The sequence below is a fragment of the Aethalodelphis obliquidens genome, unplaced genomic scaffold (genome assembly GCF_003676395.1).
Source record: "Aethalodelphis obliquidens isolate GAN/ISIS:26980383/991018 unplaced genomic scaffold, ASM367639v1 scaffold8, whole genome shotgun sequence".
NCBI lineage: Eukaryota > Metazoa > Chordata > Mammalia > Artiodactyla > Delphinidae > Aethalodelphis > Aethalodelphis obliquidens.
Window position 1 is genome coordinate 2,589,118 of NW_020837952.1, and position 144,179 is coordinate 2,733,296.

The 144,179-nt window shown below is 38.8% G+C and overlaps 2 protein-coding genes across 9 annotated transcripts in view; both read left to right on the forward strand.

Moving 5' to 3' along the window:
* The first annotated feature begins 15,500 nt into the window (after positions 1-15,500).
* LARP4 (La ribonucleoprotein 4) lies at positions 15,501-80,309 on the forward strand. 5 transcript variants are annotated; one of them, XM_027106257.1, is made up of 17 exons: positions 15,501-15,716; positions 24,431-24,479; positions 32,617-32,764; positions 33,388-33,540; positions 36,292-36,367; positions 39,778-39,914; positions 41,391-41,494; positions 42,374-42,484; positions 43,260-43,313; positions 64,253-64,465; positions 64,975-65,102; positions 68,978-69,187; positions 69,835-69,883; positions 72,434-72,595; positions 76,316-76,440; positions 76,556-76,724; positions 77,871-80,309. In XM_027106257.1, exons 4-17 carry the CDS (start codon positions 33,411-33,413, stop codon positions 78,207-78,209), a joined length of 2,007 nt encoding a protein of 668 aa, XP_026962058.1. In that variant the 5' UTR covers positions 15,501-15,716; positions 24,431-24,479; positions 32,617-32,764; positions 33,388-33,410; the 3' UTR covers positions 78,210-80,309. The 5 variants fall into 5 exon arrangements, with proteins under 5 accessions (XP_026962058.1, XP_026962055.1, XP_026962059.1 ...); XM_027106254.1 differs by lacking the exon at positions 24,431-24,479; XM_027106255.1 differs by lacking the exon at positions 24,431-24,479 and having other exon boundaries at positions 15,575-15,716; positions 32,620-32,764.
* Positions 80,310-91,629: 11,320 nt separating this feature from the next.
* The window catches only part of DIP2B (DIP2 acetate--CoA ligase B (putative)), a 236,316-nt gene continuing 183,766 nt past the window's right edge, over positions 91,630-144,179 (forward strand). For 3 of the 4 annotated variants that reach the window (XM_027106260.1, XM_027106264.1, XM_027106262.1), the window contains exon 1: positions 91,630-91,827. In XM_027106260.1, the coding sequence (XP_026962061.1) occupies positions 91,728-91,827 (100 nt within the window). In that variant the 5' untranslated portion in view covers positions 91,630-91,727. The remainder of the gene's footprint in view (positions 91,828-144,179) is intronic. The other variant, XM_027106261.1, reaches the window with a different exon arrangement.

The window sequence follows — 144,179 nt, forward strand, 5'->3', positions numbered from 1 at the left end:
AGGACTTGTTTTCATGTCCATTCAGTGAGCCTGTGTCTTTTGGTTGGAGCATTTAATCCATTCACATTTAAGGTAATTATTGATATGTATGTTCCTATGACCATTTTCTTAATGGTTTTGGGTTTGTTTTTGTAGATCCTTTTCTTCTCTTGTGTTTTCCACTTAGAGAACTTCCTTTAGCATTTGTTGTAGAGCTGGTTTGGTGGTGCTGACTTCTCTTAGTTTTTGCTTGTCTGTAAAGCTTTTGATTTCTCCATCGAGTCTGAATGAGATCCTTGCCAGGTAGAGTAATCTTGGTTGTAGGTTCTTCCCTTTCATCACTTTAAGTATATCATGCCACTCCCTTCTGGCTTGTAGAGTTTCTGCTGAGAAATCAGCTGTTAACCTTATGGGAGTTCCCTTGTATGTTATTTGTCGTTTTTCCCTTGCTGCCTTCAATAATTTTTCTTTGTCTTTAATTTTTGCCAATTTGATTACTATGTATCTCAGTGTGTTTCTCCTTGCGTTTATCCTGTATGGGACTCACTGCGCTTCCTGGACTTGGGTGGCTATTTCCTTTCCCATGTTAGGGAAGTGTTCGACTATAATCTCCTCAAATATTTTCTCTGGTCCTTTCTCTCTCTCTCCTCCTTCTGGGACCCCTATAATGCAAATGTTGTTGCATTTAATGTTGTCCCAGAGGTCTCTTAAGCTGTCTTCATTTCTTTTCATTCTTTTTTCTTTTTTCTGTTCCACAGCAGTGAATTCCACCATTCTGTCTTCCAGGTCACTTATCCATTCTTCTGCCTCAGTTATTCTGCTATTGATTCTTTCTAGTATAATTTTCATTTCAGTTATTGTATTGTTCATCCCTCTTTGTTCTTTAATTCTTCTAGGTCTTTGTTAAACATTTCTTGCATCTTCTCAATCTTTGCCTCCATTCTTTTTCCGAGGTCCTGGATCATCTTCACTACCATTATTCTGAATTCTTTTTCTGGAAGGTTGCCCATCTCAACTTCATTTAGTTGTTTTTCTGGGCTTTTATCTTGTTCCTTCATCTGGTACATAGCCCTCTGCCTTTTCATCTTGTCTGTCTTTCTGTGAATGTGATTTTCGTTCCACAGGCTGCAGGATTGTAATTCTTCTTGCTTCTGCACTCTGCCCTCTTGTGGATGAGGCTATCTAAGAGGCTTAATGGGAGAGACTGTTGGTGGGTAGCGCTGACTGTTGCTCTGGTGGGCAGAGCTCAGTAAAACTTTAATCCACTTGACTGTTGATGGGTGGGGCTGGGTTCCCTCCCTGTTGGTTGTTTGGCCTGAGGCAACCCAACACGGGAGCCTACCTGGGCTCTTTGGTGGGGCTAATGACAGACTCGGAGGGATCACGCCAAGGAGTACTATCCAGAACTTCTGCTGTAAGTGTCCTTGGCCCCACAGTGAGCCACAGCACCCCCCGCCACGCCACGCCTCTGCAGGAGACCCTCCAACACTAGCAGGTAGGTCTGGTTCAGTCTCCCCTGGGGTCACTACTCCTTCCCCTGGATCCCGTGTGCACACTACTTTGTCTGTGCCCTCCAAGAGTGGAGTCTATGTTTCCCCCAGTCCTCTCCCAGTCCTGCAATCAATTAATTCCCACTAGGCTTCAAAGTCTGATTCTCTACAAATTCCTCCTCCCGTTGCCAGACCCCCAGGTTGGGAAGCCTGACCTGGGGCTCAGAACCTTCACTCCAGTGGGTGGACCTCTGTGTTATAAGTGTTCTCCAGTCTGTGAGTCACCCACCCAGCAGTTATGGGATTTGATTTTACTGTGATCGTGCCCCTCCTACTGTCTCATTGTGGCTTCTCCTTTGTATTTGGATATGGGGTATCTTTTTTGGTGAGTTCCAGTGTCTTCCTGTCGATGATTGTCCAGCAGCTAGTTGTGATTCTGGTGTTCTCTCAAGAGGGAATGAGAGCACGTCCTTCTACTCTGCCATCTTGGTTCCCCTCTCGCTTGTCTTTAAGTTTGTTTCCTGGGCAAATGTCCAAGCAGTGACTGGGAGAATGACTCACTCTGGTCTCTGTGAAACTCTAACTTCTCTCTGTTTCTTCCTCTGTAACAGCCCCACCTCCATTTTTCTTTCCCCTCTCCCTCCCACATCCTACCTGGTCACGTGGGGATTCCTCCTGTCCCCTTAGGTGTCTGAGGTCCCCACCAGCACTTAGTAGGTGCCCTAGTTGTGAGGAGATGCGAACTCCATGTCCTTCTACTCTGCCATCTTGACTCCGTCCCCCAAAATAGACTTTAAATTTTTTAAAAGATTGCAAGAGACTGTAATAAAAAGATTCAATAGAGGAAGAAGATATAACAATTATAAAAATGTACACACCTAATAACATATCCTCCAAATATAAGAAGCAAAAATTAACAGACTTGAAGGGAGAAATAGATAGTTCTACAGCAATAAGGGGAGATTTCACTTTCAGTAATGGACAGAACAACTAGACAGAGATAAATTAGGAAATGGAGGACTTGAACAACCAATAAACCATCTAGATATAACAGATGTATACAGAATACTCCATCAAATAACAGAGTACAAGAAAAGGGACTTCCCTGGTGGTCTAGTGGTTAAGACTCCACACTCCCAATGCTGGGGACATGGGTTTGATCCCTGGTCAGGGAACTAAGAGCTCACATGCCTTACCATGTGGCCAAAAACAAACAAAAAAACCCAGAATACACAATTTTTTCAACTGCATGTGGGGCATTCTCCAGGATAGACCATTCTCCAGGATAGGCCACAAAATAAATCTCAATGTATTTAAAAATATATTATACAAAGTATCTTTTCCAACCACAGTGAGATGAAATTATAAATCAACCACAGAAGGAAAATTGGAAAATTCACAAATATGTGGAAATTAACACATTCTTAAACAAGTGAGTCAAAGATGAGATTACAAAGGAAATTAAAAAATTCTAAGAGATGAAAATGAAATCACAACATACAAAAACTTATGGGGGGAGGGCTTCCCTGGTGGTGCAGTGTTTAAGAATCCTTCTGCCAATGCAGGGGACACAGGGGACGCAGGTTCTTCCCCTGGTCTGGGAAGATCCCACGTGCTGCAGAGCAACTAAGCCTGTGCACCACAACTACTGAGCCTGAGATCTAGAGCCCGTGAACCACAACTACTGAAGCCTGCGTTCCTATAGCCCAAGCTCTGCAACAAGAGAAGGCACCACAGTGAGAAGCCCATGCACCAAAATGAAGGGTAGCTCCTGCTTGTCGCAACTAGAGAAAACCCTTGTACAGCAACAAAGACCCAACGCAACCAAAAATAAATAAATAAATAAATAAATTAAAAAAAAAACTTATGGGGGGACTTCCATGGTGGTGCAGTGGTTAAGAATCCGCCTGCCAATGAAGGGGACACAGGTTCAATCCCTGGTCCAGGAAGATCCCACATGCTGCGGAGCCACTAAGCCTGTGCACCACAACTACTGAACCTGTGTGCTGCAACTACTGAAGCCCGTGTGCTCTAAGGCCCATATGCTGCAACTACTGAGCCCATGTGCTGCAACTACTGAAGCCCACATGCTCTAAGGCCCATATGCTGCAACTACTGAGCCCATGCGCTGCAACTACTGAAGCCCATGCGCCTAGATCCCGTGCTCTGCAACAAGAGAAGCCACTGCAATGAGAAGCCTGTGAACTGCTCGCCACAACTAGAGAAAGCCCTCGTGCAGCAACGAAGACCCAACACAGCCAAAACAAAAAACAAAAAACTTATGGAATGTAGCAAAAGCAGTGCTAAGAGGGAAATTTATAGGAATAAACATGAAAAAAAGAAGGTCTCAAGTCAACAACCTAACTTTATACCTTGAATGAACTAGAGAAAGAAAAATTAACCCAAAGCTAGCAGAAAGAAGGATTAGAAAAATTAGAGCAGACTTAAAAAAAAAAAAAGAGTATAGGGACTTCCCTGGTGGTCCAGTGGTTAAGACTCCAAGCTTCCACTGAAGGGGGCACGGGATCAATCCCTGGTTAGGGAACGAAGATCCCATATGCCCCATGGCACAGTCCCAAATAAATAAATAAATAAATGAGTTTAGAGAATCAATACAGAAAATCAATGAAACAAAAAGTTGACTTTTCCCCCTAAGTCAACAAAATTGACAAGCCTTTAATTACACTGACAAAAAAAGAGATTACTCAAATTACTTAAACCAGAAATCAATGTGGGGACATTACTACTGATTCTACAGAAATAAACAGGATTAACAAAAACACAAATTCGAAAAGATGCATGCACCCCAATGTTCATAGCAGCATTATTTACAATAGCCAAGAGATGGACACAATCTAAGCATCCATCAACAGATGAATGGATAAAGATGAATGGATAAAGAAGATGTACATAGGGACTTCCCTGGTAGTCCAGTGGTTAAGACTCTGTGCTTCCACTGCAGGGGGTGTGGGTTTGATCCCTGGTCAGGGAACTAAGATCCCACATGCCACGTGGTGTGGCCAAAAAAAATAAAAAAGAAAAGAAAATGTACACATACACACATACACACACAATGGAATACTACTCAGCCATAAAAAAGAATGAAATTTTGCCATTTGCAACAACATGGATGGACCTAGAGGGTACTATGCTTAGTGAAATAAGTCAGACAGAGAAAAACAAATACTGTATGATATGACTTATATCTGGAATCTAAAAAATACGACAAACTAGTGAATATAACAAAAAAGAAGCAGATTCACAGATATAGAGAGCAAACTAGTGGTTACCTGTGGAGAGAGGGAAGGGGGGAGGGGCAGTATAGCAGTAGGGGAACAAGAGATACAAGCTATTAGGTATAAAAGAAGCTACAAGGATATATTGTATAACACAGGGAATATAGTCAATATTTTATAATAACTATAAATGGAGTATAACCTTTAAAAATTGTGAATCACGGAATGGGTGGGTGAATGGATGGGTGGATCGGTGGTGGATGGGTAGATGAATGAGTGGGTGGGTGGATGGATGGGTGGATAGCTGGTTGGGTGGGTGGAAGAAAAATTATGAATCACTATATTGTACACCCATAACATAAAATATTGTACATCAATTATACTTCAATTTTAAAAATTTTTAAAGAAAAAAGTAGGATTACAAGAGGGTACTATGAACGATTGTATGCCACCAAATTGTTAACCTAGATGAAATGGAAAAATTCCTGAAAACACAAAACATATGAAAACTGAATAACAAAGAAATATAAAATCTGAATAGATACATAACTAGAACAGAGAACAAACCAGTAATAAAAAACCTCCCAACAAAGAAAAGTCCTAGACCAGGTGGCTTCACTGGTGAATTCTACCAAACTGGAGAGTTGGTATGTCCTGAGGTAGACCAGTAAAAGTGTATTGCTCGCCTTGCCCACTGAAAGAAAATTGCGTCTGGTGGTCCATATTGACAGGTATGGAGAAAGCCATTTGCCAGATCAGTAGCTGCATACCAGGTACCAGTGTGTGTGATAATTTGCTGAAGCAATGAAACCACATCTGGTACATCAGCTGCAATTGGAGTCACCACCTGATTAATTTTACAATAATCCACTGTCATTCTCAAAGGTCCATCTCTCTTCTGCACAGGCCAGATAGGCAAGTTGAATGAGGATGTGGTGGGAATTACCACTCCTGCATCTTTCCCTGATGGTGGCATTTACTTCTGCAATTCCTCTAGAAATGCAGTATTGTTTTTGGTTCACTACTTTCCTAGGTAAAGGCAGTTCTAGTGGCTTCCACTTGGCATTTCCCACCACAATAGCCCTCACTCCACAGGTCAGGGAACTAGTGTGGGGATTCTACCAGCTGCTGAGTATGTCTTTTCCTTTTACATATTCCAGAATTGGCAAAATAACCACAGGATGGGTTCAGGGACCCAGTGGGCCCACTGTGATATGGACCTGAGCTAAAACTGTTAATCACATGACTTCTATAAGTCCCTACTCTGACTGGTAGACCATAGATTACACTTTGGATCTCCTAGAATTAGTGTCAGTTCAGAGCCAGTAGTCCCCAAAAGGTCTGGTTATTTCCTTTTCTCCAATACACAGTTATCCTGGTAAAAGGCCAGTTCTCTTCAGAGAAGGCTTGGAGAAGGATTAATAGTATAAAATTTTGACAGTGTCCTTCTGCAAGGAAACCCAACCTCCCCTTCACTCAAGGGGTTCTGGGTCTGTAAACTGGCTTAAGTCTGGGAATTGATTGAGGGGCCATGACTCTCTGTTGTTACGATTCAGGTTAGACTTTTGTTCACTTGACCTAGAAGTTTTCCACTTATACAGATCAGGTAAGAATTTAGTAGGTTCCTAACTATTTTACTTTTAGTAGGAATACCGTGATCGACTAGCCAATGCCATAGTTCTTCATAAGTCAGACTATTCTCATTGATGCTTTGACTCTGCTGTCCATTATGGTAACCATGCCCACTTGGCCTTTGATGGTTGACTGCCACCAGTTGGTCCTTGGCATCTCAGGATCCAATCACTCCCATTGTTTTTAGATTTCCCACTGTAAGGTCTGGTCTACAGAGAAGAGTGATAACAGAGTTCTCCAAGAATGCCAAGGCTCCTCTCGTACATCTGTTTCTCACAGTCATGATGAAAGGTATGTCTTCTGGACTCTCCCAGGTTGGATGAGCAGATCTTCAATGACAAATCCACTTTAACATTCCAATCTCTCTAAGCCTTTTAATTCTTTCCCCTACATTAGACAAGTCTGGCATGTCTAACTTATTCACTGTGAGTAACCTTTCGGTCCATGTTTCAGTCAACCAACCAAACTGTTAGAACCTTTTCTGATTCCCCAAGCTGAAATGTTAAATACTGAATCTCAGCTTAGTGAGTCTACATCAGGTGGCCTGATCCAACTTTATGTTCCTTCCACCATTATCCCACATCTTTAACATCCATTCCCACACATATTCCCTGGATTTCTGCCTGTAAAAATTAGAAAACTCAAGTAGTTCTTCTGGAGTCTAGTGTACCTCCTCATGAGTCACTCTTTGTAACTCACCTTTAGTGGCCTACTGGCATTTGAATCTAGTTATAGATCTAGAAACAAAGAAATACTGTGGGAGTGGTTCCTGAGGAAACTCAGCCTTGTCTTGCATGACAACTGCCTCAGGAGAGGTCAGTACAGTTTCCTCAGGCAATGCAGGGTTAATACTCTCAGACAGGGGTGGAGTGGCCATTCCCACTGGTGTTGGGTGAAGAGGCCGCTCCCCTGGCAAAGAACACTCATCAGAATTTAGAGCTTTCAACATCCCAAGCTTTAACGAAGTCTTTCCACACATCCCCATTCCAACTTTCAGGATCCCATTCCTTTTCAGTCAATGCCCTTACTTTATAAATTTATTTATTTATATTTAGCTGCATTGGGTCTTCGTTGCTGTGTGCGGGCTTCTCATTGCAGTGGCTTCTCTTGTTGCAGAGCACGGGCTCTAGGCACGTGGGCTTCAGTAGTTGTGGCACGCGGGCTCAGCAGTTGTGGCACACAGGCTTTGTTGCTCCATGGCATGTGGGATCTTCCTGGACCAGGGCTCAAACCGTGTCCCCTGCATTGGCAGGAGGATTCTTAACCACTGTGTCACCAGGGTAGTCCCAATGCCCTCACTTTAACATTAGCCACCCAGTGAGGCTGGGAGATCAACTTGTAATTCAGTTAGTCAGAGAATGAGATTCTTCGTTTAATTTTCATCAGTCTTAGCCTGGAGCTACAGGAGATTAAGGGTCTCCTTTAAGGCACACACAGAAGCTTTCAGGTCATTTATGTGGCACTTGAGCTGGGAATCTGATTCCCTGAGCTCATCCTTTTCTTTCCCCACTTTGTTCAGTGACATTAGGAGCAACCAACCAATCTCATTATATTTGTTAATTTGCCAAAAATGTTTGAAAGTGTCATATACACAGTCACCCAGGTTCTTGCTTCTTATAAGCAGTGCATTAGGAATATCCAATGGTGACATTTTGCATATCTTAATTGCCAGATCATGCCAAGGATGGAGATAAACAGGATACTGGCTCTAAGTAGTTAAGGTGCATGTCAAAGGAATGATTTCAATGAGCCCAGATTCTTGCATCTTCCCAGTTAATGAATTTAGAGAAGTGCGAAATTCATTAACTTGAAATATCTGGTTTTCTTTAATTAACAATAATCTTTTTTGATGTTCCAGCTACCTGTTGTTGTTGGTTTTTTTTTTTTAATGCAAAACATCCTATATATCCTTGGTCCTCCCTTACCTCTTTGGAACAGTCCCTCACAGCTATCTGAGAGGCTGTCTCCTGGGCTTAAGTTTTCAGCAAGTGCACCAAATAAAACATAATTCTCAACTTTTAGGTTGTGCATTTTTTTCAGTTGATATATATATCTTTTTTTTCTCTTATAATGAATCAGCTCACATGATTGTGGAGGCTAAGAAGTCTCATGATCTCTACTTGGCAAGCTAGAGACCCGGGAGAGCCCAAGGTATAGTTCCAGTCTAAAAGCCAGCAGGTCCAAGACCCAAGAAGAGCTGATGTTTCAGTTCAAGCCTAAAGACTGAAAAGTCCCAGCCCAAGGCAGTCAGACAGGTGGAGTTCCCTTCTACTCAGACTTTTTTTGTTCTATTCAGGTCTTTAATTGGATAAGACCCACCCACGTTAGGGAGGGCATTCTGCTTTACTCAGTCTACTGATTCAAGTGTCAATCTCATCCAGAAACATCTTCACAGACATACCCAGAATATCTGACTAAATGTCTGGGCTCCCTGTGGCCCAGTCAAGTTGACACATAAAATTGATTGGCACAACTATCAACAGAGTAAAAAGGCAATACACAGAATGGGAGAAAATATTTGCAAATCACATGTCTGATAAGTAATTAACATCCAGAATATATAAAGAATTCCTACAACTCAACAAGAACAAACCTAGTTCCAAAATGGGCAAAAGACTTGAATAGACATTTCTCCAAAGAATATATACACATGACAAGCAAGCACATGAAAAGATGCTCAACATCACTAATCATTTGGGAAATGCAAATCAAAATCACAGTGAGATACTTCAGACCCATTAGGATAGCTATTATGAGAAAAAAAGCCAAAACCTAGAAAATAACAAGTGTTGGTGAGAGTGTGAGGAAATTGGAACCCTTGTGCACTGCTGATAAGGATGTAAAATGGTGCAGCCATACGGAAAACAGTATGGCAGTTCCTTAAGAAATGAAAAATAAAATTATCATATGATCCAGCAATTCTACTCCTGGATATACAAAGAATTGACAGCAGGGACTTAAACAGATATTTGTACTCCTATGTTCATAGCAGCATTATTCACAACGGCAGAGAGGTGGAAGCAACTTGCGTGTCCAATGGTGAATGAGTGGATAAACAAAACGTGATATATACATACAATGGAATAATAGTTAGCCTTTAAAAGAAAGGAAATTCTAACAGATACTGCAATAGTGATGAACGCTGAGGACATGCTAAATGAAATAAACCAGGCACAAAAGGACAAATACTTTATGATTTCACTTAGATAAGGTATCTAGAGTAGGCAAATTCATAGAGACAGAAAGATGAATGGTTGTTGCCAGGGTTTGGGGGAAAAGGGGAATGGATAGTTACTGTTTAACGGGTCAGTGTTTCTGTTTGCGGTGATGAAAAAGTTAGTTATGAAAAAGTTTAGTTAACAAAAATGTAGCTAATCGAATACAACGTAGTAAAAAGAATGTTACATCATGAGTAAATGGGATTTACTCTAAAAGTGTAAGGTTGGTTTAACATTCATAACATTAATGTAATTCACTATATTGCCAGATTCAAATAGGGGGAAAAAATCATGATTATCCCCTTAGATGCGGTAAAATCTTTTGATAAAACCCAATGCCTATTCCTGATTAAAAACTCACCAGGGGCTTCCCTGGTGGCGCAGTGGTTGAGAGTTCGCCTGCCGATGCAGGGGACACGCGTTTGTGCCCCGGTCCGGGAAGATCCCACATGCCACGGAGCGGCTGGGCCCGTGAGCCATGGTCGGTGAGCTTGCGCGTCCGGAGCCTGTGCTCCGCAAGGGGAGAGCCAAAAAAAGGGGGGGCCCCCCGAAAACAAAAAAAAAAAAAAAAAAAAAACTCACCAAACTAGGAAAAGAAGGAATTTCCCAACTTGATAAAGAGCCATAAAATATATACAGCTGTTTCATACTTAATGGTAGAAGACTGAATGCTTTCCGCTAAAGCCTAACATCAAGAAAAAAGCAAGGTTGTCTCATCACTTTTATTCAACTTGATATTGGAGGTCCTAGCCTAACCAATGAGTCAAGAACCAAGTTTAAGTGCACAGAGATATGAAAGGAGGAAATAAAACTGTCTCTATTCGTATATGATAGGATTGTCTATGTAGAAAATCCAAAGACTGTACAAAGAATATCTATGAGAACTAATAAATTAGGTTTCAGTATACAAGATCAATATACAAAAATTTATTGTATTTCTTTGTTAGTTGTGAACACTCGAGAATAGAAATTAAGGAACAATACTATTTACAATAATATAAAAAATATGAACTACTTGGGGATAAATCTGACAAAAGATATGCAAAGCACTTCTGAGAAAAATTAGACCTAAATAAATGGAGATATATGCTATATTCAAGGGTCAGAGACTCAATATTGTTAAGATTTCAATTCTCCCCAAATTGATCTACAAATTAAATACATTCCCAGTCAAAATACCAGTAGGCTTTTTTTTTTTCCCCAATAGTATTTGACAGATTGATTCTAAATATCCTATGGAAAAGCAAAGGGAGAAAGCAGTGTGGATAAAGACAGTTTTTATTTTTTTTAATAAATTTATTTATTATTTATTTTTGGCTGCTTTGGGTCTTGCTGTGCGTGGGCTTTCCCTAGTTACAGCGAGCGGGGGCTACTCTTCATTGAAGTGCCCGGGCTTCTCACTGTGGTGGCTTCTTGTGTTGCGGAGCACAGGCTCTAGGTGTGCGGGCTTCAGTAGTTGTGGCATGTGAGCTCAGTAGTTGTGGCTCGCGGGCTGTAGAGCACAGGCTCGGTAGTTGTGGCACATGGGCTTAGTAGCTCCGTGGCATGTGGGATCTTACCGGACCGAGGCTCAAACCCATGTCCCCTGCATTGGCAGGTGGATTCTTAACCACTGTGCCATCAGGGAAGTCTCAAAGACAGGTTTCAGATTATGAGTGTTTGAGTCTTGAGAGAAAAGCCCAAGAAGAGGAAAAGGAAGTAAAAGGAAGATGAGAGAAGTTGGGCACAATTGAAAGAGAACAAAGTTTAGGAATTAAAACTACATGATTTCAAGAATTATTATGAAACCTCAGTAATCAAGATACTGTGGTATTGCGGGACTTCTCTGGCGGTACAGTGGTTAAGAATCTGTGGTGTACCCTGATACTAGCCGTGGTGTTTCAGTCCGGGTGATGTCATAATAGACCCATTGTGATGTTATCATTGACTCAAACATTTAAAGAGTGCTTACTATATGCAGAGAATTAGGCATTCTATATGCTGTGATGGTAGTGGGTGAAGGGGGGAGGGAGGGAAGGAAAGAATAAACAGGAACGCTAAAAGAAATAAAAAGAAACGCTAAAAGAAATTAAAGCCCTGCTTTAAATGAGCTTAAAATCTAGGTGTTAGAATTCAAGATCCAGTGTATCAAATGTAATTTCTGGTTCTTCTCTCCTCCTGAGGTTTCGCTTAAGAATGTTTAAGCTTGTAATGGAATAATTGTGTTACAACTTCCTCAGCTGCCCTTCAACTTTTCCTAGACTTGTAGTAACTTGGAAGATAGTATTTGCATGAAGATCACACTCTTTGCACTGCCTAGTGGCTCATTTTTTCAAGAAGCCTGACTGAAGAAGGCTTTGACGTTCTGTAGTTGGCTGGGAAATTGAAGGGAACGCTTAGAGGCTGCTTTCTAACTGAAAGAAGAGTACTTTGGGCAGCTCCTCTGATTGTAGAGGTGGTGAAAGGATTTAGGACACTAGAGCAATTAAAAGGACAGATGGTTTTGTTGGTTGTGTAGATTATTTTTTAATTTAAAAAAATGTGAAAAGTACAGAAAGAAATAGAACAAATAGCCATGTGCCTACCACCCAGAATGAACAGATATTAACATTTTGTCATATTTGCTTCAGATATTTTTAAATAAAAGAAAGCATTAGAGATAAAGTTGAAGTCCCCTTTGGTGTTCTCCCCAGACTCCTTCCTTCCTGTTTTTCCCTCTTCAGAGGGCCATAACAAGCATGAATTTGATGTATTTGTGTCTAGTCTCTGTTTATATACTTTTATTGCAGGTGTATGTGTTCATAACTATGTAATATCATTTTGTATGTTTTAGATTTTATATAAATTGTGGATGTATAACAATTTCTCTATGAGAACTTCCTATGTTGAGTCCTTATTGTAACTTAGTCCTATGTTGAGTGCTTGTTGTAAACTTGTAAATTTAAACAATTTGTTTCAGTCCTTCAGAGAAAGGGATACAGGGGATCATAATGTAATTGTCTTTTAAAAATATTAATCAATATGTAAGAGCAAGTTAAATATTTTCCCTTCTAAGATCCTGTTGTCTAAATTACTCCCTCCCCTGTGTTCCCAAATCATTTTGTAAACTTTGTATTATAGCACTTATCTCATTGAGTGTAACTATTTATTATTTGTTTCTATCCACCAGTTGGTGAACCTCTCAAAACCAGATGCGGTACTTTAGGTTTCTTTATCTAACATTTGGCATATTCTTCCTCAGTACCTCCATGGAAACTGTCTAAAATTTGGATATTCATTATAGTTGAAAACTCCTCTCCTCATGGAAACTTTTCTAAGTCCCAGAATACTTTCATACTTTCTTTTATTGTTAGACTGCACCCTCCCCCCCAGTCATAAAATATCACTCCCTCCTTTCCTATAAATCACAATTAAGTCTATTTATTCAAGGAAGTTCATAATATTTTCTGAAAGGGCCACATTTTTTTTAAACATCTTTATTGGAGTATAATTGCTTTACAATGGTGTGTTAGTTTCTGCTTTACAACAAAATGAATCAGTTATATATATACATATATCCCCATATCTCTTCCCTCTTGCGTCTCCCTCCCTCCCACTCTCCCACTCCCACCCCTCCAGGCAGTCACAAAGCACCGAGCTGATCTCCCTGAGCTATGCCGCTGCTTCCCACTAGCTATCTACCTTACGTTTGTTAGTGTATATATGTCCATGCCTCTCTCTCGCTTTGTCACAGCTCACCCTTCGCCCTCCCCATATCCTCAAGTCCATTCTCTAGTAGGCCTGGGTCTTTATTCCTGTCTTACCCCTAGGCTCTTCATGACATTTTTTTTCTTAAATTCCATATATATGTGTTAGCATACGGTATTTGTCTCTCTCTTTCTGACTTACTTCACTCTGTATGACAGACTCTAGGTCTATCCACCTCATTACAAATAGTTCAATTTCGTCTCTTTTTATGGCTGAGTAATATTCCATTGTATATATGTGCCACATCTTCTTTATCCATTCATCCGATGATGGACACTTAGGTTGTTTCCATCTCCGGGCTATTGTAAATAGAGCTGCAATGAACATTTTGGTACATGGCTTGTTTTGAATTATGGGATTGCTGAGTCATATGGTAGTTCTATTTGTAGTTTTTTAAGGAATCTCCATACTGTTCTCCACAGTGGCTGTATCAATTTACATTCCCACCAACAGTTACATGTACCTGTCCAGTATTCCCAGCACCACTTATTGAAGAGGCTGTCCTTTCTCCACTGTACATTCCTGTGAAAGGGCCACATTTAAGGAGAATTATTTATTTATATAAATGTGAGGTTTCATTAAAATATCTATCATTACCCAGCATTTCTCAACATAATCAATTAATCTATTAAATTACTTTGTTGATAATAATACTATATTGTGAGATCCTTAAATAACTGTTAATTTCTCTTGATTTCTTTATATTGCTTACCCTAGTGGACATTCACAAAGCAGCCTACATACTTGTCAACAAAACTAATTTAGTATTATTGTGCTCTCTCTCTCCTTCATATTTTTTTATGCAGCATGGAATTCATCAGCAACTGGAAATGAAGGCTTTTTAAAGCAAATTTTAAAATCTCTTCAATCTGACAAGCATTTGTTGAGATACTACTATGTGGCTACCATTATACTAGACTGTGAAAAATATATGATAGGGACCTGTGAAGAAACTAAAAAACAACCAAAAAAAATTTAAGATAGAATATAATATTCAAGTGCTAACAAGGGACATGAAGAAGAGACCTGTGAGGAGCAGAGTCTTTGGGAGAATCTTATGGAGCGAGAAGATTGACTGACAAATGAAGGCATTTCAGATAGGCTTTTCAATAAGCCATGGCTTTGGAGGTGAGTGCAGAGTTTGTTATTTCAGGGAAAAAGTAAGGAGACTGGTTTAATTGAGATGAGGTAATGTTGAGTTTACTGCAGATCAGAGTAGGAGAGTATGGGACAGAAATATCAGCAATTCGAAGGGGAAATTAATTTGGTATCTAAATGAAAAATGAAGGGATTCATTTGAGGTTAAGGGAGATTACATAGGATCAGAATGGTAAGGTCTTGAAAGCAAATAATAACAGTTCGGTAAAAATGAAACTTTCAATTTAGGAAGATTTTTTGAAATAATAGAATAGAAAAAATCCATTGGAGAAGATCAAGACATGACTGTTTCAAACGATGAGTGTCAGAGCTAGGATATAGAAGTGGGACTGATAAGGGAGGAATAAATCCTAGTAAGTGTTGCTAAAGATAATAAGGATTTTGGATCATCTAACAGAAAATTATAAAGATAATTTAAAATTTTTTTTTTTGTATTTCATTTGAATTAATGGCAGAACATCAATGAAGAGGCTATCCAGGCTAAGTACTACCAAATAGAATTATATTGAGCAGAGATGTGGGTACCTAATTCAAGGGAACTTGGGGCAAAGTGTGTTCTAGAGAGCTCCTTCAACTGTAAAATAGGGATAATAGTATTATTGCGTTGGATTGTTTAGATTAATTCACGTAAAATACTTAGAATAGTGCCAGGCATGTAGTAGGCCTTTAATGTACAGCAGTTGCTGTTAATGTATTTACTATTACTGCTGCTTTTTTCCCTTCTCTACTTTTTCCCTGAGAGCCGCCGCCTTTTCGGCAGGGGTGGTTGTTTTTCAGTACATTTTGCACAAGCTCGGCTTTTTATCAGATCTAGGTCTTGGGCCACGAGAACTGCGGAGTTATTATGGCCATGGTAGCTATCCGTTTCGCCAGGGATAAAATGCGCCTGTAAAATTTTTACATACTCCCGTGGCACAGAATGGTGCCTTCCTCTGATCGCTTCCCCCGCCCCCACTCCCCCCGGCCACATGATAGTACAGTCCATACTGCGGCTGGAAAAGGTAGCGCAAAAAGTTGAGCGCGCCGAGGATTTTCTCTTCTCCCGGAAGCAATTGTTCTCTAGAGCCGGAAACAGTTGCTGTTTCAAGGGAGGTGGGACTGGGCGGGTCAGGCCGCAGCGGCTGACGGCGGGGGAGGAGCCGGGTCCGCTGCCGGGTGGAGGGGCCAGGCGACTGTCCTTATCCTAGCTATTGGGGCTCCGGCCTGTAAGCCAGTTGGAGTCGCGTCGGCGAGAACGATTGGGCCGAGCGGAGAAAGTCATGTTGCTCTTCGTGGAGGTGAGTGGACTTGGGATTCTCGTCCTGCTCTGAGGAGAGCAGGAGTGTGAAGGCGCCGGCCGGTTCCAGCGCCATGTGACTTTCCAGGCCGTACACGGCGCGGAACCGGCAGATAGGCTGACACAGCACCTGGGCCGTGCAGGCCCGCGGCTCCGATTTGCGCGCTCGCAGCACTTTAGGAGGCTGTGAGAGGCGAGCGCCGTGGCGGGGGAGAACCGAAGGTGGAGTATCGAGGCTTCTCTGGTGCGGCGTGAGGATCGGAGGAAGGGGAAAGCGTCCCATATGGACCTTCTAGAGGAGGCGAGCGAGCGGGGGGAGGGGGGCGGGGAGGGCGGAGTCTGCGGAGAAAAGGGTAATCAGGTGGGCGCGTTCCGGGGTGAACCGAGGCCTCGCGCGGCCCTCTGGGAGCAGGCGAGCAACATGTGGGGCTGCGGAGGCAGGAAGGTGAAATTAGGTAGAAGTGTTTGGGAAAGAAAGTTGAAAGCTTCTGTTTAGCAACCCCCACCAAATTTTGTTTGGTCCCCGTCCCTAGATCTCTGGAACGTTCTGTGGGTGGCAAGCGAGTTACTGTGAACGGAGGAGAAGCCAATAGGGTTTGGCTATATAAAGTTAACTCAGGCAGCCGCTCTGTGGTGAGGAGCTGATTTTATGAACGGATAAGAGCCCTTTACAAGGAAAATTTCAAGAACGAGCGAAACCTAGTTCGGGGAAAGCCGGTTGTTTGGGTTTTTTTTAATTGTTATTTTAACAATAGAAATACTTTTATTACTTTAACTGTAACATCTGCTGTTGGCCTATTTTAGCTTTAAAACGTAGTGGTTTTACGAGGTTCAGTTTCTCTTATTTCTGTCTTTCTCTTGTGTGCAGTGAGCATCAGCTGACTGCCTGGCTAATGCTTTGAGTAGATTCCAGATCATATTGTTCTTGCATTGTGAAAACGTCAAACCAGCAAAGCTGCAACTTCGCAGCTTGGCACTTGTTAACTATGCCCACAAAAAGAATCTTTTCAATGAGGGAAGGAATTTACAGGTTGTATAATGGATCGGGAGCCAGTCTATGGCGGGTTTTTTTCAGACGGACTTGGGGAGGGGGGAATCTTAATCTATAGTATTCCGGCATAAAGTAGACACATGCTTCTGCCTTTTTTTTAATCTAACCGACAATATGTAGTTGATAAATTTGATATCTTTATATTGGGTTTTAAAGAGACAGCTACCTTATAGAGTATTCCAACCTTGGTAGTAAAGATTCCAAGTAAATCATGAAGAGATTTAAAATTATTGAATCCATTCTGTTGATCGTTTTTTATCCTCGTTGTTTTCCTTAGGCAGAATAAGAAATCATATCTGATTTCAAGCAGTGCCAGTTCGTGTTAGGAGTGTTATGCCAAGCAAATGCTGCAGGTTTTAAGTGTGTATGTGTTTTGCCGGGCAAAGGACTGTGAAGTTGTAGTTGTATAAACATGAATTCCAGAATAAACTTTTGAGGTCCAAATTGATTGCTTTGGCTTTGTTAAAATGTGAACTTTAATAATAACTCCATTTATTGACCGTTTAAGCTAGATCCTCTCGTTTCTAAAACAACCTTTCAGTGTTCTATAGATGAGAAAACTGAGGTGGAGAGTTTAACTTAGTAAGACTAAAGTAGTGGAACTGGGATTTAGATACAGGTCATTCTGAAGCCAAATCATAGCTCTCACTAAAATGTTACATATAGTTAATATTTTCATTTTCTTTGTAAATCAGTATGTGGTTTTTAATTTTTCACATATAATGAGTTTTACTGAAAATTAACAATGGCATTAAATATTTGGGTCTAATTATATGGTATTAAAATCAATAAAATATAACATACTGGTCTTTCGGCATTTTGTTAACTAATATTCAATCCTTGTAACCTCATGATGTAGGAATTATTCTAAATGAGGGAACCAAAGTTCAGAAGTTTGATGTCTAAGGTCATTCAGGTGTAAATAATGTGGGGACTAAAGTCTGAAGTCTGGCTTCTAGAACATAAGTCACAGACTCCAAAACTTGTTTTTGCACTTACTTTCCAATAAGCCAGGGGTTCTTAATCTGGGTCCCTAGATGGAATTGAGGAAGTCCGTGAACTTGGTTGAGGAAAAAAAAATTTGCCTGTTTATTTTCACTAGCTTCTAATTGAAATCTAGAATTGAAGAGAATTAAAAATTCTTGACATTTCAATGGATGCAACAAGAGAAGTGTTTTCATATCATATTACAGTTTTTGCAGATATCTTGAAATGTTTACATGCATTGCTCCTTATTATATGTAAAAAAAAGTCTTGTTTAATGCACTTGTAAAGAAACATTTATTACTAAATTAGAAATTTTAAAATACTTTCATAACTATACTATAATTGATTTTTTGTAGTCCTGTGTATTTCATATACTTAAAAACATTCTGAGAAGAGATTCATAGGTTAATTGGACTACTGAAGAGGTCCATGGCATGAGGGAGGTTAATAACCACTTTACTACCAACTAAGTTGCTTTGGTAAGACTTCTCTAATCTGGGATTGATGAGTCCTCTGCAGCTGTGTTCAAAATCTTTTATTTGTGTGCATTTTTCTGGAGAGACCCCAGCTTAACTAGTTTATAACTGGAATCAGTGGGATAGATAATAGTAATGATAATAATATAATAATAGTTGTGTTCTCATGAATTGTGCTCACTATTGATATGTCAGGCCTGTTAAGTCTTTTTGCATGTATACATTTATATACATCAACTCAAACCTATCTATGAGGTAAGTAGCATTATTATCGCCATTTTAGAGATAAAGAAACTAAGGCACAGAAAATTTAAGAAACTTGCCCAAGATCGTACAGCTAGTGAATATTGAAGGTGGAATTAGAACTCTAAATTGCAGTGTACTGCAATAGAAATCTATAGGCAGACTAGGAATCCTATTTTAGGTAATACTTAGATGTAACTTTTTAAAAACTTGGTCTTGCAGACAAAGGGCTATACTGACTTCAGTAGTTTTATTGTCTTTATCTCACCTCTGTTCTGAAGGAGACACATACCGTGTCTGTCTCTCTGGGAAGAGGTAAAAACGTTTGGATAATATACCAAATTGTCAAACATGTTCCAGCATAAATTCGGTTACAAAAAATTCTGAAAGTTTGAAACAGCAATTTGCTGTGTTCTTCTGGCTGCTAGAGAGTTATTTAAGTTTTTGAGCGCCAAGGAGGCAGTTTGCAATCTTTTCGTGTTTTTATGGTTTGCCAGTATTTTATTCATTTTTCAGATCATTTTCTCCCTCCAGTATTTCCAGCCAATCATGTCTGCTCTAGTTGTTCGGCAATGTTTTAATTGGATTTCTGTCTCTATTTGAGTTTTTCCCTAAAAATGAATACTTATAACTACTTATTTAGGTAGCAGTGACTTTTATGCACCCTAGGATGCATACTCTAACATAATTTTTAAAAATTATGGTAAAATACACATAACAAAATGTATCATCTTAACCATTTTTAATGTACAGTTCAGTGGTATTAAGTACATTTACATTGTTGTGCAACCATTGCCACCATCCATCTCCAGAAGCTTCATCTTGCAAAACTGAAGCTCTGTACACATTAAACAGTAAATCCCTCTTCCCCCAGATCTTATACAATTTTAAAAGTAATTTATCTGACTTCTAAAGTTTTCTGCTTTTTTTTTTTTTTTTGCCCGCACCGTGTGGCATGTGGGATGTGGGATCTTAGTTCCCTGACCAGGGATCAAACCCGTGTCCCCTGCATTGGGAGCGCGGAGTCTTATCCGCTGGACCACCAGGGAAGTCCCTAAAGTTTTCTGCTTTTTTAGGTGATAACGTTTTAAATTTTAGGTTAGCTTTAGAATCTGAAGTAAGTGAGATATTTGCCTAGATAATTTTTCATTGATTTTATATTTCAGTAATCATGGGAAGTATTGTGCCTTTTACCTCAAGTATAGTACTCAGTTTTTTCCCATTAGCTTAAATAATCACATATTTATAAAAAGTTATTAGATATGACTTAGTTGAAATGACTTTTCAAAAATGACTGAAAAGAAGAAAGTGCCTTAACGAATTGTGAAATTATTGCCAAGAAGAATTATAAATAAGTGAATAGCTGAGTGATTTTTGAACAATTTGATTTTGGAATATTTATTGGAGCTGGATACAGAGTTTTAAAATGGATAAACATTTTCAAAGAAATATTTTCAAATATAATGGGCTGAAAATGAAGTAGAAATTATTTTCAAAGTGTGAAAAGTGGAATAAAATGCTCAGAAGTGAATATAAAGATGTAAAAGTACCTCATGGTGCTTCAAATTACAGTATGTGAAAAACCAGTAACTAGAAATATTGATATTCAACTATTTTCTATCAATTCAGGCTGTCTGTCAGCTCCATATTACTTGTCAGCTAATGGAAGTGATCTTTAGTACTAGACATGAACATTTGAAATCTGTAATTTTGGTCTCTCCCTAAGAGCTTAAAAAAAGATTTAGGCCCTGTAGGTAGAGATGGGGTCCATGTCTGTATTGCAGAGGAGTGGAAAGTAGAGGAAGTTAGGAAACGAATGCAGCTATCATTGTGAAGTCTTAAAAAAATTTTTTTAAACTTCCACTTCGAATATCCTTAAGTGAAAATGGAAAGTGACTCTTTAGCTCTGATAGTGCTTGTAGGATTTTAATTTATTGTTCCTATAGTCTGTGTTTTGCTTAAGTTGTGTTTTCTTTAAAGTTCAATTCTTGAGGGAGGTTTCCAGTCTTGAAAACATTGTAAACTTTTGTGTTTTGCGCTATGTTTTCTGTAAGGGTTTTGGAATCCTGGGTTCAAATGTTAGCTATGACCCGAGGCAAGTGACAACTTTTTTTGATCCTCAACTTCTTATCTGTAATTTGAGAATGATTCTTCTGACAGTTTAGGTTGTGTTCATGGTGGGTTTTTTTGTTTTCTTTTTTGTTTTGTTTGGCTGTGTTGGGTCTTTGTTGCTGCACGCGGGCTTTCTCTAGTGGCGGCCAGCCAGGGCTACTCTTCGTTGCAGTGCGCAGGCTTCTCATTGCGGTGGCTTCTCTAGTTGTGGAGCACAGGCTCTAGGTGCGTGGGCTTCAGTAGTTGTGGCTCATGGGCTCTGGAGCACAGGCTCGGTAGTTGCGGCGCACGGGCTTAGTTGCTCCGCGGCATGTGGGATCTTCCCGGGCTAGGGATTGAACCTGTGTCCCCTGCATTGGCAGGCAGATTCTCAACCACTGCACCACCAGGGAAGGAAGCCCTGTGTTCATGGTGCTTATGTATTAAGCCTTGTTTGTAATACAGTCTAGGTAAAGGCTTGACAGACACTATCATGTGATCATCACAGCAAGTATTTCTGGGAAATTTATTAAAACTACATGATAGTAGCACTATTAATTGCAAAAGCTACTGTGAGATAGCACTGATTTAAGAGACGTATAACTTTGAGTTTGAATCCCAGCATTGTTATTGATTTGCTGTAAGCCAAACAGGTTAATTACCTTACTTTAAATTTTTTATAGTTTGAGCATATTATCAATTGGGCAAATAAAACTTTTTAAATGAGAATGAAGCTTGCGGACTGTTAAAATTTAGACTCATTTATATGCAAGATTTAAAGAAATACAAATGATAGAGTGCAAATCGGCACTCTATATTTGCTCTTGTGGAAAAAAATATTTTTTCTAATGTATAAGTGTAAGTAAATGTAAGGAAAAGAAACTTGAATATCACATACTCATGTTTCCTCTCGTCTGTTGCCTTGTCTGGACATTTGAACCAATCTTTAGTTCAGAAAATATCTCTGTATTTATAAACGACTGGCTCTAAATTAAAGACAGAGGAGTACTTTAGATGAATATTACTAGGAGTATGGTATGAACATAGGCATAGAGCCAAGGATGAGGAATTAAGTTTTGTTTGATTTATATATTATTGAGGGAAGAGAAAAGCATTTTCTCTGTCAGGGCAGAAAAGTCAGGAGTAATCCAGGGTTTGTATAGTACATAGTTGGCCAGTATTTCATACCACTAGGTAGTGCAAACTACAAAATGGGTAGAGTGACCATACCTCCCATTTTGTCCTGGACAGTCATAGTGTACACCTGTTTTCTGGAACAGATGTCGCACCCCATTTTATTCTCAAAAATGTCCTGGTTTGTATGATAATTTTTCAGAGGAGATCAGAGATTTACTGTGTGCTTTTTGGCTGGTTGTTGTTTTTCCATATCATTAACAAGGGAAGATAGTGTACTAAATTGGTACTAAAGTATTTGTTGTTGAATTGGCTATGGGAAATGTAAATTTATAGGATTTACAAAAATTTGCAGTTGAGCAAGCCAAGGCAAATAGGGTTATTCTATCGTTTTGAGTTGGAGGAAGGAAAAAAAGAGGAGGGCAGTGATTGAGTAATAATAAGATACATTTATATGAAAGGTTGCATAAAAGAATGGTTAAGAACATGGACTCTGGGGCCAGGCTGCCTGCTCAGGTTAGGCAATTTTCTAGTTGTATGACCTTGGGCAAGTTGTTTAACTTGTGTTTCTCAGTTTCCTTATCTGTAAATTGAGGATAATACTAATATATGAGATATTATAATTATTATCTATCTCAAAGGGTTGTTAAGAGGATTGACAGTCAATGTAAAGCACCTAGTGTCTGGTACATAATAAACATAAGTGAGTTGCTGCTTTCACGTATACTTATGAAATATCTCATTTCAGTTTTCGTAACAAACGGTTTGCTGACTTGGCTATACACACTAGGAATTAAAAGGTGCCCTTTTTTGAAAAGGATTATTTTGATATTTAGTACTGATATTTGAGGTTTGAGGTTTTTTGAGTTCATTTGTATAGTTAGCTATTGGCTTTATCAGATGACCAATTTGAAGTAAAATGACTTGGTATTTTGAGGACTATTTAAATGCTAAATATCTATTAATTGGGTTCTTAGTCTTTAACAGTAAGGTGATTATGAATCTCATATGAAGAACTTTTTAGGAAGAAGTCTAATTTTGATTATATCTTCAGATCAATCCATGATTCCCCCAAAGGTGGTTGGTTGTTTTTTTTTTTTTTGACCGCGTTGGGTCTTCGTTGCGTTCGGGCTTTCTCTAGTTGCAGCGAGTGGGGGCTTCTCTTCATTGCGGTGCGCAGGCTTCTCATTGCGGTGGCTTCTCCTTGCGGAGCATGGGCTCTAGGCGCACAGGCTTCAGTAGTTGTGGTGCACGGGCTTAGTTGCTCCACAGCATGTGGTATCTTCCGGGACCAGGACTCGAACCCGTGTCCCCTGTATTGGTAGGTGGATTCTTAACTACTGTGCCACCAGGGAAGCCCTCCCCCAGAGTTTTAAGCACTCATCATCTGTCATCTGACTGAGGAAGTGGGAATTTGGGGAACTTGTCTTTCCCTCTGATATTAGAGGATCAGCAGTAGTAGTTTTATTGATGAATAAACTGAAGATTTCCTTCCAGGTGTGGAGTAAGGGAATCCTGATTTTTGACAATTTGGCAAATGACTTAGATTGGTCCATTTACCTTGCTATTCAAAGTGTGAGCCTCAGTAACTTCTTTACCCAGGGCTTGTTAGAATACAAACTCTCTAGCCCTATCCCTGAACTGCTGAATCAGAATCTGCATTTTATCAAGATCCCTAGATGATTCTTATGCACAGTAAAGTTTAAGAAACTCTCATATAGCATATAAATTTTATTATTGGTCTCCTGTGTGCTAGTTACTGTTCAAGGTGCTAGAGAAGAGTAAACCATAGACAAGGTCACTGCCACTGTGGAGCTTGCAGACAAAATAATTCAAGTTAGGGTAAGTGCTTTGTAATAGGGGGTAAATTTTATTGCATAAATTACCATGGATCTTACCTTTTTTTAAAAATTTTTTTTTAATAGCTGAAAATTAGCTGTACCATGGTCCTAAGATAGAAATCATTGCAGAGCTGAATTGACTTCTGCCCTGGGTACTCTAGTTCTTATCTGGTGTCTATTTTCTATATCCATTTCTTCTGTATTGTTAGACACTGTAGGTGGAACTGGGGCCAGGGACTGTTTTACAGACTTGGTGAGGAGATTTGTAATATTCCTTAAATAGTATGTAACTTGTTGTCTTAAAGTTTTCTCTGAGGCAACTGTAGTATAGTGGCAGACTCTGCAGAGTGCCTAGGTTCAAATTCTGGCTCTGTCTTTATTAGCTGTGCAGCCTTGGGCAGATTACCTTTAGGTAATGTAAGGTTTTCCTTATCTACAAAATGTAGATGATAGAATTTAAATGTAGTTGTTATGAAGATGAATTAAGTGTTCCATAAATGTTAGTTATCCTTCTTTGTCAGAATGGGTGAAAAATTCCCATTTTTCATTTTTACTTTCTGTAAAATGCCCCTAAGCATATTCTGGTAGGACTCTGAAGTTTCATGCTGGATGAAATGACAGGTGTTTATTTTTTTGGGGGGGTGGGGGGCGGCTGTGCCTTGCAGCTTGTGGGATCTTAGTTCCCTGATCAGGGATTGAACCTGTGCCCCTTGCAGTGGAATTGCGGAGTCATAACCGCTGGACCGCCAGGGAATTCCACCCCACTTTTTTTTTAAAGTACTTGTGGTGTTGTCCTCTCAGTATTGGAGATGTAAAAATTAAACCTGGATGATTGATCTGCCATGAGGCAAATAAGTTTAATCAATTTCTATACTTTATTTCTGTTTTTCAGCATTTGTAGGGTTAAGTGGCATGGGATTTCTGTTTCTGATAGTAAATAGGTAAGTAAAACAAACAGTTATATATGACCAAAGAGATGGTTTTGCCATATTTATGGTGACTTTTTCCTAACTCTTGGTTCTGTTACCTTAAAACTGCTCTTTTATGACCAGAAGATATCATTTTGCCAAGAAATTTATGTTTCTGTTTTTTCCTTTCATTTGTATCTTTCCCCAGATAGGAACTGGCATAAAATGGGTCAATCATAAGGACTGCTTTTGGCTTATTCGATAATGGCATATATTGCTTAGAGATAGAGGTATTGATCTGTTAGTTTTATGGACTGACAATTTGAATTTTTTTGTGGTGATTTGAGAGTATCTTTGTGCTTACATACTGCATATGTGTATGTTGGCAGATAGTTTCAGCATGCACTTGGATAATTTACATCCTTTAATAGATGTTTTATATAACTGTAGCCTCAAGGGCTTACTTCTAGTTCTGTGGGAGAGATAAGGATTTTTTTTTAATGAGATAAGGATTTTTATGGGCTTCTTTATTAAACTTAGTCAAAAGATGAGTCAAACATGGTTATCTAGAATTTAAATGAAAAATTAAGTCTTTGTTCTCGTTAAACTGACTTGTCAGATTCATTATTGTGTCATTTTAAAGATTATTTGTTATATGAAAACATCAACGTTTTAATTTTTTTTTCAATTAAAAAATTTATCTATTTTGGCTGCGCCGGGTCTTTGTTGCGGCACTCAGGATCTTTAGTTGTGGTATGTGTGCGGGACCTAGTTCCCTGACCAGGGATCAAACCCAGGCCCGCTGCATTGGGAGCTCGGAGTCTTACCCACTGGACTACCAGGAAGTCCCCACATAAAAGTTTTTTTGATGGACATTTTCAGTTTCCAAATTTTCTTTATATTGAGTAATTCTATAAAAGACATTCTTATGTATAAAGCTGTTAGGCTAATATTCTCTGTGGTAGCTCAAATAGTGAATGTTTTAAAAGTTTTTCACATCAGTATTGACATATTGCTTTACAAAGGTGTTATGATCTTATTTATTTGTTTGTTTGTTTATTTGTTTATTTATTTGCTGTGCCATGCGGCAAGCAGATCTTAGTTCCCAGACCAGGGATCAAACCTATGCCCCCTCAGTGGAAGCATGGAGTCCTAACTGCTGGACCACCAGGGAATTCCCTCTCCACTTTTTTCTGTGCTTGTGCATTATTTCACACACTTGAATCATTTCCATAAGATAGCAACTTGCTTTACTGTTTTTCCAAGTGTCTTCAAAATGTGAACATTTTCCATGTCTTCTATATTTTTTTCTCCATTTTTAAAAACTTTATTTTGAAATAATTATAGATTCACAAGAAGTTGTCTCCAGAATGTACAGGGTGGTACCGTGTACTTTTTGCCCAGGTCCCTCCAGTAGTAACACCTTGCTTAACCATAGTATGATGTAAAGACAAGCAAATTTACGTTGATACAGTCCACAGAACTTATTCAGGTCTCATCAGTTTTATATACAATCCGGTTTTAAGGCTCTAGGATATTCTGTATGTGGCTGGACTACAGTTACTGAACAAATCCTCACTCTCTTGTTGGTGTCTTGTTCTATTCGGGCTGCTATAACAATATCACAGATTAGGTAGCTTATGAACAACAGAAATTTATTTCTGGGAAGTCCAGGATCATGGTGCCAACAGATTTGGTATTTCGTGAGGGTTTTCTGGTTCATAGATAGTGCCTTTTCACTGTATCCTCAGTGGTGGAAGGGACTAGGGAGGTCTGTGGACTCTCTTTTAGAAGAGCACTAATCTCATTCATTTTCATGACTTAAGCAACTCCCAGAGGCCCCACCTCCCAGTACTATGACATTGGGCATTAGGATTTCAATATATGAAGTTGGGAGTTACACAGATGTTCAGACCATAGCAGTTGAAAGTTTCTAACTTTTCACTATTATAAAATTGTGATGAACATCTTTGTATTTATATTTTTGTATATCTTTCTTTTGAGCAAATCTGACAAGTAGAATTTCTGGACCAAAGAATATATAATTTTAAGGCTTTTGATAAACATTGCCAACTCTTAGCAAAGTTATATGAATTACAGCAGTGAGTTGTTTCTTTTTATACTTGTCAAAATGGCACTAAGTAGTTCAATAGGTAAAATAGACATTTAAAAAAATTTTTTTAATTTATTTTTATTTTTGGCTGCATTGGGTCTTAGTTGCAACGCACAGGCTTCTCTCCAATTGTGGCACGCGGGCTCAGTAGTTGCGGTGTGTGGGCTCTCTAGTTGTGGTACGTGGGCTTAGTTGTCCTGCAGCACGTGGGATCTTAGTTCCCCGACCAGGGATCAAACCAGTGTCCCCTGCATTGGAAGGCGGATTCATAACCACTGGACCATGAGGGAAGTCCCGGTAAAATTGACTTTTTTTGGCTGGGGGGTGGGGGGCCATGCTGCACAGCATGCGGGATCTTAGTTCCATGACCAGGATTGAACCCGTGCCTCCTGCAGTAGAAGTGTGGAGTCCTAACCACTGGACACCAGGAAATTCCCTAAAATTGACATTTTGCAATTAATTATTCCTGCTTGTTTTTGTACCTTTTCCCTGTTTGGTAGATCTCTTACTAGTTTGCAGTTCTATTGTTTTATTTTCTTTTTTTTGCCTGCATTGTGTCTTTGTTGCTGTGGGCGGGCTTGCTCCAGTCGGAGAAATGGCTACTCTTCATTGTGGTGTGCGGGCCTCTCACTGCGGTGGCTTCTCCTTGTGGAGCACGGGCTCTAGATGCATGGGCTTCAGTAGTTGCAGCACACGGGCTCAGTAGTTGTGGCACACAGGCCCTAGAGTGTGTGGGCTTCAGTAGTTGTGGGGGGGTGTGGGCTCATTACTTGCGGCACACAGGCGCTACGGTGCGTGGACTTCAGTAGTCGTGGCTCACGGGCTCTAGAGCGCCGGCTCAGTAGCTGTGGCACATGGGCTTAGTTGCTCCGCGGCATGTGGGATCTTCCTGGACCAGGGCTCAAACCCGTGTCCCCTGCATTGACAGGCGGATTCTTAACCACTGCACCACCAGGGAAGTCCCCAGTTCTATTGTTAATAGTAACCTTCCAAACCTTCTCTGTTTTTACATACCAATATGTTTATCTGTACAATGATTTTATGTTTGTTAATATGAGTAAAAACCAAAATGCTTATTGTTTTGCAACTTGAATTTTTTCACTGAATAATATACCTTGGAGCACTTTCCACATTAGTGTATGTAGGCCTTTTTTTTTTAAACTTTTATAGTATTCTATGTTGTGAAATATACTACATTTTTTTAACCATTTGTCTATAGATGGATATTTAGGTTATTTTCAGTCTTTCACTAATGGGGTCAGGGCTGCAATATACATTCTTGTATATGTCTTCTTCTGTACATTAATGGCTTTTAGAGTGCATACTCTTAACTAGTCTGGAGAAAAATATAAACATGCCCAGGAGTACTGCTTGTCTATATGCCATAGACCTCACACTTTGATTATTCTTGGCACCATTAGCAAGGGAGACATCAGATTTATGGGTAGTATGCTGCTGAAAGGCATATAGTTAATTATTTTGAGTCATTATTTAATGCTTAGTGAAATAGTACATCCCGTCAGTAAGTAAAAGTTAAGTTTTTTTAATCATAATTCCCCAATATTGGGTATTTATTTATAAATTAAGTATACGTGGCATAATATATCTTGTATGTTAAATATTAGCCTTAATCTCTTTATCATATTTGGGACCTCCCAATTCTTCAGTAGCTTTCTACATTTGCAGAAATGCCCATATTATGAGTTAGGCCTCTCCAGTGAACGTACTAGTCAAAACGCAAATTCCCAGATTCCCTTGTATCTGGATGGATGCAGGCATGTTACTAAGAGCCACTAGTCAGACCACACCTACAGATGTCTTCTTTTTGAAAATATACAATGTAGGGAAATGAGGGTTCTATTCATAACTTCCATTTCATAGACAGAAGTGGCAGTAGAGGCGGTCAGCTTAAAGTGGAGTTAATACAAGGTTGAGTTAGTTCCTAATGGAGAAGTGACATTGGTGCTGGTAATAATAAAAGTTGTAATGGATTTGAATTTTGGCATTTACTGCTTGGTGGTGGCAGGGTTAGTGATTTCCTCATCAGGGCACTTCCGGAACATTTTTTTTTTTTTTTAAAAAGATGTTGGGGGTAGGAGTTTATTAATTAATTTATTTATTTTTGCTGTGCTGGGTGTTCGTTTCTGTGCGAGGTCTTTCTCTAGTTGTGGCAAGCGGGGGCCACTCTTCATTGCGGTGTGTGGGCCTCTCACTATCGCGGCCTCTCTTGTTGCAGAGCACAGGCTCCAGACGTGCAGGCTCAGTAGTTGTGGTTCACAGGCCTAGTTGCTCCGCGGCATGTGGGATCCTCCCAGACCAGGGCTCGAACCCGTGTCCTCTGCATTAGCAGGCAGATTCTCAACCACTGTGCCACCAGGGAAGCCTGACACTATCTTTGAATAAGTTACGTTTCTGTTTAATTTAGCCAGAGTGGATTCTGAATTCTAACTGATAAGCATGCCCTGTTTACATGTCTACATAGGGGCAAATGCAAAGTTTACTTGCATTCTAAAATTGCTACATAGGGACTTCCCTGGTGGTCCAGTGGCTAAGGCTCCGCTCTCCAGTGCAGGGGGCCCAGGTTTGATCCCTGGTCAGGGAACTAGATCCCACATGCATGCTGCAACTAAGAGTTTGCATGCCGCAACTAAAGTTCGTGCATGCTGCAACTAAAGTTCCTGCATGCTGCAAAGAAGATCCCATGTGCCACAACTAATACCCGGTGCAGCCAAATAAATAAATAAATAAATATTTAAAAAGAAAAAACCGGTACCTAGAGGTGTTTTTGATTGTTTGTTTCTTTTGCCACGTCATGAGGCTTTCAGGATCCCAGTTTCCCGACCAGGGATTGAACCCCTACCCCCTGCAGTGGAAGCGTGGAGACCCAATCACTGGAGCGCCAAGGAATTACATACCTAGAGGTTTTTAAATAATACCTGGGTACCTGTCCTGGTGGGGCTACCTGGTGGTACTATAAGAAAATTGGTTGTTTATTCCCTGAGCTAATTAATGATATGAAGTAGTTGTGAATTAACATCTCTAAGCGAAGATGTTGCTTTGGTTATTCATCTTTGGTGCTACTTTAAAGATGCTTTTGCTCCCTTGCTACGTTTGACATTTTGTTATTGGTTTTGATGTTTATTGTAAAAGCTTTTAGCAGCCCTGAAATCAAAAAGCCAAGAACCACTCCAATGTAAGACTTCCATTTTAAACAGGCACATGAAAACAAGGAAGATTGTATCAACTCTGATTTTCTAGCACATCAGAAGGGTAAATACAGTAGTTAAACATTAGTTGGGTTCTTTTGTTTGTTTTGTTTTGCACCTATGCCTCTACTGTTCCATTCAAATAGACAGTTGAAAGTGTACTCTTGGCCTGTTTTATATTAATAGCTGAAATAGAAGAGGAAGACCCAGTTTCTACCTTTTCTTCATTGAGCCCACTGCCTGGTTGCAAAGAACACTTACTTAAATAAACTATTACAGTGGTAACAAAATAGAAGTATGTACAAATAACAAGAGGGAAAGAGGAAGTAGTGACCAACACACATGAAGTTAGGTGTCCAAGGTGTGTAGAAACTATAAGGAGTTTTGGTAGAATAGGCATTATACATATATATACACACACACACACACACATATATATTTTTAAAACTTGCTTGTTTACTTTTTTTACCTAATGAAGGTTTTATTTATTTATTATTATTTTGTTTGGCTGTATTGGGTCTTTGTTGCTGCACGCAGGCTTTCTCTAGTTGTGGTGAACAGGGGCTACTCTTCACTGTGGCGCGTGGGCTTCTCATTGCTGGGGCTTCTCTTGTCGCGGAGCATGTGGGCTCTAGGCGCGCCGGCTTCAGTAGTTGTGGCTTGAGAGCTCTAGAGCTCAGGCTCAGTAGTTGTGGCTCACAGGCTTAGTTACTCCGCGGCATGTGGGATCTTCCCAGACCAGAGCTTGAACCCATGTCCTCTGCATTGGCAGGTGGATGCTTAACCACTGCACCACCAGGGAAGTCCCATTATATTTTTTAAAATAAGGAAACTGGGGTCAGTGATTGCACAGTTACTGGGTGGAAGAGTGAACTTGATCTTTGTCTGTTATACCATAGTTGCCTCTCAATTGTTGGAATTTCTCTTCAATTTTGCTTTTTTTAAAAAAAATTATTTATTTATTTATTTTGGGCTGCATTGGGCTTTTGTTGCTGCACGCGGGCTTTCTCTAGTTGCAGTGAGCAGGAGCCACTCTTCGTTGTGGTGCGCGGCGGCCCTCTCACTGCGGTGGCCTCTCCCACTGCGGAGCATGGCCCCTAGGCGCCCATGCGTCAGCAGTTGTGGCTCGCAGGCTCTAGAGCACAGGCTTAGCAGCTGTGGCGCACAGGCTTAGTTGCTCTGCGGCATGTGGGATCCTCCTGGACCAGGGCTCGAACCTGTGTCCCCTGCATTGGCAGGCGGATTCCCAACCACTGCGCCACCAGGGAAGTCCCCAGTTTAGCTTTCTTAAGACAGTATTGGTACTTTTAAAGAAATATGAATTTGAGATTTTGGAAAACAACTGGGAAGGTGGTTAATTTTTAAAAATTATGTTTTAAGCAGAGCTTTAAGCTGGTAAGAAAGCAAATGAAATCTTCAGACCAAAAAAATCAGGAAGTACTAATCCAGAGAAAGAAGCAGGTGTTAAACTTAGGTCCTGCCCCTAATGCATCTGTTGATCCTTAGTGGCCCAGAGCTTAGATTTTCATCGCAGTGCTTAGAGACAGGACAAAAGATAAACTAGGGGAAAAAACAGCTTTCTCAGAGAAAAGGGAAAACTTGTCAGCTTTAGCCTTGGCTCTGGGTTGGTGGAAGGAGGGGTCTTATTCTAACCACAAATCCTCTTTGATGCAAAGTAGGGCTAAAATTCCCTACTTGTTCTCCAGAAACCCACGTTGAAAATTTTAAGTGATACCAGATTGGTAGTCTTACTGTGCAGTCATCCAGCAGAAAGAAAACAAATCCTCTGGGCTTCCCTGGTGGCGCAGTGTTTAGGAATCCGCCTGCCAATGCAGGGAACACGGGTTCGAGCCCTGGTCTGGTAAGATCCCACGTACCGTGGAGCGACTAAGCCTGTGCGCCACAACTACTGAGCCCGCGTACCACAACTACTGAGCCCACATGCCTAGAGCCTGTGCTCCACTACAAGAGAAGCCACCTCAATGAGAAGCCACCTCAATGAGAAGCCCGCGTGCTGCAACTAGAGAAAGTCTGAAGGCAGCAACAAAGACCCAACGCAGCCAAAAATAAATAAATAAATAAATAAATTAAAAAAAAGAAAATACACTTTCAGGACAAATGAAATAATGCATTGTAACATAAGGCAGAATGCGGTTTTTGACTTGGGAAAAAATTTCCACTTACAGAATCATTCAGACCCTCTATCACAGCTTAGATGGCAATAAAAATTGTACTGTGGAAAATTGCTGTAGATAACTCAAAAATTTGTTCTAGGTACTCAAACACACACTAACATCAAAGATATGTGAATAGTTTTAATAAATTTAACAATACTTGCAGGTAGGTTGGGGTAAAGCAGTATTTCTATACTAATAGTATTTTATAAAAATATGTTTTTATTGTATAGGTAGCTAAATTTTACATATAAACATTTCAAGTTCATCTGTTTAAAAAGGTTTATATTTTCAAGTTGAGCCAAAAACTTTAAAATATTGTTTATTTAATATTAGATTACATAATATTATTGGGGATTTTCTTCACATTTAAGTAATGGAAAAGTTTTGTCTAAATTTATAATTTTAATGCACTGACTTTTTTTTTTTTTTTTTTTTTTGCGGTGCGCCAGCCTCTCACTGTTGTGGCCTCTCCCGTTGCGGAGCACAGGCTCCGGATGCACAGGCTCAGCAGCCATGGCTCACGGGCCTAGCCGCTTCGCGGCATGTGAGATCTTCCCGGACCGGGGCATGAACCCGTGTCCCCTGCATTGGCAGGCGGACTCTCAACCACTGCGCCACCAGGGAAACCCTGCTCTGACCTTTAAAATTAACAAATGGATCCTTTTAATATTTAGCAGGTAACATCTAAAGGAACTGGCTTAAATCCTAATGCCAAAGTATGGCAAGAAATACCTCCAGGAAATACTGATGCCACTCCAGTAACTCATGGAACTGAAAGCTCTTGGCATGAAACAGCAGCCACATCAGGGTCTCATCCTGAGGGTAAGTCGTAAATATTTCATCAGATTGAATCACATTTTGGTTAAACATATGGCCAAACCAGTTTATAGAACTTTTAATAGATTCTTTGATTATTTGATAAAATATATTTATAAATGTTTAACATGTAATTTGTATACCATTCTCGTTTATTTCTAGTACGAATGGATTGTCACTAATTTTAGACAGTAGCTGTATCTTTGGGTTCAGCATTTAACCCATGTACAATATGGTATTTTTAAATTAGTTTTGATCTACCATCATTGCCAGTGTTACTTACTCACTGTTTGATCTTAGGCAAATGACTTAACCTCTCCATGCTTGTTGCCTTCATCTGTAAAACATTAACAATAGCAATTAATTTGGCATTGGTTTTTCTGAGAATTAAGTGAATAAAGAACATGAAGCTGTCTTATACATAGATAGTACTATGTAAGTTTAAGCTGTTGTTAATCATTTTAGCTTATCCATAATGGTCAAACTTACCTCCTTTGGACTCTTACTTAAAATCTTGTGGATATTTTCCCAATTGCTAGAATTCTTTAAAATCTTGTTGTGCCCAGAGTGCCTAAAGATAGGATTTTAAAGAATTACTATTCACTTCCAGTATGTTTTCTTTAATACAGGTAATAGAGAACTTGCAGATGATATGTGTAAGGAATATGAAGTAATGTATTCATCTTGTGAAACCACAAGAACTACTACAGGCATTGAGGAATCAACTGATGGAATGATTTTGGGACCAGAAGATCTGAGTTACCAAATATATGATGTTTCTGGTAAACTTTATGGTTTTATTGTTAAAATGAGAATGCAGTATGCTAGTCTTTTTCCCCCTCCAGTCTTTTTATCATTGTTCTAGTAAACATGGCATTGATTGGTCTATTTTATTATTTGAAAAGAAGTTTATGTTAATGAAATATTAGGTGACTTTTATAAATACTGTTTTCAAATGGCCAAACATGAACATTGTAATTTAAAAAAAAAGTTTATTTTAAAGATCTTATTAAAGGAAAGTGTGAAATTAGAGATGAAAGGAGAAAACAGTCAATATAGTTAAAAAAGAGACCTAAATTACAATCTTTCAGAGTCCAAGTTTCTTGATCTATTAGTTGGGATCAACACAAGTTCTGTCAATTTTCCCATCACTTTTGTCAGTGTGAAATGCATTTATAAATGTGAGATTGCAGGGATTAATTTTGAGAAAAAGGTTGTGTTATATCATAGTTCTACTACAGTTCAACTTGTGAGATATGTTTTTTTCCACATTCATTTAATTAGCATGGATTATTAATTGCTTGGACTTAAAATGGATAAAATTTAAAAGAAACTAAAGATAGACTGTAGAACCTGATTACCTAACTTTATTTTTCTAAGTTCTAAAGGGTTTCTTTGGAAAATAAGTGTAATAGGGAGTAGGCATCTCTGTCACTGCTTAGTTCCCTGGCATTAGTCAAGGTATATAAACCTTTGTTCTCAGTTTATTTATTATATATATCTGGATTAGATTTCTAAGGTCAGTCAGCTTGTAAGTTGATTTCTGAAGTAGAATGGGGTGGTATTTCCATATAGTAATTTAAGGTGGTTAGGTTTTGCTCCCTCCTTGTTATAATATACCTATCCTGCCTACTTTGAACTTAGAGTTGGTTTAAGTGAATTGGCAACCAACTGGTATTTTTAAAAGTTTGCTGTAATAACACTGAAAGCTTAAATGAAGTTATTATTCATTTAGCCAGCATTTGGGTGGATGAATTTTATATTAGAAGGGTTGCATATACTACATAGAAATAGAATGCTTCTTATTTCATTTTTAATGAAATTAATTTAATATCTAATATTTTGAATCTTGAGTAGTAAGACAAAGTAGTGGTAAAATCATGCACAAAATTTATCTTTACAGGAAAATATAGTGCTCTAAAATTAAGCAATGAAAAGAGTATTAAGAGATAGAAGTGGGTTTTTTTTTAATTGAAGTATAGTTGATTTACAATGTGTTAATTTCTGTACAGCAAAGGGATTCAGTAATACACACACACACACACACACACACACACACACACACACACACACGTTCTTTTTTATATTCTTTTCCATTATGTTTTATCACAGAATGTTGAATATAGTTCCCTGTGCTATACAGTAGGACCTTGTTTATCCATTCTTTATATAATAGTTTGCATCTACTAGCCCCAAACTCCCAATCCATCCCTCCCCTCCCCTACCTCCCCCTTGGCAACAACAAGTCTGTTAAGAGATAGAAGTTTAAGGAGTGTGACTAACATCAGATTTACTACCGATAGTACAGATGTGGAGCCATATATATATCCCACTTTGTGTAGTTCCTGTCTTCAAATTTAGATTACTGTTACTTTTGTTTATGTATATAAATTTATTTGTTTTTTTGGCTGCGTTGGGTCTTCGTTGCTGTGTGTGGGCTTTCTCTAGTTGCGGCATGTGGGCTTCTCACTGCAGTGGCTTCTCTTGTTGCGAAGCACAGGTTCTAGGCGTGCAGGCTTCAGTAGTTGTGTCTCACGGGCTCAGTAGTTGTGGCTTGAGGGCTCAGTAGTTGTGGCTTGTGGGCTCAGTAGTTGTGGCTCACGGGCTCTAAAGCGCAGGCTCAGTAGTTGTGGTGCACGGGCTTAGTTGCTCCACGGCATGTGGGATCTTCCCGGACCAGGGCTCAAACCCGTGTTCCCTGCATTGGCAGGCGGATTCTTAACCACTGCGCCACCAGGGAAGCCCCTAGATTACTATTACTTTTTTTTTTTTTTTTGGTGGTACGCAGGCCTCTCACTGTTGTGGCCTCTCCCGTTGCGGAGCACAGGCTCCGGACGCACAGGCTCAGCAGCCATGGCTCACGGGCCCATGACCAGGTCACGAACCCGTGTCCCCTGCATCGGCAGGCGGACTCCCAACCACTGCACCATCAGGGAAGCCCCACTATTACTTTTGTTCTTTGAGTTTTCATTAAAGGAATAAATAGTTATCACATTTTTTTAAGTATTTAGGGTAATGTTTTACAATATGGTATCCAAGTGCTTTTAGTATTACCGATGATTTGTTAATTACTTGATAAAATATGTAATTTAAAAACTGATATGAGGGCTTCCCTGGTGGCGTAGTGGTTGAGAGTCTGCCTGCCAATGCAGGGGACGCGGGTTCGTGCCCTGGTCCGGGAAGATCCCACATGCCGCAGAGCAGCTGGGCCCGTGAGCCATGGCCGCTGAGCCTGCGCGTCGGGAGCCTGTGCTCCGCAACAGGAGAGGCCACAACAGTGAGAGGCCCGCGTACCGCAAAAAAAACAAAACAAAACAAAAAAAAAACTGATATGAAATCTGTCTAAAGAAAGAAGAATAGATAGGTTAAAAGGTAGACCTTGTGTGTATCTGAATTCTAAAAAGAATAAAAATACAGTTTTCTGGTGATTTTAATTTGTGCATACTTTGTGGCTTACTCTGAAAACAATATGTAAAGTTTACTACCTATGGTAATTAGATATTAACTTTTCCCCTCTTGTTTTCTACTATCAGGAGAAAGCAACTCAGCAATTTCTACAGAAGAACTAAAAGAATGTTTGAAGAAACAATTAGAATTCTGTTTCTCACGGTACACTATCATTTTTAAACTGACCTTTCTCCGTTTTGAATTGTTTGATTAGTAGATGTGAAATACCTATGAAATAGAATGGAAAAATGGTTTTAATTTCCTTTGGTGATGTATTTTGGTATCATTCTTCAGTATATTTCTTAACTAGATTTAAAGATGTGGTCTCCAGTTGATTATGTAAAGGGTCTAGTCCCAGTAGAAAGATAATGAAATTTCTTTTGGATATTTTTCCTATAATCATATTCATTTTTAGGGTTCTCTATGTTTTTAGTAGTTTGCTCTTGTAATCTTTGAGCATAGAGTTATTTTTAATAAGATGTGGATGGGTATAGAATTTATATTACCAGTTGCTTCTATTAAATAAAGAGTTCCTTCAGGCAAACATTTCAAGATACCTTATTTACAGATAAGAATTAAGAATTATGTAGGTATATTTATAGCTTAGATGTATAAACCTTCAGTATGTAGAACTGCCCCTTCCAAAATAAACAGAAGTTTGGATATGTGTGCAAATGTAATACCTTCTGTTTTTTGGAGGAGGACCAGTAAACCAATTTTTTAAGCTAGAAACCTGGATTTTATCATAGACTTCTTTATTTCCTTACATATAATACAGTCTTGACTCAGTTTTAATTGATTCTTCATCCTGAATATCTCCCTTTTCTTCTCCACCTTTTTCTTCTTTGCCTTTATAGTCTAGTACAGGCCCTAGTTTTATGAAAACAAGACCCTTCTAGTCAGTTGTGCCTATGATGCAATTCATTTTGTCTCCCATACTTGTCATAGTTATTTTAAAATCTTTGCCGACTAGCTGGATCATTTGTGTGTCTGCTTATATTTGAGGGTTTTTTCCTCTTGATCGTCACAATTTCCTGGCTTTTTGCATGTCTTATAAATTTTGATTATAATTTGGACACTACATATGCTGGGCACTACATAATAAAAGAAACTAGAAAGCTGCAGTGTCATAATTTTTCTCTCTAGACAAGAGTTGAGCTTTCTTCTGGTAAGCAGAAGCAGATTGATTTCTTCAATCCAGTTAAGGATTGAGCTGAGTCAGGGCTGAGCAGCAACTTTAATTAGACTCGATCGACCTCTGATTTATCTCTGTTCCTTAGGCATGACCTTCTTAGGCTTTTGATTTAGAAGTTGGCAGGTTTCTGTTACCTCAGTCGTGAAACACCAAGGGAAATTTAGTTCTGTTCTTCAGAGGTTTGAGATGAGCTCTTTAGCCTCTTACCCTGTACAGCTTCAAAATCTGGCAAATGTCTTGTCAGGGAGACCTGTCTTAGGTTTGATGCAAGGTTGCTTCTTCTACTGGGGCTTCCACAAGACCACAAAGATTTTACTCTCCTTTTTCAGCCTTCCATCTTTCAGGGTCCCAGCCTTCCATCTTCCTCCTTAGAACTCAGTAAATGTCATATAGAGGAAAATCAGCTGTGTATTGGGGGCTCCTTTAGCTTCCAATTCATAATACCAGTCTTGTGCAACTGCCTAAAATAAAGCTCTACTAGTTTCTTTCTGGTCCAGGATCTGCAGATATCCTTGGAAAAGAAAGATTATCTTTCTGGAATTTCATTTTGTCCTTGTAGCTTCTACAGTTTTTATTTCCAAAAACATGATTTTTTTGTAATCTATCCAAGTTTTTTTAGTTGTTGCAGCATGAGCTCTGGCTTATCATGATCTATCACATCCTACTCAGAACTACGATACAGTTCAAACCAGCCGGGTAATTGCCATTTGTAGCTCAGTAGAATTGCCACTAAGACATATTAGGTATTAGTCATGAATATAATAGGTATTAGTCATAATCCTCGATGTTATATATCTATTAATTTGACTTACTTCTGACAAGGTAGTTTCTTTAAGGGTGTGTCATACTGTTTTAAAGGAGAGACTGGCTGAAAGTCTGAGTTGATTTAGGCTACAGCCTTTTAGTTGTACAATATTATGTTTACAGTTGTCTTATTTTCAAGTTCTTAAAGAATATCTGGTTGACTAGTATGTTCCTTTTTTTTTAATAAATAAATTTATTTATTTTATTTTTGGGTCTTCGTTGCTGTGCGCAGGCTTTCTCTAGTTGCGGCGAGCGGAGGCTACTCTTCGTTGCAGTACGCAGGCTTCTCATTGCGGTGGCTTCTCTTGTTGCGGAGCACAGGCTCTAGGCACCAAGGCTTCAGTAGTTGTGGCACACGGACTCAGTAGTTGTGGTTTGTGGGCTCCAGAGTGCAGGCTCAGTAGTTGTGGTGCAGCACAGCCTTAGTTGCTCCGCGGCATGTGGGGTATTCCCGGATCAGGGCTCGAACCATGATCCCTGCATTGGCAGGTGGATTCTTAACCACTGTGCCACTAGGGAAGCCCTGTTCTTTCTTTTATGAAGAAGTGAGTTTAACTGTTACTGGTATCCTCTCTATTCTTTTTTCCCCCAAGACAAATAACCACCACTTGTTGACAATTGTAACCTTAAAAAGGTAATTACTACTCTATTTTAGTATAATTTGAATGTAAAGGCCTGGACCCTACTCTTTGCCAGGTACTAAGGCTTTGTCATTTTGAATGACAAAGATCCTTTGTGGAACCTGTATTCTGACTGGGGGAGACAAAACAATAAACATAATAAATAAGCAGCTTAGAAGTGTGTTAGGTGATAAGTGCTATGGAAAAAAGTAGAGCGGAATAAGCAAGGGAAGAGGGGAATCAGGAGTACTTGGGTGGTTTCAGAATAGGGTGGTCATTGAGAAGGTGGCTTTTAAGCAAAGATTTCTAGCTGTTTATAACCAGACTGCTTCAAAGGTTTGATGTAAATAACAAGACATGAATTTGATTCTCCTTCAGTTTGTTGAACAAGATTTTATGTGTAAGATAGAGCATTTGTATCTTCTTTTTTAAAAAATGTATCTTAGTCTTTTGTCTTAATTTTAAATGTTTTATATTTATTATTTTAACTTTATTATTTAAATTTAAATAAAAAGTCAAACATACCTATTAAAAAATGCAAACATTAAGAAACTGAAAATCCTCCATGATCCAACTCATGGTTTACATTACAATTTTCTCCATATGCATATTCTAACATCAGTGATAAGGTATTTATAAGATGGAACAAAACTGTATGTAATATTTTGTAATATACTTTAATATTAAGCCTCTTTCCACATCAATATAATTTCATAAATTCCTTGTTCAAAACTGTTGGGCACAATGTATTTGGGGATTCAGAAACTTTCCAGAAGTTGTTAGAATGTATCTGTTGTATATTACGTATTTTCATAGTTCACTGTGTTATTTCTGATAGCATAATTTTGTTTTCCTAGGTTTAGTGACAAAAGTTAATAAGGCATCTCTTTTCTTTAGGTGCTTTTTAAGATTTGTTTGTTTTATAGGACTGTTGCTTCTCTTATTCCTTTCAGAGAAAATTTGTCAAAGGATCTTTACCTGATATCTCAAATGGACAGTGATCAGTTCATCCCAATTTGGACAGTTGCCAACATGGAAGAAATAAAAAAGCTGACCACAGACCCTGACCTAATTCTTGAAGTGTTGAGATGTATGTAAATCGTACCTTTTAGCTTACTTTTAAAATCAAAGATTAAATATTCTTTTGACTTCTGATCATGCAGGAAATTGTTTTTAACTCCATATTTTTTGCTATTCTGTGCTAATAATTTATCTGTTTTTACTGACTGGTACATATATAGCTTGTATATCAGTTCTGTACCTTGGTTGTTCATCTTGATACCCATTTACTCAAGTATAAGCAATTAAACCTCTGTTTTCTGGGCTATTAGAAAGCTATATGTGTCATTATCACACCCTGTAAAGCAATCTGTTTCAAACTTTTGAACAAAAGTAATAAGTAAACTTTATATCACAACCCAATACACACAACTGAAATGTTAATAGTAGATTAATACTAAATGCTTGAAATGAGTTCATTTCTTTTATTATAAAATTGTTTTCACAACCTATTAAAAGAGTTGCGACCTGCAGTTTGACAAACACTGTTCCAAAGTTTGGTAAAGAATTTATATTTTAGATTGAGGCTTAAGAATTTTTAGTGGTGTTTGTGTCTTATATCAGCATTTCTTGGTAACCTCTCTTATACAGGTTTTGTTAACTACTTGAGTAAAGGTGGATCTTCACTTTTTTTTTGAAATTCGTTGAAATGTTTGAAAGTTAAATAAAGCAAGTCCAGTAGTAGACTTACATGGGAGTAGGGATTTCCATTGTCAGAGGGATAAAAACATTTATGAAATCTCTGATCAGTTTGTACAGATCAAACCAGTCTTGATCTGGTTTGACCAGATCTTAAAATGACCCAGTCTTGTCAACATTTAAAGAATTTGCCAAGAGACAGAATCTCCTACCTCCAAGGGCTGAAACCTAGCACTTATACACAGGCCTTCTTCCTTAACAACTACTTTTATTCTCTCTACTTACCTGCACAGGAAGATGTGACATATTATCCTTTGAAGGGACTAGAAATAAAAGTTTTGGCTTGTGGTACTACCTTCATTCTATATTAACTCAAAACCAGCATCTGAAAGAAAGATAGTAATCATTTATATATAATTCTTGGTTTTAAGTGTTTCTCAGACTTTAATTTTAAGGAGAATTTTTTCACATATCAAAGCTCATTACATTCCCTAGAGTAGTGTTTGGCTAATGCAGTACATTGATTTTACTTGAAATAAAGAATTTGGTAATTGTATACAGGGAAGTGCCCTATGAGATATAAATATTGTATACTCCTTAAAGGCTTCTTTTCAACTCCAACACTGTGCCACGTCACAAAATAAGTACACTGAGTATTTGTGCAATGAATAACATTGGACAATGTTCTTTGCATATCAGTCTCAAGATACTTTATTATAACTGTGATCTGTGATTCTACAACTTAATTTCTTTAAGATGTTAGCCTCTGCTAATTTATTCAGTTGGAAATTGAAATGAATAGTTTTTTAATGGAATTATTAATATCACTATTTTTACACTTTTGAATGAAACTTCTTTAAAATTTCAGCTTCTCCCATGGTGCAAGTTGATGAGAAGGGCGAGAAAGTGAGACCAAGTCATAAGCGTTGTATTGTAATTCTTAGAGAGATTCCGGAAACAACACCAGTAGAGGTAAATCATTAGTATTGTTAAAGCTAAATATTCTAAACTGTTTATTTTATTTTCAGTAATTTTTAATAGATTTATTTATTTTTGTTTATTTTTTTGGCTGCATTGGGTCTTCGTTGCTGCGCGCAGGCTTTCTCTAGTTGCGGCGAGCGGGGGCTACTTTTCGTTGTGGTGCATGTGCTTCTCATTGTGGTGGCTTCTCTTGTTGTGGAGCACAGTCTCTAGGCGTGCAGGCTTCAGTAGTGTGGCACACGGGCTTAGTTGTTCTGTAGCATGTGGGATCTTCCCGGACCCCAGGGCTCGAGCCCATGTCCCCTGCATTGGCAGGCAGATTCTTAACCACTGTGCCACCAGGGAAGTCCCTCTGAGTTTTGATAATCATCTTTTTCTAAATCCATATATTTTTTTGAGTTTGAGTTTTTAATTAAATCAGTTATGAAAAACAAGATATCTGTGCACAGTTCATGTCTGTGACTGTTGTAGACAGAGCATTTGGAGTAAATGAAAATGCATAAAATACTTCGCACCTAGAAAATGTTAATGTAGGACAGTCCCCCCACCCACCCACACCTGTTTTTTTGGACAATGACAGGACTGGAAAGATTGTACTCTTAAGCAGAATTTAGCTTGCCACTAGGATTGAAATAATACTTCAGTTTTGCTGATTATGAAATAAGCTTCCATCCCTAAATCATGCACAAAATTTGCATTATAACTATGCATGTTCTTGTTTCAGAGTATAATTCTACTCAACAGAAAAATGGGCAGAAGGCGTAAACAGTTACTAAGTAAAGAAATAGAAAAGACCAAAAGACATGAAGAGGAAAAAAAATGCCCATTTTTGATATATTTTTAGAGTTAACTGAAGATTTTCTTTTTTAGGAAGTAAAAGCTTTGTTTAAAAATGAAAACTGCCCCAAGGTGATAAGCTGTGAATTTGCACACAATAGCAACTGGTATATCACTTTCCAGTCAGACACAGATGCGCAGCAGGTGAGAAGAAAACTTTTCTTCTGATTTGAAGTCCTGGTGATAAAAGCAGTAGTGTATATTTTAATTGAGAAAAATGTGTGCTTACAGTAATGTTTGTAAAGACTTTGGAGAACCTTGTTCACCTTTTTGGTGTTGCTCATTAATTGGTTTCCTTTTTGATGATCTTCTTAAAGCTTTTTTTGTTTCAATTTAAGAACAGTTTGTTTCCTATCAGTAAAAATATTAACAATTTTTAAATTAACATGGGGATCAGAGACTATGTACTCAGTAGTTAGTATTTCTATTACAGAGTAGGCCTGCAATATATATAACTTCCGTTCGGATTCTTGGTATTTTGACATAATGATTTTACTCTTAATCGTTATCATGGCCTATTTAAAGATAAGAAAAGTAATATTCCTTTGAAACAAAAATTTCTATAATAGCCTTTTAAAACCTTGTACTGATTTTTTTTTTTTAATTCTTCATCTTAGAAGGCCCTCCGAACCCATTTTAAAATTGATATGTAGTGATATTTTGGGTCTGTTTTGAATTTTGTGAGTATGTGTCAGTAGTAATCCATAGTAGTTTAATATACAATAAATGTGAACTGTAGCCGAAGTCTTAAATTTTTACTTTTTCATTCCCTGTCACCTGCATAATGGGATCACCTTCAGAATTTTTTATTGTTTAGTTTAGAGATAGTTGCAATTACCAAAACTCTCTTGATAGAATAATGATGGCTTTAATGAAATGTTTGAATGCTAATGAAAGTTCCTTCCTGCTTTGTTAACAGGCTTTTAAATACTTAAGAGAAGAAGTTAAGACATTTCAGGGCAAGCCAATCATGGTAAGAAACATTTGTTAGTCCATCATGAGACAAGAAGGTTTTTGTTGTCTGTCTATTAACAAACAAAGATGAATAACATTTTATAAAACCCATAATGATTTTAAAGAAATTTCTGGCTCATATGAAATGCTATTTCAGGAAATTAGTGATAGAATGTCAAAATACTTTGTAAACAGCAGTTTCTTCTAGAAGTATAACTTCAGACAGCATGAAGTTTAAGTTAGATGCTGATTGACAATGTGTAAGATAATCATAGATCTCAATCCTGCTCTTAGGAGCAGGAATAATTTTTTAGTAACAAAGGTGGAAAACATTCTCAGTACTTTCATTTCAATTAACTGCATCACTGCATTAATAGCCATTTGGGAACCAGGAAATTGTCGTTGATGACACTTGCTCACAGTTTACATGTCTAATCTGTTCTCACATCCTATGAAATCTGCCTTCAAAACTTCTTTCAATCATTACTACCATTGTTTAGGCTTGAGCAATTGGAATAGCCTTTTAGCTGTTAGGCCTTCAGCTTTCCCCTCCTTACAGTCCATCCTCCACATTATTTTAAGTGTGAAAGTAATACCTATATGTGGTAAGAAAGTCAAATGATTTATAGTAAATAAGTTAATTAAATCTCCCTGTCCCAGATTCCTCTAGTCATTTTCCCTAGAGGTGATGAGAGAGAGCAGTTTTTTCTGCACCTATCTAAGAATTTTCTTTCTGTCTTTACGTGAATGGAAATATATAGTATATACACGCCTATTCTTTTCTCATAATAGATATTTTCATTCACCATTGTTACAGGTATACATTTAATATTGTTCCGTGATTTAATTATTAAGTTGTTGTTCTATTTACAAATAATTTGTAACATATGCTTTCTTTAAAAGTTTTTTTTATTGTGATAAAATATGCATACATACAATTTACCATTTTTAAGTGTACAGCTAACCCAGTGGTGTTTAGTACATTCACATTGCTGTGCAACCATCACCGGTATTTATTTCCAGAACTTTGCAGCATCCCCAGAAACTCTATACCCATGAAACCATAACTTCCCATTCTTCCCAGCTGCTGGTAACTTCCCTTCTAGTCTCTGTCTTTCTGAATTTACCTATTTTAGATACCACATATAAATGGAATCATGCAATATTTGTCCTTTTGTATCTGGCTTATTTCACTTAGCATAATATTTTCCAGCTTCATCTATGTGGAGCATGTGTCAGAACTTCATTACTTTTTATTGGCTGAATAATATTCCATTGTATGTATATACCACATTTTGTTTATTCATTATCTATTGAAGGATGCTTAGGTTGCTTCTGTCTTTGGATTACTGTGAATAATGCTGCACAACTATCTGAGTCCCTGCTTTCAACTCTTTTGGGTATATACTAGGAATTACTGGGTAATATGATAATTATATGTTTAACATATTGAGGAGTGCATAACTGTTTCCAAAGCAGTTGTATCCTTTTATATTCCCACCAGCAATGGAGGAGGATTCAAATTTTTCTACATCCTTAACAACACTTGTTATTTTTGCTTTTTGGTTAAAGCCCTCATCCTAATGGGTAGAAAGTGGTATCTCATCATGGTTTTCTGCTTCGTTTTCCTAGTGACACATGATATCGGGCATCTTTTCATGTGCTTCTTTGCCATTTATATGTCTTTTTTGGAGAAATGTCTGTTCAAATCCTTTGACCATTTTTTAAATTGGGTTATTTGTTGTTGAGCTGTACCAGATCTTTATATATTCTGGATATTAAACTCTTGTCAGATATGTGATCTGAAAATATTTTCTCCCATTTTGTGGATTATCTTTTTTACTCTCTTGAAGTGTCTTTGAGGCTCAAAAGCTTTTAATTTTTATGAAGTCCAATTAATTTTTTTGTTATCTGTGCTTTTGTTGCCATACTTCATAAATTGTTGCCAAATCCAAGATCATGAAATGTTTCCCCTATGTTTTCTAAGGGTTTTATAATATTAGCCTTTCCTTTTAATTGAAATATAGTTGATGTACAATATTATGTTCATTTCAGGTATACTACATAGTGATTTGACATTTGCATACATTATGAAATGATCACCGTGTTAAGTCTAGTAACCATCTGTCCCCATGCAAAGTTAATACAATATTATTTAACCATATTCTTTTTAAAAAATATTCATTCATTCATTCATTCATTTATTTTGGCTGTGCTGGCTCTTAGTTGGGGCACGCGGGATCTTCATTGTGGCATGCGGACTTTAGTTGCGGCATGCAGGCTTCTTAGTTGCGGCACGTGGACTCTTAGTTGCGGCACGCGTGCGGGATCTAGTTCCCCGACCAGGGATCAAACCCGGGCCCCCTACATTGGGAACGTGGAGTCTTAACCACTGGACCAGCAGGAAACTCCCTGACCATATTCTTTATGCTGTATATTACATCCCCATGGCTTATTTATTGTATAACTGGAGGCTTGTACCTCTTAATTCCATTCACCTATTTACCTGCCCCACAACCCCCTCCCCTCCGTCAACTACCCAAATGTTCTCTGTATCTATGAGTCTGTTTTCATTTTGTTTTGTTTGTTTTATTTTTTAGTTTCCACATATAAGTGAGATCATGTGGTATTTGCTTTTCTCTGTCTTACCTCACTTAGCATAATTACCCTTTAGATCCATCCATGTTGTCACAAATGGCAAGATTTCTTTTTTATGGCTGAGTAATACTCCACTGTGTATATATATCACATCTTCTTTATCCATTCATCTATTGATGGGGACTTAGGTTGCTTCCATATCTTGGCTGTTGTAAATAATGCTGCAGTGAATATAAGGGTGCATATATCTTTTGGAATTAGTAGTTTTGATTTCCTTGGGTAAATACCCAGAAGTGAAATTGCTGGATCCTATAGGAGTTCCATTTTTAATTTCTTGAGGAAGCTCCATACTGTTTTTCCATAGTGGCTGCACCAATTTACAATCCTACTAGTGCACAAGGGTTCCCTTTTCTCCACATCTTCGCCAACACTTGTTATTTGTTGTCTTTTTGATGATAGCCATCTGACAGTTTTGAGGTGGTATCTCACTGTGGTTTTGATTTCCATTCCTCTGATTATTAGTGATGTGGAGCATCTTTTCTGTCTGTGGCCATCTGTGTGTCTTCTTTGGGGGAATAAAAAGTCTGTATTCCGGTCCTCTGCCCATTTGTATATGGTGTGAGAATGTAGTCCAATTTGATTCTTTTGCATGTAGCTATCCAGTTTTCCCAGCTCTCTTTAAGAGGCTGTCTTTTCCCCATTGTTTATTCTTGCCTCCTTTGCCATAGATTAATAGGCCAAATATGTGTGGATTTATTTCTGGGCTCTCTCTTTGGTTTCATTGATCTGTGTGTCTCTTTTTGAGCTAGCACCATACTATTTGATTATTGAAGCTTTGTAATATAGTTTGAAATCTGGGAGCGAAATACCTCCAGCTCTGTTTTTCTTCCTCAAGATTGCTTTGGTATTTGAGGTCTTTTGGTATCCATACAGAGTTTAGAATTACTGTTCTATTTCTGTGAAAAATGCCCTTGATATTTTGATAGAGATTGCTTTGAATCTGTAGATTGCCTTGCTTAGTTTGGTCATTTTAACAATATTAATTCTTCAGTCCATGAGCATGGTGTACCATTTCGTTTGTTTGTGTCATCTTTGGTTTCTTTCATCAATGCCTTATAGTTTTCAGAGGATAAGTCATTTACCTCTTTGGTTAGATATTTTATTTTTTGATGCAGTTATAAATGGGATTGTTTTCTTAAAATCTCTTTCTGATAGTTCATTATTAATGTATAGAAGGGCAACAGATTTCTGTGTATTAGTTTTGTATCATACAGCTGTACTGAATTCATTTATTTTAATAGATTTTTGATAGCATCCTTAGGCTTTTCTGTATATAGTATCATGTCATTTACAAACAGTGACAGTTTTACTTCTTCCTTTCCAATTTGAATCCTTTTTATTTCTCTTCCTCGTTATTGCTATGGCTAGGACTTCCAGTACTATATTGAATAAAAATGGCAAGAGTGGGCATCCTTGTCATGTTCCTTAACTTACTGGAAATGCTTCAGCTTTTCGCCATTGAGTATGATGTTGGCTGTGGGTTTGTCATATATAGCCTTTATTATGTTGAGGTATGTTCCTTATATACCCACTTATTGGGTATATAAGGAACATACCTGTCATAAATGTTAAATGTTTAATTTTCAAAAGCTTTTTCTACATCTGTTGAGATGATAATATGATTTTTATGTTCAGTTTGTTAAAATGATATATCATATTGATTTATTTGCAGATATTAAACCATCCTTGATCCCTGAGATAAATCTTACTTGATCATGATGTGTGATCTATTTAATGTATTGTTGAATCCTGTTTGCTAATATTTCGTTGAGGATGTTAGCATCCATGTTCATCAGTGATATTGGCCTGTAGTTTTCTTTTTTTGTGTCTAGTTTTGGTATCTAGGTGATGCTGGCCTCATAGAATAAGCTCAGAAGCATTCCTCCTTCAATTTTTTGGAATAGTTTAAGAAGAATAGGTGTTAATGCATCATTAAATGTTTTGTAGAATTCCCCTGTGTAGCCGTCTGTCTGGTCCTGGGTGGGTGAGATTTTTGCGTCCACCCTTTAGGAGCAGATTCTCTGTTTCCTACAATCTTCTCAGTGTCCAGTATGCAAGCTCCACTGATTTTCAAAGCCAGACCTGGCGCCTCATCTTCTTGTTTTAGGACCCTCAGCCTGGGGAGCCCGATGTGGCATTTGGACCCCTTGCTCGTTGGGGGAGGAACTCTACAATTGTGATATTCTTCCTGTTTGTGGGTCACCAACCAGGGGGTTTGGGTCCTGACTATGTCTCATTTCCACCCATTCTACCCATCTCGTGCTTCCTTTTTCATGTCTTTAGTTGTGGAAAATCTTTTCTGCTAGTCTTCAGGTTGTTGTCATAGATACTTGTTCTGTAAGTACTTGTAAATTTGGTGTGTCCATGGGAGGAGCTGGGTTTATTTCTGGGTTCTCTATTTCCATTTAATTGATCTGTATGTCTGTCTTTATGCCAGTACCACACTATTTCAATTACTGTAGCTTTGTAGTAAGATTTGAAAACGAGAAGTATGAGCTGTTCAATTTTACTGTTCTTTTTTAATACTGTTGAGGGTATTCAGGGCCACTTGAAATTTCATATGAATTTTAGGTTGGAGTTTTCTGTTTCTCCAAGCAAATGCAGTTGGGACTTTGATAGTACACTGAGTCTGTATATCATTTGAATATTGTTGTCATCTTAACAATATTGAGTCCTCCGATCCATGAACATGGGTTTCATTCTATTTATTTAGGTTTTTCATTTCTTTCAGCAATTTGTAATAGTTTTCATTGTATAGGTGATGTATTCCTAAGTATTTTGTTCTTTTTGATATTGTTGTTGATGGAATTTTCTTAATTTCCTTTTCAGATTGTTCATTCCTAGTGTATAGAAATACAACCATTTTGAGTGTTGATTTTATATCCTGCATCTTTGCTGTACTAGTTGATTAGATCTAACTTTTTTGGGGGGTGGGGGTGGGGGTCTGATTCTTTAAGAATTTTCTACATGTAAGATCATGTCATTTACAAACAGATCATTTTACTTCTCCTTTCTAGTTTGGATGTCTTTTATTACTTTTTCTTGCCTAATTGCTCTGGCTAGAACTCCCAATACTATGTTGAGCGAAATGGCAAAAGTGGGCATCCTTGTCTTGTTCTTGATCTTAGGGGAAAAACCATCAGTCTTTTACCACTGAGTGTGATATCAACTATGTGCTTTTCACATACGGCCTTTGTCATGTTGATGAAGTTCCCTTCCCTTCCCAGTTTGAGTATTCTTACCTTGAAAGTGTGGAATTCTTTGAAATGCTTTTTCTGTATCAATTGAGATGATCATGTGTGTTTTTCCTTTGTTCTGTTAATGTGCCATATTACATTGATTTTCTTATGTTGAACCACCCCACCTCCCATCCTCCCTCCCCACCCTCCCACTTCCATTTCTGGAATAAATCCCACTTGGTCAAGATGTATTTTTTTGTGGATTTTTAAAATCTATATTCATAAGGGATATTGGCCTGTAGGTTTTACCCACCCCTTGTAGTGTCTTTGTCTGTTTTATCAGAGTAATACTGGCCTCTTAGAATGAGTTAGGAAGTGTTTCTTCTTCTTCAACTTTTTTGGAAGAGTTTGAGAAGGATTGGTGAAATTTTTTTCTTTTCTTTTTCATTATGGTTTATTACAGGATATTGAATATAGTTCCCTGTGCTGTACAATAGAATCTTGTTGTCTATCCATTCTGTATATAATAGTTTCCATCTGCTAGTCCCAAACTCCCAATCCAACCCTCCCTCACCCCTCCTCCCCTTGGCAACCACAAGTCTGCTCTCTACATATATGACTCTGTTTCTGTTTCATAGATAAGTTCATTTGTGTCATATTTTAGATTCCACATATAAGTGATATCATACGCTATTTGTCTTTCTCTTTCTGACTGATTTCACTTAGTGTGATAATCTCTAGGTCCATCCATGTAGCTACAGATGGCATTATTTCATTCTTTCTTTATGGCTGAGTAATGTTCCGTGTGTGTGCGTGTGTATGTGTGCGTGTGTGTGTGTGTGTCTCACATCTTCTTTATCCATTCATCTGTCAATGGGCATTTAGGTTGTTTCCATGTCTTGGCTGTTGTAAATAGTGCTGTTATGAACATAGGGGTGCATGTATCTTTTCAGATTATAGTTTTATCTGGATATATGTCCAGGAGTGGGATTGCTGGATCATATGGCCTCTTTGAAATTTTAAAATCACTGATTCAACCTCCTTCTTAAAGGTTTATTCAAATTTCCACCTTCTCGGGTCAGTTTTTGTAGTTTGTGTGTTTCTAGGAATCTGTCCGTTTCGTCTAGGTTATCCACATGTTGATCTGCCTTTGTTTACACTGTTCTCTTGTATTCTTTTTATTTCTGTAAAATCAGTATTTGGGTCTGATTTTAGTTTTCATTTCTGATTTAGGAATTGGAATCTTTAACCTTTCTTAGTCAGTCTAGCTAAAGGTTTGTTCATTTTCTTGATTTTTTCAAATAACCAGCGTTCAGTTTCATTGATTTTTCTGTCATTTTTCTGTTCTTTTTATCTCCATTCTAATCTTTATTATTTCCTCCTGCTATCTTTGGTTTTAGTTTGCTTCTTTCTAGTTTTTAGGTGGTAGCTTAGGTTATTGCTTTGAGATCATTCTTTGTTAACATAGGTGCTTATAGCTATAAGTTTCCCTCTTTGCACTGTTTTTATAACATCCAGTAAGTTCTTTTTTATTGGGTTATAGTTGTTTTACAATGTTGTCTTCATTTCTGCTGTACAGTGGAGTTCCCTGTGCTATACAGCAGGTTCTCATTAGTTATCTATTTTGTACATATTAGTGTATATATGTCAATTCCAATCTCCCAGTTCAACCCACCCCTCTTCCCCCCTTGGTGTCCATATGTATGTTCTCTGCGTCTGTGTCTGTGTTGCTGCCTTGCAAACTGGTTCATCTGTACCATTTTTCTAGATTCTGCATATATGCATTAATATACGATTTTTTAAAAATTTATTTATTTATTTTTGGCTGTGTTGGGTCTTCGTTTCTGTGCAAGGGCTTTCTCTAGTTGTGGCGAGCGGGGGCCACTCTTCATCGCAGTGCGCGGGCCTCTCACTGTTGTGGCCTCTCTTGTTGCGGAGCACAGGCTCCAGACGCACAGGCTCAGTAGTTGTGGCTCACGGGCCCAGTTGCTCCGCGGCATGTGGGATCTTCCCGGACCAGGGCTTGAACCCATGTCCCCTGCATTGGCAGGCAGATTCTCAACCACTGCACCACCAGGGAAGCACACGATATTTGTTTTTCTCTTTCTGACTTACTTCACTCTGTATGACAGTCTCTGGGTCCATCCACATCTCTACAGATGACCCAGTTTTGTTCCTTTTTATGGCTAATACATCCAGTAAGTTCTGATATGTTGTGTTTTTGTGTTCATTCATCTCAAATTATTTTCTAATTTCTCTTGCGATTTCATCTTTGACCCATTGGTTAAGAACGTGTGTTGTTTAATTTGTGAATTTTCTAGTTTTCCTTCTGTCATTGATTTCTAGTTTCATTCCATTGTGGACAGAGGAGATACTTTGTAAGATATCAGTCTTTTGAAATTTATTAAAACCAGTTTTGGTCTCTCATAGAGAATGTTCCATGTACACTTGATAAAAATATATACTCTGGTGTTTAGAGTACTGTCTGTCAGTGTTTGTAGTGTTATTCAAGTTCCCTGTTTGTTTATTGCTTTTATTTTATTTATTTATTTGGTTGCATTGGGTCTTAGTTGTGGCAGGAGGGCTCCTTAGTTGTGGCATGCAAACTCTAAGTTTTAGCATGCATGTGGGATCTAGTTCCCTGACCAGGGATCGAATCTGGGCCCCCTGCATTGGGAGCATGGAGTCTTAACCACTGTGCCACCAGGGAAGTCCCTGTTTATTGCTTTTCTGTTTTGTTATTATTCATTATTGAAAGTGGGTTATTGAAGTCTCTATTATTGCAGAACTGTCTATCCTTTCAGTTCTGTCAGTTTTTGCTTTACATATTTTGTGGCTCTCTTGGTAGATGCATGTATGTTTATAATTGTTTTATCTTTTTGCTGGATTGAACCTTTTATCAATATATAATCTCCTTTGTCTCTGATAACCTTTTTTGACTTTGTTTTGCATAATAATAATATAGTCATCTTAGCTGTACTTTGATTACTGTTTGCTTGGAATACCCTTTTCAGTTCTGTTAATTTCAATGTCTTTGAATCTAAAAGGAATCTCTTATAGACAGCATATGGATGAATCTTGTTTTTTTTTTCAACCCACCAGTGTCTGCCTTTTAAGAGGAGAGTTTAAGCCATTTACATTTAAAGTTCTTACTGATAAGTAGGGAATACTTCTGCCATTTAGGTATTTGTTTTCTGTGTGTCCTAAATGTCTTTTCCCCCTGAATTCCTCCATTATTGCCTTTTTTGAAATTTTGTAATGTAACTATTTTGATATCCTTTCCTATTCTGTATACTTTTAAGTTTTGTTTTGTTTTGTTTTTTAGTGGTTCTCTTGGGGGTTACAATTAACATCTTAAATATATAACAACCTCATTTGAATAATACCAATTTAGTTTCAGTAGTGTACAAATACTCTGCTTCTATACTTCTCTGTCCATCCCCCTTTATATTCTTATTGTCACAGGTTACATCTTTATATGTGTGCCCATTGGTATCACTTTATATTGTTTTGTTCATTTCTCTTTTGAATCATATAAGGAAAAAAGAGGAGTCACATACCAAAGGTGCAGTCAGCCCTTTGTATTTCTAGGTTCTGCAACCAGTCCCCTGTGGATACCAAGGGACAACTGTACAATAATATTTTTTAAATTTACCTATGTAATTACCAGTGTTCTTTATTTCTTCTTATGGCTTTGATTGTTTGGTGTCTTTTCATTTCACCTTGAACAACTCCTGTTAGCATTTCTTGAAGGGTAGGTGTACTGATTACCTTTTATCATTTTGTTTATACATCTTTTTCCTGATCGCTATTAGGTTTGTCCATGGTTTTCATTACTTATTGAGTATACTTAAGATAGTTGATTTAACGTCTTTGGCCAGTAATTCTAATGTCTGAGCTTCCTCAGGATGGTTTCTATCAAATTCTGTTTTTCCTGTGAATGGACCATAGTTTTTTGTTTCCTTGTGTGTTTTGTAATTTTTTTTGAGAATTAGACATGCCAAGGTAGTGTAAAGTGTTAACTCTGGAAATCTGATTCTCCTGCTCCTCATATATTACTGATTTCTTTGCTTGTTGAGGGCTATAGCTGTTCATTTGTGACTTTTCCAAATTATTTTCGTAAAATATATATTCCTTGTTGTTTGTGGTCACTGAAATTTCTGTTCCATTATCTCTGCATTTGGCATGTGACCTAAAAAAGATTTCCCTAAATGTCTGGCTCTGAATAGGGTAGTGCTGGTGGCAAAGGATTTTGTCCTTTTAAGTCAGTCACCAGTGCTGCTGTGAATAAAAACTAAGGCGAGCATGGGCACTGATTTCTCAGGAATCCACCAGACCAACCACAGTGCACCCTCAATTTTTGGAGAACAAAGTCCCCACTACATGCCTTGGCACCAGCCAGCCACTCCAGGAACACAAGCTACTGAGGGGCAGGGATGGTAGCTACTTTTATGTACTGCTCACTTAGAAAAGATCAGCAGCCTCTCCTTTTGTCAAGCACTCACCTAGTTATAAGTGTACAAGCACTCTTTCTTGCTTAATTATTGATGCAGTGGAGGTACCTACGCATAGAGCCTATTCTGCTGTTATACCACTGTTTTTCTGTTTATATATGCAATTATAACTTTAGGATAATACCCTAGAACTAAATTATCTGTATCGAAGAGTATATCCATTTACTTATTAGGTAGAACCAATTTACACTCTTACAGTATTTTTTTTAATTTATTTATTTTATTTATTTACTTTTGGCTGTGTTGAGTCTTCATTGCTGCACGGGGGCTTTCTCCAGTTGCGGTGAGCGGGGGCTACTCTTGGTTGTGGTGCACGGGCTTCTCACTGTGGTGGCTTCTCTTGTTGCAGAGCACAGGCTCTAGGTGCACAGGCTTCAGTAGTCGTGGCTCGCGGGCTCTAGAGCACAGGCTCAGTAGCTATGGTGCATGGGCTTAGTTGTTCCATGGCATGTGGGATCTTCCAGGACCAGGGCTTGAACACGTGTCCCCTGCATTGGCAGGCGGATTCTTAACCACTGCGCCACCAGGGAAGTCCCTACAGTATTTTTTATTTCTTTAAAATTTCCTGTAGTTGATTCTCTGATTTTCCAACTTTTTTTTTTTTTTTTTTTTTTTTTTGGCCACACTACACATGTGGGACCTTAGTTCCCTGACCAGGGATTGAACCTGTGCCCCCTGCAGTGGAAACATGGAGTCTTAACCAATGGACTGCCAGGGAAGTCCCCATGACTATTTTTCTGTGAAGATTTTCTTATTGATTTGTATGAGTTCTTAGAGGAGCTTAATCTTCTTGTCAAATTAACTATTTGTATTGTTACTATGTTTGTGGTATTTGTGTGGAAATCCATTTTGTTGTAGCAAGATTACAAGATTGATATTTTTCTTTATGCCTTTGGATTTGAATGTAGTTTTGCTAGGCCCTCTCTAAGAAAAATTTTCTTTTTTAATCAACATTCTTATAGTTTACATACAATAAAATGTACTTATTTGAAGCATACATTTTTATTAGTTTTTGCAAATTTATGCACTGTTGTTTCTCACTCAGTCTCCCCTCATCAACATCCAGTGTTGGCAATTATTGATCTGCTTTCTGCTGCTATATGTTTGTTTTCTTCTGTAGTTTCATATGAATGAAACCACACAGTATATTCTCTCTTGTACCTGACTTCTTTCACTTGCCATAATTATTTTCAGTAAACCGTATTGTAGCATGTATTGGTAATACACTCTTTTTTATTGCCAAGTAGTATTCCAGTGTAGGAATATACAGGCATACCTTGGAGGTATGGAGGGTTCAGTTTCAGACCACTGCAGTAAGGCAAGTCACACGAATTTTTTGGTTTCCCAGTGCATATAAAAGTTACATTTACACTCTACTGGAATCTGTGAAGTGTGCAATAGCATTATGTCAAAAAATGTACATACCTTAATTTCAAAATACTTTATTGCTAAAAAAAGTGGCAATCATCATCCATGTCTTCAACCAGTTGTAATCTTTTTGCTGGTGGGGGATCTTGCCTTGATGTTGATAGCTGCTGATGGATCAGGATGGTGGTGGCTGAAGGTAGGGGTGGCCATGGCAGTTTCTTAAAATAGGACAACAGTGAAGTTTGCTGTCTCAATTCTGTCCTTTCACAAACCATTTCTCTGTAGCACACAGTGCTGTTGATAGCATTTTATCCACAGTAGAACCTCTTTTAAAATTGGAGTCAGTCCTCTCAAGCCCTGCCACTGCCTTAACAACTAAGTTTATGTAATATTCTAAACCCTTTGTTGTCATTTCAACATTCTTCCCAGCATCTTCATCAGAAGGAGATTCTATCTCAAGAAACCACTTTCTTTCCTCATCTATAAGAAGTAACTCCTCATCTGTTTAAGTTTCATCATGAGACGGTAGCAATTCAGTCCCATCTTCAGGCTCTACTTCTAATTCTAGTTCTCTTGCTATTTCCACCGCATCTTCAGTTACTTCTTACACTGAAGTCTTGAACTGCTCAGTTATCCATGAAGGTTGGAATCAACTTCTTCTAAACTCCTATTCATGTTGGTATTTTGTCTTTCCATGAATCATGAATGAACTTAATGGCGTCTAGAATGGGTGAATCCATTCCAGAGGTTTTTTTTTTTTTTTTTTGCGGTACGCGGGCCTCTCACTGTTGTGGCCCCTCCCGTTGCGGAGCACAGGCTCCGGACGCGCAGGCTCAGCGGCCATGGCTCACGGGCCCAGCCGCTCTGCGGCATGTGGGATCTTCCCGGACTGGGGCACGAACCTGCGTCCCCTGCATCAGCAGGCGGACTCTCAACCACTGCGCCACCAGGGAAGCCCCAATTCCAGAGGTTTTTGATTGACTTTGCCCAGATCCGTCATCCATGGCAGCTACTATATAGCCTTACGAAATCTATTTCTTAAATAATAAGACTTGAAAGTCGAAATTACTCCTTGATCCATGGGCTGCAGAATGGAAGCTGTGTCAGCAGGCGTGAAAACAACGTGAATCTTAATGTGCATCTCCATTAGAGCTCTTGGGTGACCAGGTGCATTGTCAGTGAGCAGTAATATTTTGAAAGGAATCTTTTTTTCTGAGCAGTAGTTCTCAATAGTAGGCCTAAAATATTTAGTAAACCATGTTGTCAGCAGTTGTGCTATCATCTGAGCTTTGTTGTTTCATTCACAGAACACAGATAGAGTAGATTTAGCATAATTCTGAAGGGCCAAAGGATTTTTGGAATGGCTAATGAGCATTGGTTTCAACTTAAAGTCACCAGCTGCATTAGCCCATAACAAGAGAGTCAGTCTGTCCTTGAAGCTTTGAAGCCTTGAGGCCAGGCATTGGCTTATCCTCTCTAGCTATGAAAGTCCTAGATGGCATCTTCTTCCAATATAAAGCTGTTTTGTCTACGTTGAAAATCTTCATTACTTATTTTAGCTAGATCTGCTGAATAATTTGTTGCAGCTTCTGCATCAGCACTTGCTGCTTCATCTTGTACTTTGATGTTGTGGAGACGTCTTCTTTCCTTAAACCTCATGAACCAACCTCTGCTAGCTTCAGACTTTTCTTCTGCAGCTTCCTCACCTCTCTCAGCGTTCACAGAATTGAAGAGAGAGTCTTGCTCTGGATTAGGCTTATGCTTAAGGGAATGTTGTGACTGGTTTGGTCATCTATCCAGATCACTAAAACTTTCCCACATCAGCAATAAGGCTGTTTGGCTTTCTTAGCATTCGTGTGTTCACTGCAGTAGTCCTTCTCATTTCTTTCAAGAACTTTTTCTTTGCATGCACAACTTGGCTTAACTGTTTGGCACAAGAGGCCTAGCTTTCAGCCTGTCTTGACTTTTGACATGCCTTCCTCACTAAGCTTAATCATTTCTAGTTTTTGATTTAAAGTGAGAGATATGTGAATCTTTCTTTCACTTGAATACTTAGAGGCCATTTTAGGGCCAAATTGGCCCAGTTTCAATATTATTGTGTCTCAGGGAATAGGGTGGCCCGAGGAGAGATAGAGAACGGGAGAACTGCCCATTGGTGGAGTCAGAAACACACATCTGTTGATTAAGTTCATTGCCTTATATGGGCATGGTTTGTGGTGTCCCAAAACAATTACATTAGTAACATCAAAGATCACAGATCACCATAACAAAGATAATAATTTTGACAAAGTGAGAAATATTACGAGAATTACCAAAATGTCATACAGAGACACAAAGTTATTAAATGCTGTTGATATAAAAATATTGGACAGTATTTTGTACACTTGAAACTAATAAAATACTGTGTGGGGACTTCCCGGGTGGCACAGTGGTTAAGAATCCGCCTGCCAGTGCAGGGGACATGGGTTCGAGCCCAGGTCTGGGAAGATCCCACATGCCGTGGAGCAACTAAGCCCATGTGCCACAACTGCTGAGCCTGTGCTCTAGAGCCAGTGAGCCATAACTTCTGAGCCTGTGTGCTGCAACTACTGAAGTCCACGTACCTAGAGCCTGTGCCCTGCAACAAGAGAAGCTACCACAATGACAAGCCCACGCACTGCAATGAAGAGTAGCTCCCGCTTGCTGCAACTAGAGAAAGCCTGCATGCAGGAACAAAGGCTTGACGCAGCCAAAAAAAATAATAATAAATAAATACATAAAAAAATTTTTTTAAACTGCAATATTTGGGAAATACAATAAAGCAAAGTGCAATAAAATACGGTATGCCTGTAGTGCGATTTGATTATCTAGTCACTTGTTCTTAGACATCTTCGTTCTTTCCATACATCTGTTTTAGTTAACTGTCTTTTTAAATCTTTTTTCTATCTTTAAAAATTTGGTTGTTAGTCTGATTATTGATTTGTAAGCGTTCCTTATGTATTCTGGTTACAAGTTTTTTGTCAGATGTGTATTACAAATATATTTGCCCTAGTTTGTGAATTGCCTTTTGCTTTCTTAACAGTGTATATTAAAGAGTAGACTTTTAATTTTGATGAAGTCTGTTTCATCTCCTTTTTCTTTTAGGGTTCATTATTTTTGTCTTCTCTAAAATCAACCCCTCCTAATGTCATGAGTATTTTTTTTCATGATTTCTTCTAGAAGTATTATAGTTTTAGTATTTATATTTACGTCTTATGATCTATATCAAGTTACTTTGTGTTTTTTGGAAGGAAAAGTCAGGATTCTTTTTTTAAAAGAAGTATAATACTTGTTCCAGCACCATTTGTTGAAGACTATTCCTTTGTTGACTATTAAAGCATATATGTGCTTGGGTCTATTTCTAGACTCTGTTCTTTTCTGTTGATCTGTGTTTGTCCCTTAAGTCAGTTCCCTGCTGTTTTGATTACTATAGCTTTATAATAAGTTACAAAATCAGATAATATGTAAGTTCTCAAACTTGTTTTGATTTTCCAAAATTATTTTTGGTATTCCAAGTCATTAACATTTTCATATAAATTTTCAAATCAGTGTGTCGATTTTACAAAAATATTTGCTGGTATTTTGATTGGGATTGCATTGACACTATACATTAATTTGAGAGGATTGCCACCTTATTAATATCGAGTCCTCTAACATGGTATCTCCATTTATCTAGGCTTTTCGTTTCTCTCCTCATTGCTTTGTAGTTTTCGGCGTACTTGTCTTAAACGTATTTTGTTAAATGTATTAACAAGGTAAATGTAATTTTTTTGTGTTTGGGCCTTTTAAATCATTTGTATATTCATTACAGTAATGTATTCTACCCTACCTAATACAGAATCTCTTTCCTGAATCCATAAAGCATATTGTATTGAATGTAAACACTCCTTGCAGCATATTAACATGATTTCTTTACTACTTGCTCTTTGATGAAGTAAATTAATTTAATACATACTGATTTCTGTTTTATAGTACAGCATATACAAATACAAAATATAAATATTAGTAATTCTGTTCTTAACCTAAGAAAGATTTTTTTAATGGAGAGTTATTTATTTTAAAATAGTTTAAAATCTGATGTGAAATTAGATTCTGACAATTTTTTTTAATAAAATGGCTTTAAATGCTTAAACTCCAATTTAGACCTATCATTTTTCTTAGATTTTATCTATTTTATGTAAAGATGCTTTTGCATGTGTTTTCCTCTAAATCATAGTTATTTACGTTTTTCACAAAAATTTAAAATAGTTATAAAAGCTATTATACCATAGTGCTATATTTTATTATAGTATCTTTGTGCCCAATTAATTGGAAAATTATAGTGTTCATGATTCAAAAATTAATAAAAATCACCCATGATAATTTGGGAGAGCTCTCACTCTTGTGCAGTGGACATCCAAGGTCAAGGGTCCTTGCAGACTTTGGCCTAGAGATATGCTTGTGAAGGAGTCCAGGGAAACATTTATTGTGTGTGCTAATAAGTTGCTTCACATTTTATCTTGTTTCTCTTGTAAATAAGCAAGAACGCTTTTTTTTTCTTTTTTTTTGCGGTACGCGGGCCTGTCACTGCTGTGGCCTCTCCAGTTGCGGAGCACAGGCTCTGGACACGCAGGCTCAGCGGCCATGGCTCACGGGCCCAGCCGCTCCGCGGCATGTGGGGTCCTCTCGGACCGGGGCACAAACGCGTGTCCCCTACATTGCCAGGCGGACTCTCAACCACTGCGCTACCAGGGAAGCCCAAGAACGCATTTTTTATTGCTCTTCCTCCATAGATCAATTCTACCTGGTATTAGTTCCTTTCAGGCTAAAGAACTTCCTTTGATGTTATAACAGTGCCCACCAGGGATGAGTTTTCTTAGTTTTTCCTCATCTAAAGCTGTCTTGTATTTCACACTCATTTTTGATGGGTACAGAATTCTGTACATTGATACATGTACATGGATACAGAATTCTGGGTTGATAGTTTTAATTTTTTTCCTTCTTTTAAGATTGCATTGTTTTCTGGCTTCTGTTCTTTCTAGTGAGTCATTCTTGTAATATATGTTGTTTTTCTCCGCCTGCCGCCAAGATATTTTTTGTTTTGTTTTCTCTTTGGTTTTCAGTAGGTTGACTCTAATGTGTCTAGCTATGGTTTTCTATTTATACTGCTTGGGGTGTTCTGAACTTATTGTTTGTAAATTGATGCTTTTCACCAAATTGGGGGAATTTCAACCTCTAGTTTTTCAAAAAATTTTCTGCCTCACTTTCTCCTCTCCTTTTGAGACTTCAGTTACACATATGTAGTATTGCTTGATTCACTGCGATTCTGTTTTTCTTCCATCTCTTTCTTCTTCAGATTGGATACTTTCTGTGGACTTGAATTCATCTTCAAGTTGGGTTCTAGCATTTCTATTTTAAACAATATATTCCTTCTCTGCTGAGATTTCCCCTTTTATTCAGTCTTTAAGAACATTATTTCCCTTTTATCCATAGCATATTTATTTGGTTTTAATAGATTAATTAGTAGAGCATGGCTCTTCTTGTTTCATCTTAATCCCACCTACTTCCCGATGTCCCCAGGTTTTTTGAAGCAAATTTGAAACTTAATTTCATCTGTATGTAAATAAACTAATACTGGTATCTCTAAAAGAAAGGGATTAAAAAAAAATAGCCACACTACTATCACACTTTTTGAAAAATAAACAATAATTTCTTAAACATCAGGTACTGTTCACATTTTCCCGATTCACATTTTTTCTTTCTCTTTTTTCTTTATTAAAATTTATGATTTGGGGAATTGCCTGGTGGTCCAGTGGTTCGGACTCGGCATTCTCACTGCTGGGGCCCCAGGTTCGATCCCTGGTCAGGGAACTAAGATCCCACAAGCTGCGGGGAGCGGCAAAATAATAATAATAAAAATATAAAATACAATTTATGATTTTGTCCTCTACCTCTTCAGTTTTACTTTTGGAAGTATGTTTTTGAAACCACTGTTATTTGTCTTACAAAGTTTCTCACATTATACATTTCGTTAGCTATGTGTTTTTTTATTGTGTTAAAATACACATATATAAAATTTACCATCTTAACCATTTTAAATTTTAATTTCATTTATCAGTGCCATAATATTAAACATATTCACATTGTTGTGCAGCCATCACCACCATCCATTCTCATAACTCTTTTCTTGTAAAATTGAAACTCTGCCTATTAAACAGGAACTCTCCACTTTCCCCTCCTTCAGCCCATACTTTTTGATTTTTGACCATTTACCTCATATAAATGGAATCATATAGTATTTGTCTCCTTGTGACTTGCTTATTTCACTTTAATATGGTGTCTTCAAGGTTCATCCATGTAGCATATTGCGGAATTTCCCTCCTTTCTAAGGCCTGAATAATCCATTGTATGTATATACAACAATTTGTTTATCCATTCATCTATTGATGGACACTTGGGTTTGCTTCCACATTTTAGCTTTTGTGAATAAGGCTGCTATGAACATCGGTATACAGATTTCTCTTCAAGATTCTGCTTTTAATTCTTTTGCATATATACCCAGAAGTGGAATTGCTGGGTCATATGGTAATTCTATTTTTAATTTTTCGAGGGACCTCCATACTGTTTTCCACAGTGGCTATACCACTTTATATTCCCACCAACGGTGCACAAGGGTTCCAGTTTCTCCACATCCTGTCCAATATTTGGCTGTTTTCTGTTTCTTGATAGTAGCTCTTTTAATGAATGTGATGTGATATCTCTTTGTGGTTTTAATTGCATTTCTTCAATGATTAGTGATGTTGAGCATCTCTTCGCCTACTTATTGGCCATTTATATATCTTCTTTAGAGAAATACCTATTCAAGTTCTCTGCCCACTTTTGAATTGACTAGTTATATTCTTTTCTTGTTTTAAAAACGAGCTCTTTTTTAATAAGTTTTTTTTAATATAAATTTATTTATTTTTGGCTGCGTTGGGTCTTCATTGCTGCACGTGGAGTTTCTCTAGTTGCAGTGAGTGGGGGCTACTCTTCGTTGCGGTGCGCGGGCTTCTCATTACGGTGGTTTCTCTTGTTGCGGTGCATGGGCTTCAGTAGTTGTGGCTCGCGGGCTCTAGAGCACAGGCTCAGTAGCTGTGGTGCATGGGCTTAGTTGTTCCACAGCATGTGGGATCTTCCAGGACCAGGGCACGAACCCATGTCCCCTGCATTGGCAGGCGGATTCTTAACCACTGTGCCACCAGGGAAGTCCCAAGTTATATTCTTGAGTGTAGTTTAACACGATCCTCTGACCTCTGTATTTCATGCAAATTGGTAGCTAGATCTAGAGGCTTAATCAGAATTAGATTTTATTTTGGAGCAGCAAAGAGAACAAAAACATGTAGTATATGTCTTTGTGTGTCTCTCTTATACTAGCTGCTGCTGATCATTGACTAGATATATTGATTTGTTAATGGTTGCAAAGTGGTACTATTTCTGTGCTTTTTTCCATTTATTATTTGAAACACTTCCATAAAGAAAAGCTTTCCTTCATCTTCATTACCTTGAGGTACAGCTCATATATACAATGTGTGATAAATGCTTGGTTCTAGCTTTTACTACCAGTTTTCAAAATAATGTGTCGGTTCCCTGGCAACCTTCAAAAACGACCATTCAGATATTTTTTGGTTTTGAATATTTAAACATATTTGGTGTGTTCGTTGTCCTTACTGATGAAGTACGGCCTCTTTGAGTCCTTTTGTAATGGTAATTTTCAATGTTCCTTGCTCTCTAGTGTGACAAGATGTTCCAGGCTCTTGTACATTTTGTGTCACAAGGCTCTGGAGTTGCCATGTTACTTTTATGGGAAAGTAATGTTTTGCAGTCCACTGGTTAGGCACAAGGAGTGCTTCTGGCTAATTGTTTGTTATTTCTAAGCTTTTTCTTTGAACAGAGCTATTAAATACTTTTTTTTTAATGACAGTATATATCATGAGTTTGTATAGATGCTTTCGATTTAAATTCAGGCTACATGGTTTTTACTTCTTCAGTTGCTGTCTGCATCTCTTTTCTCCCACGTGAAAATCTCAGATGTCAGTGACCCCAATATAATTTATGATTTGCTGTATCCAAAATCACAGACAGAAGTCTCAGAATAACAGTACCAAAAGTCATTTAGAGTTTCTCTGTGTTATTCCTCTAGTTGGATACACATTTAGGTTCATTTTGCATTGAACTTTTACAAACTGATTTTTTAAAATTTTATTCAGTGTGTGCATGGCTTAAAAGTAAAATATCTAAAGCAGTATATTAAATTCATATTCACGTGTCTGTATGAATGCAAGTATATCTTCATATCCACATCTAACTTATCTAAACAACACCTTACTATACATACCTTTCTCCTTGCATTGCCTCTTTTTTTTTTTTTAAATAGTATTTTCTGGAAATCACTCCATTATAATATTTAGAGCAGTTCCTCAGGTTTCTTTCTTTTTTTGTTTTTTCTTACATCTGATAATTGTTTGGATATACCACGTCGTTTTCAATCATTGATGGACTTTTGGGTTGTCTCGTGTGTGTGAGTGTGTGTTTGGGAGAGATGTGGGTCTAAGCCCCCTCACCCCCCACGTCCCCCCACTTCCTATCATAGTAAGTGTCAGTGAGTAGCCGTATGCATCATTTTTTAAAAAACCTCTTTTTGGTCTGTGTATATGCGGTAAAGTTTCCTAGAAGTGGGGTTGATAAGAATATGATAATATGCATATGTGATATTTTGGAAGACATTGCTGAATTTTCCTTTTTAAGGGTTGTGTTGTTTTGAATGCCCATCATCAATGTATCAGAGTACCTGTTTTGCCACAGCCTTATCAATAGAGTATGTTGTCAAATTTTTAGACTTTTTCCAATTTTATAAGTGAGAAATGTTAATCCCATTTTAATTGCATTTCTCTTATGAGCAAGGTCTAGCATCTTTTCATATAAGAGCCATTTGCCTTTCTTTTTCCCCCTTGTGATAAGTTGCAGTTAGTTTTAATATTTTGACATTCACTGTTTTACTTTGTTTATTGTATTAATTGTATTTGCCATGTAAAAGTTTTTAAAAGTACAGCTATCAATCATTTCCTTTTCTTTTGCTCTACTAACTCTATAGTACATGGAAATAATGTCATGGAAAATATGTTCCAAATGTAAATTAAATGTATTTGTGAAAATATACACTTTATCCTTTGTGATTATATCCTTTGTGTTCTTCTTGCTTCTAGGCAAGGATAAAAGCCATCAATACGTTTTTTGCTAAGAATGGTTATCGATTAATGGATTCTAGTATGTATAGTCCGCCCATTCAAACTCAAGCACAGTATGCCTCACCGGTCTTTATGCAGCCTGTATATAATCCTCACCAACAGTACTCTGTTTATAGTATTGTGCCTCAGTCTTGGTCTCCAAATCCCACACCTTACTTTGAAACACCACTGGTAAGTGAAATCCTCACAGAATAATACAATTTTTTCACTGAAGCTGAAATTTGAAGAAATCAGCTAGAATTAGAGTTCATGTTTTATTTTGTTTTGTGTTGATATTGGTTACTTTCTGGCTTGTAAATGGTGATAAGGATATTTAATCCCCCATATCAAATATATGCATATGACTAAGTCTAAGAGTTGAGCTATTGGTTCCTATCATTTTATTCTTTAAATGTTGCTGGGTAAATTAATAGACTGGAAAAATCCTGAATGATTTAAAATGATTTTAGTTTTGTGAAACTTTTTCAGAGAGAAATATTCTTTATTAAGTGTTGAACCAGTTGTTCCTTGTTCTGTAATTCAAGTGATAACTTGGAGTGAGTATTGCAAATGTTTAAAATTATTTTTGGCTTATCAAAGAAATTGATGCTAGGTTAGTTCATTAGAAGTTTCATATGACCTTCACACCAGATTTTTGTCTTTACTATGAATAGCTTTTAAACATTAAAATTTTCTTTTAGGCTCCTTTTCCCAATGGTAGTTTTGTGAATGGCTTTAATTCACCAGGATCTTATAAAACAAATGCTGCTGCTGCTGCTGCTGCTGCTGCTGCTGCTGTGAATATGGGTCGACCATTCCAAAAAAATCGGTAAGATAAAAAACGATAGCTGGAATTTATTTATTTATTTTTAAATTTATTTAAGTTATTTTATTTTTGGCTGTGTTGGGTCTTCAGTTGCTGTGCGCAGGTTTTCTCTAGTTGCGGCAAACGGGGACTACTCTTCGTTGTGGTGCACAGGCTTCTCATTGAGTGGCTTCTCTTGTTGCAGAGCACGGGCTCTAGGCACGTGGGCTTCAGTAGTTGTGGCACTCGGGCTCAGTAGTTGTGGAGCACAGGCTTAGTTGCTCTGTGGCGTGTGGGATCTTCCCGGACCAGGGCACGAACCCGTGTCCCCTGCATTGGCTACAGGATTCTTAACCACTGCACCACCAGGGAAGCCATGTACTCGCTTTAACTGACACAATTGGTTAAAGCATTTGAATATCTTTTTTTTTTTTCCCTGCCTTGCGGCCTGTGGGATCTTAGTTCCCTGACTGAGTTCCCCAGATCAAACCCTGGGCCCACGGCAGTGAAAGCACCAGGTCCTAACCACTGGACTGCCAGGGGATTCCCTGAAGATCATTTTTAAGTGTACAGAAAATTTTACTACATATACACATTCTTAATTGCTTTATGAAGTTTCGAATGAGAACTCTTCATATTGTAAGAATAAAGGATTCTTTATAAACAAAAGATTACTTGTGCTCTTGTAGATGACCCTTAGTTTGGTGATACAGTAATAACAGCAAAATTGAAGTATTGCTAGGACATACGAGTAGAAGTACAGTGAGCTTTAAAAACACACACTGTCCTCTAACCTCCATCCTGTTGTTCCAAAAAGATTATTTAATTTCCATGTGCACACAGAGACAGTAATGTTTAAATCTGGAAAGACCTTTGTTATGATGTAGTTTTAATTAATTTTACAGATGAATTGAAGAAAGTGAAAGTTGAAGAGGATGAATACCTTGCTAGGGTTACATGGCTTTTCATCATCAGCAGACCTGAGATTAGCACATTTTCTTTTCTTCTACTATAGCTAGTAAAGTTTTTTTCTTAAAAATAATTGAGTTAATGGGCTTCCCTGGTGGCGCAGTGGTTGGGAGTCCGCCTGCCGATGCAGGGGACACGGGTTTGTGCCCTGGTCCGGGAAGATCCCACATGCCGCAGAGCAGCTAGTCCCGTGAGCCATGGCCGCTGAGCCTGCACGTCCGGAGCCTGTGCTCCGCAACGGGAGAGGCCACAACAGTGAGAGGCCCGCGAACCCCCCAAAATAATAATAATAATAATTGAGTTAATACAAATGACAGTTTATAACTTCCCTTGTGAGGAGATACAGATTTCTCATGATTAGAAATAGTAGCTTTGTAAAAATATGCATCTGTTGATTTCACGTTTCTTTGAAGAGGTAAATTTTGCTTTAAACAGTTACGTCTACGTGAAGTAGATGTCTTGGTTATAAGAGACTAAAAACAGTTTTTAATAACAACAAAAAGTATTGGTGTTTGCAAATGCTTGACTTAAAAATACATTAAGTGGGCTTATGGTATTCCTTTATTGTCACTTGAGAGCACTGCTGTGCTTTCAAGAGGTAAAAAAAGAGATAAAAATACAATAAGAAAGCCAAGAATGACAGTCAAGTCATTCTTGCTTTTTTAAAAAAGTATATTTATTTATTTACTTACTTGGTTGGTTGGTTGGTTGAATGGATGGATGGATGGATGGATGGATGGATGGATGGATGGATGGACCCAGTCTTAGTTTTGGGAGGTGGGCTCCTTGGTTGCAGGAGGTGGGCGCCTTAGTTGCGGCATGCATGTGGGATCCAGTACCCTGAGGAGGGATCGATACTAAGCCCCCTGCATTGGGAGCGCAGGGTCTTAACCACTGCGCCACCAGGGAAGTCCCAAGTCATTCTTGCTTATAAGGATATATATCTGGTTTTGAAGATACAGGATAGGTTTAGTATAATTTTGCTTGTTATTCAAAACTACTTGTGTACATTTTTTTGCATTTGTTTGACCAATACAGGTTGTTAATTTTTAGTCACAGAAATAATACACGAATACTTCCTTATAAAAATGCAGATATTGCAGATGAACTAGAACCTTTTGACCACCAACCCAAATCCTTGCTTCCTTCTTACTTCTAAGAAGTGACCACTGCCAGGCCTTTATTTTTATTTATTTAAGTTATCAGTCAAGAGCAGTTTATTACATTAACCTTGTAACAGCCCAGTGATGATCACTAGACCTACTGAGAGAGAATAGGACTAACTTTCAGAAGTCTGGGCAATTTTCTACCTTTCATACTTTATCTTTCTGTCATTTTCCTTCTTCCTTTACATCTTTTATCACTTCTTTCTTTCATCATCCTTTTTTCTTTTGCCAAGACTGCGATTGTTAAGTCCCTCTCTGTGAAGGGTAAGATTATGAGATCTGAGGGCTGTTAAACCTAATAACTTGTTTACTGGATGTATTGAAATGCAATGAGAGAATTTCAGTGAGTGATAGTTTCTGAACAGATACATAAACAGCAATATCTACCTCATGAGGTCGTTTTCAGATATGATGGATAATGTAAATTAGTTTGTGTTAGTTGACATACTGTAAATTTCATTGCTATTCAGAAACTATTTTGTAACGCATAAGTAATTATCTGGAAAAGTATTGTATATGAGACTTAGCCCAACATTATAGCCTAATTTTTATGTTTAAGTTTTAGTAGTAGTAATCTAATTTGTTATTCTCTCCAAAGAGTTAGTAGGATAGCTGGAGATGCTATTGGAATTAATGTTTAATTGTTCATAATTATGAGGTTTAAAATCCCTATGCAAAGAACCAGGAATTTACAGTGTGTTATTAATATTATAAATTTGTAACTATGAAAATAGACTGTAAAAAAATGGAGTATATAAAGTTCAAGCAAGGGGCTAAATAGAAATCTAATACTTCCTTTTTTAATCTCCTGTAGAGCCAGGGTCCTCAGTTTCTTGGGCTTACTTTAGATGTTTTCACTATTGATTAAACTGCATCCTCTCTCCTTTACCCTGCCTTAGCTTCATCTGCTTACAAATTGTTAAGAGAGTTGGGTACTTATACCCATCATCCAAGATAAAAGCTACTTTTGTTAGATGTAGGTGGTTTTTGTGTTTGTTTTGTTTTGCTTTGTTTGTCTTTGGTTTGGTTTGTTTTTTTGTTTTTTACCAGATTCCATACCTTAATTCATGAAGTCATGCCAGGCTATTAGTTGCGTTATATTTTTCTAGTTTTTTGGTCTCACATCTTTGTTGGATCTTTGAACAACTGATTTCATTTGGAGAGGGATGCTTAGTAGGAAGCTGGGATTTTAATATATTCCACTGTTCCTTACTTTAAAAAAAAATTATCAGTCCCCTAAAGAGTTTTTTTAGACTTTTCCCCCAATTCCCCCATATGAAAATTTAATACTAGAGATTATTGTATATCTATTTGTGTAATGTATGCCAGTTCTTACTCCCTTTGTGGGTATTGTTGCCCCATTGAGAATGTATGGCATAGACTCAATAAGCTTCCAGCCTGGCTGATTTAGATGTGTCAGAACTGCAGTTCGTGTTAAAGAAATTAGCTAAAATCCTAGTTATATCCTAACTTTGGGGGTAGAAGTAGCCTTATCTTGAAGAACTTTGGATCACCTCCCAAATCTCTCCAAACAGCTTTTTTTTAATGTAAAAATTCTTTGCCTTTTAAAAATAATATGTCTGAGACATTAAAGGGTTTACATTTTTACAACACAATGCTTCTGTGTCCAACCCAGTTTATGGAAAATCAGAATACAGCAGAAGGCAATTTTTAACTTGGCCTGTTAAGAGTCTCTACCATTAAGAGAAAATATTTTCCATTTTAATTTATCCTTTCACATATATGGTCTTATATTTCTTATAGTGTGAAGCCTCATTTTAGGTCAAGTGGTTCAGAACACTCAACAGAGGGCTCTGTGTCATTGGGGGATGGACCATTGAACAGATCTGGTTCAAGGAACTTTCCAACTGAACGACATAACCCTACAGTAACAGGGCACCAGGAGCAAAGCTACCTTCCAAAAGAGACTCCCACTTTGCAGATGGAACAGAATGGGGACTATGGTAGGGGCAGGTAAGGAAATATGGTAATAAATATGGAAATAAGGTATATGAAAATTCTTTAATCATAATATGAATGTTTGAAGACCACGATCTAGTGATTTTTAAATTTAATTATTGGTATATAGTTATGCTAAATAAATACTTTATTCATGTAATATGTGTTACTAGTTTTTCATAATTAAGAAATTCAGAATGCCCATATAGCTCTGAGTCAGAGGTTTATAAAAGTTATTCTGAAGTTCTTTACAGTTCACTAAGGAAAGATTAGCTTAGAAAGATAAGATTCCATCTGCATCATAGTTTTAATTTCTAACAACATCTAAACTGTGGGAATGGGGTTATATGTTATCTACCCTTCCTAAACAAAACAAAAAAAATGAACCCTAATATGCTTCTGATTTGGAGGGAGCACTGCTAATAAAAATGGGCCCAGCTTACTTAGTGGTGGTGGTGGTAGTAGGTGAAGTTTTTGGTAGATTAGCTCAGGATCTCTTCAGAAGAAAATATATCTTTTAATAATAAAGGAGATTTAGGAAGTATAGATACTTAAAATAGAAGTTCACCCATCTTTGATAGAATGTATACATTTGAAGAAACTTATGAGTTGTCCCTCCCACCTGCTTCCCCACCCCCACTCCCTTTTGTCATTGTTTAAAGGAGAACTCTCTTCAGAGGTCGAAGACGTCGGGAAGATGAAAGGATCCCAGTAAGTTTTTTGGTTTTTTTAACCTTTAATTACATACGTTCAATTTTTTTTTTTCTTCTGTGATTTACTATGGCGTTGACTTCTGGTGTATCTTTCCGGGTTTTTGTTTTATTGATTATAATATTGATTATAATTAGAGCCTGTTCTTACCCTGAAATATCCGCCATCATCACTACCCCTCACCCTTAAAGCACACATATAGTTAGAGCTTTGACCTGTGTTGCTCACTTTTAAAAAAAATTACTTGAATACCTAATCTGTTCACATGGTTTAAAATAAAATATATGAAAATATTCCATGGAAAGTTTAATTATTGCTTTATTAATGGAAATTTAAAGAGGTTCAATCTTTTGATTGTACAATGCTGCCACAGACAGTGCAATGATAACCTCATACAACCATCACTTCCTATGTGTGCAGTAGTATCTGAAGGAGAATCCCTAGAAGTGGGATTTCTGAGTCACAGTTCAGTAAGTTGCTGCCTAATGGCTTTCTATAGGGGTTGTGCTGATTTTCACTCTTTGAAAAAAGTTTCTGTTTATCCATAAGCCTTACAAGGTATATGATTTTTTGCCAGTCTGGTAGTATATGTGATTCACTTTTAAAGCTCTGTTGGATGGTGTTGGAAACTGTTATACTATTTATTAATTGTTACTTGGGGGCAGTTTTCTACCTAGTGCTGATTCTTATGTTTGCCAATCCTGTAAAACCACTTCGAGATTTTTAAAAAAATTTTTATAGTTCTAGGCAGGTTCTTATTTGAATCCTCACTTACCTAGCTTCAAATTATTCATATTTTTTTTGTGTGTGTGGTTTGTTCATGGTGAATGTTTCCCATTTCTTAACTGTGGTCAAAAGGAGTTGAGGAATAAAAATAGTACAGGAAGACATGGAGGTCTGAAGAAAACCCTGCATTTATATCATAAATGTGAAATATAATACTCACTTTACATGTATAAGTAGTGAATTATATACATATTTAATAGTATGCTATATAGTATACTATAGTATACTATATAGTGTACATATACATATAAGTATACAGATATCACATGTTTAAGCAGTGAAAAGGTACAGATTTTCAAAGAAGAAAAATATTGCATTATAACAAAAAGAATAGTCCTTGGGGCAAACTGTGAACCTTTTAAAAGTGTTGGGTTTTCATTTATAGCTTTCTATACCATGGCAGCCTTGAGACTTTAGGCAACACCTTTTTTAGGATACCATTGTAGCAGTCTATGTGAATCCTCAAGTGGCCCTGAACAATTGAGGAGAGGAGAGATTAGGTTAGAGGTCTGTTTAATATGTTGAAAATACCTGGATTGAGGACTGAAGATTAGGACTGAAGAAACAGGAGACCGGCATGCTTCTTAGTACAAAGGGCAGGGTGGGGGTACCCTTGTGCAGTGAGGAGATCTTAGCTAGAGGTACAATTTAGAATTTGTAAGCTTACATGTAGTAATTAAAGTTACAAGAGTAGATGAGATCATGCAGGGGACTCTCAGTAGAGTAAGTGATTTTAAAAAGGACCGAGAATGGAACTTGAGGAACATAGTAGCTGTGGGGCTGAAAAATGTGATTATTCATTTTGTTGTTTGAAGTATCCAAGAGAAATCCAAGTGGAGATAGCTAATAGGCAAATTGATATCTGGGTTTCAGGCAAAGATCTGGTCTGAAAATATTTAAAGCGTACAACCTAGTGAGTTTTGGTAAATTTTCAGAGTTGTGCAGCCAAAAATTCACCAAAAAGTGAAAAAGATTGTTTTAAGAGTTGTTTGCATGTAGGTAGTAGTTGAAGCTGTGGATAATGGATATCACACAGGGAGAGTATGGAAAGGGAGAAAGAGTGGCAATCATATAGAAACCAAAACCATCCAAAGAGGTGGTCAGGGGGAGAAGAGCACATGCTTGTCGGATCTGAGAATGAAGGAAAAGAGGTATCAGAAGCTAACGGAAGAATGAGCTCCCACCGGAAAGAATGTTTACCATGCCAAATGCTAGAGTGAGGTCAGAAAAAAAAGTCTGTCAGATTTTGCATTGTGGAAGAAGGCACTGGTGACTTGTCAAAGCAATTTTAGTGGTGCGGTGAAGGAGTAGAGAAGAAGATACAAGTGAGAGGCTTGTCAGGGTATAGAGAGTGGTAGGTGGAGGAGAAAGATGAAAAGATTTTCAAGGAAGGATATTGTTTTCCCTTGAGACTATAAAAGGAGAAAAGATGATGGCAAATTTAGATAGTGTAGGGGTTTTTGTGTTTATTTTTGTTATGGAAGAGGGTATAGCAAATTTAGAAAGCAAAGAATAGTGGAGATTGATTAGAAGGTTTAAAGAGTGTGGCAGAGTTTGCAAAAGAACCAATAGAAGGAGCTGACTAAAGATAGGTCAGATTGATCAATACTAATGAGAACTAAAATGAGAATCCAGGAATTTATAGAGGAACAGTTCTCTTCATTAGGTGGAGTTTGGTTTGTTTCTTAGAGCTTTCAGCTTCTGTGGTACAGGATTAGAGAATGAGATGAGCATGTAACCTGTTTTTTGATTTGTGTCTTTTAGAGACCCCATCCTTCAACAGCTGAAGCAAAGGCTCCAACACCAAAGTTTGACTTATTAGCCTCAAACTTTCCTCCTTTACCTGGAAGTTCATCAAGAACGCCAGGTGAACTTGTTTTGGAGAGTAGGTTGTCTGATGTTGTTAAAGGTGTCTGCAAAGAAAAGGTAAACACTGAAGCATCCAATCTTTATCTTATGGGACCAATCTTTTGCCTTTGTTTTCAGGGTTTTTTAACAGTTTATTTGCACTCAATGTTTATTTCTATCATAGTGTTTATTCATGAGTTTTTAGCATACTCTGAGTATTATGAAAAGATTTGTGATAAAGCTACACAAGGTCAATAAAATGTTTCTTCACCTTTGCCTGTCTTTGTATCAGTCAACCCAGCTTGGTAGAACTAATTTATGAAAGGTGAATGGAAAGTGTCATTTCCACTTAAGTGCATATATCGATAATTAAGTGATAACGCGAATGAATTCTAAGCTACTCTGGTAAACTCAGTCTTCCAAATAAATGGAGAGTTGATGTCAAAAGGTTGGGATGACCCATCCTACAATGTTTTTTTAAGTGTAGACCTCTTTATATGCTAAATCCTCATGCCCCACAAATTTTTCTCATTTTCTACCTTTTGTTTCTAATTCAGCTTCATTTTCAAGGGTACATGTACATAGTATATCTAGGCTTATAATGAAAAATAGTAGTCCCCTGCTACCACTTTCAACTCTAGCTTTTTCTCCTGACATTTATCCCTGTATATCTAATTAACATGTTTATACTGCTCCTTCTTAGATTTTTCAGTTTTAGATGTTGTCTATTAACTTTACATTCTGGAAGCTGAGGGATTAGCTCTCTTAAACCAATATACTTTTCTCATCCTCTCAATATATTGTACTTCATCATATCTATGCTGCCATCAATTACAAGATGCCCCATTATTTTGGTATCACTAAGAAAGTAAAAGACACTGCCAGTTAGACTAGGCTATGCCATCATTTGTATGTCACATCTCAATATTGCATCATTTTTTTCCATAACTGAGGCTTATGGTATATTATTATTATGTCTCCTTTCTTATACTCTGCACAGCTGTGTTCCTGGGACTTCACTGTCATCCTGGGAATTTTCTTTACTCTTCTTTGGTGGATCCCTTCTTTTTCTTACTCTTGTATGACTTTCCCAAATTATGGTGGGTCACATCTTCCCAGGCTTCCTGTATAAGGTTTTTAGTATAAATTTCTTGAGATCTTGCATTCTGAAATGTTCTTCTGTTCTCACACTTGATCAGTAGCTTATCTCTGTAGAATTCTCTATTAGAAATCATTTTCCCTCAGAATTTTGAAGGTATTTCACTGTCTTCCCTTGTTAAAAAAATTATGCAATTTTGTAATTGTTTCACCACTTCTAAGACCTTTTTTTTTTCCCCCCCCGATACACGGGCCTCTCACTGTTCTGGCCTCTCCCGTTGCGGAGCACAGGCTGCGGACGTGCAGGCTCAGCGGCCATGGCTCATGGGCCCAGCTGCTCCGCAGCATGTGGGATCCTCCCGGACCGGGGCACAAACCCGTGTCCCCTGCATCGGCAGGTGGACTCTCAACCACTGCGCCACCAGGGAAGCCCCTAAGACCTTTTTTTAAAAAAAAAAAATTATTATTATTACATTTTCCCCATGAAAGTCAGGCTGTTTTATAATTAAAAAACTATTGTAGTTTTAGTGGCAGTGTTTTTTCTTAGTATATAAAATAATGGTGTGTTTTAAAGTTGATGGCTTCTGAGATTTGGTGAGGTGTGATACACAGACACATTTATTTGTTTGTTTGTTTATGGCTGCATTGGGTTTTTGTTGCTGTGCACAGGCTTTCTCTAGTTGCGGCGAGCAGGGGCTATTCTTCATTGCGGTGTGCAACCTTCTTATCGTAGTGGCTTCTCTTGTTGCGGAGCACGGGCTCTAGGCACGCAGGCTCAGTAGTTATGGTGCACGGGCTTAGTTACTCCACAGTATGTGGGATCTTCCCGGACCAGGGCTCGAACCCGTGTGCCCTGCATTGGCAGGCGGATTCTTAACCACTGCGCCACCAGGGAAGTCCTCACAGATACTTTTTTTTTTTTTTTTTTTTTTTTGCGGTACGTGGGCCTCTCATTGCTGTGGCCTCTCCCGCTGCGGAGCAAGGCTCTGGACGCGCAGGCTCAGCGGCCATGGCTCACGGGCCCAGCCGCTTCGCGGCATATGGGATCTTCCCAGACCGGGGCACGAACCTGCGTCCCCTGCGTCGGCAGGCAGACTCTCAACCACTGTGCCACCAGGGAAGCCCCCCATAGATACATTTTTAAAGAACAATAATAAAGTGTACTTCTTATAATTCCAACCCACAAATATGGGATGAACACTTAATTTGATATTGGACCTTGCATGTTGAACCTCTGATTTTCTTGTTTGGTTTTTCTAATTTTTATCTTTGTACCTGTCTGTATTTTCTACAGAGTTATCCTGAATGTTACCTTTTAAACCTATTGAAATTTTAAAACATTTTAATCCCATACCCCTAAAAACCTATTGAAATTTTTATTTTGTCGGTCGATTTTAATTTCTACGGCTCTTTCTTTTTTTTTTTTTTTGGTACGCTGGCCTCTCACTGTTGTGGCCTCTCCCATTGCGGAGCACAGGCTGCGGACGCGCAGGCTCAGCGGCCATGGCTCATGGGCCCAGCTGCTCCACGGCATGTGGGATCCTCCCAGACCGGGGCACAAACCCGTGTCCCCTGCATCGGCAGGCGGACTCTCAACCACTGCGCCACCAGGGAAGCCCTAGGGCTCTTTCTTGATATTCGTTTTTTACTTGTGGTAAAATGCACATAACATAAAATTTATCATCTTAACCATGTTAAGCATGTACAGTTAAGTAGTGTTAAATGCATTCACATTGTTGTGCAACCAGTCTCCAGAACTGTTTTTATCTTGCAAAACTAAAATGGTTTACCGATTAAATAGCAGCTCACATTCCCCCACTTCTCTCAGGCCCTGGCAACCACCATTCTGCTTTGTCTCTGAAATTGACTGCTCTAGGTATCTCATATAAGTGGAATCAAACAGTATTTGTCTTTTTGTGACTGTCTTATTTCACTTAGCATAATGTCCTCAAGGGTCATTCTTTGTCATAGTGTGGATCAGTACTTCATTCCTTTCATTGTGCAATAATACTCCACTGGATAGTTACACCACATTTTGTTTATCCACTCACCAGCTGAATATTTAGCTTGTTCTCACTTTTTGGCTATTATGAATAATGTTATTGTGAACATTTGTGTATAAGTTTTTGTATAGACGTGTTTCCTCTTGGGTTTATAACTAAGCAGAATTGCTGGGTCATATGGTAACTCTATATTTAACTTTTTGAGGAGCTGCCAGACTTTTTTTTTTTTTTTTTGTGGTACGCGGGCCTCTCACTGTTGTGGCCTCTCCTGTTGCGGAGCGCAGGCTCAGCGGCCATGGCGCATGGGCCCAGCTGCTCCACGGCATGTGGGATCATCCCGGACCGGGCCACGAACCCGTTTCCCCTGCATCAGCAGGCGGACTCTCAACCACTGCGCCACCGGGGAATCCCCATGCCAGACTGTTTTTGCAAAGTGGCTGCATCATTTTACATTTCCACCCTCAATGTATGAGAGTCCCAATATCTACATACCATCACTAACATTCATTATTGTCTGTCTTACTGATTATAGCTATCCTAGTGAGTGTGAAACGGTTTCTCATTGTGGGTTTGATTTGCATTTCCCTAATGGACAGTTATGTTGAGCTTTTCATGCATGTGCTTATTGGCCATTTGTTTATCTTCTTTGGAGAAGTATCTATATAAGTTCAATTTTGAAATATGTTTCCACTTTAAGGATAAGGAAGAGTTGAGAGTTAGTTGCCCAGTGACTGCAGAGGATGAACAGACAGACTGCACCTCTGCCCAGCAACTCAGTATGAGCACCAGTCCTCCATGTACAGCTGAGCTTTCTGCATTAAGGTACAATTTCAAAGTAGATGATCTTTCACATTAAGATTACTTTTTCTTCTGATCATTTCTCAGGTGTTTCTTTGTGCTCTATACTAAGCCTAATGTCAAGTTCTTTTTTCCATAGCACAACTCAGCAAGAAAAGGATCTAATAGAGGATTCAACTGTTCAAAAAGATGTTCCCAGCCAGACAACTATACCGGTTTCTTCCCCGAGTACTGCAAAGCCATCGAGAACAAATACTGCTTCACCATGTAATAGTAACATAAGTGCAGCTGTAGCTGTGGCCCTACAGGTAACTTGATGAATTTAGTTTAGCGAGAATAAAACAATAGGTTAAATAATGAGAAATTTTATTTTTCACATAACTCTGCTAGAGCAGAGTCATTTGGAAATAGCCCAATTGGGGCTGGTTGCCCGCATTGAAAAAGGAATTTAAAGTCACTCTGAAGAAATTGGAAATTTTAGCCTTGTTGAGGGAATGAAGAAATTACTGTTTATTCTGTTTCTTTTGATTGCTTTATTTCCAATCAGATTGTGGTTAAGTGAAGCTTCCTTCTCATTATGATGACTGTACCTTTTTTTGGGCTAGGGTATAGAGGCTTTGAGGCTCTTGAAATTCTTTTTTGTATAATGCTTAACAAATCTATGAAACCCATGAGGAGCCACTGCCATTTTTATTCAATTTCCAGAATCATTTTTATAATTTGAAAGATATAGAAAAGCAGGGGGAAAAAAGCCACAGAATTTACCTATAAGTTTTTCATTCATTGATATAACTAGTGCATTTTTGGTACAGCTCTTTTTTTTTTTCCAGGTTAAGAACATTTTATCTTGTCTTTTAATAATAACGATGATAATAATAGAATAGCACCTACCACTTATGAAATGCCTACTATATGCTAGGACCAGTACTAAAGACTTTTTTTATGCTTTAGCCCATTCTCACAACATCCCTATTCTCCTCCTTTTCAGATGAGGTAATTAAGAGTTTATATTATTGGTTTCCAACTGCTCTGCTGAGATTCTTATATCTCTCTTAGGGTTCTTTGTAGTCAGGGAAGAGAGAATGGAACCATTTTATTTCATCATGTGGATGTACCATTATTAATTTAATCTGTTCTTCCTTGTTAGCCATTTAGGTTTCCAGGTTTTTTTGCATCATTATAAACATTGCTGACTTGTATATCCTTCAAATAAATATCTCAAGTGAAATTATTGTATCATACATAAATTGCTAAGACTTTTTAATTATATTCAACAAATTTTATTTTTAAAGATTGTACCTGTACACTTTAATAGCAGTGTATAAGAGACTGCCTAGTGCCCTTTCCTACAAGATAACTTACTGATTTCTTGTGGTTAACACTATTCTTTCTGTACTTTATTATTTAGAGAATATGTACCATAAATGTTTTTGTTTCTTATCTTTGCTTCAAAGGAACCTCGGAAGCTAAGTTATGCTGAAGTGTGCCAGAAGCCCCCTAAAGAGCCAGCTCCAGTGCTTGTGCAGCCACTGCGAGAACTTCGCTCCAATGCAGTATCTCCCACCAAAAATGAAGAGAATGGAGCTCCTGAGAAGTCCTTCGAGAAACAACATGAGAAGCCAGAAGCAAGGGCTAGTAAGGATTACTCTGGCTTCCGAGGCAATGCCATTCCCAGGGGAGCAGCTGGAAAAATCAGGGAACAGAGACGCCAGTTTGGCCATAGGGCTATACCTCAGGGAGTGACTCGACGTAATGGCAAAGAGCAATACGTGCCACCCAGATCACCAAAGTAAACAAAAACAAAAAAACTGTTCAGAAACTTCTCTCTCTTCCCATTAAACTTGAGCCTGGCTATATTGAACTGTTTTGGAGGGGAGGGCGTGGCCAGGAAGGAAACAAGAGAAAGTACATCCTTAAATCATTATGGATTTTGGAGTTGTGAGCTATAGAATCCCAAAATTCATCTCTAAAGCGATTTTAAAATGCTGGAGGATTCCAATCAGTATAAATATATATATATATGTATACATATATAAAAATATAATTTTTCTATTTTTGTTTTTGATTTTAATTTGCAGAGATCTTCTGCCTGGAATCAATTTTGAGGGTTCAGATTTAGCTTGGGAGAAAAACACATTATACATCCTTCAGTATAGGAGATGAGGGAGTGAGAGAAAATATTTTTTGAAGAAACATTTCTGTAAAATTAGAAATTACTTTTTTTAATCTATTTAAAGTTTGGCTTGGAGAATGCCATTTCTGCCTATATGGCCTTGTGTTGCAAAACAGATCAGTGGCTGGGGGTGACTGTTGTGGTGTGAGTGTGTGCAAGTATGATTGAAGCCAAATCTGTTGTCATGTTAGTAAATGATTTGAAAACTGAATGTAATACTTGAGTAGATTTTTTTTTTTCCAGTTTGAAATTTAGTCTGTCTTTTTGACCTTACTAATATTTCATTCAACAAGCTGTTAAACTCTGATTGTACTTGGGGATGTGACTACCAATCAGTTTGATACTCAAGGAAAGAATGGGGGTTATTTGAAAAATTAAAATTTTGTGTTATATCTGAGGGGGTGGGTCAAATGGAGCTCAGAGGTTTAAGCTGCCCTGTGATTTTTCTTCCCCCCCCCAAAATAGGAAACGATTTCTTTTTTTTTGTTACTTTCTTCATTACTCTGTTCTTTGATTATCCACCCCCAAAAGCAAAATAACCAATCACCTACAGAATTGTATGTTTCTAGCTGCCTCGCTCAGTCTAGTCAAATCATATAACTGTTCTAAATTTCTGACTTGAACATTAAAGTATTTTACTCTTCTGGTCATGTATTTAGAACTTTAGATCCCAGAATGATAGGGCAGACCGACCCTACAGTAATTTATTTGTGTTAGTGTTAAAGATGAAACATTGTAGCTGACTCTTAAAGTGTTAAATAGTATAGATGTAAAAAGAAATTTCTTTTTAAAGGTTTAATTTGGGGACAACCTTTTCTGTTTGCAATGTATTTATCACCTTCCTTCTTTCCCTTTCTCAAAAAAAAAAAAAAAAAGCAGTTTGGAATTCACAGAAACAGAACCAGCAAGTCACAAAATTTTTGAGTTGAGGTTAGAAAGATAGTTAAAATTAACATATAATTTCTCAGTGAATAAAGTTGTAGCTCTCACATTAAATAGGCAAGTTTACATGCTGGTGTTTAGAAAATGGCTAAAAAATTAAAAACCATGTTGCATTAATCTGTTTTAAGTCATACCATTTTCAGAGTTCTATGTAAGGTGGGGTTTTGTTTTCTTTTTAGGGATAGTTTGTGATAGTAATAACTGTCCCTTATGTTAGTGAATTACATATGTACAAATTGAAACTGTAAATTGTGAACACTGGAAAGCACCATTGTGACATAGAGTAAACATCTTAGTAATATATTAAAATGAATGTAAATGAGGGTTAAAATTACATTACTGTGAAACTCATCTTCCAACTCTAAGTTAAGCTTTGGAGATTTGTATTAGTAGGTAACTGTTCAGAGCTTTGAAAACACCGCACATTTCTGTACAAGCCAGAATTATCATTTCTTTGTAACTTATTATTCAGCTTGGCAATTGCTTTTGATTTGGTGGATTGATAACATGATATATTTAAGCAGTTTGAAACTATTCATTTCTACACACTATTTTCTACTAAAGGAAACATACCATAAAACTACCTGTGCTGAAATTTGGGGGAAGTTTAGGTCCTTTAAAAAAAAAAAGTATTAATAATCACTGACTACATCTATGATAAAAGTGCTTATTTTGGTTTACTTAGATAATGCTGCAGCTGGTGGAAATGATAAACGTTTAAAGTGTTAACACTCTGTGAATGTATTGGATTTAAGAGAATAAACATTTTACAAAAATCGCTTGGTAAGGATTATAAACTTAATTATTGCACTTAGATGAAACAATACTTTTTTTTTTTTTTTACAGTGTGTCACAGAAATAGGCCTATATTACTTGTATCCTTGTATGACTTGCTGTTAGTCTACCCAACTTCTAAAAACTAAATGTTCTAATTGATACACAAGAAAAGAGTTCTTTTTCAAGAAAGCAAGTGTGTTCTTGCTTTTTCCCAGAAGGTGTTATTGAAAGTAGAAATTTAAAGACATGACCATTTTTAAATTTCATATTAAATATAATGTTTTTCAGTTAATTTGCCTCATTACAGCTAATAGTTCCCATTTTGATGGGATGTATAGGGAAGAATAATGTGTGGGTGTATGTGTGTGTGTGTGTGTGTATATATATATATATATAATATATATATTCACAATATGTATTTAGCATTTATTTTATTATATCAGATTTAAGGTTTGTATCTAAATGATGCCTGTGAGTTGTGTGAAACTGATGGCTTTTTTTACAGCATTACTCTGTAACTGATGAGGGTCGGGCATTCATTGTAGTTTAACTATTTATTTGGTTCTTTAGAACGAGGAATTTAAATGTCAAGTTTTTCTCTTCATCCTTATGACTTAACGTGTCCTTGGGTTGTTGGAGGGTAAAAGTAGATACAAATGATCTTGAGTGTATGGTTCAGTGATCTTCTGCCATACTTCTTAAATGCATGAGAACAAGAGTCACACAAGTTCATCACCTTGCACTTCACAGAGAAGGTATATAGATAGAGATATGGCAAAACCTGCCTCCATTTTCTATCCAGATAATTAAGGTTTTCATGGTATCTAGGCCTGTCTTTAATCTGAGTAATTTCATTTTTGCAAATATAGACACTGGCATTCAAAGGAATGATCCATCTAAATTTTTTTCAACTGGATTTTGGAAGAAGATAAGATCTTTCAGTGATATGGTTTTATTGTTCTTATCATCTTATGTGCTCTATTTGCATGTGATCAGATGACATGCAGATTTATTTATTTTTGGTTTCTAAAATTAAGGTATCTTGAATATTGTTGTACATTCCTTTTTCTTTTTAAATACCAGGTTGGCTTTGGAGAAGGCGTAATGAGGGAGTATTAGCATCTGCTGGAGCAGAGACTAATATTTAAAAGTTACTGAACACTTTATAGTTTTATTAGCTATGGCCTTAAATATTTAGTCTTTTGGCTTAAATGTCCATTGGTTTTACTTTGATACAGTTGAGCAGCACTGGGGTTAAGTCTGTTATTTATGTTGGCCATGTATATTAACCATATTTTAAAAGTACTGTTTTGTTTTTACAGGAAGGGTAAAATGCGAAAGAGGAGTTTTTGTAAATTCTTAACTACAGTGTACGGTGTTCTTTCCTAAGTTTTTATATTTCCTTACAATTTGGTGGCCATTAATTTAACTTTGGGCTTTTTGGTGTATGCTAATTTAGTCTGAGATTTCAAGAAGATACATAGACATTTCAGTCCTCATTAATTGAGGACATTTTAAGAAGTTGAAAGAGAATTTGTTTTCAAGTTGAGAGTGTATTCTTTTTTAAATTCCACCTAATTATTAAATAGTTTCAATTTTATTTTTAAAAGCTGTGAATTGTTGAGTAGACGCTTCCTGAAAGTACAAGTGAGATATCAACAGGCTGTGTATACAATGAAATGGTTTTATTTTCAGTTTTGAAGCACAAAACACTGATTAGTGTAAGAAACAATCCACATCGTTACTGGGTTTTGTTTTTTGCCTGATTCAGGTGTGAGTGATATCTCTTAAATGTTCGGGGTTGGGAGTCAGAACCAGTTATCTGGCTTCTCTTGTCCATTGCTTAGGTTTGTTCTTGTTGTCAAAACCACTCTCCCCCCCCCCCCCCCCCCCCCCCCCCCCCCCCGCCCACCACCCACTCCTGCTTTTTAATACTTTTCTTTTTTTTTTTTTTTTTTTTTTTTTCCATAGCCCCCCCCCCCCCCCCCCCCCCCGCAAATGGTGTGACACATGCTCATGCATATTATGTTATAATGAGTACATCGTTGTATTTGTATTTTTGTTTTCAACATTGCCAAGGTGCTATGGGAAATTAACACAAAATTAGAAAAAATAAAATTATTAAAAAGCAGGACTGGTTTCCTTTTCTCCAGGTGGCTTATCTCTAAATGGCTACTTGTATTTACTTTCTGATTAGCTTTTATGTTGCCCACTCTCTAGTTCTATTCTGGTTTCAGCTATTATTTTGTTTTTGGGAGCGGGGTATGGATTGTGTGATATTTCATCTGCACAGTGAGGGTAGAGAGCTAGAAGATTCAGCTCTGTGATTCTGGGGTTTTCTTAAATTCTTTTAGTGTCAGAAGCAGTTATTGAAGGGGAGAAAAGTCACAGGGCAATGTGCAGCTTAAGGGTTTGCCTTCGTGGGTCAGATTATGGCCTGATTTGAGTGTGTAAATTCTGGGTCTTTAAACTTCTGTTTCCAAGAGAAAGCCCCTTGGTTACCTTTACCTTTTCAACCACATCTTTGATTGGAAACCCTAGAGCTAAAGGGTTTGGGGGAGCTTTTTAAGGGAAGGTTTACTGGGAAATTTAAGTGAGTCTTTTAATCTTTTTTTAAACTATGATAACGGCAAAAATGGAAAAGCTGAGCAATCTCTGGCTTTTTTTAACAGCTGGTATCTGCAAATTAATGTGACAGCTCAACTTTTATTGAATATAGCATTGCTAAAAAACCCTGAAGTGTTACATAGCTGTTATGCCACAGTTTATTCTTGAATAGTAGAAATCCAGGTCTTTTAAAATATAGGCTAATTTCAAATTAGATTTTCTAATTCTCATATATTCAGAAATATTTATTCCACAAGTTATGTGTTATGAGTGTGTTTATAAATAATACATATAAAGGTAACATTTAATGTGAACATTCACTTTGATGATGACTTAGTAGCATTGCTCTTTCAACAGCTAAAACCTTTATTTTGCTAATGAACATTTATCTTAATGAAGGTAGCTGATATCAGTGAGCAAAATCATCCCAGTAATAACAGGTTTACAGGGGAAACATGCTAACAAAGCCTTAGGGCTTTCTATCAGTGTGTTAGTGAGTTTATTTGGCCAAGAGAGGAGGTGCATAACTTAAATTTCTTCTTTACCATATCAGGAACACACTGTAATTGTGTATTAGGTGGACTAATGACCAATTGATAAACTTAGTTATGTAGGCTTTTGAGTTGTATTAAAAATGAATGGATTTATCAAGAGTCTTATCACTGAGATACTTTATGTATTTATGCCTTGTTAGAAAATATTAACCGAAGTATGTCTCCAAGTTTAAATTTCAGTTTTATGCCTGGAAGTTTTTATAAAAAGTTTAACACTACTAGAGGACTGAATTTCCTTAAAAAATCTCTGGAATGAAAACTATCAAGGATGTCTTTAGTTTGTATGAGGGTTTAAAGGAATTGAGATGTTTTCACTTTCTTCATAATGCTCCATTTTCTTCTGGTGTTGTGGGAAGGAACAAGCTTCCTAAATGTTATCTTTTAAATTCATTTTTGGTAGCTGTTTTGCAAATCTTTGAAGCTGCTGTACGTCTCTCCTGTTTCCTCTGCATACCTGCTGTATCAGACTTAATGAACCATAGTAGAACTCCAGCCTCCCTATAACCTTATGTAGGCTGTTATTTATCTTTAACGTATGTTTTATATTTATTTTGAATGATGCATCTAAGTTCTAATTTTGCTCTTTTGCATTCCAAATTCTGCCTATACAAATAACTATGACCTCGACATGTCAAAACTGAGGGTATTGACTTAGCATTGGACCTAATCGTGATGGGTGGGGTATTTGTTTAGCCAGTATATATTGCATGCTGTGTTCCAGGCATTGTGCTAGACAGCAAAAAATAGATTGGATTCCTACCCTTATGGTGCTTAGCATGAAATAATCATAAGTAATTGCAAAATTAGACCAGCAGTAAATGTGAAAGCCAGAACCAGGCAGAGTCCATGCAGTTGGAGTGGGGTGTGATACAGGGATGAATGCTTTCCTGAGAAACCGAGGACAGATATCTGAAGGAGTAGGAGTTAATTAGGTGAGCCCAGAGGAGAGTGTTCCAGATGAAGGAGCAAACTGTACATCTTTATGATGCATTGGAAGAATTATAGTGTCGTGCAGATACAGTATGGGGGGGACCTTGTTCCATCTTCCAAGCTGAGGACAGAGAAAGAGGTTAAGAGCCAGACTCCTGGGTTTGAAATTTGTGCATTATGGAGAACAGATGAGACGAGATAGATTTTACCTGGTGATGATACAGTTGGAGCAAAGTGGTAGATTTGAGAAACATTTGGGAAAAAGACGTGAATGGGTTAGATATAGAGGGTAAGAGGAAGGCATAGAAAATGACTCATGAATTTGTGACTTTGGAACTGGATGGAAGTTTGTGGCATTCACTATGATTGAATACATTGGCAAAGAACCTTTTGTGGGCAGGGAGATATCAGTACGGTTTTGAGATGGTTATGCTTATTCTTGCAGGATTTCTGATAATCCTAACAATGGCAAGATGGGGGTGGGGGGACTGCAAAAAGAAATACCGAACTAAAATCATTCCCTTTAATTCTAAAAAACAGTTCATCTCTAGCATTATGGTGATTTTCATTAGATTACATTTTCTTTCAGCTTACTTAGGGATAGGGCTAAAAATTATTTAATTTATATCTACCCCTATTTCTGTCTTAATTGTTGCTACCCTAATCCTAATCATCATCCTCTCTTCCCACCTGGACAGTCTCCATGCCAACTACTGTTAAGCACTTCTCATGTGAGTTCATTCAAGTTTTAATGTTTCCAATCCTCACCAATAAAATTGTCAGATTGGAGAGGAATTAAAATCATTAAGCTTGTTGTGACTGTTATCACTGCTAAAAAAAATTTTATTATCAACTTGCCATTTTTCTATGTGAAGATCCCTAAAAAACATAATTCACACATGCCTCAGCAAACCAGCTGTGTCCTAGAAATGAAGTAACACGCTCATAAACACGGCTAGAAGGTTATAAAATTTGAATGTCTGTCAAATCCCCCCCAACCCTGAGTAACATTATAGTCTTCCCATAGCTACAGCCAACTCTGTTATTAATCTTGGTGTATTTAGGCAAATCATTTCTTTCTCTCAGCTTGTTTACTCATCCAAAAATTTAGGGAGTAATAGCACATACTCTTCAAGATTCCAGATTTAACTTACTAAGTTAAAAAAATTTTTTATTGTGTCTCACCACTTGTTTTCTTGTGGATGTATGGCTGTTTGTGTAGCATGCCACTTTCCATCAGTATTCAAATCTTAGAAATACCCACACACTAACTCCATGACCTTAATTGTTTCATTTATGACCATTTTGATCTTACATATCTACTATAAGCCAAGACACTAGGTGCACAGAATGCTAAAATTATGAAATTTCTACCCTTAATAACTAGAGTGGAGCATTATAAGCCAAAATATTACTATGAAGTGTTATGAATGTTTTGCTGGTGTTAGAAATACACATTCAATGGTGGTCAGCTCTGCTGGGGTTGGGGGGATAGGCATTAACTTCCAAATGGATTCATGAACAACATGTGTTGGCTAGGTAGGTGAAGGAAGAATGAACAGCATACTGACAGAGTGCAAGTAAAGAAGGGCAAAGAGGCATGACCATGTGGCAAATTCAGTATAATAGTTTGGAATGGGTGGAGTGTAGGTTTCAGTAGAGTACGACAGGAGAAAAGCTGAATTTACTTTGCAGTCAAATCATGACCAATTGTATGCTAAGAAAATGACTTCACTTGATTCTGTAGGGAATGCTGAACCACCGAAAGTCTTAAGGAGAGGATTATGGTTATATTCGAAATTGAGAACACAAAGCTCGTGGCTATGTGAATAGTTTGGGAATTGTCCAGGTGAGAAAGATGTTTGGAATTAAGGGAGCAGTAGTTAAAACAGTATGAGAGGTTGAATAATCTCTCCCACAAAGATGTCCACATCCTAATCTCCAGAACCTGTGAAAGTTATTTATACTGCAAAGGGGATTTTGCAGATGTCATTAAGTTAAAGATTTGGAATGAGGTTTTCCTGGATTGTCCAGGTGGGCCCAATATATTCACAAAGGTAAGTCTAAGAGGGAGGCAGGAGATGAGTCAGTAGTACTATAGTATGTCTTGTGATGAAATACTATATATCACTTAAAGTGAATGAACTGGAAACAGCTCTTACGTGTCAAAAGAAATATTGAAAGAGCAAGTTAGATTGACATATAGAGTTTGATACCTTTTATTTATAGTTTTTAAATTACTATTTATTGTTTATGGATACATCTAGTAAAAGTATAAAAATGTAATAATATACTTGGGAATGATACCGGCTGCAAGATGGTGGATACCTTTTAAATAACCATGTTTTGGGAAGGAGGAAGGGAGGTAAATAATACTAGGGATGCATGTATAGGGCCTTCAAATGTATCTATAATGTCTTTAAAGTTCTGAAGCAGAAATAGATGGTGAGATAGGTACATGGGTATAATTCTCTATACCTGGAAATATTTTCAAGTAAAAACACTTTTTAAAAATGTAAAAGAAGGCAGAGGAAAAGGAGTTCCCAAACAATACTGGCATTAAACGTTCTAACAAGAGAAGCAGGAGAAAGAGATGTTAAAGAAATTAAAGGAGAAAATTTCAAGAGGTAAAGTATAAATGCCACGTAAGTGAGATGACGAGTCCATTGGATTTGACAGTTGGACGGCTACTGGTAACCATTACCAAACTGATTCAATAGACTAGGAGTGGAGGCCTGATAATAGAGGGTTGAGAATAGGTTGGAGAATAAGTAGAGGGGAGCCAGTGGCTTACTGTAAACGTTCAGTGATGGAGCTGGACCCAAGTGCATAATCAATCTTAATCTAATCCCTCTTCTCTCCTCTTCCCTCACCTTTTTTCCACACCTTTCCCTCCCATGCCCAGTCCACTAGCTGTATGTTGGCTTCTTCCTCAGGTGCGTTCTCTATGTGACAGGAAAGATTGGTCAGTAGCAGTTACAGGTTTACGAGGTCCTTGCAGCAATTTCCAGATGAGGAAAGAATTCTCCTCCCCAGTGTCCAAGTCTTTCACACAACAGGACAAATCACCCTCAAGAGTTTTGGGCTTTTATGATTCTGTAGCTTATGGTCCTCAGCCATCAAGGGAAGGGATACACCCAGTATCTATATATCATTTAGGTACTTCTTATCTGTTATTGCTAAAATTGTATTTCTTTGATTGCTGGTAAGTTTTTAAATGTTTTTGTATCCTTATTAGCCATTTATTATTTGTTACTTATTTTTTCATTAGGTGGTCAATTTTTATTTACTGGTAGGGCTCTTTTTTTATAATCTATTTTTGTTTGTTTTTTATAATTTATTTACTTATTTATATTTGGCTGTGTTGGGTCTTTGCTTCTGCGCGCGGGCTTTCTCTAGTTGCGGCGGCGAGTGGGGGCTACTCATTGCAGTGCGCGGGCTTCTCATTGCAGTGGCTTCTCTTGTTGCAGAGCGCGGGCTTCAGTAGCTGTGGCTTGTGGGCTCTAGAGCGCAGGCTCAGTATTTGTGGCTCACGGGCTTAGTTGCTCCGCGGCATGTGGGATCTTCCAGGACCAAGGCACGAACCCGTGTCCCCTGCACTGACAAGCGGATTCTTAACCTCTGCGCCACCAGGGAAGTCCAGGGCTCTTTTTTATGTTCCGGATATTTCACTGTCTGTTAAATATACTGGAAACACATTCTTATTTGTAATTTAAAAAATGTTAACGTTTATATCAGCGGTCCCCAACCTTTTTTGACACCAGGGACTGGTTTCGTGGAAGACAATTTTTCCACGGACTGTGGCGGGGGTGGGGGGGATGGTTCAGGCAGCTTGGGGACACCTGTTGTATATGGTTTCTTGCATTTTAATTGTTTTGGGGGCCATATCTATCAACATTCACCTGCACAACTTGCTTAGAAAGCCCTGCCTATGCTGAAGTTATTAAATATTTTTCCTCTCTTCTAATACCTTAATTTTTTTCTTTAAATTTTAACTTTTAAACACATTCAGTTTCTTTTGGTGCATTATGAAGTGTCACTCTTATTTCTTCTAAATAGTAATTTGTTAAAAAACAATTTGTTAGATACTTGATCTTTTCTCCTTGATTTGAGGTGCCACCTTTATCATAAAGGAAATTCCTAGTTATGCGTAAGTCTGTTTCTTCAGTATTTATCAAATTCCTTCTATCCTCTTCCTGCACTAATAACACCCTGTTTTAACTCCAGTAGCTTTTTAGCATATTTTGTTATTTGAAAGGACAAATTGTTCCCATAGTTTTTTTATTTAGAATGTTTGGCCATCCTTGTGAATTTTTTTCTTTAATGTGAGCTTTAGAATCACCTAACAAATTTTGTTAAAAAAAACAAAACAAAACAAAACGTTCTGTTGAAGATTTTATGGATATTGCATTGTACTTACAAGAAATTTTGGGAGAACTGACTCGACAAAAATTATGAGTCTTGCCACTAAAGAACATGCATGTTTGTCTTATCTTTCATTATTCACAATCAGTATTCCTTCATGACTTTTTGGTTTTGAGGCTTGTTGATTTTTAGTATGTTTTGATATCTGCTCAGGCAAATTCCTCTTCTAAATTTTTTAATTTTTCTTGACTTTCCTTGAGCATTTAATCTTCTATTTAAACCGCTTGTCAAGATTTAGAAAATTACAGTAATATTTTGATAAAGATTGCATTCACTTTTTTTTTTTTTTTTTTTTTTTTTGCGGTACGCGGGCCTACTCACTGTTGTGGCCTCTCCCATTGCGGAGCACAGGCTCCGGACGCGCAGGCTCAGCGGCCATGGCTCATGGGCCCAGCTGCTCCGTGGCATGTGGGATCTTCCCGGACCGGGGCACGAACCCGTGTCCCCTGCATCGGCAGGCGGACTCTCAACCACTGCGCCACCAGGGAAGCCCTGCATTAACTTTTATAGATTAATTTTTGGAGTATTGATATCCTTATGATATTGTGTCTTCCCATCTGGGAATAGGTAACTATTATTTAGGTTTACAGTTTTCTTCATATAAATCGTACACGTTTCTTGTTAGGTTTATTCCTACTTATGTTTTGCTGTGACCGAATGGATTTTTCTTTGAATTGCCTATTGCTGTAAGACAGGAAATTATTTATTTTTATATGTTGGCCTAATCTTAAGCCATTTCATAAAACTAATTGTAATTTTGATAGAACTAAACTAAGCTCCGTGAGAGTATACACCTTTTTCAAACACTGTATTCCTAGCACCTAGACAGTTCCTAACATGTTACATTAACTCAGTATGTTTGAATGAATGAATGAGTGAATGATAGTATTTTAGTTGATTCTCTTGGATTTCTGGGTAGACAATATTTCCAGTTTTTCAACTGTTATAATTATGAAACTTTTAGTAAAGATTGCTTTGTAGATTCATGTTTTAAAGTACCCATTCACTTAATATATAGCAATATTAGAAAAAATAGAAAAAGATACAATTACAAAGGTATGATCTCCTGCAGAAATATTTCTCTGTACTTAAAAAAATGTTTATTTATGGAAATTTTAAAATATATACAAAAGTAGAATAGTATAATCAAACTGCATATTCCCGTCACCCAACTCCTTCTATGATCTCAGCCAATATTACTTCAGATATACCTCTACCTTCTCACCCCACCTTACACTGGGTTATTATGAAGCAAATCTCAGGCATACCATTTCATCCATAAATATTTGAGTATGTTTTCCCATTAAAAAGTACTATTGTAAAGTTATATAATCACAATGTCATTACCATATGTAAAAATATGACAATAATTCCTAAATATCTAGTGTTCAAATTTTCCTGATCCTCATAAATTTTTTCTTTCCTTTAAAAATCTCTTATTTAAGGGCTTCCCTGGTGGCGCAGTGGTTAAGAATCCGCCTGCCAGTGCAGGGGACACGGGTTCGAGCCCTGGTCCAGGAAGATCCCACATGCTGCGGAGCAACTAAGCCCGTGCGCCACAACTGAGCCTGTGTTCCAGAGCCCGCGAGCCACAACTGCTGAGCCCATACACCACAATTACTGAAGCCCAGTCGCCTAGAGCCCGAGCTCCACAACAAGAGAAGCCGCCGCAACCAGAAGCCCGGGCACCGCAACAATGAGTAGCCCCCGCTCACCGCAACTAGAGAAAGCCCGCGCTCAGCAATGAACACGGAACGTAGCCATAATTTAATAGATAAAATAAAATTTAAAAACTGCCATAGTCCTCATGTAAACCAGAAGACATACATACATATATTCCCATAGATTCTCCTTACATTGTTGCAGTTAAACGGAAATTTCAAAGTCTACTTCCCAGTCAACATTATTACATTCCTTTTTTAAGCTGAAATTCAATTTTTTTTCCCCCTCCAGCCCATGAATGATATAATACTGTCTGGGAACTACTAAAGAACAGATGCTGAGGCCTTACTCTCAAAGGACCAATTTTGGATCAGAATGGAAGGGAAGGAAAAACACTGGAATTCCCTCTAATTCTGCAGGGGACTTTTGACGTTTAAAAAAAGATTCAATACTACTAAAGAAAGACTATGAATGACAGTTTAAGGCATCTGCCCCAGTAGTTCCTGGTAAAAACACACACGTGTGTGGATCCTTATACTGAATTAAAATATTAATACTTTTGGAACACCTATTAAGTCATACACCAAGGAGGATAAAAAGATAAAGGAGACGAAGTTCTCCTGTAAGTGGTTAGATGTCTAGGAAGGGGGAGGCAGATTCTCCCTCCTTTGTCTTAAATGCTAGAACTGAAATAGAAAAAAAAGAGCTCCTGGTAAATGCAATCGGGAAGCCCCAGTGAAAGAACTGGCCTGAGTTCAAATCTTTATGAATCGGAGGTGTCAATCAGGGGGAAACGGAAGAAGTGACAAGACAAAGGGATACACTACTAAGTGAAGAGAACTGGAAAAAGCAAGGCCTGGGGCCCCTGAAAACTGCGTGGTCGTGAGTTCGTAAAAGGTAAAGGCTACGTGTCCCGGTGGACATCAACACCGTTGGCGTATTTAGCGTTGGAGAAATCGGGGCGGCGGGCTTGGACTCGTCGTTTCAGGAGTCTCCCAGTAGAGGGCGCCATCAGACCGCGAGTGCTCAGCCTGACTCGGCTTCGGAGGCGGTGCATCCTCAGCCCGGGGGCGGGGCTGCCGCGCTCACGTGACCCTTGCTCATGGCGGCGGCTGCAGCGGAGGCGCTGGCGGCGCTTGGCGGCCGGAGCCGGATCCTGTAGCCGGGGTGTGGGCTCGCGTCAGTCCGTCCCTCTTTCGGCCCCCTCGGTTGTCTTCCGGAGTGTGGCTGACAGAGCCGGGATGGCGGAGCGAGGCCTGGAACCCTCGCCGGCTGCGGTGGCGGCGCTGCCGCCCGAAGTGCGGGCGCAGCTGGCGGAGCTGGAGCTGGAGCTCTCGGAGGGTAGGAGACGGGCGGGGGAGCGGGCGCCCGGGCGCCGCTGCGGCTCGCGGCGAGGGGAGACCAGGTCCCCGCCGCGCGCCCTGGTGGCCGTGCGGGCAGAGTGGAGGAGGGTGCCGGAAATCTGGCCCGGGCTCTGAAGGGTCGCTCCCCTTCTCTCTCACCCTGGGAAGTGGGTTTCCGTGTGATTCATTGTGTTCCCTGGGAGGGGGTGAGCAGAGGCTTGGAGGAGAGGTCCTCCCCAGGCCCGGGCTGCTTCTGTGTTCCCTGCCCCCCAAAACCCGAGACAAAGCTGTGTCCTCCCGCTTCAGGCTTCTGCCCGGGCGCCGGGGCACGGTGGGGGCGGGGCGGGGGTGAGGCCGCCAGCAGGGTGGCTGACAGCTTTCTCCTGTTCTCCTCTACCCTTTTCCAGGGGAGGGCCCTAGCCTGTTTCAGCTCCCCTTCCCCGTCTTCAGAAAAAGAGAAAGACAGGGGAAATCCGCCAGCATTTCTTCTTCCTTCTTTAACAATGCGAGATGCCTCCCTAGTGACAGGAGAGAGGTAGAAGCGGGGTGGGCCGTAGAGGGTCCTGGGGAGGCCAGAAGAAGTGGCATTAACACAGAGAGGGACACACAGGGCTGCTTCTAGAACACCTTTGTCATAAGGGTTTTTTTTCCTGGTGCCTGTATTCAGGCTGAATTGTCCGCATCTGATCACCTTTTGCAGTCTTTGAAGAGGGAAGGAGAGAGGTGGCTACCGGTTACAGGCAAATCCTGGCCGGCACCGTCTTTCTTTTGTTAATGGATTGTTACAAGGAGGGTTGGATTAGTATTGAGAATTAAAAGAATGGAATAAGTCGAGCCACTATTATTAGAGAAGTCTCTGGACAACAATGAGAGAAACGTTGCTCTGTTGTGGGCATGTGATCAGGCTTCTTGTGCAGTTGTGATCAGTTCTCCACAAAGTTCCTGTTTTTATCACAGGCTGCCTCTGAGACAAAAGCAGCATTTTCTCCAAGCTTGATGTCAGTACTGTGGTGGTGTCCCCAGAGTTGCATATTCTTATTAAGTTCTTTGCCAAAGGCCCTCTTCGCTAGCATTTTTCAAGTGGATTAAAAATTGTTGGTTGGAAAAGAAGAATGTGATAAGTTCCCAGGAGAGTTCTGACTTTTTGTTTACTTATGAAGGCATTCTCTCTCCCACCCCGCAGTCCTTTACAATGAAAAACCAGAAGTAGATTTGAGTGTTATAAAGCCAGTTGGGCATGGAGGGAAATAATTATTTTTAATAACCCTGTTAGGTTTTCCCAATGTATAGGGAGGTGCTGTTTTCATTTGCACTTAATTATCAGCATATTTTTTTTCAGTAACCAGTTGGGAAGTTATTCTTTGGCCAGTCCCCAGAATCAGTTGTGGTGGGTGAGTTTGTTTCTGTGAAATGTTTAGGGCATTGCTATGTTGGTTCTGCCTCTCAAAAAACCTCATTCTTCTGGACTAAAGCATTGTCATTCAATCCGTGATGACTTTCATTCAAGTCAGACTTTTAAAAGTTACTTTATAGTATCACATCAGCTATCTTTGATTAGCCAAAAGGAGAGAAGTTTGGCTGGATGTTTGCATCAGAACGAGATTAAAAATAGGAGTTGATTGCTTTTACATGGAGAGGGAAATCCTGGAAGCTCTTTATTCTTGATATATCTGCTTCCAGCTTTTTATCGTTTACTTCTCTGGGTGTTTCTAGAGATGATGACAAGGAACTATTTCTAGGACTCACACTGATTAGCTCACCTGTGTCTCCTTCAAGAAAGTGTGAAACTCCTGCAAACTGTATTGCCAAGCCTTCAACATTTTTAAGGACAAGTGCATGGTTTGTTTTCTGATGCAGGGTTGTTTTGCTTTGGCGTGTAACTGAGTTTGAATTGGTTTTTTAAAGGTTTATACTACATCATCTTGTATTTCATCTCTTTTAGCGATGGAAAACGGGAAAAAATGTAGTTGAAAAACCTCGGACCTGCAGTGTCAGCATCTTGGCCATCTGTCTGTCTCTCTCGCTTTAAGTACAGAGGATGGTTGACTGGAGGAGTAGGTAGACATTTTTAGGAATTCAAGTGAAGTTGAAACCACCAACAACCCCCAGATCTATAGCATGCTATTTGTGATGTCTGCACCATATTTTGAAGGGACCTTTGTTTGTTTAAAATTTTCTCTACGGTTACTGCTCTGACAAAAGTACTTTTTTCTTCTGGGAAAAAAAAAAGATGCTTTTAACTATGTGTTCATTGTGTGTTGTTGGCTTTGGTGCACTCATTCCTCCATTTTATTCATTTTTTTAGGTTCAGGCTGTAGTTGGTCCTAATTATAGCGATCGTCTGAGCTGTATGCCGTTAAAGAATTTTCTTTGTGCTCGCCTGTATTTTCAGCTGCAGGCTCTGGTCGCAGATGGGCCAGCTCTGCACCGGAACGCAGGTTATGCCACCCTGGGCTGTTTGCCGCAGAGTGCGTTGCAGAACCCAGTGCTGTGGCTGCTGCTTCATTCAGGCAGGTCACCATGGACTTGGTGCTTAAAGCTGCCTGCTTTTGCACCAAAAAGAACAGCCCAGCACTGTCCAGAGAATCATTTAAAATTGAACGGACACCTAATCATAAGCTTTTCTGTAGACTAATTGAATAGGCAGGAGGTTTCTGCAAGTATTCCCATAACTGAAAATTTTTTCATGATTCACATGTATTGTTACATTTATTATGTATTTGGTAATAAGCTCTGTTGTCTGAACTTGAGTCATATGTTTTAGTCAAGTGTATGCACATAAAATAACACTAATGAGGGGAATTTGTTTAAATCTGTCTGATAATTCATTGTGTTTGTGTCATGATCTTATGCATTATGTCGTTTGAGTCTCACTGCAACTTTGTGATTAGGTAGAACAGATGTTATTAACACCTGTTAATAGTTTTTTGTTGTTGTTTTGGTTTAACAGAAGGGAAAACTAAGACTCAGAAAGGTTAAGTATTTTGTCTAAAGTTGCTCACTAATAAGTGCGTTATCTTAAGCTGACATGTAATTATGGCATCTGTTACCATCAAATGATTTAAATATCTTTACGGTTATTGCACAAGCTATTAACTCTAATTTTTACTCTAAGCAAATGCTACGAAATAGTTGTATGCCACAATTCCAAAGAGTCTTGTTGATTCTCTTTCTGAAATCTCTTTTAAATCTATCTTTCACTTATTTGATTCAGCAGACATTTATTCTCTGCTTACTATGTGCTAGGGATACAGAGGTGAGTATGGTACTGTGTTAGCTTTCAAGGAGCTCTGAGTCCGGTAGGGAAATCACTTAAAAATACCAACAAAACAGTCCATGAGACAAAACAGTCCATGAGGGTTCTGTACAGAAACTGCCTTCTAAGAAAAGAGGAAGCTGTCTGCTTTGTTGTTGTGAAAAAGGAACAGCAGAGAACCTTAAATACAAAACTGGAGGCTGGTAGAGAGGGCTGTGATTTAGCTCGTGAAATTGTCGTAAGTGTGAAGGAAAGAAGGCAGTCTGTGGCAAATTAGAAGGGGTGCAAGTCTTTCAGTGCCTGAAAACAGTCCCAAGATGACAACTGGAAAGGTATTTAAGATAAAATAACGCTTACAGGAAGGGATCCTCCCTTTTCTTGTTTGAACACTTCTCTGACCACAAACACAACAAACCCAGTCACATCCTCCCTTTCTCCTGTCTATTTCATCACGTATCTCAGGGTCCTCAGAGAGTGGTACAGGTCCACCTTGAAGGTGGAGGGGAAGGAGACAGCTGCTTCCTCGGAGTTGAAGTGAATCCTCTTCAGGAGTTGGGCAGAGGTGGGGGAGTTGAAGAGGAAAAGGGGGAGATGCTGAATTGAGATTGTATTTCACAGTGTTCAAAGTGGGCAATGGAATTAAGCCACTAGAAGACTGGTAAATCCTTCTTACTTTACTTATAATGGGAAAGTGGGCCACTTCCCCCCAAATATGTAGCATAGTCATTAATTCATAAGAAACACCTTTATCAGAAAATTATGACTAAGCAGTTGTCATTCCTAGTGTTAGGAGTATTAAGGAAAGCAGGTTTGGTTTGAAAAACCAAAACTGGGCATTATCTAAGTGATTTATTCTCTGAAAGTTGCATATCTATATTTTTGGTGGGCTATACCCGCCTTATGTTGGAGCTTATCTTTAGGAATTGCTTGTCAGAGCCTGTGACGCATTCCTTTGAAAATCCTCATAGCGGCAAATTTTAATTCTTTGAGGGTAGAGTTTCATTTTATGGGTTACTTGGTGTCAAGTAGAGAAAAGCTGGTTGATGTTCTTCTGGAGTCCAAACTAGCTGTGAATGAAAAAATTAGAGTGATTATAAATGTGTTTTATTTGTAACTGTCAAAAAATTAGAATGATGCTAAACTGGTTTTGAGGGTAGTTCCAGAAGAGTAGTGACAGACAAATTCACTGGAAGAATGATTCACTTTACTGTAAAGGATAGCGCTTGTTTAGACACCCTAGTTCTATGTATTTTGAAAAATTAATCTTGTTTGACAGTCCATAACACTGAGCTGGATTTTTTTTTTTTATAAATTTATTTATGGCTGCGTTGTGTCTTCCTTGCGGTGCGTGGGCTTCTCATTGCGGTGGCTTGAACTGTTTCAGAGTTTGGGCTCTAGGTGCGTGGGCTTCAGTAGTTGTGGCACATGGGCTCAGTAGTTGTGGCTCGCGGGCTCTAGAGCGCAGGCTCAGTAGTTGTGGCTCATGGGCTTAGTTGCTCCGTGGCATGTGGTATCTTCCCGGACCAGGGCACGAACATATGTCCCCTGCTTTGACAGGCGGATTCTTTACCACTGCTCTACCAGGGAAGACCCTGGATTTTTGAATAAGAGAAATCTTTAACCCTTCACTCTCAGCCCAGCCCTTGGTGGCTGCTTTCTTTCCTGGCCTTTGTGAGGATTAGCACCTCAGGGTTGAAAGTTCAGATGATTGGCTAAAAACGGCCTTCACATGTATTTGTATTTTAATGATTATAGTTCTTCATGGTTCTCTCTCATGATTAATCAGGAATGGTCTTTGAAACACTCCTTCCTGCTTGTCTGCACCATTTCTCACAGTTCTTTAAGAGTTAGTTGAAGTTCTACCTTTTTTCTAAACCTGCCCCTGAACACTGTGAGCTCTTCTTCTCCAAACCTTATAGCATTTACAGTTTATATCATTTTTGCCAGTCATGGATCTTGTAAATATTTAAATTGTTTTTCATTTCACCTCCATGTAAGCTCCTAAGTCCTTTAAACAACTGCTCAACAATTTCTTTCTTGTATTGCTTTAGGAGTGCAATAAATTTTTGTTCACCTCAGATTTTAATTGAAGCAAAGTCTCTGTCTTGGGGATTTGATATTGGCACAAGGGGTGGGGTTGTATGATCATTTGAGGAGCGCGGGTTTTGGCATCTGGTGGGCTTGGGTCCAAGTCCTGGCTGTCACTTAGCCCTGTGACCTTGGATGGACTGCCTAACCTCCCTGGTTTTAGTTCTTCAGTTCTTAAGAAAGGAAGGACAACCTTATTAGAGTTGTAAGGAGGTTTAAAATGAGATCGTAGGAGAACAGCTGAGTGTGGTGTGTGCGTGTAGTAAGTGCTTGGTACGTGTAATCTTTATGGTTTCTGATAGTGAATGGATGCATAGTGACTTGGCTGTTTTTAATATCTTGTGTTACTTAGCGGAATATGATTACATATGAAGTGATGAATGGAATCAATTAGTGTAATTCTTTTTTGCAAGTAATACTTGACTCCTCCATCAGTTGCTCCTGTCGGCACCCTCTACCCTAGTTCAGCACGTGTTGTGTCAGTGCAAGCAGTTGACTAGAGCAGCACAGAGTAGCTGGTTTGTTTCACGTAGACATCTGGCATGTGTGCATTTCTAAGCCTGTAGGCTCTGGCAAATGGCTCTGAAATTTAAGCATCGTTTCTTAGACTCAAGCATCTTCACGCTATGTATGAAAAGGCACGTGTGGATGCTCAACCTTCACATGGCTTTTGACTCTTCCTTTTCCCCCGTTTGTCCTTCGTTAACAACTCCTTTTGGCTCCTCGTTCAAAAGTTTTCTTGCATCCATTTTTCCTTTAAGTTGCATTTACCACCAGCCCTGTTCAGTCCTCTATCTTTAGACCTAAGGGTCAGCTCTAGATGGATCTTTTATCTTTTAAAAATACCATTTTTATCTAAAGGCGTTGCTACATCCAAGGCTCTGTCGCTCATTGTCTTTATTTTAGTTTTTATTTTTAAAAATATGTATTTATTTATTTATTTTTGGCTGCGTTGGGTCTTCGTTGCTGTGTGCGGGCTTTCTCTAGTTGTGGTGAGCGGGGGCTACACTTTGTTGTGGTGCGCGGGCATCTCATTGCGGTGGCTCTCTTGTTGCGGAGCATGGGCTCTAGGTGCGCAGCTTCAGTAGTTGTGGTGTGCGGGCTCAGTTGTTGTGGCTCGCGGGCTCTAGAGCGCAGGCTCAGTAGTTGTGGTGCACGGGCTTAGTTGCTCCGCGGCATGTGGGATCTTCCTGGACCAGGGCTCGAACTCGTGTCCCCTTCATTGGCAGGCAGATTCTTAACCACTGCGCCACCAGTGAAGTCTAGTACAACTTTTTTTGGACTATGTCATGGACATTTAAGTAAGAGTTTTCGTATATTTGTGTTTATAATGAATAAGTTACCTTCCCTGGTGGATGCTCTTCTATGAATAAAATCTTTTCTGAAAGGCCATTTCTTTGGAATTTTATAGCATCACAGCTGACAGGATCTTTGGATACACGAGTTGGCTTTAGTGGACCTGGAAACTCTAAAGCCGTGTGTAGAATTGTGAGTGTGAGTGCTTATGTGCCTTTTTGGGGAGCAGAGTCTCCAGCTTTCATCAGTTTCTCAAAGAGGACTGTGAAGCGAGAACCAAGTCTGGGTACTACCACTCTTCATTCTTACTAGCCTGTAAGGAACGCCAGACTCCCTCAGCATCCCTCCTCAACACTCACAAACTTACCTATATCAGTTCCCACCCGAAGAACTGTCCCCCTCCTGTTCTGCAGTGTGTCCCTGTGACTATGATCTCAGTCCTCATCCCTTCTCCTCTTCTGGGATCTTGGGATCTTACTTTATTGATCCATCTATTCACTTGTAGTCTTTTGTCTTTGTTTTTTCCTCTCATCTTTAGCCTCTCACTTAACACTTGGCTCTTGGCCCCCTCCCTTCAGCCTATAGATACGCTGAAGTTTCTCCCATCTTAAGAAAAGTATCTTCCCGCGATCTTGTATTGGAGCCTATTTGCTTTCGTGTGCTAGCGTTCACTCCCTCTCATAGATCCTAGAAAGTAGAGCCTACATTTCCTTTATTTTGTTTCTTACCTTTGCTCACTCCTCAGTCCATTGCTTCTATCTTATCAAACCTCTGAAAAAAATGTCTCCAAGGCCACCAGTGACTTCTGATTTTAGACTGAAAAGTACCCACATCTTTCTCTGCATCTTTCTTTGCAGCATTGGATGCTGTGGACCAATATCTTTATAAAACTCCCTCCTTCCTTAGCTTTTATGGTATAATTTCCTTCCAGCTCCCTACCTATTCCTTCTGCTCTCCCTTGGGCTTCTTTTTCTCTTTCTTCCTCCTGGTGTGGGTGTTCCTGGTATCTGTCATTAGCCTTCATCTCACTTCACAGACACTTGCTGACTGATCTCATCTATGACCAGGGCCTCAGCTGTCAAGGCTGGGAGATGACTCCCTAGTCTGTATCTCTAGCCCTGACTCCTCTCTGCTCCAGACATCCCATTTATTCTCCCCAGACAACTGTAACTTAGTAGGTCCAAAACTGTACTCCTTGTTTCTGCTCCGCAAATACTTGGGGGTCATCCTTAACTTCTGATGGGTCACTAAGTTCTGTCGATTCTGCTTCCTCCCCTCCATTCCCATTGTTTCAGCCTTTGTTTAAGCTCTTACCATCTTTTGCTGAGACCATTACAGTAGTCTCCTAACTCGTCTGCCTGCCTTCAGTCTCTTCTCTCTTCAGTTCATCCTTCTCTATTCTGTGATGGAATGATCATTCTGAAATACAGATCTAATTGTGTCCTTTTCCCTGTTGAAAAATTTTCACTGGCTTCCCCAATCCACAGGATAAATTCCAGGCATCCTTTGTGTAACAAGACCTGCCTGCCTGCCTTTTTAGCCCGGCTTCCCGCGCCTTCCATGTTTTTGCTGTCTTCTCTAGCCATGCCGAATGACTTGTATTTCCCTGAATGCATGGTGCTTTTTCACTTCCATTCCTTTGTACACGTTGCCCTTCTCTGAGAAATGCCCACTCTGGCATGTTCTTCCCCTTTTTCTGTCTCTTTAACTTCTGTTCCACTCAATTTCCTGTAAGAAGCCAGCCTTTCCTAAGCTCTCTTAAGAAGTTAAGAGCTCTGTATAAGTAGCCATCAATTATTGAGTGCTTATTATGTAACAGGCCCTGTGCTTAGCACTTTATATATCCTGCCTGACCAGTAAGTAGGTGCTGAATAAATTGCTGCTGTTGTCATGGTGATGAGGGAACTGAGCTAGCAAAAATCAACTGAACCTTGAGTGGAACAAAGGGTGTGCCAGCTCCTGCCCTCACACAGACCTGATCTTTCCCTTTTTCCCTACCAGGAACAGTAACGTTCTGAAGTGAATGGCAAAGGGAAGAGAACACACTTGAATCATTTAGAACTGTTTCTGCTGCTTACTGTATGATCTTGGACAAGTCTTTGAAGTGTGCTTCTAATCCTAACAACTCCTAAAGATAGGTGTGTCATTTCCATTCTGTAGAGACTTGTTAAGGAACGTGAAGCCTGAAAGTAAAGTGTGCTGGGGTTGGAACCCACCTCAACTTGGCTCCAAACCCCATGGTGTTTCCACACTGCCTCCATCTCCCTGAATCACGTTTCAAGTAATTTCAGCAAAATTCTTTTCCATCTTAACTATTGGGCCCCACTTTTCTTAGGATACAGCTTCTGTCTTTGGAGTTTGGGAGGTAGGGCTCCCCAGAGAGAAAAGAATGGGAATGTTCTATCCTAAGAGAAATGGATAGCAGTTGGAGTGAGGTTGGTTATTTTTGACCTTGCTTTGCCAGAACCAGCACTCCAACATATATTTGGAGGATTTCATTTATATCAGCTTGACTTCTGGAAGGGTGTGACTTCTTTTTTTCTAAAAAGAGCAAAAGATATTGGGTAAAATCCTTTAAGACTGCGTATCTGTAAAGTAAGAGATAATTTTATGTACTTATATTTTGATGTGAAATTGATTTTTCTTCCTTGAATTGAGATGGGGTTGATGAGAAGCTGAAAGGGGAAAATCCAGAAGGAGAATATCTTGGATGCTACACAGGACAGCCCTAAATGAAAATGCACAGGTCTGGCATCTTTGAAAGGTCCTTGCTGTGCCCTGGACTTGAGCTTCTGGGCTACAGATAGAGTATTGTTACATTCTGGTTCAGAAAGAGTTTTTTGTTTGCTTTGTTTTTTCCTTAGGATATTTAATGTTTAATTTAAAAATTAATGTAGATATTTCTGTAAATGACATTTACTTTAGTTGATTTTTCTGGAGTTATTTTTTGTCAAAGAAGAGCGCTCTCATATCTCCTTTTTTTTTCCAGAGGACTCTTGCTTTTAGGGGTAAACTAAAGCAGCTGTAGGATTTTTTTCTTTCTTTTTAAGGACCTTGTTTCAAGGTTATGTTTGGGTTATGTTTCAATTTATTCATAAACTGGAACCTTCTGGGTTTTAATTCAGGTCAGGCATGAATGCATTACAGTGCTGGCCAGTCTTGTCACTGAATCTCCTTTTTTTTTTTTTGGCGGTACGTGGGCCTCTCACTGTTGTGGCCTCTCCCGTTGCGGAGCACAGGTTCCGGACGCGCAGGCTCAGCGGCCAGGCTCACGGGCCCAGCCGCTCCGCCGCATGTGGGATCTTCCTGGACCGGGGCACGAACCCGCATCCCCTGCATCGGCAGGCGGACTCTTAACCACTGCGCCACCAGGGAAGCCCTGAATCTCCTTTTTAAAAATGAACCCAGGGGCTTCCCTGGTGGCGCAGTGGTTGAGAATCAGCCTGCCAATGCAGGGTACACAGGTTCGAGCCCTGGTCCGGGAAGATCCCACGTGCCGTGGAGCAACTAAGCCCGTGAGCCACAACTACTGAGCCCACGTGCCACAACTACTGAAGCCCGTGCGCCTAGAGCCCATGCTCTGCAACAAGAGGAGCGACCGCAATGAGAAGCCCTCGCCCGCAACAAAGAGTAACCCCTGCTTGGCGCAACCAGAGAAAAGCCCATGTGCAGCAGCGAAGACCCAACACAGCCAAAAATATAAAAAATAAAAAATGAAAATGAACCCAGCAGGAATTGTGAGGAGAAGTTTCTGATAGTTTCTTGCATAGTAAATCTGTGACTGAGGCAAGCAGGCTGTCTTAATTTTTTTTTTTTTAATCAAGGTATAATTGACATACAACGTTATATTAGTTTCCAGAGTATGACATAACGATTTGATATTTCTATATGTTGGGAAATGATCACCTCAGTAAATCTCATTAACATCTGTCATCATACATAGTTACAATTTTTTCCTGTCTTAAAATTGTAAAGAGCTGTCATTCTTTTTTTGGCTGCGCTGCATGGCATGCGGGATCTTAGTTCCCTGACCGGGGATTGAACCCGTGCCCCCTGCAGTGGAAATGCAGAGTTTTAACCACTGGACCGCTAGGGAAGTCCCAAGAGTTGTTATTCTTACTTTATTGGACTTCCTTTCTGGTTTGGAGAAACTTTCATTTTTAAATTGAATGTGTAGCAAAAGCATTTGTGAGTTTTCCTCCCATGGTTCTTTGCTTATCGTTTTCTTCAAGGAGACCAAGGGAAGTCCTAGAAGAGAACTTCCTGTTAAAAGAAAAGACAACGTCCTCATTTGTTGGTTCTCTGAGCTCTAATCTCTAATGTTACTCCTATATTATAGTTATTTTTCAAATGACCTTAAAGCTATTATACGATCATTTGCATAAATATTCTCATCTCCCTTTGTAAGCTGCTTGAGGACAGCACACAGCATCCTTCAGCATAAGTGCTTTTCAGTACTTATTCAGCCAGTGAATGAATCTAGACTCTTGTCATCAGCCTCCTTATCTATTCTTATTTCCTTAGTAGTATCTGACAGACTCTTCTATTACAGTCAGACTGGTTTCCTCACTCTTTTTCCTGACTGGCTCATTCTCATCTCTATGCCTTTGCAGCGACTATTTTCTTTGTCAGGACTACCTTTTCTCCTAGTAAAATTTACCTGTGGTTTCACGGCCTGGTTGATGTCCTTTCATCAGGAAACCAACTGACTACTTTAGTCCTTATTAATCTCTTCTATTTTTAAGCTATTGTTGTATTCAGTGACAGTTTAACACTTAACTGACAGCTGTTTATTTGTTTTGTTTATGTTGTTTTTGCCTCCTCAGTTAGACTTTAGATTTTGTGAGTGTAATGACAAGGTCTTCTACCTTTGGGAACTTGTAAGGTGCTAAACATATCAATATATCAGTAAAGATGTATTGAGCACATTTATTTACAAGATCTACTGAGAGGGTGAGAGATACATAGAAGGCAGATACCCTGCTCTCAAGGAGCTTTCAGTCTAGTAACTTCTCAACAAATAGCTGTTTGGGCTTTAAAAATATTAATGTAAAGTAATTGTCTTTTGAGTGAGCACGTAGAAACTATTTTATACTTGAGTGATAAGATAGCATTTAAACAACCCCATTTGAAATGATTCTGGGAAAATGGCAGTTTGAGCACATCTCTGCTGCCCTCTTTTTTTAAAACTCAGTTCAAGTAAAATAACAATTTCAAAGCTTAGAACAAAAATACTAAGAGTTGGAATGGGAACTCATGAAAGTCGAAGGACTTGGAGGATAGATCCAGGAAACCAAAAATGCAGATAACAAGAATTTTAGAAGGAGGAATAAGTAATAGAAGAAAAATTCCCTGAGCCAAAAAAAGATTGCAGATTGAAAAAGACTGAAGATTGAATGAGTTCACTGTGTTCCAGGCAAGATCGATGAGAAAAGGCACAAACCTAGGCATATTCTGATAAAATTCTTGAATTCAGTGGTAAAGACAAAAAAAAAAACCTACAAGTAAGTTCCTAGATAGAAAGATAAAGATTCAAAAGAAAAGAAAAGGTGAGAAACATTCAAAAGAAGATAAAGATACAAAAGAAAAAGTTAAAACTACCACAAAACACACTGTTCTCATTTGCATCACTATAGTGTTAGTGTAAGAAGCAGACTATTTAGAGAAAAGGTCCACTCCAAAAATCTTATAGGCAGTCTAGATACGATTCACCTTTCAGGGAAAAGAAAGCTCTGTGTGGGTGTGCAAGGATTCCCATTATATCACCCATAGACTCTAATCTGGACAGTATACTCTAATCAAACAAACAATATTTCCTCTCCTCCTTCCAAAGTAGGAAGAGGAGAGGAAACAGTGATAGACAATGGACTTTGAAATATATATATATCATATATTATTGTTACTCTATGTTACATATAATATATGTATCAATATAATTACATACATTGAGAGTGATAAGGAATGTGTAATATAAATGCTAAGTAAGGATCTTTGAAATTGGAGACACATATTGAAAGAGAAAACCTTGCTGTCTGAAGGAAATATTCTAAATGATTCCAGCAAAACTTGGACATCGCAGGACAGGGTAGTGTGTGGTGAGTGGGAACTAAAAGCATTCTTTGGTATCATTGAGATGTTGGCAGGGGAAGTATGGCAATGAACTGCCTTTGTGAGGAGAAGAATACTTCATTTATAATAGTGCTAAAAAAATTGTAAAATACTTAAGGGAAAGTATCACAAGAAAGGCACAGGCTCTGTGTGAAGAAAATTGTAAAAGATTAAGGATGATCTGAAAAAAATGGAAATATATACCATGTTCCTGGATGGGAAAACTAAATAGATGTAAATTCAATGGAAATTAATTACAACTCCAGTGGAGAATTCTTTTGGGGGTGGGGAAATAGGTAAAACAATCTGTGTTCAGATAGAAGAATAAATGTTTTAGAATAGCCAAGAATATTTAGGCACAGAATAGTGAGGTGGTCCTTGCTTTACCATGTATTGAAACAGATTCTAAAATGATCATACTCAAAGCAGTGTGGTATCAGCATGTGAATAAGGATGAGCAAACAATAAAGTATCCCAATCCTTGTATATGTAAGAAACATAATTATAAAAACATGAAGGTTTTGCAAGCTTAGACTAGCTTTCTTTCCAATTGTCTCAAATTAACAAAAGATCTTAAAATAAGTTGGCCAGGGCTCCATAGGACATCAGAAATACTGATACTGTATTTATCCTTGATACTCTATTTATCCTGCCAAGAGGAGCACACGGAACCATTCCTCCTGCAGTGTCTTTCCAGTGCCTCTACAAACAAAGCTTAATATTGTGGCATCTGGCAAAGGAAAAATATTTAAAGGGTTCATCTTAATTTTCACAGAGCAGGCAATGAAGGGGTGATTTGGAGCTGAGAAGCAATAAATTGATAACTGGCACATTCTTGACTCCTCTCTTTTCTTCAATCCAACGGCCCATATCTAGTCCATCAGTAAGTCTTTTTGGTGCTACCTTGAGAAATACCCTCGCATCTGCTTCTCCATCATTGATCACTGCCGATCATCACCTTGCCTCTGTTACCTCATCTGTAGCTTCCTAGTGCCTTATCTCGTGTCCCTGCTTTTTTTTCTCTAACCTATTTTCCAAACCTAATTTGTAAAATACAAATTAGATCATGTCGTTTCCCTGCCATTGAATTTCCTTCAGTGGACTTCTGTCTTTTAAATAAAATTCCAGGGACTTCACTGGTGGCACAGTGGTTAAGAATCCACCTGCCAATTCAGGGGACACGGGTTTGATCCCTGGTCCAGGAAGATCCCACATGCTGCGGAGCAACTAACCCTGCGAGCCACAACTACTGAGCCCGCACACCACAACTATTGAGTCTGTGCTCTAGAGCCTACGAGCCACAACTACTGAGCCCACGCGCTGCAACAGCTGAAGCCCGCGCCCCTAGAGCCCGTGCTCTGCAACAAGAGAAGCCACCGCAATGAGAAGCCCATGCACCGCAACAAAGAGTAGCCTCCACTCGCTGCAACTAGAGAAAGCCTGCGCACAGCAAGGAAGACCCAATGGAGCCAAAAATAAATAAAATTAAAATTAAAAAAAAAAAGTAAAATAAAATTCCAGCTCCTGTTCCATGGTCTACAAGGCCAGCACTCCTGTTCCCCCATCTACTTTGCTTCAGCCATACTGGCTGACTCTTCTTTCCCTCCTTTCTCTTTTCCTCCCTCTCTCCTTTTCTTTTTTCCCTCTCATTCTTTTCCTCTCTTCCTTCTTTCTCTGCCTCCCTCCCTTTCTCTTTTCTTTTCCTTTTTATTTATTTAGCTACTATTTACTGAGTGCCTACTTTATGCCACATAGGTACAGGCAATACGGCAGTGATTAAAATAACAAAACTCCCTGCCCTTAAGGGGCTTACATTCTGTAGGAATAGACAGAAATTAATAAGTAATTTATATTGCCTGTCAGATGGTAAAAATTTCAGTGGAGAAAAATCATGAAGAGCAATAGAGAATACTGGGGCCGGTCAGTGAATACAATTTAAAGTAGGGAGTCAGGGATGACTTCATCATAAGATGGCACTCGAACAGAAACCTGAGGATGGTGAGGCTTTTTCTCTCCTTTGAACAAACCATGCTTGTTCCTGCCTCCAGACCTTGTTCCTTGCTTTTCTTCTGCTGAGAATGCTCTGCTCCAAGTGCTGTGCTTGACTGGCAACTTTGCCTCCTTTCTGTCTCAGCTCAAAAGTGACCTTCTCAGAGATACCTTCCCTGACTGCTGAGTTTAAATGAGCAGCTCCTCCCCACTTTCCCCATCTCATCTTTTTATTTATTTATTTTGAAGTCAAAGTGATTATTTATTTATTTATTTATTTTTGGCTGTGTTGGGTCTTCGTTGCTGTGCGCTGCCTTTCTCTAGTTGTGGTGCGCGAGGTTACTCTTCGTTATGGTGCGTGGGCTTCTCATTGTGGTGGCTTCTCTTGTGGAGCACAGGCTCTAGGTGTGCGGGCTTCAGTAGTTGTGGCCAGTGGGCTTCAGTAGTTGTGGCTTGCGGGCTCTAGAGTGCAGACTCAGTAGTTGTGGCTTGCGGGCTCTAGAGTGCAGACTCAGTAGTTGTGGCACACAGGCTTAGTTGCTCCGTGGCATGTGGGATCTTCCCGGGCCAGGGCTTGAACCCATGTCCCCTGCATTGGCAGGCAGATTCTCAACCACTGCACCACCAGGGAAGCCCTCATCTTTTTTTTTTTTTTTTTCTGTTTAAAATTTTCTATTTAATACCACCATTTGAAATGATCTTGTTTGTGTATTTATTATCTGATTCCAGTAAAATGTTAGTTCTGTGAGAGGCCTTGCTGCCTTGCTCCCTGCTGGATGCCAGGACCTAGAATAGAAGACACTCAGTAGACACTTGTTCGCGAATAGATGGACTTTGCAGGGAGAAGATTCCAACAGGATTCCTTAGATGGTGATAGCTTTACAGAGTAAAGAAATGTCGGCTCTGTCCCAGGGCCTCTGCTGGGAAGGGACAGGGACCCCTGTGGAAGCTGGCCAGGGCTGGAACTCAGGGGCCCATGATGTTTCCTGGCATTCGGTTAGTTTCTCATGTTTGTTTTCCTTTGTTTCCTTCACCTATTTATCTGCACGCTCTGATTTTCCATGTGACTTTTACAGTTGGGTGGTGTGTGACAACTTTCCATTTTATCAGCGGACCTGGCTCTTTGGCCCATACATTTCAGTTCAGCTGATATTTATTATGCAGAAGTGTATAGAAGATGCAGTGCCAAGCCTGGTAGAGCGCTTGCATGAGAGCCAGAGCTGGAGCCAGGCCGCTGAGGACCTCTGCTCCCTGCATGTAGGGACGTTCACTTCTGTGTTGACTTGTACTTGCCTGTGTGTCGATTCCCTTTTCCTCTACCTTGACCAACTGTATTACTCACAGGATCTGATCTGAGGTGTAAGCTCATTGGGTGAGTTTTTCTGTAGCATAGATAGTGTAAGCAACCTCGTTTTGGTTTAACTGGTCAGTCCTGGTTGGGAAAAACTAAATATTTCCCATGTTTGGTTTTTCAACATCTTTTCTTGGCCACATTACATCTTTTCCAAAATGTTGGAAAACCAGGGAAGTGAAATATTTAGCCATATGGTAAGTATTTGGCTTGTTGAGCTGTCACACCTTTGGACAGTTTATCGTCGTTTGTGCAAATTGTGTGGCCAGCTAGACTTCTGAGGGCAGTCATAGGCCGCCCGTAATATGTCTGCCTGTATGCATACAACACTTTTATTTTAGGTCCCAATGTTTTCTCTCAGGTGCCTCTTTGAGTACCTGTGTCCAAGATGTTGTTCAGACACTAAATTTATTGTAATTTTACACATAGGATAAATATAATAAAAATCTCAAATATTCCATTTATTTATTATTCTGTCATCAACTTGAAGTTTATCTTTGTGGCTGAGAAATAGAACTTGTGAAACATCTTAATAATTAATATTATCCTGTTTCAGCAAGGGTTGAAAGAAATATGATTTAGATGATTATCATGTTGAAAACAAGACTAAAGTATTATATGTTTATCAACCAGAGATCACCATTGACAGAAGTAGTAAATTGCTCAGAATTCTGAATTTGTTTTGATTATCTTCTAACTTTTCCTTGCAATTGTAGAAAAAAGAGTTTTTCATTAGAGGCAGGGATTCTTTCCTGCCTTCCCCTCCACCTCCCCGCCCCAGTCAGATTTTTCTTTTTTTGCGGTACGCGGGCCTCTCACTGTTGCGGCCTCTCCCGTTGTGGAGCACAGGCTCCGGACGCGCAGGCTCAGCGGCCATGGCTCACGGGCCCAGCCACTCCGTGGCATGTGGGATCTTCCCGGACCAGGGCACGAACCCGCGTCCCCTGCATCGGCAGGCGGACTCTCAACCACTGCGCCACCAGGGAAGCCCCCCAGTCAGTTTTAGTTGTCTGTTTCCATACCTATAAAATGTGGTTAAGAATGCTATCAACCTTATAGGATTGATGTGAGAATTAAATTAGTTAATACATAAAAATACAGTGATTAGAACAGTGCCCAGCCAGGAAGTCCCTGACAGTAGTTTTTTGCAGAGAGAGGATATTGCAAACAGTATGTTTATTGCATAATAAATGCCATAAGGAAGGCATGTACAAATACTGAGGGTGCTCAGGCAAAGGGCGTTCATGTACCTGTGTTGTTTCTGGGGAGGAGTATCGCTCAGGCTCAGAGTCATCAGCTGAATAGGAGTTTGGTGGGAGGACAGACCAGGGAGGAGGATAGTTTAGGTTTGGAGAAAGACATGGGTTTGTGAATCACTGGAGTATGTTGGAGGAATTACGATGATTTAGTAGTCATTGCTAGAGCATAAAGAGTAAGCTCAGTAGGTCCAATAAGCCTGGACAGGTGGGTAGGTCTTAGAATCTTAAATTTTATCTCGTAGGTTCTTGCTTCTCAGTAGGAAATGTGCCAGGGTACTCAAAACTGTAGGATAAACATGGTACAAGAATCTTCTTGGGGTATCCATTTAATTGAATTTTGGGGAAATTATTGCTACATTAAAACATGAATATATTATAATACAGGATTTAAAATCCAAGATAAAATATAATTTTAACTTTTTAAATAAAAAAATAATACATTTTGCCTTAGTTGCTGGCTTTTTCAGGCTGTGCCTCTTCTAGACCCTCCATTCCCCCCCATCACTTTCTTCAGGTGAAAGTTTAAAAAGCACCCATATAGGTCATGGGGAATCATTGAGGAATTGTAAGCAGGAGTGGATGACATCTGTATTTGGTGGAGATCAGCCTAGAGGAGGATGGTTTCAGGCTCCTGTGTCACACAGTCAAGGGTCACCATTCACATAGAATACAATGCGAAATACCTTAAGTAGATAAGAACGGGGCAAGAGGGCAAGACAGGACAGGGAGAGTTGTAAGGTGGCTACTGAAATGAGCTGGTGGCCTCTGCAGTGGGATTGGGGAAGAGGGAATGAAAAGAGGTATTTAAGGAGAGAGAATCGATGAGACTCGTATAGAAGAGGAGAGCGTGTGATGTGTTGGAAGAACCTAAGCTGACGCCTAAGAAACTTAAATTTCTGGCTTAGCATCTTGAGGGAAGGAGGGCACCATTTTCTAGTACAAGGAATAGCAGAAGAACAGTTTGGAGCACGGGAGGAGATAAATTCAGTGTTCCTGAATTGGAGGGGTCTTTGGGCCATGCGGGTGAAGGTGCGTAGCAGGCAGTTGGCTATGTGTGTGTGGAGCTCTTTAGAAAGGCCTGTCCTGATGACACACCTTCAGTTCTCCCGAGTGGCCATCACTGGTAGTGAGGCCCACGGGCATGACTGAGGTGGTCTGAGGGGAGCACAGCGAGTGAGGAGAGGCTAAACAGAGAGCTCTGGAAGTGCTGCCATTTAAGGGGGGAGGCTGAAGGAAAGGAACCTGAGAAACTGTCAGAGGTATGTGTGGCCAAAGAGGGAGGAGAAGAGCAAAGCAGCAGGGAATTTCAAGAAGTGCCTGTCGCTGCAAGAGAGTTTAAGAGTAGACTGGGAAATGCCGTCCAGATTTACCCGTGGAGGAGGCCACTGCTGGTGACCTTTGCCTGAGCTGTTTCAGTGGTGTTGGGGGTGGGGACTGCAAACCTGTCCGGAGAGGGTGAGGCATCCACGGCGGGAGAGGAAGTAGAGGCAGGCTGCCTGCGCTGCTCTTGCGAGCCTGGCTCTGTGAAGTGGAGGAGAGAACAGTAGCTAGGATGCTTATACATTCACCTCCTCTTTCTCTCCCACTGGAAAGTAAGTTGCACGAGGGCAGGAACTTCATTTTATTTACTGCTATATCTCCAGGGTAGAAGAGAGCTCCTGGCACCTAGTAGGTGCTCAATAAATATTTGGTGGCTGAATTAATGAGTTATGTTAAGATGGGAGAGACTTGAGCGTGTTCATTTGTAGGGTGGAAAGGTAAGAGGTCTTGGAGAGGAAGGTTTGAAGGTCTAGAGGAGAAAGGATGTGATGGAACATGGTCTCCATGAGTCAGGAAAGTTTGAGATTCCAAGCCCCTCTGGAGTGACTATCCAGGATACCAGGAGTGGCTCCTTTTCTGCTGAAACTGAAGGAAAGGAGGAACGGATGGGAACAGAGGTAGATGTTTACAGGTGGTGGAGGAGGAAGTTGAGGGAGTTCTCTCCTGATGGTCTTATGAGTATTCTCTGAGTTAAAAATAAATTAAGAATGAGTATCATGTGTATATCCTTGGAAAACATTTTGTGAAGACATACAAAAAAGCCACCCCTATTTAAGCAGCTATGCTTATGGGGAGAGTCACAGACAGGTAATTGTAGGCACACACAAGGTTGTGGTCGGTGATATAAAGGGTAGATGAGGTAAGGATGCACCCAGGGGATGAGTAAGTAGGTGAGACAAGAGGTCTCAAGTTTCAGACGGGAATGCAGGGAGTGGCTGGGAGCTGGGAGGAGGGATCCACACACACTGTGCACGCCATTTCACCCTGCCCCAGGAACCTTCTGTCAGCAGGAGACTGTCCTTGGATCATGGGGAAGTGGGAGGAGAGGCAGTGCATGAAGCTTGGTCTTTCCTCTTTGGGATAAAATGAACTGAAACCTGAGCCTTGAGGGAAGTAGAGTCACTGATTGTTAGTAACTCTTCTGGTTCTAACCAGGCTGGTTTTCCAGTGATTTATTTCTGATTCATTTGATAGGAAACTGCTTTCCCAACTTTTGTCAAACCTGTTATCTGAAATGATTTGTCTGTTTAGAAGCACAGGTAGTAGTGAGAAAGGATATGAGAGTGTCGCAGTGAGTCATGAAGAACAAGACATGACCATATTTATTTACTACATCAGGCTTTAGCTAGAATTAATTTAAAGAATATTGAAGTGTCCATTTTATTTTAATTAGCAATTGTTTAGTAATAAAGTTTCACTTGTTCAGAATTCTCTCTTTTCAGTCTATTCGAGTTCAAGACTACTTACTTCTCAGAAACTTTCTGAAAGGGAAACTAGAGTAGTAAGGATGGATCTTTTAGTCTTCTAGACTTTCATTGAAATTAAATAACCCAGTGAAGCAAATTTTGTTTTTGTCTTTTGCTATTAACCTTAATGGCCATTATTGCAAATCAGTCTCTGATAGCTAAGCAGCATGAGGCAAGTTAGAGTTGAACTTGAGTCCTGGCTACTTCTGTTCTTGGATTTCTCACATGTTAAAACACGTTCCCTATAAAATGAGCAGAGGATCTTTCAGAAAGGGATCTGATTCTAAGAGTTAAAGGGGTTTTGCTTAGAACAAGTTGCAAATTCTAATCACTTATTTAACTGCCCTATCAGGGAAGGCAGGTTTATGGTGTAAAAAGCACCTGTCAATTTTTGGAGATGGAGAGAAGTACCTTTTTTTCTCTTGACAGGAGGTGAAATCAGAGGTTGACTAAGACATGCTAATTGGAACTTGGTATCGTCTCAGTTGGCTCAGTACTTAGAATTCATTTTCTCTAAGCCAGTGGTCCCCAGTCTTTCTGGCACCAGGGACTGCTTTCGTGGAAGACAATTTTTCCACAGATGGGGTGGGGGGAGGGTTCAGGTGGAATGGGGGCGATGGGGAGCAGCAGAGAAAGCTTCGCTCGCTCGCCCGCCCCTCACCTCCTGCTTGCGTCCCGGTTCCTAACAGGCCGTGGACCGGAACCAGTCAGCAGCGAGGGGTTTGGGGACCCTTGCTGCAAGCCATCCCAGTTCTGATGGGGAATGGGGGGAAACCCTATGTGCCTCCACCTCATTCCCCCCAATTCTAAGTTTTTTAGCCATTAGTTGAATAGTTAGAACTCCAGTTAGGCCTTTATTTGGGGGAAGAAGAACGACTTTATCAGCATTTGGGGGAGAACCTAGGGGACAAGAGAGTCTTCAGGTCAATTTGGCATCAACGAGCTGAGGACCTGTTTCTCATTTTTACAGAGAACTAAGTTATAGCCAGATCCCTATTTTCCTGGAATTTATGGTGTGTGTGTGTGTGTGTGTGTGTGTGTGTGTGTGTGTCTAAGAGAACATGTTGAAGACTTTTGAAAGAGACCTGACGTCTGGACCCTCTTTACAGATTGTCATTTTTGTTGCCTTTTACGGGAATCAACTGGGAAAGCATTCTGAGATGAAGCATGTCAGAGGCAGTGAGTGAGGTAACAGGGAAAAGGTCACTGGGTTCTGGTCCCATATCTGCTATTTCTTTGTGACCTCAGGCAAATCATTTAACCTTTCCTGGCCGCTGGGAGATGAAGTGGCTAGATGAGGGAATCTAGTTCTTTCCAGCTCTTAATTCCTGAGGTGACCTGTGAGTATGGTTTAGGAAAATATATGAGGAAAAAATCATATATATATATATATATATATATATATATATATATTTTCTTTTTTTTTTTTTTTCCCTTGGCCGTGACACACCGCGCAGCACGTGGGATCTTAGTTGCCCGACCAGGGATTAAACCTGGATCCCCCCTGCAGTGGAAGCAGAGCCCTAACCACTGGACCGCCAGGGAATTCCTGAGGAAATCCTGTTGATATCTTAAATTCATTAAGACAGTTATCATTTAAAGGAAATCCATGTATAATGAGAATCATCAGTTGCCTAATTTATATTCATTCAGTCAAAACTTATATATTGAATTTTCCTAAAGTGAGGTATACATTTAATTATTCAGGATGTGTGCTGTTATTATTTTGGTCTAGTGAGGCTTAGGGGATGGAACTTTCATTCTGACTCTTACAAGTTACAGCTTATCAAATTCCCCTCCTAATGCATCTCCTCTTCCCTTTGTCCCTCTATGCCTCCCCAACCTCAGCATCCTGCGTGTTTATCTTTGGTAATGCCTGTGTTCCCTTACATTTCTTTCCTTTTTTTTTTTAAGATTTATTTATTATTTATTTATTTATTTTTGGCTGGTATTGGTTGTGGCATGAGGGATCTTCGTTGAGGCATGGGGGATCTTTTGTTGCAGCGTGTGGGCTCTTAGTTGTGCTGCATGAGCTTCTCTAGTTGTGGTGTGTGGGTTTTCTATCTCTAGTTGTGGCACATAGGCTCCAGGGCGCGTGGGCTCTGTAGTTTGCAGCACGCGGGCTCTCTAGTTGAGGTGCACGAGCTCAGTAGTTGTGGTGCACGGGCTTAGTCGCCCCACGGCATGTGGGATCTTAGTTCCCCGACCAGGGATAGAACCTGGATCGAACCCATGTCCCCTGCATTGTAAGGTGGATTCTTAACCACTGCACCACCAGGGAAGTCCCCCCTTACATTTCTGTTTATCCTTCCCAGAGGCTGGAAATCATGTCTTATTTGTCTTTACTTTTCTTATTGTAAAACATTGAGGGGAAGAAAGGTAATATGTGAGGAAATAGGTAACAGCAGAGTCAAAGATGGCCCAGATTTTAATTTGGGGTAATGGGAGAATGTTTATGTTATACGTAGAAATACCTGAGGTGCTGGTTTGGGGAGAAGATGATGAATATAATTTTGGACATGATGGAATCTGTGGCACTGGCAGGACATTCAGGTAGACTGTTCAATAGGCAGTTAGAAATGGTGACTTATATCCTGGAGCGGTTGGAGGATTTGAGCATCATCTTCATGAGGTTCATCAGGGTGAGTCAGATCTTTGAAAGGGAAAGTGAAAAATGAAGCTAAGGGGGAATGCCTGTATTTAGGAAGCTAGAGGAGAAAGAAGAGTCATCCAGGCTGCCAGAGGTGATCGCAGAAATAGGAGGTGTACTGGGGTGCGTAGTAAGTGGCTTTTATGGAGGTAAATACTCAACTATGTTAAAGCTACAGAGAGGTTAGGAGAATTAGATGAGGGAATACAGATGATTGGATTAGTCAGTTCCAGTCCTGTGGCTGGACCAGAGGCTACATTAAAAAGTGATGAGGACACAGAAGCAATGAGTCTGTAGGCTTCTTAGTTTGAAGTTGGGAAAAATGAATTAAAGAACAAGGGCAGGTTCAAAGGAGTACTTATTTCTCTTACTTTATTTTTATTTTTTAATAATAGAGGATACTGAGAAATCTTTATAGGCCTGGGAGGCTAAGAATGGAGGCTAAGAAAAGATTGTGTTGGCTCGGGAGATTTGGACACAGATTAGATCCCTGGAGGGTAGATGAGGGTGAATTTGAGAGCAGGCTGCCGTCAGGTTGGAGAGGAGGGAGGAGCATCTCTCTGAGACAGGAAGAATGGTTTGGTTGAAAAAAATGATTTAGGGAGAGGAAATTGGTGTGGGATTAAAGGGAAAAGAATATTCAGAAAGATGGAAGCATGGGGTTTTGAGAAATGTGAAAAGAATTAGAGCAGCAGCTGCAGGGGAGTTCGGGAGGAATTAATGAAACAATGAAAGCAATGCTGGTGCTTGTAGGCAGACAGTGTGGTCAGCATGAATTTGGAGGGGACACAGTTGTGATGCTTGTGTCCAACTGTGAGATCAGGGTGTCATAAAAGTCGTCAGTGTGAATGACGCTGGCTACAAAGACAGTGACAGGACCTGGGGTCTGGGGGGAAGCAAAATAAACCAGCAGTAAAGATGGAATGTGCTCTGGGGGCTTCAGGACTTCAGTGCTCTAACCTGGGCTTCGTAGTTGAGACCAGCAGCATTCCTGAGTCCCTGTGTGTTTGTTTTTATGAAGCAGGAAAAAAGATGGTCTTATTTAAGGGTTATTGAAGTGGAAATGAGGTATGAGAATACTTGTAAGAATACTGTGCGTTTTTTTCCTATTAAATTAAAAAAAAAATGACATGGGAACATTGTTGAAAAACTCCATGAAATGGAAAAATAGCCTCCCTCCTCCCCCCGCCCAGCCCCATCCCACTTCCCAAGGTGTAGCTATTTTTTATCAGTTAGTAGTATAACTTTCAATATGTTAAGTCACCTTTAGGAAGCATGTCTTGATTCTCTGCTATGAACAGTTGAGAAGTGTACCCATTTCCAGTACTCTTTCCTTTTGAGTTTTTGCAGTCATATTAGTGTTCTTTTTTTAAAAAAACCCTTTATTTTTCTTTTAAGTCTTTATTGAATATGTTACAGTATTGCTTCTGTTTTTTGTTTTGGTTTTTTGGCCTCCAGGCATGTGGGATCTTAGCTCCCCAACCAGGGATTGAACCCACATCCCCTGCATTGGAAGGTGAAGTCTTTAACCACTGGACCACTAGGGAAGTCCCTACTGGATCTACTTTTAATTTCGTCTCTGCTTTCTATATTCCTTCTCGGTCTTACTCAACTGCTGTTGTTTCTTGTACTTTAAGTTCTCATATTTCTTGTATTCTTAAAATTTGGAGTAGTTATTTTTGATATGGGGTGCAAGAGAGTTAAACTTTTAAGTCCTTGCCTTTCAGTAACGTCTTTATCTCTCATTTGATTGTCATTTCTGTGAATGTAACTTGTTTTTATACTCTGGATGCTTTTAGGGTTTGCTTTTCGTCTTTGACGTTCTGACGTTTTCCCTAGGGTGTGTCTAGGTGCCTGTCTTCTCCATCATCCTGTTTGGGGGTTAGAAGGCTCTTTGAATTTACTGGTTGTCTTTCTGGAGCTCAGGGAGAATTTTGTTTTATTATTTGTTCCCTTCCATGTGCTATGTTTTTAAATCTGTTTTGTGTTTGCTGTCTTTCCTCTCTCTCTTTTACTTCCGTTTTAACAGCAGGTTTATTCTTAATTTTTTTTTTTTTTTTTTTGCGATACGTGGGCCTCTCACTGTTGCGGCCTCTCCCGTTGCGGAGCACAGGCTCCGAACGCGCAGGCTTAGCGGCCATGGCTCACGGGTCCAGCCACTCCGTGGCATGTGGGATCTTCCCGGACCAGGGCACGAACCCGTGTCCCCTGCATCGGCAGGCGAACTCTCAACTACTGCGCCACCAGGGAAGCCCTCTTAATTTTTATAGACGTGATATCCTCTGAGCATGCTAATTAGCATTTTTTTAAAGTTCACTTTTAATTCCTGAAATAACTAATATTTCCTTTGGGGCATGTTTTTCCAGAGGTCCATCTTGGTCTACTTTTCCTGTTCTGTTGGGTTTCCTCAGATGTCATTCGTGGTTGTTCGCAGTTAATGTGTCACTAGGTTGATTAGGTAGTTGGTGTGGTTTTCTTCTGGAGTTGAATAGGTCTTATTAGCTATTTACATTTTTATTATGGAATATCACATGCAAAAGAGTATATGTTATGTGTGTGCACAGTTTAAGGAAAAACAGCAAATTGTCCATGATCTAGTTTAAGAACTGAAACCTTAAAATACCTCTGAAGGCCCTTTGGGCCTGTCCTGTTACTTTCACCTCACTCTCAAATGTAACCATCATCCTGAATTTTGTTACTCATTCCCTATTTCTGCTTTATAGTTTGTATGTATCCCAAACAAAGTATTATTTAGTTTTGTAAGTTTGTGAACTTTAGGAGTGGAATCATGCTGTGTGTATTCTTCTGTGACTTGCTTTTTTTTTTTTTGCTCAGCATTGTTTAGGAGGTTCATTCTTGCTGATGCAGGTTACTGTAGTTCTTTTTTTGTTTTCCTGCTGCTCTGGCATTCCATTGCATGAATTCACCACATTTTATTAGTTCATTCACCAATTGGCAGATATTTCAGTTGTTTCTAGTTTTTTGCTGTTGCAAATGACATTGCTATGAACATTCCTGTGTATGCCTTCTACATTTAAATATATATATATTTTTTATACCTTTAGTCATGGATTTTCAAATGCATATATAAAAGTCTAGAATTAAACAACAAAATCTCTGGATAGGAAATTGTGAATGATTAAAAATGCTTTTATAAACTTTGTATTTTCCATAGTTCCTTACATGCCCTTAATTTTATGGTCTGGAATTTTAAAAAATCAACTGAACATACTCGCTATTTTTCTTTGGAAAACACAGAAAAGGATAAGAGTTGCTAAGAGAAATTTGCATTAATAAATGTGGAAAAATTCAGTGCAACTTTCATAATGTTAACTGTGCTTTTTTGCATGCTTGAAGATTTTGTAGAGTCATTAACAATGCCATCTATATCAAGTTAGTCTATTTGTAAGTACTTCCAAGCTTGAATTATAGTGTTTATGTCAAGTTTGTAACTTTTTAAACTTCTTTTCTGTTACTTTCCTTTTCATCTACCATCAGTCACTCACATTTCCTTTGTCAGCATCATGCAGGATAAAGGAGACTTATCAAAAACATTTGCTATCTGAGGACAAAGAATATTTTTGAAAGCGTTCAAAAAATTTAAGAGATTTATTATAGGTTAATTAAGCTTTTGAATTGTGAAGATTTGGGGTTTTGTTTTTGTTTTAGTGGTAAGGTTTCTCAGAATGAAGCATGCCAGGCTTTTGATAATGATTTTTGATACTCTAAATAACACAGACTCACTTTGGGTAACAATTTTTCTATATTGCCTCACTGACTCAGAGCACCAGGTGACTGAGCAAATAGATCATTCAAAACAACTGATCAGGACTGCCCTAGTGGTACAGTGGTTAAGAATCTGCCTGCCAATGCAGGGGACACGGGTTCGATCCCTGGTCTGGGAAGATCCCACATGCTGCGGAGCAGCTAAGCCCGTGCACCACAACTACTGAGGCTGTGTGCCACAACTACTGAAGCCCTTGCGCCTAGAGCCCGTGCTCAGCAACAAGAGAAGCCACCACAGTGAGAAGCCCGGGCACTGCAACGAAGAGTAACCTCCGCTTACCGTAACAAGAGAAAGCCCATGCACAGCAATGGAGACCCAACGCAGCCAAAAATAAATTAAAAAATAATAATAACAAATAAAAATTTAAAAACCAACTGATCACAGAGCTTGGGAAATTTGTGTTCAATTTTCATTGATTGGCAATAGAACTGATAAATTTGGCCTCAGACATAAGGAAAAATCCATTTTATATACCAGTAAACTTTGTGGAACAGTTTTGTTTGACCTTCATTTAAAGATGCACCCCCTCTGATAAACATCACTCACAGGCCTCTGGAGTTCTTACTCTAAGACAAGTGTCATTCTTTGAGTGCTTCCTGAAGTACAAAACATGGTAATACTTCCATTTAAACATATTATGGGAGTTGCTTGAAAATTTCTGATGATCACACCGTGGTATTAAATTTGGGTAATGGAACTTGCTTGATGTAAGCAGTTTTTTTTTGTTTTTTTTTAAAATTGTTTTTTTTTGAGGTACGCGGGCCTCTCACTGTTGTGGCCTCTCCCGTTGCGGAGCACAGGCTCTGGACGCACAGGCTTAGTGGCCGTGGCTCACGGGCCCAGCCGCTCCGCGGCATGTGGGATCTTCCCGGACCGGGGCACGAACCCATGTCCCCTGCATCGGCAGGTGGACTCCCAACCACTGCGCCACCAGGGAAGCCCATCCTCAGTTGGTTTATGAAAGAACCTAAACCTCAAGTTTTGGAGCAATCCCAGAGGTCCTCCTCACTCGCACCACCTCTTTGCAGCAACATGTACTGTACAAACTTGAGAAAAATTGGCCGTGATGCCAGTTTTAATTCAGGAAGGTCAAGTTTCAGAGTTGGGTGGAAGAAGAAAGTTGATAATAGTTTAGACTTATGTATGGCTTAGGAGATTAGAAAGTGAAAATTGGGGTTGATGCAACAACCCACTTAATGTCCATATTAACTCCTAAAATGTGAGCACTTTGTTTCATATATCATCCCCTTTTCATATTTCACCAAACAAAATACTTCATGATCTCTGTGCCCTACCATGGGAAAGCCTTTTAGAAATTTTATTTTGGTCTTGGATGACTTAAAATATTTGTGAATGTATTGTAGAGAAATGTTAGTTTTTCCCGTACAGAATGTGATGCTCTTATTTATTGATTAGTCCCATCTTAACAATATTTATAGAGTCTGGAGGAAAAGATGGGGAGAAAATGACCCAAATATTGTATTTAATATTTTAGTTATTTTTAAGGTAAGTTAGTAAGGGAAAGGGATCCATGTGTACTTGGTTTGAATGAGAGTCAAAATCCCTAAAAGTGCTTAGGGTGTTAGTAATAGTTGTAATTCCGGTTTGAAATTTGCATCGTCGCAGTATAAAAACTGAACCGATGTACTGACAGTTGGAGGGGAAATTTCTTTTTTTTTTAATCCATGATCACAGACAACTTCTGTTTGGAGAACAGAGAGAAAGGCAGGCTAAGAGAAATACAAATAGAAAATGTTTAATCCTGTGTTGTGGCTTACTGTAGCATTTCTTATCCCCTTAAATTTTGGACTAGACTTCTACTAGAATTCTGTGAACTTGAGTGGTATGTGTGATTGCCAGCTGTGTGACCTTTTGAAGTTTGGAACTTTCTGGAATCTTAATTCCTTGTACTCTCCAGCCTGTAGTGTGGGAAGGTAACACACATAGACACACACACACACACACACACACACACACACACACACACACACAATTAGGGCAGGCTAGAGAATCTCGTAAATAAAATGGTAAAAGGCTACAGTTGTCTTGGAATTCATAAACACGTTTAAAAGTTCATTTTTTTATCTTCGTAGATGTGTATTTCAGTAAGTTTTTCCTCTCTTCATTTCCCTTCATAAAAGGAAAAGATTTTTTTATTCCTGAGTTATCACTCTCCTAAAATATACTGTTTTGCTCAGATCTGTGCTATGTATAGAGTGTTATATTCCTGCCCACGTCTGATGTGGAAGGAGAGACACAGAGAGGAGAGTGGTGACTGACTCAGAGAGATGTAAATGATCTTATTATACTTGAGCTGCAACCACACCTAGAAACCTTGACAATAACAGGGTCTGTGTTTGATATTCCTTACTTGTTAAATCCTGTCTGGATTTTATTATGTCACATGTGTGTTGTTCATCAGCAAAGTCGAACGGGTGCTAGAACAATTGCAAAGCTTTTATCAGACTCATGATTACACTGTTTCTCACTTTGGCCATACAAAGAAAATGAAACACATAACCAAAACAAATTTCTAGTTGTTTCTGGTATTGTTGGTCTGGTTCAGTGGTTTCAGTGCTACAGATCCTATACCAAGATAGATTTTCATGGGTAAATTCATTAAGGTTAAGATAGTCTCAATGTCTGTGGCAAGCCGTTAATGTTTTTAAAATAACTTTTCCCTCATTATAAAAATAACACTTTTTAAAAAAATTTTATTTATTTATTTTTGGCTGCATGGGGTCTTCGCTGCCGCGTGCAGGCTATCTCTAGTTGCGGCAAGTGGGCGCTACTCTTCCTTGCAGTGCACGGGCTTCTCATTGCAGCGGCTTCTCTTGTTGCGGAGCACCGGCTCTAGTAGTGCGGGCTTAAGTAGTTGTGGTGTGCGGGCTCAGTAGTTGTGGCTCACGGGCTCTAGAGCACAGGCCCAGTAGTTGTGCACAGGCTTAGTTGTTCCAAGGCACGTGGGACCTTCCCGGACCAGGGCTTGAACCTGTGTCCCCTGCAGTGGCAGGCAGATTCTTAACCACTGAACCACCTGGGAAGTCCCACACATGCTTAATTTAAAAAAAAAAAAAGGAAACTAAAGAAGAAAATGACTATTTCCTTAAACCTAACGCCCAAGTATAAACACTAATACTATTAAGTAAATCTCCTCTAGTCACTTTTCTATTTACATATCTTTTAAAAAAAAAATCGAGGTACTACAGTAAATTCAGTTTAATTAACTTAAAAAAAACTATTTTGAACAGTTCCTATTTCATCATTCTTTAAAAACATGACTAAGTAATATTCCATGGGTTTGGATATACCATAATATTTGGATATTCACCTACTGTTGGAATTATATGTAGCTTTCAGTTTTTCTCCAGTAAACTGCTTCTAAAGTAAACTTTCAGGGAATTTCCTGGTGGTCCAGTGGTTAGGACTCAGCGCCTTCACTGCCAAGGGCTGCGTTCAATCCCTGGTCAGGGAACTAAGATCCTGCAAGCCTTGAGGTGTGGTCAAAAAAAAAAAAAATTATAAAGTAAACTTTTAAATTGAAGTATAACTTATACAAAAAAAGAGTCCAAATGATAAACGTATAGCTTAGAGAATTTGTAGTGAATTTTTATAACATGAACACACCCATGAAACCCCCCAGATCAAGAAAGAGTAAGTTAATTGCCAGCATCCAGAAGTTGTGCCCCTTCCCGGTTATTACCTCCCCAAAGTTAACCACTACTCTGGCTCCTTTCATCATTGATTGGTTTTGCCTGATATGAATTTTACGTAAATGGAGTCATATGTATGTTCTCCTTAGTTCCTGGCTTCTGTTACTCAACATTGTATCTGTGAGTTTCATCATGTTGTTACTTACAGCAGTAGCTAATTCTTTTTATTCTATACAGTATTTAATTGCATGACTCTACTACAATTTATTGTTCATTCTACTGTTTGTGGACATATGGTTTATTTCCAGTTTTGGCTCTTATGAATGTTCTTCTATATGTCTTTTGGTGCTGTACCTTGGATATATACCTGGTAGTGGAAATGTGTGGTCATATGTTCAGTTTTCATAGATATTATCAAACGGTTTCCCAAAGTGATTATACCAAATTCCCATCAACAAGGTGTGAGAGTTCCGTTTGGTCCTGTACTTACCAGCACTTGGTATTGTTAGTTTTCTCACTTTTAACCATTCTAGTAGATACATAGTAGTAGTATTTCCTAGTGGTTTTGATAGTGAGCACATTTTCATATGTTTATCAGCCTTTTGGATATGCCCTTCTGTGAAGTACTTGTTCAAATGTTTTGGCAATTTTTAAATTGTGTTTGTCTCTTTATTGATTTATAGGCATTCTTTATATATGCTGGGGATGAGTTCATTGGTTGCATACACTGCAAATATCTTCTCTCTGTGGCTTGACATTTTACTCTCTTAATGGTCTCTCTTGATTACACAGTAAACTTTAAAAAATTGACAGTGTTAATTTGGTAAAAATGTAGACACATCGTGCCTTGCCAGAGGTTACTTACTTGGAGGACAGTGCGTAAGGGGATAATAAAATCAGAAGTTCTGTTATAGTTAGCTTTGTCCAGCATAATGGCCATGGTTTGCCTCCCCAGCAGTGCCAGCTCTCTTACAAATAAATGTGGGCCCTTTGTTGCAGGGGGAACCAGCTGAGCACGTGGATGGATCGGTGAAATTTCTCTCTAACCCTGGGAGACTACTAAAAGCTCAATCCCTTTTAATATTGGCTTAGTAGAACCATGTTTTTATACTAAGTATTGTACATACAAGTTAATGCTTAAATTGCACGCAGTGGCATAGGATCTTGATATGTTTTAATCTATCCATTTAAAAAGTAGGGATTATATAAAAGAGTAAAAGTTGACTTTATTTTTCTCCAGACTTAGAAGAAAATAAGAGCTGCAAATCAAAAGCTAAAAATATAGGTACTGAGGGCAAAAAGACAGAAAGGAAGTATTATTTAGTGGTTAAGGACTCAGGTTGGAATTCTAGCTCTTCTGTTTACTAGTTTGGCAATTTTCGTATGGTATTTATCTTCCTTCAACTTTAGTTTCCTCATATTTGAAATGAGGGTAATAGTGAACCCACCTGGTAAGGCTTTTGTGAGGATTAAATGAGATAATTAATGGCAGGTGTCTGTGGCCCATAGAGCTCAATAAATGTTTATTTACTATTATTAGGAAGTAAAGGATAAAAATAAGGTTAAAAACATTTATTTATTTGTAAGGACAAACTGAATTTACATATGCTTTTGGGAAACCAGAATTTTTTTGGCTGCACCACGCAGCTTGCGGGATCTTAGTTCCCCCACCAGGGATCAAACCCAGGCCTACGGCAGTGAAAGCACAGAATCCTAATCACTGGACTGCCAGGGAATTCCCGAGAAACCAGAATTTTTAAGAGAGCTAGAATAAAGATATAAGTTATCCTAAAGGTTTATAAATGCATATATTCAAAGATTGTTTTATCCCACTTTTCTCCTTTTGGCTTCAGAGTCATATCTAGATTTGAAACTGCCTCTCCTGTTTAAGCTTTTATCCTGTGGAGGTAACTCTTCCAATCAGCGTTTGTCAGTAGACACCAGGAGTTCAGTTTATACAGCTCAACCACTTGCACTTTTTAAAAAAAAAATTGATTTTTTAAAAAACACATAATACTTGAACTGTTTTTGTTTTTTGAACTGTTTTTTTAAAAGTTTTTCTTTGCTAAAAAATTAATCTCCCTCTAAGAATATAGTCATAATTTTCTGTGTTAAATCATCCTTTGATTCCTTCGGAAGACAATGAGGGAATCCTAAAATGAATTCTCTTCTTTAAGGGTAGAGAAGTAACATATAGGCATGTCTCCTGGTTAAGAATTCATTCTATCCTTTCTGTGATTTGAGGTTCCAAAAAGAAAACAAGATATATCTGTAATATCTTATAAAAACAAAGGGAACTGGAGACTAGGTAAGTTTTAAAATATTTCTTCTGCCTTGGATTTCTAAATGAACAAAAGGAAAGAATAAACTTCATGAATATTATTCTCTACTGTTATAGACTGTCTAGATTAGTGCTTCTTAAAAAAACATTTTTTATTATGGAATATCTCATTCATAAGAGTAGAAAGAATAGTATAACAAATCCCTATGTACCCATCACCCAGTTTAACAATGATCAGTTTATGACCAGTCTTATTTCATTTATAACTCTGTTGTCTTCCCCCCACCCCATACTGTTTTAAAGCAAATCCCAGCTATATCATTTTATCCATAAATATTTTAGTACATATCTCTAGAAAATAAAAACCAAAACAAAAAACTCTTAACCAAAAACAAAAAAATAAACAAAAAAACCTCTTAAAAACAAAACAAAAAAAACCCATTATACTGTTATCACCTAAAAAAAGAAAAATTTTAGTTTTGTCAAGTATTCAGGCATGTGTTCAGAATTTCCCCAATTGGCCCATTGATTTTTCGTCTTCTTTAACTGTTTGTTTGAATTGGGTGCTTTTTGGCTGCTGTCCTGTTCCCAGTGTGCTGTATTTTGACATTGTATTTCATGTGTGGATATTTCATAACCCTAGGATTTGAAGGAGGGTGGGGTAGGGGACTAGCAGAAGTATAAGAATCTTACACGAGTGTATGAGTTAGTAGGCTGGTCTGTGGCTCTGATTATTTGAACAGGAGGAAAGTAATCAGTGCAAATTGGCCAATAGGCAGGTGCCGTTCTCCTTTAAATTTCACAAAAGTGTCTCTACATTTGCTGTTGCCACTCCATCCTTCCTACTGTGCCTTCTGCCTTCCTCCTTCCCTGGACATGTTCAATGTGTATCTAAAATATTTTATGCTCTTTTGTTTTAAAATTGTTTTTAACCTGTGTTTGGGTCCTTGCCTCACTCTATTGTGATTATCTTTCTACTTGCTTTTCTTCCTTATCTCAATGAAAACCCCTTGAGGACAGGTACTTCCTTGTTTACAGTTAACAGTTCCAGTACCTAGCACAACTTAGAGTTAGTGCTCAGTAAATGTTGTGGAACTGTAACTAGGTTTTCCGTATTAATATTAATTGTTATAATTTATTACAAGACTTCAGATCTATTATAATATTTACCTCTTTGTATTAAAATAAGTCATGATGACTGACAGTCTTCTGTGTTGGGCATTGCCCTTGGCCCTTTACATGAATTTTCTTTAATCCTTATAGTAACTAATGGATAGATAGAATCCCCATTTTATATTTGAAGAAACTGAAGGTCGAGAGGTTTATTAGTTTTCTTAAGGCCATACACGTCCATGCCGCTCTGGCTTTTAAGCCAGTGCTCTTTCCATTACATCACATCCCCTCAAAGGGTTGATGTGTCTGCATGGGGGAGAGAGGGAGAGACTGATATGAAACTTAGGACACTGCCTTTGCCTCTGAAATAGTATTCAAGAAGAGTAGGCAGGACTTCCCTGGTGGCGCAGTGGTTAAGAATCCGCCTGCCAATACCGGGGACACGGGTTCTAGCCCTGGTCTGTGAAGATCCCACATGCCACGGAGCAACTAAACCCACACGCCACAGCTGCTGAGCCTGCGCTCTAAAGCCAGCGAAGCACAACTACGAAGCCCACGTGCCACAACTACTGAAGTCCACGCTCCTAGAGCCCATGCTCCGCCGCAAGAGAGCCACCGCAATGAGAAGCCTGCGCACTGCAACGAAGAGTAGCCCCGCTCACCGCAACTAGAGAAAGCCTGCATGCAGCAACAAAGACCCAATGCAGCCAAAAATAAATAAATAAATAAATAAATAAATAAACAAACAAATAAATAAATAAATATATATATATTTAAAAAGAGGAGTAGGCAGGACCAAGTCAGAGGTCAGTTATCAAGAGGCTGTATAAAAAGTTTCCATGAAGGGACTAGGGGGATAGGAAGTAGACCAGGAAATAAATTGGGAGGGTCAGAGCAGGAAAAGCTGCTTAGTTAGACATCAGACTGGAAGGCCTGGAGGAGATAGGAGGCTGGAGAGGCAAAGATAGAGACAGAGAAGAGACAGGGTACAGGCATGTCACAAACTGGTTTGAGTCAAATCTCACAAACGTGAAGTTCCTTTAGCGTAAGTCCCCGTAAAGCACAGTTTGACATTTCTTGCTGGGCTAGGGGTGGGTCCTCAAAGTGAAACACCAGACTGAACAGACCATGAGAGCCAGGAACCAGGGATGCCTAATTAATATTCTAAGCTGCTTTTATGGTGCTGACACATAGTAAATACTTAATACAGGCTTTTAAATCAATGATGAATTTATTTCTAATCTTTTAGAGTTGCTGACATGGAAGAGATGCTGAGAACACTGTAATTTTGTAAAAATACATTTTACGTTCAACAATGTTCAAAAAGGAAAAAAATAGCTCAGTTTGAGATTTGGGGCAGAAATTTGGGAGGAATACTGAGAGACATGTTCAGAAAAGGAAGTCCTGTCACACTTGGACTGAAAATAAAGAAGGGGCAAGATAGCTGAAGTTAATGACTTGGTACTTGGTTATCAATACAATTGAATTCAGTGAATGCCTTTTGAACACCTATTAATGTGCCAAGACAGTGTGCCAGATATTATGCCAGGCTAGGGATAAATTAGATAGCCCTCTCTTTGGGAACTCCCAGTCTAGACTAGAGGAAGACAGAAAAAACAGTGACAACGCTTATCATCAGTTCTATTGTGAGACATATGTCAAAGGAAGTAAGGGAACACAGGGAAGTTCTGTATTAGAGTTGCGTTCAGCTGAGATAGACAGAAAGCCCAAATTAACAGTGGTTTATGTGAGGTAGAAGTTTGCTTCCCTCTCACATAAATGCTTACTTAGGTGGACTGGGGGGTGGTGTGGTATTTCATGGTGTTAAGAGTATCCGTGTTAGTGCTCCACCATGTGTGGCCCCAACCTCACGGTCTGAGATGGCAGCCTCTTCATTCAGGCAGTAGGATGGGGAAAGGAGTGAAGAAGAAAAGGCATAGAGCTGTCTCTTAAAGAAGGTCCATGGACCCTTGTGCTTATATTACTTGGTGAGAGCTTCATTATATAACTACCCCTGTAGTTAGCTAAAAACGGGGGTCCTACCCGAGTGCTTAGGTAAAAATGGGGGTTCCCTAACTTAGAAGAGGAGGATGAATTTTGCAGAACAGCTAACCGTCTCTGTCACTAGAACCAAATTTTACCTTTCGGAGAAAGTGATGCTTAACCTGAGACCCGAAGACGATGGGAGTTAGCCAGGTAGACAAGGTTAAGGAAGGCAGAAGGAGGCATGGGGATGGAAGAGACATTGGCAGTTTGTGGGACTTCAGGTCTTAGGTTTGATTCAGCATTGGGTAGGTAAAGGGGAGCAGCCTCGGATGAGCCTGACGAATCAGTAAGAGCTGTGTCAGTCATTTTAATGAGTTTGTATTTTATTTTGTAGTCAGTCAGAGCCATTGACCAGTTTTAACCGAAGGAGTGACTTGATGAAATTTCTATATTAGAAGGGTAGCCCATGTTATTTGAAAGACAGATTTTGGGTGTGGTGAGCCCACTTTAGCTCCAAGACCACTTAGAGAGTTGCTACAGTGGTCTGGGGGAGAACTAGTGGTCTACTTTTAGTTCCCCAAGCATGCCAAAATACTCCCTTCCCTTCCTCCTCTCCCCTTCCCTCCCTCCCTTCCTTCTTCCTTTTTTTTTTGTTCCTCAATTTAAAAAAAAATCAAGTTCACATACCATAAAATTCACCCTTTTAAAGTGTACAAATCAGTGGTCTTTAGTATGTTCACAAAGTTGTACAACCATCAGCACTATGTAATTCCAGAACATTTTCATCACTCCAAAAGAAACCCTTACCTGTTAGCGATCACTCCCTGTTCACCCAGCCAGCCCCTGGCAACCACTAATTACTTTCTGTCTTCATGGATTTGCCTGTTCTGGACATTTCATATAAACAGAGTCATATGATATGTGGCCTTTGTGTCTGGCTTCTTTCACTTAATATGTTTTCCATGTTCATCCATGTTGTAGCATGTATCAGTACTTCATTATTCTTTTGGTTGAATAATATTCCCTTGTATAGATATACCATATTTTGTTTATCAGTTTATCAGTTGAACGTTTGGGTTGTTTCTACTTTTTGGCTATTATGAATAGTACTGCTGTGGACATTAATGTGCAAGTTTTTGTGTGGACATGTATTTTTAGCTCTCTTTGGTATATATCTAGGAGTGGAATTGCTGGGTCATATGGTAACTCTGTGTTTAGCTTTTTGAGGAATTGGTAGATTTTTTCCCAAGTGGCTGCACCATTTTACATTCCCACCAGCAACGTATGAGGGTTCTAATTTCTCCACATACTTGCTAACATTTATTATCTGTCTTTTTGTTGATAGCCATCCTAGTAGGTATGTAAATGGGTTGTTTGTCTCTTTATTGTTGAATTGTACATTTATTTTATATTGTGGATAGTAGACTCTTTTCAGATACATGATTTGCAATTATTTTCTCCCACTTTGTGGGTTCTTTCTTGATAGAACAAAGAGTTGTGAACACAAAAGTTTTTTATTTTGATGAAGTCCACTTTATTTCTTCTTTGGCTGCGTGTGCTGTTGGTGTCATATCTAAAAAAAATGGTTGCCTAATCCAAGGTCATGAAGATTTACACCTATGTTTTTCCTTTAAGAGTTACATAGTTTTAGCTCTTACCTTTAGGTCTCTAGTCCATTTGAGTTAATTTTTGTATGTGGTGTAAGGTAGGGGTCCATATTTATTCTTTTGCAGATGGATATCCAGTTGTCCTAGCACCATTTTTTGAAAACTCTTCTTTCCTCCACTGAATTGTCTTGGCACCTGTGTCAAAAATCAGTTTTGAAATTGGAAAGTGTGAGTCCTTCAACCTTTGTTCTTCTTTTTCAAGATTGTTTTGACTGCCAAATTGTTTCTTGCTTTGTAGCTATCTATTCTCTTTGTCTAAAAGACTTATCTTGCCCTTGTTCTCCTGGAGAATTTTACTTATCCTGAAAGATTCAAATCAGCACAGCATCTCTGTGAAGCATTTTGTTTTTGCCTTTGCAAAACTGATTGCTCTCTCCTTCAAGCCACCACTTTATTTATCTCAGTCTTCCCAAATGCAGGAATGAGCAAACTAGGGCCAGAAGACCAAATCCAGTCAGTTATCTTTTTTTTTTTTTTTTAAATGACCCAGGAGTGAAGAATCGTTTTTCAGTTAACAGAGTTACATTTTAAATGGTTATATGAGTACCTACATAACGGTCTTGATTTTGCCTTCGGCCAGTAAAGCCTAAAATATTTCCTATCTGACCCTTTAGGAGATAGTTTGCTAACCCCTGTATTTATCGTGCAAAGCATATGTAATATTTTACATGTCTTTCATAATAGAATAAGCTTTTTAAGGACAGGACTGAATCTTGTTCATTTTTCTGTTCCTATTTTCTAGGAAAACACTTGGTATATGGTAGGGGTTTAGTGAATGTTTTTTCGATGGATGAATAGTGTGACACAAAGTTATTTTTAAATTATAATTTAATTACTCTTATAATATCTTGCTTTTTTTGGCTTTATCTACTTAAATTTTGTATACAAGTATGAATTATGTAGATTTCAGAATTTCTTTACACCTTAAGAAAGACTTACAGAATATAGTTATGGAACACCTTTTTAACAGAGAGAAAAATCCGAGTACATATAAAGTAAGATTTATTGAGGAATTTATTAGAAACAAAAGCAGGATTCCTCCTCTTGATTTTACAGTTCCTTCTATGGAAAAGATATGAGTACGATTGAATATAGCAGGCTGCTATGCCTGTCAGCTTTGTTTCCACTCTGCACTGATTCCATCATCTTACCCTATCCTAGGCCAACCAGATGTGCTTCCTTTCTCAAATAAGATGAAAACGGTTCATTGTTTATGCACACTTGTGCAAATATGTACAAATGTAGCAAAAGTTAGTCCTGCCCTTTGGGAAATACAACGAACTAGTATTAAGTGAGAGGCAGCATGGTTTACTCCAGGGATGGCATATAGTTTTAGATGCTTACTCCTTCCTGTCGGTTGGAGGTATGCGCTGTGGAGAATCTGAGGCCATGCCTGAGATCAGTGAATAGAAACCTCTGCTTTTGTTGCAGGAAGAGGACATGTATGCCACATATTTACCTTCCATAGGTGGTGGAATAAGGCACAGTATGGAACCTGACTGATTCAGATATTTCCAACACTTAGTTTTAGACAAGCTATTTTGTTCCTTGAGAGTCTCAATTTTCTTATTTGGAAATGAGTCCAGTAATACCTCCTTCACATGCTTGTTAGGATTAAACAGGGTAATGCATGTGAAGCATCTGCCCACTGTTTTGCAAATAATAGGTGCCTAACAAGTGTTAGCTCTCAAATAGGGACACTTCTGAACCAAGAATGATCACATCACGGCCCTATGTCTCAATTTGCAGGGGCTAATGTAGTAGGCAGTGGAGAAAGAATTTTTAAACGAGATGTCTGTTTTGAACTTATAACTGGGTTTATGTATAAATAATTTAGAAATGCATTATTTACAAAACAATTAAAAAAGATACCACTTCCTATTAGGCTTTATTCCTTTTACTGAAGCTGCTTATTCAAAGGTTAACAATTTACCTTGGCTTATTTTTACTTCCCTTCCTCCTTGACATTCACAGCACTGTTAACCACAAACTTAGTTGAAGCCCTTTCATCCCTTGGCTTTAGTAAAAATAGCACTTTCTAAACAATTTCACTCTTTTTTGGGGAGGAAGGGACAAACTTTTATGTTTAGCTTTAACCATTGATTTTTTTTTTTTTTTTTTTTTTTTTTTGCGGTGCGCGGGCCTCTCACTGTTGTGGCCTCTCCCATTGCGGAGCACAGGCTCCGGACGCGCAGGCCCAGCGGCCATGGCTCACGGGCCCAGCCACTCCGCGGCATGTGGGATCTTCCCAGACCGGGGCACAAACTCGTGTCCCCCGCATCAGCAGGCAGACTCCCAACCACTGCACCACCAGGGAAGCCCTAACCATTGATTATTGATTCGATTGGTAGTTAAAATTAAAGTTTGTCTCAAAAGATTGAAAGATATCTAGGAAGTAATAATTTCCCTGTGTAATTTTTTTAAATTAATTAATTTTTTTGGCTGCATCGGGTCTTAGTTGCGGCACGCCGGATCTTTTGTTGCAGCTTGTGGACTTCTCTAGTTGCAGCACGTGGGCTTAGTTGCCACATGTAGGCTTAGTTGCCCCGCGGCATGTGGGATCTTAGTTCCCTGACCAGGGATCGAACTTGCATCACCTGCATTGCAAGACAGATTCTTAACCACTGGACCACCAGGGAAGTCCTCCTGTGTAATTTAATGATGACTACAACCCTAGACAAAGAGTCATTTAAAATGCTTAATGGAAATATTAATTGGTACCATTTTTTCAAGAAGATAATTTGGCAGTAACTCAGAGCAGGGTTAACATTCTGTAATTTGGGATCCAGCACATTCCATGTCTAGTAATCTCTCGCACAAAAATTATAGCAAGAACGGTAAAAATATATATCGTGAGATGTTAATCTAAGCATTAGTCTAAGAGCAAAAGTGGGAAACAAACTAAACGCTTGTCAGTAGAAAAATAGTGAAAATTTACTATTTTTTTTTTTTTACTATCATCTTTACTATTCATTCATTAAAAAAATGAGCTATACAGGTACTGAGCTAAAAAATGTCTGATATATTAAGTGAAAATAATCAGGCTGTGACACAGTATGTATAGCATGATTTCATTTTTGTGTTAAAAGAAGTGTGTACATGTTAAACTTTGTGTAAACATAGGAAAAAACTCATTAATCCTAATGATTTCCATTGGAATTGGGTTTAGAGAGGCAGAGTAAGGAACTTTCACTTCTTACTATGGCTGATAATTATGGGTGACTTTTACATTTTTTGTGTGTACTTTTCTGTGATTTTTCAAATAAAGCAACCTTAAGAAAAAAGAAAAATTAATGGAAAACAGTAAGGGGGAGATATGGATCCAACTAGCTACTCTTAACAAGGATGCCCTTTAAAATTGTATGTATTTATATGCATACTCCTGTATATATGTATTGATACATAAATTTATGTATACACACACAAACACATACATATGAGTGAGTACAGTTGGACATTCAGTTAAGCTGCATGATGCATTGTATTGACATGCATTTTAAAGTGCAAGACACAAAGAAGTGTTTTTTCAAATATCACAGTGTACAATAATAGTTCTTAAGTTCTTTAAGAAGTGATAGGATTTGTTCTGGAAATGTACAGTTTTCTAGTGTTGCAGTAATGTGGGTTCACGTTTCCCCAATGCAGGTTACAGCTTGTTCACGTCTCTTAGTTAAAGTTTAAATTTTATGGTAATCAACCAACTGCATGACCTTTGAAACAGAGCAAAGAAAGTACTCCAGAGCAATGAAACTCTCAGTACAACCACTCTGGGTTTGGACTGTAAGTTGGAATTCTCTTCCAGTGACCAAGTCAGGGATGAGAGTAGGGTCTGTTAAGAAAGCTGTGTGTTGTTCATGATTTCCTGTTTAAATTGATTTTATAATGATCTCCTTTACATGTAGAAATATTTAGCTTATGTCTCTGTGCTCTTAATTTTGTTTTATTCTGAATAATTTTTAAAGAACTGAATCTTGGGCTTCCCTGGTGGCACAGTGGTTGAGAGTCCGCCTGCCGATGCAGGGGACGCGGGTTCGTGCCCCGGTCCGGGAAGATCCCACATGCCGCGGAGCGGCTGGGCCCATGAGCCATGGCCACCGAGCCTGCGCGTCCGGAGCCTGTGCTCCGCGGCAGGAGAGGCCACAGCAGTGAGAGGCCCGCGTACCGCAAAAAAAAAAAAAAAAAAAAAAAAAAAAAAGAATTGAATCTTGTGACTTGTTCTTTTTTAGATATGGAAATTTAAGCTCCGCATGTAACGAAGGAAAAGTCCTATTCCAGATTTAATAATCAGAATACCTAGTTGTATCAGATTTGGAAATTTTCTTAACCTTCCTTTCAGTGTCACTGGCAATTTTAGATTTTCTAGAGACTCTTCAGTTTGCAGGTTATCTGTGCTTCTGTTTTCCTCCTTCATTCCCCCGCCTGCCCCCTGGAACGGCAGCCGTATGCTCTGTGTTAGTTCTTTGCCTAGTGAAGGCAAAGGAGATGCCTAGAAACCGTGGATTTTGTTTTTTTAGGCCTGACTAGTTTTGTGTGTAATAGATAACATTAAGTTTTGAAAATTTCGATGAGATCTCTTGGGTTTTAAATTTGGGATTAAATACCAGCTTGCTTTTTGAGACTTGAAGTTTCCTGAAGATTTGGCCAGTTTCTTCATTGATTTTTTTTCTCCGTCCGTCTTTTTCATGAGACTGTGACATTCACAAGTGAATTGAGAAATTGAACTACTCAGAATCTAAGTATGAATATTTCATGAGAGACACGCTGTCTAAAAGAACGATTAGCCTCTAAGATATTCTTTATAACCATTGGTATATTACTAGGTCTGTAACAGTTTACCATATTTCAGGATTCCTGAGGGGGAATGGTCTGGAGAACCTAACAGGCTTTTCCATCTCTCACGATTCATTTTACTTTATTGAAAAATTACCTTAAACATAAGGAAGTGAATAGCTGGTAGAACTGGATTCTAAACTGTGCAGCTTCAGTGGGAAGGGAGTGATTTGTCAGTCAGTGCTTGCGCTGGCTGTTAATCTACAGGCAACGCACTGGCCAACTTCTGTGCAGTTGGTAAACACTGCTGTGGGCTGGCGACAGGTGCTGCTTACACACATCTCAAAGCAAGTGACAAATTGCTCTTCTAGGGATTCTATTTAGCCACAGATTTAAGGTTTATCAGTAGTGTTTTCAGAAAACAATATTTTGAGAACCAGATTCTGTCATTTCTTTGTTTTGAAGTCTGTAGTCAAAGCAGCTTACACAATGTATACGTTAACGATAGCTTCCATTTATCGAGTACCGCGTTGTGCCAGGCACTGTGCTAAGTACTTTACATATATTATTTATGCAAAAACCCTGCAAGATAGGTATTGCTATTTTCATTTACACCTGAGAATTAAACACGTGAGCCTTTTTGTTTTTCCTAATTAAAAATTTTTGGCTGCGCCACATAGCTTGCAGGATCTTAGTTCCCGGACCCAGGATTGAACCTGGTGGGCCCATGGCAGTGAAAGCGCCAAGTTCTACTGCTGGACTGCCAGGGAATTTCCAACACTTGGACCTTTTATCACACTTCCTTTTGGTCAACTTTTTCATTCTTTCCTTTACCTCTTTTTTTTTTTTAAATAACAGTGTTATTGAGATATAATTTACATGCCACAAAAGTTCACAGTTTTATAGTAAGTGTACAGTGAATTTAGTGGTATTTACTCTATTTACAAAGTTGTGCAACCATCACCCCTATCTAATTTTAACATAGTTTCATCATCATCCCATAAAGAAACCCCAAACCCATTAAAAACCACTCCCCATTTCCCTCTTGCCCTGCCGTAGGCAACCACGAAACTTCTGTCTCTGTGGATTTGCTTGTTCTGGATTTTTCATATAAATGAAATCATATAATGATATGTGGTCTTTTGTGACTTCTTTCACTTACACCTTTTCTTTTTAAAGTATCAAATATTACATCAGTCAGGGTAGTTGATTCAAAAGAATAAAGTAGTAATAATATGGTAATAATTCTTTTATTATTGTTGAGTAACATGGTATTTTGAATACGTAGATTTCCCAGATGACTGATACTTACCATAAGCACATTTGAAGAGCAGAAGCTATTCAAATTTGAGTCAGGGACGATGTAATTCAACCTAAATTGCATGATATATCTTCTCTAATTTCTTAAACATAGCATAGTTAATAACCTGGGGTTCATTATTTTGAATGTTTATTGCACTGTACTATATTGCTGTGGTGTCCTTGGGCATTGGAGATGTGAAAGACTCATCTCTATGTTCATCTCTGTACTGAATGGCTTCTGATTGTTGTGCTTTAACGGTTTCTGATACCTCTGTGTGAGATCAGTTCATTTATTTTAAATTTGAATTTGATAAAAATTTGTTCTTTTTCCCATATTGAGCAATACATACTCATTGTAGGAGAAGTAAAAAATCATAGCTAAGAAAAAAGATGAAAACTTACCCATGTACCACAGAGCTAACCATCGTGAATATTTTGGTATATATCCCTAAAGTCATACACACATGCACACACCCACGCTTGCACATGCACAGGGATGTATACATGTATGCAAGGACTTGGTATAATTCTATGTCTTTTTTTTCTTTTTCTTCCTTTTTTTCTTTTTGCCAAATGGAATCATACTCTCTTGTAATCTGCTCTTTACATTTCAATAAATATATTTTCACAACTTAAAAAGAATTAAATGAATTTATGTCAAAGAATTTTACAACGTATTCAAAAGAGAATCCAAAGAGCAGGCACTTGTATAGACAATCAGGAATGCTGAAATAAATTTACTAATAGATACAACACTGGTGTTTTGAGGGGCAGAGTGGTGAGAGTATCAGTTACATTACATTTTCTCTGGACAGAATTCATTTTCATTCTTATCAGTTTTATACAAGTTCCAGAGTTGTGAAATAGCTGTCAATGACTGTGAAAGCCCCAGACTCCAGTAGTTTCAGATAACCCTGGAAGGGTGTACCTCTATTCTATTGAAAGGACACTGAGTAATCTTTTTTACAGAATCATTTTTATTTATTTATTTAAAAAAATTTTAAAAAATTTTAAAAAATTTTTATTCATTTTTTATACAGTAGGTTCTTATTAGTTATCCATTTTATACATATTAGTGTATATATGTCAATCCCAATCTCCCAGTTCATCACACCACCACCCCCGCCCCCGCCCCCGCCACTTTCCCGACTTGGTGTTCATACATTTGTTCTCTACATCTTTGTCTCTGTTTCTGCCCTGCAAACTGGTTCATCTGTACCATTTTTCTAGGTTCCACATATATGCATTAATATATGGTATTTTTTTCTCTTTCTGACTCACTTCACTCTGTGTGACAGTCTCTAGATTCATCCACGTCTCTACAAATAACCCAATTTTGTTCCTTTTTATGGCTGAGTACTATTCCATTGTATATATGTACCACATCTTCTTTATCCATTCGTCTGTCGATAGGCCTTTAGGTTACTTCCATCACCTGGTTATTGTAAATAGTGCTGCAATGAACACTGGGGTGCATGTGTCTTTTTGAATTATGGTTTTCTCTGGGTATATGCCCAGTAGTGGGATTGCTGGGTCATATGGTATTTCTACTTCTAGTTTTTTGAGGACCCTCCATACTGTTCTCCATAGTGGCTGTATCAATTTACATTCCCACCAACAGTGCAAGAGGGTTCCCTTTTCTCCACACCCTCTCCAGCATTTGTTGTTTGTAGATTTTCTGATAATGCCCATTCTAACTGGTGTGAAGTGATACCTCATTGTAGTTTTGATTTGCATTTCTCTAATAATTTGTGATGTTGAGCAGCTTTTCATGTGCTTCTTGGCTATCTGTATGTCTTCTTTGGAGAAATGTCTATTTAGGTCTCCTGCCCATTTTGGGGTTGGGTTGTTTGCTTTTTTGATATTGAGCTGCATGAGCTGTTTATATTTTTTGGAGATTAATCCTTTGTCCATTGATTTGTTTGCAAATATTTTCTCCATTCTGAAGGTTGTCTTTTTGTCTTGTTTGTAGTTTCCTTTGCTTTGCAAAAGCTTTTAAGTTTCATTAGGTCCCATTTGTTTATTTTTATTTCTAATACTCTATGAGGTGGATCAAAAAAGATCTTGCTGTGATTTATGTCAAAGAGTGTTCTTCCTGGGTTTTCCTGTAAGAGTTTTATAGTGTCCGGTGTTACATTTAGGTCTCTAATCCATTTTGAGTTTATTTTTGTGTACAGTGTTAGGGAGTGTTCTAATTTCATTCTTTTACATGTAGCTGTCCAGTTTTCCCAGCACCACTCATTGAAGAGACTGTCTTTTCTCCATTGTATATCCTTGCCTTCTTTGTCATAGATTAGTTGACCATAGGTGCATGGGTTTTTCTCTGGGCTTTCTGTCCTGTTCCATTGATCTTTATTTCTGTTTTTGTGCCAGTACCATATTGTCTTGATTACTGCAGCTTTGTAGGATAGTCTGAAGTCAGGGAGTCGGATTCCTCCAGCTCCATTTTTTTTTCCCTCAAGACTGCTTTGGCTATTCGGGGTCTTTTGTGTCTCCATACAAATTTTAAGATTTTTTTTGTTCTAGTTCTGTAAAAAATGCCATTGGTAATTTGATAGGGATTGCATTGAATCTGTAGATTGCTTTGGGCAGTATAGTCATTTTCACAATATTGATTCTTCCAATCCAAGAACATAGTATATCTCTCCATCTGTTTGTATCATCTTTAATTTCTTTCATCAGTGTCTTATAGCTTTCTGCATACTGGTCTTTTGTCACCCTAGGTAGGTTTATTCCTAGGTATTTTATTCTTTCTGTTGCAATGGTAAATGTGAGTGTTTTTCTTAATTTCTCTTTCAGATTTTTCATCATTAGTGTATAGGAATGCAAGAGATTTCTGTGCATTAATTTTGTATCCTGCAACTTTACCAAATTCGTTGATAAGCTCTAGTAGTTTTCTGGTGGCATCTTTAGAATTCCCTATATATGGTATCATGTCATCTGCAAACAGTGACACCTTTACTTCTTCTTTTCCAATTTGTATTCCTTTTATTTATTTTTTTTTCTCTGATTGCCTTGGTTGGGACTTCCAAAACTATGTTGAATAATAGTGATGAGAGTGGACATCGGTGTCTCGTTCCTGATCTTAGAGGAAATGCTTTCAGTTTTTTACCATTGAGAATGATGTTTGCTGTGTGTTTGTCATATATGGCCTTTATTATGTTGAGGTAGGTTCCCTCTGTGCCCACTTTCTGGAGAGGTTTTTTTTTTTTGCTGTACGCGGGCCTCTCACTGTTGTGGCCTCTCCCATTGCGGAGCACAGGCTTTGGACGTGCAGGCTCAGCAGCCATGGCTCATGGGCCCAGCCGCTCCATGGCATGTGGGATCTTCCCGGACCAGGGCACGAACCCGCGTCCCCTGCATCAGCAGGCAGACTCTCAACCACTGCGCCACCAGGGAAGCCCATCTGGAGAGTTTTTCATCATAAATGGTGTTGAATTTTGTTGGAAGCTTTTTCTGCATCTATTGAGATGATCATATGGTTTTTATTCTTCAGTTCGTTAATATGGTGTATCACATTGATTGATTTGAGTATACTGAAGAATCCTTGCATCCCTGGGATAAATCCCACTTGATCGTGGTGTATGATCCTTTTAATGTGTTGTTGGATTGTTTGCTAGTATTTTGTTGAGGATTTTTGCATCTATATTCATCAGTGATATTGGTCTATAATTTTCTTTTTTTTGTAGTATCTTTGTCTGGTTTTGGTATCAGGGTGATGGTGGCCTCATAGAATGAGTTGGGAGTGTTCCTTCCTCTGCAGTGTTTTGGAAAAGTTTGAGAAGGATAGGTGTTAGCTCTTCTCTAAATATTTGATAGAATTCACCTGTAAAGCCATCTGGTCCTGGACTTTTGTTTGTAGGAAGATTTTAAATCACAGTTTCAATTTCATTACTTGTGATTGATCTGTTCATATTTTCTGTTTCTTCCTGGTTCAGTCTTGGAAGGTTATACCTTTCTAAGAATTTGTCCATTTCTTCCAGGTTGTCCATTTTATTGGCACAGAGTTGCTTGTAGTAGTCTCTTAGGATGCTTTGTATTTCTGTGGTGTCTGTTGTAACTTCTCCTGTTTCATTTTTAATTTTATTGATTTGAATCCTCTCCCTCTTTTTCTTGATGAGTCTGGCTAATGGTTTATCAATTTTGTTTATCTTCTCAAAGAACCAGCTTTTAGTTTTATTGATCTTTGCTATTGTTTTCTTTGTTCCTATTTCATTTATTTCTGCTCTCATCTTTATGATTTCTTTCCTTCTGCTAACTTTGGGTTTTGTTTGTTTTTCTTTCTCTAGTTCCTTTAGGTGTAAGGTTAGATTCTTTATTTGAGGTTTTTCTTGTTTCTTGAGGTAGGATTGTATTGCTATAAACTTCCCTCTTAGAACTGCTTTTGCTGCATCCCATAGGTTTTGAATCGTGTTTTCATTGTCATTTGTCTCTAGGTAGTTTTTGATTTCCTCTTTGACTTCTTTAGTGATCTCTTGGTTATTTAGTAAGGTATTGTTTAGCCTCCATGTATTTGTGTCTTTTACTTTTTTTTCCCTGTAATTCATTTCTAATCTCATCGCATTGTGGTCAGAAAAGATGCTTGATATGATTTCAGTTTTCTTTAATTTACTGAGGCTTGATTTGTGACCCAAGATATGATCTATCCTGGAGAATGTTCCATGCGCACTTGAGAAGAAAGTGTCATCTACTGTTTTTGGGTGGAATGTCCTATAAATAACAGTTAAATCTATCTGGTCTCTTGTGTCATCTAAAGCTTGTGTTTCCATATTAATTTTCATTTTGGATGATCTGTCCATTGGTGTAAGTGATGTGTTAAAGTCCCCCACTATTATTGTGTTACCGTCCAATTCCTCTTTTATAGCTGTTAGTAGTTGCCTTATGTATTGTGATCCTCCTGTGTTGGGTGCATATATATTTATAATTGTTATATCTTCTTCTTGGATCGATCCCTTGATCATTATATAGTGTCCTTCCTTGTCTCTTGTAACATTTTTTATTTTAAAGTCTATTTTATTTGATATGAGTATTGCTACTTCAGCTTTCTTTTGATTTCCATTTGCATGGAATATCTTTTTCCATCCCCTCATTTTCAGTCTATATGTGTCCCTAGGTCTGAAGTGGGTTTCTTGTAAACAGCATATATATGAGTCTTGTTTTTGTATCCATTCAGCGAGCCTGTGTCTTTTGGTTGGAGCATTTAATCCATTCACGATTAAGGTAATTATCAATATTTTTGTTCCTATTGCCATTTTCTTAATTGTTTTGGGTTTGTTTTTGTAGGTCATTTTCTTCTCTTGTGTTTCCCACTTAGAGAAGTTCCTTTAGCGTTTGTGGTAGAGCTGGTTTGGTGGTGCTGAATTCTCTTAGCTTTTGCTTGCCTGTCAAGCTTTTGATTTCTCCATTGAATCTGAATGAGATCCTTGCCGGGTAGAGTAATGTTGGTTGTAGGTTCTTTCCTTTCATCACTTTAAATATGTCATGCCACTCCCTTCTGGCTTGTAGAGTTTCTGTTGAGAAATCAGCTGTTAACCTTATGGGAGTTCCCTTGCATGTTATTTGTCGTTTTTCCCTTGCTGCTTTCAGTAATTTTTCATCTTTAATTTTTGCCAATTTGATTACCATGTGTCTCGGCGTGTTTCTCCTTAGTTTTATCCTGTATGGGACTCTCTGCGCTTCCTGGACTTGGGTGGCTATTTCCTTTCCGATGTTAGGGAAGTTTTTGACTATAACCTCTTCAGATATTTTCTCGGGTTCTTTCTCTCTCTCTTCTCCTTCTGGGACCCCTATAATGTGAATGTTCTTGCATTTAATGTTGTCCCAGAGGTCTCTTAGGCTGTCTTCATTTATTTGCACTCTTTTTTCTTCATTCTGTTCCGCAGCAGGGAATTCCACCATTCTGTCTTCCAGGTCCCTTATCCATTCTTCTGCCTCAGTTATTCTGCTATTGATTCCTTCTAGTGTATTTTTCGTCTCAGTTATTGTATTGTTCATCTCTGTTGGTTTGTTCTTTATTCTTCTATGTCTTTGTTAAACATTTCTTGCATCTTCTCAATCTTTGCCTCCATTCTTTTTCCGAGGTCTTGGATCATCTTCACTGTCATTATTCTGAATTCTTTTTCTGGAAGGTTGCCTATCTCCACTTCACTTAGTTGTTTTTCTGGGGTTTTATCTTGTTCCTTCACCTGGGACATAGCCCTCTGCCTTTTCATTTTGTCTGTCTTTCTGTGAATGCGGTTTTTGTTCCACAGGCTGCAGGATTGTAGTTCTTGCTTCTGTTGTCTGCCCTCTGGTGGATGAGGCTATCTAGGAGGTTTGTGCAAGTTTCCTGATGGGAGGGACTGGTAGTGGGTAGAGCTGGCTGTTGCTCTGGTGAGCAGAGCTCAGTCAGAATCATTTTTAATAATTGCATGCTGTTTCATAGTATGCTTTAACATAATATATTTAACCCATCCCCCATTCTTGGACATTTAGGCTCTTCGTGTTTTTTCAACTTTAGACACCATGTGCATTGCGTAGTCTTAAACACTATCTTTTCTTAATTTCTTTAGAATCAATTCCTGCCCCCTGTCTGCCTGCTTCTCTAGTCCTGTAGTAACATTTGTGGGTCCTGTAGCAAGTTGTGTATTTTACATCTCTTTTCTTTTACACAGTTCACTTTTCTTGCCAGTCTTATCTTTCATGTCACAGTTCGGGTGACCCCTTCCCTTATCACTCACTCCCAGGGCTGGGTTCTAGGTGCCTTTCATATGCCACCTCTTAGTTCCTTTTATCAACCCTCTTGTAGCATTTCCCACACTGTTTTGTGTGTTACTTATCTTCTTCTTTCATTAGACTATGAACTATGGACTATAAGCTCATTGTGGGCAGTGTTGGCATCTTCTCTCTTCTACATTGAAACATTGCCTGACACATGATATGTCTCTTCGCATTTTTATGCAGGTGTTTTTTCTATCTTCATTTTAGGAATCAAATTCTACCTTCTCTATTCCAGTACAGCACTTTTACACTTACAGTCTAGAGTTTACCATATACTGCTTGGTATTATGGTTCAGAGCCCAGTAAGTCTTCCCCAGAGATTGTCACTTCTTAGGGCAGTCCCACTCATCTTTGTCACCTTCAGAGAACTTAGGGCAGTGCCTTGTAAGCAGCCATAAATGTTTACATTGAATTGATTCATATGCTCTTCATTAGGCCTGTCTTCCACTCATGTTTCTTGTTAACCACTTGTTTCCTTGTTTCTCACCTAAGCTTTTTGTCGTCTTAATTGTGGTAAAAAACACGTCTCGTAAAATTTATCATCCTAACCATTTTTAAGCGTACATTCAGTAGTGTTAGGTATATTCCACTGTTGTGAAACAGATCACCAGAACTTTTTCATCTTGCAAATCTGAAACTCTGTGCCCATCAAACAACTTCCCATTTTACCCCTTCTCCTGGTTACCAGCCACTGGTAACCACCATTCTACTTCCTGTTTCTATTGGTGTGACTACTCTAGGTACCTCATATAAGTAAAATCATACAATATTTGTCTTTTTGTGACAGGCTTCTTTCACTTAACATAATGTCCTCAAGGTTCATCCATGTTTTAGTATGTGTCACAATTTCCTTCCTTTTTAAGGCTGAATGATATTCCATTTTATATATACACACAGACACACACACACACATACACACATATATCACACTTCCTTTATTCATTCATCCATCAGTGGACATTTAGGTTGCTTCCACATCTTGGCTATTGTGAATAATGCTGCAGTGAACATGGGAGTGCACATATCTCTTCTTCGAGACCCTGCTTTCAGTTCTTTTGGATATATACCCGGAAGTAGGATTCTGTATCATATGGTAATTCTATGTGTAATTTTTTGAGTAATCGCCACACTGTTTTTCATAGCAGTCACACCATTTTACACTCCCATGAACAGTGCACAAGGATTCCAATTTCTCTGTATCCTTGCCAGCACTTATTTTCTGTTTGTTTTTGATAGTAGCCATCCTGATGCGTGTGAGGTGATAAGTCACTGTGTTGTTGTTTTTAATTGAACTGTAGTTGATTTAAATATTGTGTTAGCTTCAGGTGTATAGGAAAGTGATTCAGTTACATATATATATTCCTTTTCAGATTCTTTTCTGTTACAGGTTATTACAAGATATCGAATATAGTTCCCTATGCTATACAGTAAATGCTTGTTGTTTATTTTATAGTGGTGTGTTTTTGAAGTCACTGTGTGTTTGAGTCGCATTTTCCTGATAATTAGTGATGCTGAGCCTGTTTTCATATCCTTGTTGGCCATTTATATATCATCTGTAGAGAAATGTCTAATCAAGTCCTTTGCTCATTTTTTTTTGTTTTGTTTTGTTTTTTGCAGTACACGGGCCTCTCACCGCTGTGGCCCCTCCTGCTGCGGAGCACAGGCTCCGGACGCGCAGGCCCAGCGGCCATGGCTCACGGGCCCAGCCGCTCCGCGGCATGTGGGATTCTCCCGGACCGGGGCACGAACCCGCGTCCCCCGCATCAGCAGACAGACTCCCAACCACTGCGCCACCAGGGAAGCCCCTTTGCTCATTTTTTGATCAGGTTATTTGCTTTTTTAATTGTTGAGTTGTGGGAGTCCTTTATACAGTCTGGATATTAACTCCTTATCAGATCTGTGATTTGTAAATACTTTAAAAATTTTACCTTTATTGAGTTATAATTGACACATAAAATTGTAGGAGATTTAAAGTGTACGTTGTAGTAATTTGGAAGCATACACATTGTGAAAGGATTTCCCCCTCTGGTTAATTTTTTTTAAAAATAAATTTACTTATTTATTTATTTATCTATGGCTGCATTGGGTCTTCGTTGCTGCGCACGGGCGTTCTCTAGTTGCGGCGAGTGGGGGCTCCTCTTCGTTGCAGTGCGCAGTCTTCTCATTGCGGTGGCTTCTCTTGTTGAGGAGCATGGGTTCTAGGCGTGTAAGCTTCAGTAGTTGTGGCACATGGCCTCAGTAGTTGTGGC

Excerpts from the sequence above, each read along its gene's own strand:
- LARP4 (XM_027106254.1), top strand. Across the intron at positions 36,368-39,777 it reads TTAGAATTCTGTTTCTCACG|AGAAAATTTGTCAAAGGATC; the intron begins GTACACTATCAT and ends TATTCCTTTCAG. Across the intron at positions 76,441-76,555 it reads GCTGAGCTTTCTGCATTAAG|CACAACTCAGCAAGAAAAGG; the intron begins GTACAATTTCAA and ends TTTTTTCCATAG.